At 51.6% G+C, this 140756-nt stretch overlaps 1 protein-coding gene and 1 long non-coding RNA gene across 2 annotated transcripts; both read left to right on the top strand.

Annotated features, from left to right (window-relative positions):
* Nucleotides 1–1546: 1546 nt before the first annotated feature.
* On the top strand, nucleotides 1547–15774 carry LOC139358954 (uncharacterized). The gene is made up of 3 exons (XR_011614450.1): nucleotides 1547–1614; nucleotides 8207–8286; nucleotides 15392–15774. It is a non-coding gene; the product is annotated as an uncharacterized lncRNA (long non-coding RNA).
* A 9507-nt stretch (nucleotides 15775–25281) lies between these two features.
* On the top strand, nucleotides 25282–132249 carry LOC105464519 (myosin heavy chain 9). Its single transcript, XM_011712493.2, has 41 exons — nucleotides 25282–25447; nucleotides 65248–65599; nucleotides 73386–73542; nucleotides 87870–87897; nucleotides 88689–88782; nucleotides 93135–93227; nucleotides 93832–93895; nucleotides 94792–94890; nucleotides 95325–95468; nucleotides 96058–96153; nucleotides 97357–97475; nucleotides 98882–99034; nucleotides 101219–101392; nucleotides 102999–103172; nucleotides 105746–105860; nucleotides 108562–108755; nucleotides 109116–109237; nucleotides 110078–110147; nucleotides 111010–111170; nucleotides 112498–112606; nucleotides 113515–113646; nucleotides 114126–114332; nucleotides 114921–115058; nucleotides 116123–116246; nucleotides 118139–118310; nucleotides 119740–119952; nucleotides 120410–120554; nucleotides 121186–121392; nucleotides 121621–121725; nucleotides 122001–122153; nucleotides 123265–123513; nucleotides 124639–124851; nucleotides 124997–125209; nucleotides 125523–125684; nucleotides 126775–126903; nucleotides 127653–127741; nucleotides 127825–127948; nucleotides 128273–128481; nucleotides 129092–129200; nucleotides 129338–129510; nucleotides 130742–132249. Exons 2-41 carry the CDS (start codon nucleotides 65267–65269, stop codon nucleotides 130857–130859), a joined length of 5883 nt encoding a protein of 1960 aa, XP_011710795.1. The 5' UTR covers nucleotides 25282–25447; nucleotides 65248–65266; the 3' UTR covers nucleotides 130860–132249.
* The last annotated feature ends 8507 nt before the right edge of the window (nucleotides 132250–140756 follow it).

The following is a 140756-nucleotide window of genomic DNA, read 5'->3' as shown; positions in this document are numbered from 1 at the left end:
TTCCGTGAAGCTTGAGCTTGTGTGATTACAGGGCCGCAGGCCTCGCTTCAGCAGTCTTGATAGCTGCTTGTTTCTCGGGCTCTTGCAATTTCGGTTCTTCCTGCCGCATTAGAAACGTGGCAGACCTCCCCGAGCATCTTGAGAACTGGAACCTGGGCGACCTGCGGCGCCTCCGCAACCATTGGTTGTCGTGAGGCGCGGGGACGTGTGTCAATTTGCATAACATATTCGATAGGCTAATGAGACGGAAGTGGGCGTGCCCTGGCGAACCCACCTGTCCTTGGGTGGAGCGAGCAGGACTTCCGGGCAGGAAGGGTGGAGGGGCTACCTGGCTGCGGCGAGTGGGGCTGGGCGGGGGCCTGAAACTTCTTCGCCGCTGCGCCTGTGTAACCTGAAACGGCGGATGTGAGGGACTCGCTGTAAACATGAATCGGCTGGAGCAGGACACAAAACATAACGACGTTGGTTACTTGTCTGGGTGGGCAAATTTCCCTGGCGGGGGCCGTGGGAATACAAGTGAAAAGGAGATTTTCATTGTAAAACTTTTTATGCCCAAACTGAGTCTTGGGAGCCTATTAAAAGGGTATTATCCATTAAAAGGCCGGGCGCAGGCCGGGCGCGGTGGCTCAAGCCTGTAATCCCAGCACTTTGGGAGGCCGAGACGGGCGGATCACGAGGTCAGAAGATCGAGACCATCCTGGCTAACACGGTGAAACCCCGTCTCTACTAAAAAATAAAAAAAAAATTAAAAAAAAAAATAAAAAAAAACCTAGCCGGGCGAGGTAGCAGGGAGTAGCCTCCCAGCTACTGGGGAGGCTGAGGCAGGAGAATGGCGTAAACCCGGGAGGCAGAGCTTGCAGTGAGCCGAAATCCGGCCACTGCACTCCAGCCTGGGCGACAGCATGAGACTCCGTCTCAAAAAAAAAAAAAAAAGTAAATAAATAAAATAAATAAATAAAAAAGGCCGGGCGCGGTGGCTCACGCCTGTAATCCCAGCACTCTGGGAGGCCGAGGCTGGCGGATCACTTGAGACCAGGAGTTCGAGACCAGCCTGGCCAACATAGCGAACCCCCGTCTCTACTAAAAAAAATTAGCCGAGTGTGGTGGCGCGCGCCTCTAATCCCAGCTGCTTGGGCGGCTGAGGCTAGAATCGCTTGAACTTGGGAGGCGGAGGTTGCAGTGAGCTGAGATTGCACCACTGCACTCCAGCCTGGGCAACAGAGTGAGACCCTATCTCAAATAAATAAATAAATAAATAAATAAACACACGTGTGCATATATTCATATGTGTATATGGATAGATAGATATATTGATGCTATAGATACAGATTGCTCTTCTTAGGACACCATCAGAGACCTGTAAACTCCCAACAGCCTGGCATTCGAAGCCCTCTGCAACCTGCCCTAGCCTCCTTCTCACCTGCTCATCAACCCTAAACCCAAAGCCACATGGATTTGTCTCCCTAACCGTTTCCTGCCCCTGGAAACAGCTTTGCCCTTGACTGCCCTTGCCATTCCTTCCACATGAGATTCTCTCTCTCATTACAGTGCCACCTTTGAAGTTTCACCCAGCCTAAAGGGATCACTCAGAGGCCTCCTCTTCCCTGCCTGCAGGTCAGAACTGATCTCTGCCTTCCCTGTACTTCCAGGACAATTAATTTGTACTTGTGTAAGAGTACTTCTTAGAATGTCACCAACATAGTCCCCTATGGTCCCAGATGGTTCATCAGCACAACTTCATAGCCTTGGCTCAGTATCATTTATTGATTCAACAAACATTTTTAAAGTTTTTTTAATTTTTTTTTTTTTTTAATTTTTAGTAGAGATGGGGTTTCACTATGTTAGCCAGGATGGTCTCGATCTCCTGACTTCGTGATCCACCGGCCTCGGCCTCCCAAAGTGCTGGGATTACAGGCATGAACCGCCGCGCCCAGCCCATCAACAAGCATTTATTAAATGCAGGGCTGTTCCAGGCACTGGAGATAGGGCAGGGGACTAACCCTAAAAGTTCCTGCCCTCCTGGAGTTTATGTTTTAGTGAAGACAAAGAGTAAATGGATAAAACAACACAGTGTGCAATTTGTCAGGCCGTGGCAAGGACATGAAGAAAACTAAAGCAGGGGAAGGGGCCGGGTGCATTGGCTCACACATGTAATCCCAGCACTTTGGGACACTGAGGAGGCAGATCACCTGACGTCCGGAATTTGAGACCAGCCTGGCCAACATGGTGAAACTTTGTCTTTACTAAAAATACAAAAATTAGCCAGGCCTGGTGGCAGGCGCCTGTAATCCCAGCTACTTAGGGGGCTGAGGCAGGAGAATTGCCTGGACCAGGGAGGCAGAGGTTGCAGTGAGCCAAGATCTCGCCACTACACTCTAGCCTGGGCAACAAGAGTGAGACTCCAACTGAAAAAAACAAAACAAAACAAACAACAACAAAGAAGAAGAAGAAGAAGAAGAAAACAGGGGAAGGGGGCAGCTCTAGAGAGTGAAATTGGTTTTCTTTTGGAATAGAGCTTTAGCGATGGCGTCTTTGTGGAGGTGACATTTTAAGAGTGTCCTCAGTGAAATAAGGGAGGGTGCCATGTAGTATCTGGAACAACTGTGCTCCCGCTTGAGGGAGAGCAGGAAGAATAGCCATGTGCCTACTCAGTGTCCAGAAAATGGACATGAAATTAAATTGGACGGTGGAGGAGGGGAGAGGAGATGGTCACTGGTCCAGACGTCTTAGATTCTCTAGGAGTGGCCAGCCTGGCCTCTACCCAGGTGACTGCGCTGTAACCAGTTAGCAAAAGGTTTACAAGCCACATCCAATGAGCTAGAGTTCTCTAGGGAGGCAGTGGGGGATTGCAGGGAAGAGAACCTGGCTGTGGGTTCTGGTCCCAGTTTTGGTCCCTGTCATTGTGACTTTAGGAACCACTTCATTTCTGTGAATCTCAGTTTCTACCCTTTTAGTAGGGTTATAAAGCCCAGCTTGCTGGTGTGTTGTAGGGACAATGATATTAAGAGCCACCCTTTCGGCCGGGCGCGGTGGCTCAAGCCTGTAATCCTAGCACTTTGGGAGGCCGAGACGGGTGGATCACGAGGTCAGGAGATCGAGACCATCCTGGCTAAAACGGTGAAACCCCGTCTCTACTAAAAAATACAAAAAACTAGCCGGGTGAGGCGGCGGGCGCCTGTAGTCCCAGCTACTCGGGAGGCTGAGGCAGGAGAATGGCCTGAACCCGGGAGGCGGAGCTTGCAGTGAGCTGAGATCGGGCCACTGCACTCCAGCCTGGGCAACAGAGCAAGACTCCGTCTCAAAAAAAAAAAAAAAAAAAAAAAAAGAGCCACCCTTTCTTTCTCTCTCTTTCTTTGAGATGGGGATGACTGGCCTGACAGCCAAGTAGCAAAGGAATTAGGGCTCGGTGTGGTTTTTAGGACCTTAATAATAATAATAATAGTCATAGACATAAGAACTATTAATCCAGCTGTCCTTGTTGATAGCATCAGTCCAGCATGGGCACTGGAGGTCTGAGGGCTCAGGGCCACCCAGCGATTCCCTGCGTGCAGCCTAATTAGTTACATTCCAATAGCAACCCTCAGGGCAAACCACTCGTGCCAGACTCTGTAGTGGGTGCTTTACCCATAGCAGTGTCAAAAACAGCATTTTGGCCGGGCATGGTGGCTCATGCCTGTGATCCCAGCACTTTAGGAGGCTGAGGCTGGCAGATCACTTGAGGTCAGGAGTTCAAGACCAGCCTGGCAAATGTAGTAAAACCCATCTCTACTAAAAGTACAAAAATTAGCCGGGCATGGTGGTACACACCTGTAATCCCAACACTTTGCTACTTGGCTGTCAGGCCAGTCATCCCCATCTCAAGGCTAAAAAGCAGAGGAGTTGCTAAGAAAGTGGGTCCTGGGAACTGGGTGCGGTGGCTCAGGCCTGTAATCCCAGCACTTTGGGAGGCCGAGGTGGGTGGATTACCAGAGGTCAGGAGTTCGGGACCAGCCTGGCCAACGTAGTGAAACCTCGTCTCTACTAAAAAAAACAAAAATTAGCCAGGTGTGGCAGTGGGCGCTTGTAATCTCAGCTACTTGGGAGGCTGAGGTGGGAGAATCGCTGGAGCCCAGGAGGTGGAGTTGCAGTGAGCTGAGATCATGCACTGCAGCCTTGGCAACAGAATGAGATTTCATCTCAAAAAATGAAAAAGTGGGTCCTGGAGCCAGATGGCCTTGGCTTGAAGCCTGGCTCTACCACTTACAAGCTCTGTGATCTTGTGCAAGTCACTCAGCCTCTCTGTGTGTCAGTGACCTCATTTGTAACATGGAGAATCTAAGTCCTACCTCATCGGGTTGTTGCAAGGATTACAGGAGTGAATAGATGGAAGTGTTTTCAGAAAGTGCCTGGGACATCTTAGGTGCTATATAAATGTTAGCTGCTATTGTCCTTCTTGAAGACCATGGGAAGCCACTGAAGGAGGAAGGTAAGCACAGTAGGAATCCCTAGCCCCCTGGGAGCCACCTTAAACCTGGGCATCAGCAGTGACAGTAGGGCTACCTCTATCCCCTGCATCTTACCTCCAGCAGCATGACCCCTTTGCAGCCTGTTTACCAGGAGGCACTCAGCTGTGAGCCTCTTGCCCCACTTGCTGGCACCTCCCTGTCTTGCCCAACGGTGCTTTGCGGTTTTGTCTCCATTTCCTTTGGTTGAATGACTTTGAGGTGGAGGGGTTTCTCTTGGGCAACAGCAGTGCTTCCTCAATTCTCTGCCCCTGGGGTCTTTGCCCCTCTGTCGGGCACCTCAGCATTGCTCAGAGCCTTCTCTCATCTCCAGAATCTTGCAAGTCACTCTCTTTCCACGTTGCCCAACATAACCGTGTAGGCCTCTCGGGTTTCTCTAGTGTTTTCCCCACACATTTTGCCAGATAAGCCTCATCAAACCAACCTTGTTAGTTAGACGGGGCCTATCACATTATTGTCTTTTGACTGATAAGGAAACAGGCCCGGAGATGAGAAATGACTAGTTTAAGATCACACAGCAAGGAAACAGCAAAGCTGGGACCCCAGTCCAGCCCTCTTTTCTACCCAACAATAAAACACCATCCCAGCCTGAGCGACACAGGGAGACCCTGTCACTATAACAATAAAATAAAGTAAGCTGGGCGTGGTGACATGCACCTATAGTCTCAGCTACTCAGGAAGCTGAGGTGGGAAGATTGGTTGAGCCCAGGAGGTTGAGGCTGCAGGGAGCTGTGACCACACCACCGCACTCCAGCCTGGGCGACAGAGTGAGACGCCATTGCAAAACCAAAATAACCAACCAAACAACGCCCCCCCACCCTGCCCCAATAATATCTGTATGTATAGCCCTGATTTTGTGCTAGGGGTTTTGTTTTGTTTTGTTTTTTTGAGATGGAGTTTTGCCTTTGTAGCCCAGGCTAGAGTGCAGTGGCGCAATCTTGGCTCACTGCAACCTCCGCCTCCCAGGTTCACGCCATTCTCCTGCCTCAACCTCCCGAGTAGCTGGGACTACAGGTGCATGCCACCACACCCGGCTAATTTTTGTATTTTTAGTACAGATGAGGTTTCATCATGTTGGCCAAGATGTTCTCGATCTCCTGACCTTATGATCCGCCCACCTCAGCCTCCCAAAGTGCTGGGATTACAGGTGTGAGCCACCGTGCCCGGCCACTGTGCTAGGTTTTAAAAGATGTAATCTTTCGTTTTCACTCAGCTAGTAGGTAGTGGAACTAAGATTCAAACCCAGGTGTTTGGGTACCAGACCCAGGATGCATACCCTTCTATCCCAACTGCTTTGTACTGGGGAGTCAAATTGCATTTGCTCTAAATTGCTGAAATCCTGTGATGTCACCCTGATTCCATTAGTACCCAGCTGGGCTGGGCTGCTGAAACAGCTTTGGATATTGGCTTCCCTATCTCAGAATGAATTTAACACCACATGGCCTGACCTCCCAGCAAGGGCTATATTATGATCATAAAATCCTTTGCCACACAGAAGTAATATGAGGCCAAATGTTAAAAACACCACCTTGAAGAAAAGAGTCTGAGAGACACTCCCACACCAAGTCAAACATGCCAAGCTTGGCTGTGGGTGCCGTGCTGGGCCACACTGAGATGAGGCTGTGTTCAGGCCGGGCACAGTGGCTCACGCCTGTAATCCCAGCGCTTTGGGAGGCTGAGGCAGATGGATCACCTGAAGTCAGGAGTTTGAGACTAGCCTGGCCAACATGGTGAAACCCTGTCTCTACTAAAATTACAAAAATTAGCTGGACATGGTGATGAGTGCCTGTAATCCCAGCTACTCATGAGGCTGAAGCAGGAGAATGGCTTGGACCCGGGAGGTGGAGGTTGCAGTGAGCTGAGATTGCACCATTGCACTCCAGCCTGGGCAACAGAGGGAGACTTCTCCATCTCATAAATAAATAAATAAATAAATAAATAAATAGAATTATACAATACGTGGCGTTTTGCGGCTGACTTCTTCCACTTTTTTTTTTTTTTTTTTTGAGACAGTGTCTCACTGTGTTGCCCAGGCTGGAGTGCAGTGGTACAATCTCAGCTCACTGCAATCTCTACCTCCCCAGTTCAAGCACTGCTCATACCTCAGCCTCCCGAGTAGTTGGAACTACAGGCACGCACCACCATGCCTGGCTAATTTTTGTATTTATAGTAGAGATGGGATTTCACCGTGTTGGCCAGGGTGGTCTTGAACTCCTGACCTCAGGTGATCTGCCCACCTCAGCCTCCCAAAGTGCTAGAATTACAGGCCTGAGCCACCACACCCAGCCTGACTTCTTCCACTTAGTATGATGTTTTCAAGGTTCATGTATGTATTACCATGTATAATCACTTCATTCTTTTCTTTTTTTTTTTTTTTTTTTTTTTTTGAGACGGAGTCTCGCTCTGTCGCCCAGACTGGAGTGCAGTGGTGCGATCTCGGCTCACTGCAAGCTCCGCCTCCCGGGTTCCCGCCATTCTCCTGCCTCAGCCTCCTGAGTAGCTGGGACTACAGGCGCCCGCCACCACGCCCGGCTAATTTTTTTTCGTGTTTTTAGTAGAGACGGGGTTTCACCGTGTTAGCCAGGATGGTCTTGATCTCCTGACCTCGTGATCCACCCGCCTCGGCCTCCCAAAGTGCTGGGATTACAGGCATGAGCCACTGCGCCCGGCCCACTTCATTCTTTTTTATTGTCAAATAATACTCCATTGTATGGATATGACACATTTTGTTTATCCATTCTTCACTTCATGGACATTGTTTTCCTTGTTTTCACTATTACGAAGAACACTGCTGTGAACATTCATTCATATACATTTATATATAAGTTTTTTGTGGGCATATGGTTCCATCTCTCTTTGGCAGATTCTTCTACCTAGGAGTAGGAATTTCTAGGTGATAAGGCCAAGTGCGATGGTTCACACCTGTAATCCCAGCACTTTGGGAGGGCAAAGAGTTTGAGACCAGCCTGGCTAACATGGAGAAACCTCGTCTCTATGAAAAACTCAGAAAAAGTTAGCTAGGCACTGCCGGGTGTGGTGGCTCACGCCTGTAATCCCACCACTTTGGGAGGCCAAGGCGGGAGGATCACAAGGTCAGGAGTTTGAGACCAGCCTGGCCCATATGGGGAAACCCCATCTCTATCAAAAATACAAAACTTAGCCAGGCAAGAACAGGCGTGGTAGCAGGCACCTGTAGTCTCAGCTACTCCGGAGGCTGAGGCAGGAGAATGGCGTGAACCTTGGAGGCGGAGGTTGCAGTGAACCAAGATTGCACCACTGCACTCTAGCCTGAGCGACAGAGCCCACTCTGTCTCAAAAAAAGAAGTCAGCGGGGCATGGTGGCTCACGCCTGTGATCCCAGCCTTTTGAGGCCAAGGTGGGTGGATCACCTGAGATTAGTAGTTCGAGACCAGTCTGGACAACATAGTGAAACCTTATCTCCACTAAAAATACAAAAAATTAGCTGGGCATGATGGCGGGCACCTGTAATCCCAGCTACTCGGGAGGCTGAGGCAAGAGAATCGCTTGAACTCAGGAGGCAGCGGTTGCAGTGAGCTGAGATCAGGCCATTGCACTGCAGCCTGGGTAACAAGAGCGAGACTCCGTCTCGAAAAAATAAAAAAAGAAAAGAATTTCTAGGTGATAAGGTAACTCTATGTTTAAATTTTTGTTGTTGTTGTTGTTTTTGTTTTTGTTTTTTCTAGAGAGAGTCTCGCTTTGTCGCCCAGGCTGGAGTGAAGCAGCAGGATCACAGCTCACTGCAACCTCCACATCTGGTGTTCAGGTAATCCTCCCACCTCAGCCTCTCGAGTAACTGAGGTTGCACCACCAAGCCTGGCTAATTTTTCTATTTTTAGTAGAGACAGCGTTTCACAATGTTGACCAGGCTAGTCTTGAACTCCTGACCTCAAGTGATCCACCCACCTCGGCCTCCCAAAGTGCTGGGATTACAGGCATGAGCCACCACGCCCAACTGGCCTCTATGTTTAATATTTTCAGGAACTGCCACAGTGTTTTCCAAAGTGGCTGCACTTTTTTACAATCCCACCAGCAATATATGAGTGTTCCAATATCTCCACCGTTTTGATTTACCCATTTCCTGTTAAAGCTTCCCAGTGGAAACTGAAACTCCCACTTGAGCAATGCAAGGTGAACAAAATATCCAATGATTGGCCAGGCGTGGTGGCTTACGCCTGTAATCCCAGCACTTTGGGAGGCCAAGGCGGGAGGATCATGAGGTCAGGAGTTCGAGACCAGCCTGACCAACATGGTGAAACCCCGTCTCTACTAAAAATATAAAAATTGGCTGGGCGCGGTGGCTCACGCCTATAATCCCAGCACTTTGGGAGGCTGAGGTGGACCAATCACGAGGTTGGGAGATTGAGACCATCCTGGTTAACACGGTGAAACCCCATCTCTACTAAAAATACAAAAAATTAGCCAGGCGTGGTGGCGGGCACCTGTAGTCCCAGCTACTCAGGAGGCTGAGGCAGAAGAATGGCGTGAACCCAGGAGGTGGAGCTTGCAGTGAGCCGAGATGGTGCCACTGCACTCCAACCTGGGCTACAGAGCCAGACTCCAACCCCCCCAAAAAAAAAAAAAAATTAGCCGGGTGTGGTGGCATGAGTCTGTAATCGCAGCTACTCAGGAGGCTAAGGCAGGAGAATCACTTGAACCCAGCAGGCAGAGGTTGCAGTGAGCCAAGAATATGCCATTGCACTCCAGCCTGGGCAACAGAGCAAGACTCCATCTCAAAAAAAAAAAAAATGCAGTGATGGTGATGTGTTCAAGCAAGTCTCTCCTTGGACCCTTGGAAACAGAGGCTGGCCCATCCCAAGGGTCCTTGGGAATCACTTAACCTCTCTGAGCCAGTTTTCTCTCGAGACCTAAAGTGAGATCTAATAATAGAGATCACAGGACAGTAAAGTTTGAAAAGTTTTGGGCTCTTGGCCTCCTTTTCCGTTTTCTTCTTTTTTTCACTTCTAATGATACTTTGGGCGTTTCCTTTTTTTTTTTTTTTTTTGAGACGGAGTCTCACTCTGTTGCCCAGGCTGGAGTGCAGTGGCGTGATCTTGGTTCACTGCAACCTCCGCCTCCCGGGTTCAAGTGATTCTCCTGCCTCAGCCTCCTCAGTAGCTGGGATTACAGGTGTGCATCACCACGCCCAGCTAATTTTTGTATTTTTTGTAGAGATGAGGTTTCACCATGTTGGCCAGGCTGGTCTCAAACTCCTGACTTCAGGTGATCCACCCGCCTCAGCCTCCCAACTTTCTGGGATCACAGGTGTGAGCCACAGCACCCGGCTTTATTTATTTATTTTTTTAAGTCATCTACTCCATCTCTTATTGTCTGAGATGGCTTAGGCTTGTAAACTTTGCCTTTCTGTGTCTTTGATTCTTCTTCTATATGAAGGAGATTAGACATCACATCACGGAGTTATTGTCGCCATGAGATGGCGAACATGCAATAAATGGTAGATGTTATTATTATTTATTTGTTTATTTATTTTTGAGGCAGAGTCTCGCTCTGTCGCCCAGGCTGGAATGCAGTGGTGCGATCTCAGCTCACTGCAAGCTCTGCCTCCCGAGTTCACGCCATTCTCCTGCCTCAGCCTCCCATGTAGCTGGGACTACAGGTGCCCGCCACCATGCCCAGCTAATTTTTTGTATTTTTTTTTAGTAGAGACGGGGTTTCACGGTGTTAGCCAGGATGGTCTCAATCTCCTGACCTCGTGATCTGCCCGCTTCGGCCTCTCAAAGTGCTGGGATTACAGGCGTGAGCCACTGCGCCGGGCCTATTTTTTTTTTTTTTTTTTTTTGAGACGGAGTCTCGCTCTGTTGCCCAGGCTGGAGTTCAGTGACATGATTCAGCTCACTGCAACCTCCACCTCCCAGGCTCAAGCAATTCTCTTCATCAGCCTCCCGAGTAGCTGGGATTACAGGCACCTGCCAGCACGCCTGGCTAATTTTTGTATTTTTAGTAGAGACGGGGTTCCACCATCTTGGCCAGGCTGCTCCTGAACTCCTGACCTTGTAATCTACCTGCCTTGGCCTACCAAAGTGCTAGTATTACAGGCGTGAGTCACCGCGCCTGGCCGTTATTATTATTATTATTTTATTTATTTATTTATTTTGAGATGGAGTCTCACTCTGTCACCCAGACTGGAGTGCAATGGCGTGATCTGGGCTCACTGCAACCTCCTTCTGGGTTCAAGTGATTCTCTTGCCTCAGCCTCCCGAGTAGCTGGGATTACAGGCACCTGCCACTACCCCCAGCTAATTTTTGTATTTTTGATAGAGATGGGCTTTCACCAGGTTGACCGGGCTGGTCTCGAACTCCTGACCTCAGGTGATCCACCAGCCTCAGCCTCCCGAAGTGCTGGGATTACAGGTGTGAGCCACTGTGCCTGGCCAGTAGATGTTATTATTAAAATACAGGAAGATCTATTCATTCCACCACTACTGACCAAGTTCCTATTAAGTGCCAGTTCCTGTGATACAAAGATGGTTGGGACTCCTGAGGTTTGCAGCTCACAGGTTGGGGGATCAGATATATAAAAACATAACTGTGCCCCAGTATGGCAAGTGCCATAAAAGAAGTGTGTTTAAAGTTCTCTGTGGTTGGAGAGGAAAGGGCGTGGCAAGAAGGGTTAAGCAGAAGGAAGTGGCGATGGGAAGAGGCGGGTGGCGCTCGGGCAGGTGGGAGAGGTCCCTTTTCTGCAGAGTGGATGGTGAGGTCTGATGGATTCATGAGCTGTGGGGTTCCTCTTGGCTATACCCCACCTACCCACATCTGGGACCCAGAAGTGGCCTGCATGCACTCAGGCTGGAAGGAAGGCTGACCTTTGGCCTAGAAATCCAGATCCGATAAGGGATTGGCACCCTCCCAGAGCACACACCCAAACCTCTGTGTGTCCAAGTCTAGGTGGCCAGAGGGCACTGTGGACACCGTGAAGAGTGGGTGTATGAGGGGGATAGGGACATGTGGCATGAGTTGGATTGGGGAGGGAAGCAGAATGGCACAGAGAAAAGGGCTCTGAGTTATGACTCTGCCATTTAATAGCCTGTGATCTCTGTGGCAAGTCACAACGGCTCACTCTGGCCTCGGTTCACTCATCTGCAAAATGGGGCTAAACACAAGCCTCCTCAAACAGTGAACATCAAGATGAAGCAAGGTGGCGTGAAAATGCTATTGCAAAAGCCAAATGCTGTCCACCTGTGGGAAGGTTCGTTATTATCTGATGAATGAATCAATGAAATGTGGCGCATTCATACAATGAAGTAGCATTCGGCAATAGAAAGGAATGAAATACTGATAGATGCCACGACACGATGAACCCTGAAATCATCATGCTAGGTCAAAGAAGCCAGACACAAAAGACAACATATTGTATGATTCCATTTATATGGAATGTCCACAATAGGCAAATCTATAGAGTCAGAAGGTAGATTAGTGGTTGCCTAGGGCTGGGGGAGGAGGTTGGGGGAAAACAGGAAGTGACTGTTCATGGATATGGAGTTTCTTTAGGGTGATGAAAATGTTCAGGAATTACTGGTCATGGTTGCACAGCTCTGTGAATATACTAAAAACAACTGAGTTGCAAGGTATGTGAATTTTATCCTGACAACGCTGTTTAAAAAACAGAAGCATGGGCCGGGCGTGGTGGCTCCCGCCTGTAATCCTGGCACTTTGGGAGGCCAAGGCGAGCGGATCATGAGGTCAGGAGATCGAGACCATCCTGGCTAACACGGTGAAAGCCCGTCTCTACTAAAAAATACAAAAAACTAGCCGGGCGTGGTGGCGGACGCCTGTAGTCCCAGCTACTCGGGAGCAAATGATCCGCCTGCCTTGGCCTCCCAAAGTGCTGGGATTACAGGCATGAGCCACTGCTCCTGGGCCACATATATTCTTATTTCAATTTGTTAGCTTATTTGTTTATTCACGCCATGGACATTTATTGAGGGTCTTGCAGAGTGCTAGGTTCCGTGCCATGTACTTGGGATATAAGCATAAAGCACTCGTCTGTCTTTAGGAAGGTCATGACCTCCTTGTCCAGAGGTAGGCAAGCTGACAGCACGAGAATGCTATAACAGAAGCAACCTAAGGCCAGGTGGGGTGGTTCTTGACTCTAATCCAGGCACTTTTGGAGGCTGAGGTGGGAAGATTGTTTGAGGCTAAGAGTTTGAGATCAGCCTGGGCAATATAGAAAGACCCCATCTCTATGAAAAATAAATTAGCTGGGTCATAAGACCCCATCTGAGGCAAGAGGATCACTTGAACCTGGGAGGTTAAGGCTGCAGTGAGCCAAGATCACGTGACTACACTCCAGCCTGGGCAAGAGAGTGAGACCCTGTCTCAAAAAAAAAACCATAAAACAGAAGCAACCCCAAGTACAACGGGAGCACAGAGGAGAACATCCATGCCAGGCAGGAGGATCCAGAGAGGCCTCTGGAAGGAGTTACCACACTCAGAGACTCGAGGGGCAGTGGGGAAGTGTTAATGGTATGCAGACCAGGGTGAGCCCTAGATGGACAGTGTTGGGAATCAGTCACAGGAACCATTGCATCAGATTCCCGGAATGTTTGTTGAGTGCACACTAGAGAGGGGCCCTGAGCACGGATCCAGGGAAGGAGGAGGTGTGGTCCTTCAGATGGAGGTCCCAGAGCTGGTGCTCAGTGATCATTTGCTGAATGAATGGTATAAAATGTGGGTGTTCAGGACTCACCACCTGAGATACTGGTTTAATTAAAATCTCTCTAGGTGGTTGGGCACGGTGGCTCGTGTGTAATCCCAGCAATTTAGGAGGCTGAGGGAGAGGGATTGCTTGAGCCCAGGAGTTTGAGACCAGACCAGGCCACAAAGCAAGACTCATTCTCTACAAAAAAAATAAAACAATGAGCTGGGTATGATGGCATGTGCCTGTAGTCCTAGCTTCCTAGGAGGCTGAGGTGGGAGGACTCCTTGAGCTCAGGAATTTAAACTTGCAGTGCACTATGATTGCGTCACTGCACTCCAACCTGGGCGACGGAGTGGGACCCTGTCTCTTAAAATAAAACCAAAACCAAAAAAACAAAAAACAAAAAACTCCCTAGAGATTCTGATGTCTGACGGATTAAAAACTCCCCAGCACAACCACAAGACACTTCCTGATTAAGCCAGTGCTTTGCGCACTTTAATACGATGCCAGCCCCTTGGGGGCTTGTTAACATGCAGATTCAGATTCAGTGGGTCTGGGCTGGATCCTCAGACTCTGCATTTGCCTTCTGTTCTTTTACTCTCTCTCTCTCTCTCTCTTCTTCTTCTTTTTTTCTTTTTTTGACAGTGCAATGGCCTGATCTGGCTTACTGCAGCCTCAATCTCTCAGGCTCAGGTGGTCCTTCCACCTTAGCTTTCTGAGTAGCTGGGACTATAGGCATGTGCCACCACCATGCCTGGATAATTTTTTTTTTTTTTGAGACAGAGTCTCACTCTGTCGCCCAGGCTGGAGTGCAGTGGTCTGATCTCGGCTCACTGCAAGCTCCGCCTCCCAGGTTCACGCCATTCTCCTGCCTCAGCCTCCCGAGTAGCTGGGACTACAGGCGCCCACCACCACACCCTTCTTTTTTTTTTTTTTTTGTATTTTTAGTAGAGACGGGGTTTCACCATGTTAGCCAGGATGGTCTTGATTTCCTGACATGGTGATCCGCCCGCCTCGGCCTCCCAAAGAGCTGGGATTACAGTCGTGAGCCACTGCGCCCGGCCTTTTTTTTTTTCTTTTTTTTTTGAGACAGAGTTTTGCTCTTGTTGCCCAGGCTGGAGTGCAATGGCGCAATCTCGGCTCACCGCAACCTCCACCTCCCGGGTTCAAGCGATTCTCCTGCCTCAGCCTCCCGAGTAGCTGGGATTACAGGCATGCACCACCACGCTTGGCTAATTTTGTATTTTTAGTAGAGACAGGTTTTCTCCAAGTTGGTCAGGCTGGTCTCAAACTCCTGACCTCAGGTGATCTGCCCACCTCAGCCTCCCAAAGTGCTGGGATTACAGGTGTCAGCCACTGTGCCCGGCAGATAATTTTTGCAGTTTTCATAGAGATAGGGTTTTGCCATGTTGCCCAGGCTAGTCTTGAATTCCTGGGCTCAAACGATCCTCCCTCCTGAGCCTCCCAAAGTGCTGTGACTACAGGTGTGAACCATTGTTCCTGGCCTAAAACTCTGCATTTCTTTTTTTTCTTTTTTTTCTCCTTTCCTTTCCTTCCCTCCTTCCCTCCTTCCTTCCTTCCTTCCTTCCTTCCTTCCTTCCTTCCTTCCTTCCTTCCTTCCTTCCTTCCTTCCTTCCTTCCTTCTTTTGAGATGGAGTCTCCCTCTAACACCTAGGCTGGGGTGCAGTGGCACAATCTCGGCTCACTGCAACCTCTGCCTCCTGGGTTCAAGCAATTTGCCTGCCTCAGCCTCCCGAGTAGCTGGGACTACAAGTGCACGCCACCACACCCAGCTAATTCTTTTGTATTTTTAGTAGAGACAGGGTTTCACCATATTGGCCAGGCTGGTCTCGAACTCCTGACCTCGTGATCCGCCCGCCTTGGCCTCCCAAAGTGCTGGAATTACAGGCATGAGCCACCACACCCAGTTGAGACTGCATTTCTAAAGGCTCCAGGTGAGGTTGATGCTGTTATGCTGAGGTTCCCAGGACCCCATATCTGCTGCAGGGCCTTGCCCCTTCCAAACCCTGCTGCCTTCTTGACATTCCCTCCCTTTACACTGAGCTTGTGCACAGACTGTCTTCTCCCCTCTGGGCTACACTAGAATGAGCTGCTATTTCCCTTTACCCTACACACCCCACCTCCTCTTTCCCCAACAGCACCCTGTGCTGAAGCCTTTGCAGGACTTACCAGGCTGACCTGTTACTAATAGGTACCCGCATGGATGTCTTGAGAGCAGAGACTGTGGATTGTCTAATACCGAGTTCCAGCACCTGGTACAGGATCTGGCAAATCACAAGCCCTCAGGAAATATTTGGAGAATGAAAAATGAACCTCTGAGAGGAGATAAGATATGAAGATGCATAATCATCATGACATCATCATCATAGCAAATACCACTTGGCACTTACTCTGTGCTGGCCCTGTTGTTGGTGCTTGACATTAGTTAAGTCATTTAATTTTCACAACAACCCAGTTTTGTGGGGATTATCATCAACCTTATTTTATTGTAATTAATTAATTAATTGTTTGAGATGGAGTCTCACTCTGTTGCCCAGGCTGGATCTTGGCTCATTGCAACCCCCGACTCCTGAGGTCAGGAGTTCAAGACCAGCCTGGCTAACATGGCAAAACTCTGTCTGTACTAAAAATACAAAAATTAGCCAGGTGTGGTGGCACGGGCTTGTAATCCCAGCTGCTAGGTAGGAGAATCCCAGCTGAGGTAGAAGAATCGCTTGAACCCGGGAGGCAGAGGTTGCAGTGAGTTGAGATTGTGTCACTGCACTCCAGCCTGGGCCACAGATCAAGACTCCCTCTCAAATAATAATAATAATAATACAAATGAAAAAACCTCTGATTGTGGTTTAAAAAATGTCAAAACATTTTAATAACTACCTAGCATTTACATTCTACAGTGTATTAGGGATTATAAGTAATCTAGACATGATTTAAAGTATATGGAAGGATGGTTACATAGGTTATTTAGCAAATACTGTCATTTTATACAAGGTACTTGATTGAGCATCTGTGAATTTTGGTATCCTCGGTAGGGGGCAGGGGCATCATGAAACCAACACCCTGTGGATACTGAGGAAGGGCTTTAATAAACTAATATATATGCCAAACGCTTAGCACCATGCCTGGGATATAAGAACTCCGTGGCAGGGTGCGGTGGCTCACGCCTGTAATCCCAGCACTTTGGGAGGCCGAGGTGGGTGGATCACCTGAGGGCGGGAGTTGGAGACCAGCGTCACCAACATGGAGAAACCCCATCTCTACTAAATATACAAAAATTAGCCGGGCGTGGTGGCTCATGCCCGTAATCCCAGCTACTTGGGAGGCTGAGACAGGAGAATTGCTTGAATCCAGGAAGCAGACGTTGCAGTGAGCCGAGATCACACCACTGGACTCCAGCCTGGGAGACAAAAGCGAAACTCTGTCTCAAAAAATAAAAATAGGCCGGGCGCGGTGGCTCATGCCTGTAATCCCAGCACTTTGGGAGGCCGAGGCGGGTGGATCACAAGGTCAGGAGATCGAGACCATCCTGGCTAACACAGTGAAACCCCGTCTCTATTAAAAATACAAAAAATTAGCCGGGCGTGGTGGTGGGCCCCTGTAGTCCCAGCTACTCAGGAGACTGAGGCAGGAGAATGGTGTGAAGCCAGGAGGCGGAGGTTGCAGTGAGCCGAGATCGTGCCACTGCACTCCAGCCTGGGCGACAGAGCCAGACTTTGTCTCAAAATAAATAAATAAATAAATAAATAAATAATAAATAAATAAAAATAAAAAAAGAAAAGAAAAGAACTCCATAAGTCTGTGCCGAGCTGATGCTTATAGCTGGGCTTCAGGACCATTAACTGAGGATGCAGAAGATACAGATGGCAGTTGGAAGAGACAATGGGGGAGGGCCATGTTGGGAAGCTAAGGTCATGGTGTGGAGGGGAGGAAAGGAGGGCCATTATCAGAGTGGGACAAGAGTGCTGGGGAGGAGAGGACGGCTGGGTAAGATGGTCAGGAGGAGTGATGGGTCTTGGGAGTCAGGGAAGAGGAAGGAGAAGGACTGCGCATGAGTGTGGTTGACAGACAGAGGCTGGAAACCTGAGCAGAGCAGGAAGTCAGGCATGCGGACAGGTTTGGCAAGAACCAGGATGGTGGGAGCCGGGTTAGACACTGTGTGCTGGATTTAAGGAGAAAGCAGTTAAACAATAGGGAAACACGCCAAGAATCTTGGACTTGAAAGTAGAACTACAGTTAACGAAGGTGTTTTCTTATTCTTTTTTATGTTTTCTAACTTTTAAAATGAGCCTGTATTCTTTTGTACCTATATTTGAATTTATAGCATAGTTTATCACATTAAAAATGGATTTACTTTAATAGGCAATCCAGCCGGGTGTAGTGGCTTATGCCTGTAATCCCCAGCACTTTGGAGGGCCGAGGTGGATGGATGACTTAAGCCCAGGAGTTCAAGACCAGCCTGGGCAAAAAAGTGAGACCTCCCATCTCTACAATAAAATACAAAAATTGGCCAGGTGCTACTCTGGGCACACTGCCTATAGAGTAGCCCTGCTCTGCAAGGCCAGTAGTGGGGGGGGGGGGGGGGGGGCGGGGAAAGAAAAAGAAAACAAAAGAACAAACAAAATAAGAAAAAAAAATTAGTGGGGCATGGTGGTGAGTGCCTGTAGTCCCAGCTACTTGAGATGCTGAGGTGGGAGATTGCTTGAGTCCAGGAGGTCGAGGCTGTAGTAAGAGTGAGCCGTGATCAGGCCACTGCAACTCCAGCCTGGACAACACAGAGCTCACTGCAGCCTTGACCTCCTGGGTTCAAGCGATCCTTCCACCTCAGCCTCCGGAGTAGCTGGAACTACCGTTGTGCACCACTCTGCCTGGATAATTTTTGTATTTTTTTGTAGAGACAGGATTTTGCCATGTTGCCTGGGCTGGTCTCCTGGACTCAAGTGATACCCCCACCCCTGGCCTCCCAAAATGCTGGGATTACAGGCATGAGCCACTGCACCCTGCCCTTTCTTTTCTTTTTTTTTTTTTTTTTGAGATGGAGTCTCACTGTGTGGCCCCGGCTGGAGTGCAGTGGTGAGATCGTGGCTCACAGCAGCCTCTGTCTCCTGGGTTTAAGCGATTTTCCTGCCTCAGCCTCCTGAGTAGCTGGGATTACAGGTGCCTGCCGCCACCCCGGCTAATTTTTTGTATTGTAGTAGAGACGGGGTTTCACCATGTTGCTCAGACTGGTCTCGAACTCCTGAGCTCAGGCAATCTGCCCACCTCGGCCTCCCAAAGTGCTGGGATTACAGGCGTGAGCCACCGAGCCCAGCCCCTTTTTTCTTAACGTAGATGTTCTTCGTAACTTCTGGGTACATATTCTTTGTTAGATATACGTATTATAAATATTTTCTACCAGTCTATGATTTGATATTTCACTCTTTTAAATGTGTCTTTTGATGAACAGAAGATATTAATAATAATGAGGTTCAATTTAATAATCATCCATTTCTTATGGCTTATACTTTTTTGTGTGTCTTAAGAAAGTTTGGTCTACTTGAAGGTCATGAAGATATTCTCCTATGCTTTTTTTTTTGAGATGGAATTTTGCTCTTGTTGCCAGGCTGGAGTGCAATGGCGTGATCTTGGCTCACTGCAAGCTCTGCCTCCCGGGTTGAAGCAATTCTCCTGCCTCAGCCTCCAGAGTAGCTGGGATTACAGGTGCCTGCCACCATACCCGGCTAATTTTTGTGTTTTGGTAGAGACGGGGTTTCATCATATTGGTCAGGCTGGTTTCGAACTCCTGACCTCAGGTGATCTGCCCGCCTCTGCCTCTCAAAGTGCTGGGATTACAGGCGTGAGCCACTGCGTCTGGCCTAGGAAACTTGTTAATAGTAGTTGTGTTGAGGTTTTAAGGTTATGGGTGATTTTTCTTTTCTTTTTTTTTTTTTGTATTTTCCACACCAAAGGTAATATTAATACTCAGACAAAATGAAGAAATATTTTTCAAAATCTACAGGAGTAGAAACTATTAAGGGTGCAGGTCTTTACAGGATGGAAAAGAGGTTAGGCTTTATGCAAGTGAGAGAGCTACTTTAGCTATAAGGACCCATGTAGCCTAGCGGATGGGGAGGAAAGAATTCAGGGCCTGCCTGATGGAGGCCTTTTGTCTTCTTAGTGACCTTAAGTTTTCCCTGGAGAGGGTGATGCTAGGAGGCCGGGGCATGAGGAAAGTGGAAATAATCATTACCAATAATGCTCTTTTGTAAGTGCGCATTGCTTAGTGGTTTATAAAACACTTTCAGGTCCATAGTCTCCTGTGTTCCTCCCAACAGTCCTGTGGGCTGGGCCAGGCACAGTGATCACACTCATTTTGCAGATAAGGAAACAGGCTGAGTCCTGCTTAAGCATTCACTAAAGGTCATTTTATGTCAGGCCTTGTGCTAGTTCTGGGCCCAGAGAGACAAATAGGGCTCAGTCCCTGACTGTCCACAGGCAGCTTCCAGCCTGGGCAGGAAAAGCAGAAAGTAAATGAACAATTAAAACTCAGTGTGTAAGTACAACGAGAGAATGGATACAAGAGAATGGAGCACAGAGGAGGAGCTCCTAACAGGTCTTGACATTTAGGAAAGATGTTTTAGAAGTGGTGACATTGAAATGAGTCTTTTTATTTTTATTTTTATTTTTTTTTTTGAGACGGAGTCTCGCTCTGTCACCCAGGCTGGAGTGTGGTGGCCGGATCTCAGCTCACTGCAAGCTCCGCCTCCCGGGTTTACGCCATTCTCCTGCCTCAGCCTCCCGAGTAGCTGGGACTACAGGCGCCCGCCACCTCGCCCGGCTAGTTTTTGTATTTTTTAGTAGAGATGGGGTTTCACCGTGTTAGCCAGGATGGTCTCGATCTCCTGACCTCGTGATCCACCCGTCTCGGCCTCCCAAAGTGCTGGGATTACAGGCTTGAGCCACCGCGCCCGGCCTACGGCTAGTTTTTTGTATTTTTTAGTAGAGATGGGGTTTCACCGTGTTAGCCAGGATGGTCTCGATCTCCTGACCTCGTGATCCGCCCGTCTCGGCCTCCCAAAGTGCTGGGATTACAGGCTTGAGCCACCGCGCCCGGCCTGAGTCTTTTTATTTTTTAATTTTTTTTTTTTTTTTTTTTTTTTTTGAGACGGAGTCTCACGCTGTTGCCCAGGCTGGAGTGCAGTGGTGCGATCTCGGCTCACTGCAAGCTCCGCCTCCTGGGTTCACGCCATTCTCCTGCCTCAGCCTCCTGAGTAGCTGGGACTACAGGTGCCCACCACCGCGCCCGGCTAATTTTTTGTATTTTTAGTAGAGACGGGGTTTCACTGTGGTCTCGATCTCCTGACCTTGTGATCCGCCCACCTCGGCCTCCCAAAGTGCTGGGATTACAGGCTTGAGCCACCGCGCCCGGCCTATTTTTTAATTTTTTTAGAAGAAGTCTCGCTCTGTTGCCTAGGCTGGAATACAGAGGCGCAATCTCAGCTCACGGCAACCTCCGCTTCCTGGGTTCAAGCGATTCTCCTGCCTCAGCCTCCTGAGTAACTGGGATAACTGCTGCACATCACCACATCCAGCTAACTTTTGTATTTTTAGTAAAGATGGGGTTTCACCATGTTGGCCAACTCCTGACGTCAGGTGATTCGCCCGCCTCAGCCTCCCAAAGTGCTGGGATAATAGGCGTGAGCTACCGTGCCCGGCATGAAATGAATCTTTTAATTTTTGTATTTTTTCTTTCTTCTTCTTTTTTATTTTTATTTTTTCCAGAAACAGGGTCTTGCTCTGTTGCCCAGGCTGGAGTGCAGTGGCATGCTCACAGCTCATTGCAGCCTCAAACTCCTGGGCTCAAGCAATCCTCCCACCTCAGCCTCCTGAGTAGCTAGGACTGCGGGCAAGTACTACCATGCCCAACTAAGTTTTCTTTTTTTTGTTTGTTTGTTTTTAGTAGAGATGAGGTCTTGCTATGTTGCCTAGGCTGGTCTCCGACTCCTGAGTTCAAGCAATCCAGCTGCCTGGCATCCCAAAGTGCTGGGATTACAGGTGTGAACGACCGCACTAGGACAAAATCATGTTGTAACAGTATTCTATAAATTTGCTCTTCCTCACTTAGTAGGTTTTCTTTTTCTTTCTTTCTTTTTTTTTTTTTTTTTTTTGACAGAGTCCCTGTCTTGTCACCCAGGCTGGAGTATGGTGGCACGATCTCGGCTCATTGCAACCCCCACCTCCCAGGTTCACACCATTCTCCTGCCTCAGCCTCCCGAGTAGCTGGGACTACAGGCACCCGCCACCACACCTGGCTAATTTTTTTGTATTTTTAGTAGAAGCAGGGTTTCACTGTTTAGCCAGGATGGACTCGATCTCCTGACCTCGTGATCCGCCTGTCTCGGCCTCCCAAAGTGCTAGGATTATAGGCGTGAGCCACCGCACCCGGCCAGATTTTCTTTTTCTTTTCTGTTTTGAGACAGGGTCTTACTCTGTTGCCCAGGCTGGAGTGCAGTGGACGATCAAGGCTCACTGCAGTCTTAACCTCCCAGGCTCAAGCAATCCTCCCACCTAAGCCTCCTGGGTAGCTGGGAATGCAGATGTGCGCCACCATGCCCGTCTAGTTTTTTTTTTTTTTTTTTTTTTTTTTTTTTTTTTTTGAGACGGAGTCTCACGCTGTTGCCCAGGCTGGAGTGCAGTGGCGCGATCTCGGCTCACTGCAAGCTCCGCCTCCTGGGTTCACGCCATTCTCCTGCCTCAGCCTCCTGAGTAGCTGGGACTACAGGCGCCTGCCACCGCGCCCGGCTAATTTTTTGTATTTTTAGTAGAGACGGGGTTTCACTGTGGTCTCGATCTCCTGACCTTGTGATCCGCCCGCCTCGGCCTCCCAAAGTGCTGGGATTACAGGCTTGAGCCACCGCGCCCGGCCAACCCGTCTAGTTTTTGTATTTTTTTGTAGAGATGGGATTTTGCCATGTTACCCAGGCTGGTCTTGAACTCCTGGGCTCAAGCAATCCTTCCACCTTGACCTCCCAAAGTGCTGGGACTACAGGCATAAGACACTGCATCTGGCCACTTAGTATATTTTCAGTCGGCAAATACAAATCTACATAAAAATTTTAATGACTTTTTTGTACTTTTTGACATATGAATATATCACAATGTATTCAATCTTGTAATATATTGTACATTTATTTCTAACATTGTGTGACTATAAACAATGTTGCAAAGAACTTTAAAGTTCATAGGCCGGGCGCAGTGGCTCAAGCCTGTAGTCCCAGCACTTTGGGAGGCTGAGACGGGCGGATCACGAGGTCAGGAGACCAAGACCATCCTGGCTAACACGGTGAAACCCTGTCTCTACTAAAATACAAAAAAAATTAGCCGGGCGAGGTGGCGGGCGCCTGTAGTCCCAGCTACTCGGGAGGCTGAGGCAGGAGAATGGCGTGAACCCGGGATGCCGTGAACCCGGGATGCGGGGCTTGCAGTGAGCTGAGATCCGGCCACTGCACTCCAGCCTGGGCGACAGAGCGAGACTCCGTCTCAAAAAAAAAAAAAAAAAAAAAAAAAAAGTTCATATCTGTGTACTTTTCTTTCTTTCTTTTTTTTTTTTTGAGACGGAGTTTTGCTCTTGTTGCCCAGGCTGGAGTGCAATGGCACGATCTCGGCTCACCGCAACCTCTGCCTCCTGGGTTCAAGCGATTCTCCTGCCTCAGCCTCCTGAGAAGCCGGATTACAGGCATGCGCCACCATCCACGCTAATTTTGTATTTTCAGTAGAGATGGGGTTTCTCCATGTTGGTCAGGCTGGTTTTGAACTCCCGACTTCAGGTGATCTGCACACCTCGGCCTCCTAAAGTGCTGGGATTACAGGACTGAGCCACCACACCCGGCCTCTGTGTACTTTTCTAATGCCTTTAAGGATGAATTCTCAGATATAATTGATCAATTTACTTTCTCATCTGTATCTATAAACCTGACCAATATTGAGCATTTTTATTTTTATTTTTTTGAATTAGGTGAAAATGGCATGCTATGTTGTTTTGTTTGCATTTCTGATGACTTTTTTTTTTTTTTTTTTGAGATGGAGTCTCACTCTGTCGCCCAGGCTCTGTATGTCTGGAGACAGTCTCACTCTGTCTTGGCTCACTGCAAGCTCCGCCTCCCGGGTTCACACCATTCTCCTGCCTCAGCCTCCTGAATAGCTGGGACTACAGGCGTGTGCCACCATGCCCAGCTAATTTTTTGTATTTTTAGTAGAGACGGGGTTTCACCATGTTAGCCAGGATGGTCTTGATCTGCTGACCTCGTGATCCGCCCACCTCAGCCTCCCAAAGTGCTGGGATTACAGGTGTGAGCCACTGTGCCCGGCCTCTGATGACTTTTAAAAAATTATTATTGGCCATTTATAATTCTTCTTTAAAATCACCTGTTCCTGTTTTTGGCCATTTTTATTTTGGAGTCTTTGAGGTTTTTCTTTTTCTTACTTTCTTTTTTCGTGTTTTTTGAGACGCAGTTTCGCTCTTGTTGTCCAGGCTGGAGTGCAATGGCATGATCTCTTTTCACTGCAACCTCCGCCTCCTGGGTTCAAGCGATTCTCCTGCCTCAGCTTCCTGAGTAGCTGGGATTACAAGCATGGGCCACCATGCCTGGCTAATTTTTTTGCATTTTTAGTAGAGACGGGGTTTCTCCATGTTGGTCAGGCTGGTCTTGAACTCCCAACCTCAGGTGATCCGCCTGCCTCGGCCTCCCAAAGTGTTGTGATTACAGGCGTGAGCCACCGTGCCCCGCTGAGGTTTTTCTTATCAACTGGGAAGAGATCTTTATATACTGCTGATAGTAATTCTTTGTCACAGAGTTGCAAAATCTTTTTTTTCCCAGCTTTTTTTTGCCTTTAGAACATAGTTTTTTTTCTGAAGTTAATTTGGAAGAACAGTTTAGTCATGATAGGAAGAACATTCCAGTAAGAAAGAGTAAGGATGAGAAACTTACCCTCATAGATATAGAATGTATTATAAAGGTATCATCATTAAAGCATTGAAGGATTGGCACAGGTGCACACAGAAAGATCAATGTATACAAGTCAGAAACAGCTTAAAGTATAAAATAGTTGAATAGGCGATGAAGGTGCCAACTAAAATCAGTGGAGAAAATAGTGTCTGGACAAGTGGCTTTTACAAAAATTATGTCAGGTTTCTTCCTCACCCCAAAAATAAATTCCAGATGGATCAAAAGATTTTTCATTTAAAAATGAAAACATTTTTTATCCTCTTGTAGTGGACAGTAACAACAAAAAAAAGTGCAATTTGTAACAAGCATCTGAAAGGATGTATGCGAGTTAATGACATGGAGGTGAAGAGAGGCTCCGAAGGGTATTCCAGGCTGAAAGAACGGCCAGAGCAAAGGTTTGGAGGCTGAAAGGCAGCAACGTGCGGTCTCTAAAGAGGCAGGGTCAGGAATCGAACTCAAGACGCCCACAATGGAATCCAGGGTTGAGTCCATGCCCGCCCCCACAGGGATCATAATTATGTAAAATAGCATTTTTCCCATATATGGTACTTAATATCTGTCCTTCTGGTGGGATGACAGGAGACTGAGAGCACAGCTCGCGGGGCGGGGTATCCAGACCTTCCCAGTCGGCTTGCGGGGCGGGGAGTTCCAGACCTTCCCTGTCGGCTCCCGGCGGGCCTCGCCCCGGCCCAGGCAAGGCACCAAAATCCCGGCCCGGAGCCCTCCGCGCCCCGAGTTGCCGCCTCCTGATTGGATTCCCTCTGTGTCAATCCTATCCTAGAACCTGGCTGTCCGTTGGACCCGCCCTAGAGGGCGGGGCTCCCGCCTAGGAAGCGGAGGAAGGTGGAGCGGGTGGTGAGGTGGGGGCGAAAGAGGAGGATGAATCCCCACCCATCTGGCCGCAGAGGCTCCGCCCACTCCCCTTTCCAGAGGCCAACACGTCTGCCCATCAAAGCCAGGCGCGGCCTGCAGTGGGTGAAGCAGGAAGGGGGGCGGGATTGTGCCTCCAGGCTCCGCCCAGGAGCCGGCTCCGGGCTGGGAATGGGCCCGCGACTCCGAGGGCGGGGCGGGAAGGCGGCGAGGAGCCGAGCTGGGTGCGGTGAGGCGCGCAGATCACCGCGGTTCCTGGGCAGGGCACTGAAGGCTGAGCAAGGCTGACCTGCTGCAGCTCCCGCCTCGTGCGCTCGCCCCACCCGGCCGCCGCCCGAGCGCTCGAGAAAGTCCTCTCGGGAGACCAGCTCCTGTTCCCGGGGCAGATCCAGGTTCAGGTGAGCGAGCCCCACCGCGGTCCCGCCCCGGGCAGGCGGCGGCGGGCGGGCGGGGGCGAGACGCGCGGCCGCCGGGCCGACTTGTGGTTCTTGGGCTCGGTGCGGCCCGCCACCCGCGCGGGCAGGCGCGGACGCCGGCGGCCCGGTGCCCGGCACCGCATCCTTCCCAGGGGGACCGGGACCCCCGCGCGGGAACTCGGGGAGGGGGCCGGCGGCAGCGAGGCCTCGGGGTGCAGGGGCGGCCTCGGGACCCGCGCTCCCCTGCGCCCCTCGTGTTCCCCGGTGCGGTCGCAGGACTGGGCACCGGAGCCGACCTCCCCCTGCCGCTGGGGCACGCGCCCCGCCCTCGCCTCGCCTCGCCCAGGCCCGACTCTGGCAAACTTTTTAACCCCTTCCGGGAGCCGCGGCCCCTGGGACCCAGCCTCACGGGTTGGGAGCCCGGGGCAGCCGCTCCGGTGGAAGTTCCTGGCGTCTGAGGCACGGAGGTAACGGGCAGCGGGCACCGTTTGGCAGCTGTCAGGGCGTCCTCCTGAGTCAGAGTCGGACCGTCCCGCTGCAGACCTTGCACCCGGCCCGGTTTCCGCCTCCGCGGCCGACTTCCTCATTCGCCCGCTGCCGTCAGGCTGGCCGAGGAGGGCCCGGGGGAGGTGCGGCGGCTGCCCGGACAAGGAGGACCCGGCGGGGACCTGGGCGCGAGGCAGGAAGGGCCACCCCCAGCCCCTGCTTCAGCCCTCGACCTCCGACTTCTGTTCCCCGGGGGAGGGAGGCCCGGAATGCAGCAGCCGTCGGGGCCGCCCAGGCGTGCACCTGATTCCACCGCACCCAGGGGCCATCCTGCCCGGGCGGGGCGCGGCGGCAGCTGGCTCTGCCGTTACGATCAGGCCTGGGCGATTGCATCTTTCCTGTTTGAGCCAGATCGGAGTTTTCTATTCTCCACTCCCCGCACCCGCTTCCCTGTGCTGGAGTCCCCACCCCATCCTGTTCTGGGGCCACGCGCAGGAGATAGGACGGCGGCATCCTCATTCCTCCAGGAAAGCCCCGCTGTTTCAAACAGAGGCAGCACCCCCAGCACTAGCTTGCCGGCTGTCCTGAGGTGGGGGGCAGGGTGAACGTTCGGCCCCACCCAGCCGGTGTGGAGAGCAGACTCCTTGGGAAGTCCCAGGTCGTGGAGGCAGGCGCTCTCTCCACCGGGCAGTTGAGAGGCCCAGCCACTTTTCGGTTCACTGCGCCCTTTTCTGGGTTTAACAGGATTTCAAAGTAACTGTTGAGTAACTGTGGAAAGGGAAGAGAACCTTGGCTCCTTCTCCATGCGGCGCAACACTGTGGCCATTCTAACTCCACTGTCTGGGCCAGTGTTTGGCTCACCTGATGGCTTAGGAGTTCCTTTTTGGTAAGGAGGGAGGCCTTTTGAGACAATCACTCAATTAATAATAGTCAGTTTGTATACAAGGCTGCTATGTGGGGGGAAGGGGACACAGATGTGTAATTGAGCAAATATTTAACTGCCCTCTCTGTGCCAGGGACTCTGGCAGGTGGTGGGGGATGGGAGTTGAGTAAGACCTGGCCCGTGCCCATGGGCACTTAGGGGAGAACTGAGACAAATCCGTAGATGAGTCTAACGTGAGGTGGAGATGACAGGGACCCCGGAAAGGTACTGTGAGTCATGGAGATTGGGAGAAGGGAGCCAGACTGCCCTGTGAAATCCCGGGCCCTGCCTCTGCCCTTGGGGAGTTTACAGTCCTCAAGGGGAAAGTGGCAGAACGAGTGAAATACAAAGGCAGCCTGTGATGTGTGTCCCAAGTATGCCATAGACAAAGGACTCGAGGAATTTCAAGGCTGAGAGGGGCCACTTCTCTGGGACAAGGAGGGAGCTGCTACGAGGGAGAAGCACATTGCAGGTTTGGCAAACTGAGGCAAGCACGCGGTGCTGGAAAGTGAGGAGCCTCTTTGTGGGTAATTGGAGGGTAATTAAAAACATGGAGAGATTGCTTAGTGTAATTTGAGAGCCACTGCGCCCTAGATGACTGTGGGGTGACACCAAAGAACTTCAGTCTTCATACTCAGCAAGCCCTGGCAGCGCAGGTGGGCAGATCCAGGTGTCTGGAGAGCCGGCATTGGCAGGCTCCGTTTGGGGAGCTCTCCGGTCCGGGAGAAAAGAGCAGCATTCTGTGAGGCTGCTCATCTGAAAGGTTCAGCAGGGTAGAGGAAAGAGAAGATCAGGGCCCTGGCTTTCTTGCTTTTATTTTTAAACTTTTTAACCGAAGGGGTTGGAGATGGGACAACTTCTCTCTTGTAGGATGAAGGACGCATGTTAATCACAGCCTGCCTTTTGCCCGCTCTTGCTCCAGAAAAAACAAAACAAGGATCTGTTAGCGCTTTAAAAGAAGAAAAACACACTCAAAAAATGCAGCATTGTTATGTAGCCTGGTAGGGTATTGCTAGAAATCAGCTTGGCTGTTCTTCCTTTACTTCCTCTTCTAGCTAATTCTTCAATAAAGTACTTAAGACAGCCCTTACCAGCTTGACATCTTTATTTCAAAAGGAGAGGAGGGGTTGGCTGTCGTTTTCCTCCGAGCCGTACCCTTCTTCTCTTGGAGGGGGAGAAAGAGAAACCCAAAGCAAAGGAAGAAGAGAGAAAAAAAAAAAAAAAAAAAACAAACCGAAAAAACCCGTGCCTTGACAGCTTCCTCCCAAGCATTATGTTCCAAAAATATTTAGAATAACAAAATCTGTGTGTCGTCTTAATTAAACAAACGTCCTAATTTACTGAGCATAAAACAGCATCTCTGCCTGCTGGGGCAGGAAGTGCATTTCCCTTTGTGCAGCCCCAGAGAGTCACTGCCTCTCAGCCTTAACCCTTGGTGTGCTGAGACCCTGGGCTGGAGTCCTCTGCTGACAAAAGAATGGAGCCCTGGCAGTGCTGCTCCTGTGGCTTACTGAATCCCACTTTTAGAGCTGAGAAGAGTGCGATAGTGGAAAGCACGTGAGCTTTGGAAACAGGCCGAGTTCAAATCCTGACCCTGCCGCCTACTAGCTTTGTGACCTTAGGCAAGTCACTTAGCCTCACAGCCTGGATGTGCTCATATGTAATACGGGAATCAAGATCCTACCCTGTGGGGTAAGATGCGTGAACTGAAAGAAATAAAGTATGTACGTGGCCTATTATGTAGTGGCTGTGTGTGTGTGTGTATTTTTTTTTTTTGAGACGGAGTCTTGCTCTGTCGCCCAGGCTGGGGTGCAGTGGCCGGATCTCAGCTCACTGCAAGCTCCACCTCCCGGGTTCCCGCCATTCTCCTGCCTCAGCCTCCTGAGTAGCTGGGACTACAGGCGCCCGCCACCTCGCCCGGCTAGTTTTTTGTATTTTTTAGTAGAGATGGGGTTTCACCGTGTTAGCCAGGATGGTCTCGATCTCCTGACCTCGTGATCCACCCGTCTCGGCCTCCCAAAGTGCTGGGATTACAGGCTTGAGCCACCGCGCCCGGCCAATATTTTTTTTTTTTTTTTGAGACAGAGTCTTGCTCTGTCGCCCAGGCTAGAGTGCAATGGCGCGACCTTGGCTCACTGCAACCTCCTTCTCCTGGGTTCAAGCAATTATCCTGCCTCAGCCTCCTGAGTAGCTGGGATTACAGGTGCCTACCACCACACCCCGCTAGTTTTTGTATTTGTAGTTGAGACGAGGTTTCACCATGTTGGCCAGGCTGGTCTCGAACTCCTGACTTCAGGTGATCTGCCCATCTTGGCCTCTGCCACAGTGCTGGGATTACAGGTGTGAGCCACCGTGCTCGGCTTGTATGTGATTTTTAATTTATTTTTTTGAGATGAGTCTCACTCTCGCCCAGGCTAGAGCGCAGTGGCATAATCTCCGCTCACTGCAACCTCTGCCCACAGGTTTAAGCGATTCTTCTGCCTCAGCCTCCCAAGTAGCTGGGATTACAGGTGCCTGCCACCACACCTGGCTAATTTTTGTATTTTTAGTAGAGATGGGATTTTGCCATTTTGACTAGGCTGGTCTGGAACTTCTGACCTCAAGTGATCCACCTGCCTCAGCCTCCCAGAGTGCTAGGATTATAGGCGTGAGCCACTATGCCCAGCACCCCCTCCCCCACTTTTTTTTTTTTTTTTTTTTGAGACAAGGTCTCTGTCACCCAGGCTGGAGTGCAGTGGCACGATCTTGGCTCACTGCAACCTCCACCTCCTGGGTTCAAGCAATTCTCATGCCTCAACCTCCCGAATAGCTGGGATTACAGGTGCCCGCCACCACACCTGGCTAATTTTTTTGTATTTTTAGTAGAGACAGGGTTTCACCATGTTGGCCAGGCTGGTCTTGAGCTTTTGACCTCAGGTGATCTACCCGCCTCGGCCTCCCGAAGTGTTAGGATTACAGACGTGAGCTACTGCACCCGGCCCCCCGCCCACATTTTTTTTTTTTTAGTATAAATGATCAGTCTTAACTCCCTGGGTTATCAGGTTGAGGGGGCGGGGATGAGGGTGGAGGATAGATTGTTTTCCTGGCTTCTAGCTCCATGTTCTTTCTGCCTCTATGCACAATAAGGTATGCGTGTATTGTGGCTGTGGACTGTGATGCCCGAATGGTGAATAGGCAAGTGGCTATGAGGCCCATCTGCTGATGCTTTTGAATGCACTTGGTGATGAGTTTGTGCTGAGTAATCTCTTCACAGGGTCCTGGCTGGGACAGAAGGTGTGCAGACTGTGGTTTTAATTCAAACACGTGGTTTCCCGTGGTCTGGGAGACAGCCAAAGGGTGATATAGGAAGAGCACTGGACTTGGGTGACTGGAGACCTTGCTTCCAACCCTGGCTCTGGGCAAGGGGAGGTTTGATTTCCTTTGTGTTTTTTTGATTTTGTTTTGAAGCAGGGTCTTGCTCTGCTGCCCAGGCTGTAGTGCAGTAGCATGATCATAGCTCATTGCAGCCTCAAATTCCTGGGCTCAAGCAATTCTTTGCCTCGGCCTCCTGACTAGCCAGGATTACAAGTGCATACCGCTACACCCGGCTAATTTTTGTGTTTTTTGTAGGGATGGGATCTTGCTGTGTTGCCCAGGCTAGTCTCAAACTCCTGGGCTCAAGCAACCCTCCTGCCTCAGCCTCCCAGAGTGCTGGGGTTACAGGTGTGAAATATTGTGCCTGGCCAGGTTTGATTTCCTAGGAGGTGCCATATCTCCCTACAAAGACATCATACCAGTTTATGTGCCCACAAATTATGCATGGGAGTGCCTGAGAAACTGAAAAATTAAGTAATTTTATTTATTTATTTATTTATTTATTTGAGATGGGTTCTTACTCTGTTGCCCAGGCTGGAGTGCAATGGCGCGATCTCGGCTCACTGCAGTCTCCACCTCCTGGGTTCAAGCAATTTTCTCACCTCAGCCTCCCGAGTAGCTGGGATTACAGGGGTGCACCACCACACCCAGCTAGTTTTTGCATTTTTAGTAGAGATGGGGTTTTACCATGTTGGCCAGGCTGGTCTCGAACTCCTGACCTCAGGTGATCCACCCGCCTTGGCCTCCCAAAGTGCTAGGATTATAGGTATGAGCCACCACGCCCAGCAAAATCAAGTAATTTTAATTTCCTAGGCACTCTTTTATTTTTTGTTTTTTGAGATGGAGTCTTCCTCTGTTGCCCAGGCTGGAGTGCAGTGGCATGATCTCAGCTCACTGCAACTTCCGCCTCCCGGGTTCACGCCATTCTCCTGCCTCAGCTTCCCGAGTAGCTGGGATTATAGGCGCCTGCCACCGCGCCCAGCTAATTTTTGGATTTTTAATAGAGACAGGGTTTCACCAAGTTGGCCAGGCTGGTCTCGAACTCCTGACCTCAGGTGATCCATCCGCCTTGGCCTCACAGAGTGCTGGGATTACAGACGTGAGCCACTGCACCTGGCCAGCACTCTGGTACCTTATTGATGAGAGTGTATATTGTACAATCCTCTTTTTAGAAGGTCGTTTGGGGCTGGGCATGTTGGCTCACATCTGTAATCCCAGCACTTTGGGAGGCCAAGAGGGGAGGATTCCTTGAGCCCAGGAGTTCTAGACCAGCCTGGGCAACATAGGGAGACTCTGTCTCTATTACATTAAAGAACAACAATAAAAAAAGAAAGTTGTTCGGCAGTATCTGTCAAAGCATACTCCTTCTGAGTGCATTCTAGGAATTTATCTCACAGATAAACTCAGATGTGCTAAAGGGAGTATCTGAGAATCTTCATCTCCACATTGACATAGAAAATAACAGGAAACAAGCTGTCTATTAAAAAGGTCAACTAAATCATGGTACAGCTGTACAGTGGAAATCCTTGCAGCCCTTTGAAAAATGAGGTCAATCCATATATACTGATAGGGCGTGCTCTGCAAGCTATGTTGCAAGTGAAAAACACCAGACGCAACGTAGTGTAAATGGTGCTTCGTTTTGTGTAAAACATGGTATGTAAACTCCGCTCTGTGCATGCAGTATTTCTGGAAAGATATTGAGACCCTGGTAATGGTGGTTGCATAGGCAACAGGGAGTGAGCAGTACATTTCACTGAATACTTTTTTTTTTGAGATGGAGTCTCGCTCTATTGCCCAGGCTGGAGTGGCATGATCGATCTCTGCTCACTGCAACCTCCACCTCCCGGGTTCATGCGATTCTCCTGCCTCAGCCTTCTGAGTAGCTGGGATTAGAGGCGTGCGCCACTACGCCCAGCTAATTTTTTGGTATTTTTATTAGAGATGGGGTTTCACCATGTTGCCCAGGTTAGTCCCAAACTCCTGACTTCAGGTGATCCATCCGCTTCTTCTCCCCAAAGTGCTGGGATTACAGGCATGAGCCACTGCGCCCGGCCATATTGTCCTTAAAGAATCCAAAATTCAGCTATTTCTCATTTTTCTTAACTATAAAAATAAGAGGTCCAGCTGGCCAAGCTGTAGGTCTCAACTTTAAAGTGCATTGCTTTAGGTTCCATGGTGCAAACGGAATGCCTACCTTGTACAAGGAAGGAGGGAAGGGTCTTTGTGCTTGAAACCTTAGGGTCCTGTTTTCTTCCCATGATGTCACATCACTAGAGTAACCCCTTAAACAGAAGTCCCTTCTGATCCACTTCTTCATATTCTGGGAAATGGTAGATGATTGATTTTTCTTTGCTGTATGAGAAGAGAAAGCCTGCATGTGTGTGGAGAGCGTTTTGGGATCCCTCTTGCAAGGTTTCCATAATTCGCTTGGCTCCAAATCATAAGCTGTCCTGCCCTAGGGAACCCACCCCAACCTGAAGCCCAACCCAGGCCCTCACATACCTGGCTTGCTTTTTTTTTTTTTTTTTTTTTTGAGACGGAGTGTCACTCTGTTGCCCAGGCTGGAGTGCAATGGTGTGATCTCTGCTCACTGCAACCTCCGCCTCCCAGGTTGAAGCGATTCTACTGCCTCAGCCTCCCAAGTAGCTGGGATTACAGTCACCTGTCACCACGCCCGGCTAATTTTTGTATTTTTAGTAGAGACAGGGTTTCACTATGTTGGCCAGGCTGGTCTCGAACTCCTGACCTCAGGTGATCCACCCCGCTGGGCCTCCCAAAGTGCTGGGATTACAGGTGTGAGCCACTGCAGCCGGCCACCCGGCCTTCTTTTTTAACTTGGGGTCGTTGCATCCACTATTATGTCCCTTCCCACTCTGTCCCCAGTTTCCCCTGAGACATCTGGCCTGTGGTTTTTATGTATAACAACACTGGAAAAGCCCAAATTCTTGAGAAGATGTGATCAGAGGGGTGTTTTGAATCGGAGGGCACTGCCCCTCTTCTCAAGGACGGCTGTCTTTCACCTTGGATGGTGTGGGCCCTGGGAGGAGCTGCCGGTGCTGCTGTTGTGCCTGGTTGACTCCTTTCCTGATCAAGGTCTGGAAGACCCCGTCAGGGTCCTGAGGTCCTGCAAGGCAGCCTCCGGGCCTCCTGGGAGAATGGTGTGAGTCACACGTGAGTACACACTATGAGCCTGGCTCTAAAATGGGACTGCCACTGCACGGGCAGGTGGCCTGTATCTGTACCCAGCCCCCGTCCCTTGTGCTTAGATGGCACCAAATATTTGGGAGGCAGGAGGGGAGCTGCCTACTCGGTCTGATGCATGTCTCTTTAAAAAGTAACCTAGGCAGGCTTCTGTTGGAATTACTCAGGTTCCCATTCCCACGATTAGCTTCTTGAGCCTGAGATGATTCAGCAACCGGGCAGGTGTCCCCAGAGAAAGCCCTTGGCTGGACTTCTGCCGAGCACCGGAGCAGCTGGGAGTCCCTCAGTGGCTGTCTGCATCTCTAGCCCGGGACCCTCCTGCTGTGGCTGGAGGGAGCCTTGCATGGCCTTCCCGAAAGGTGTGGCTTCCTGCCACGCAGGTTGGGCTGAGGCCTGTAGTGGGGTTACAGGTAGCTGATCTCCCCCACCCTCGAGTCACTTCCTTGGTACCACTCAGAGGCCCTTATCATCCTTATGGCATGTCCCAGAGGAGAAAGGGGGCTTCTCAGGGAGGTCCCTCTCTCCCCTTCTTGGACCAAGCATGATGTCTGTCTGTACAATTTTTTTTTTTTTTTCTAAGACAGAGTCTTGCTCTGTTGCCCAGTCTGGAGTGCAGTGGTGCTATCTTGGCTTACTGTAAGCTCCGTCTCCCGGGTTCACGCCATTCTCCTGCCTCAGCCTCCTGAGTAGCTGGGACTACAGGCACCTGCCACCACACCCAGCTAATTTTTTTTGTATTTTTAGTAGAGACAGGGTTTCACCACGTTAGCCAGGATGGTCTCCATCTCCTGACCTTGTGATCCGCCCCCCTCGGCCTCCCAAAGTGCTGGGATTACAGGCGTGAGCCACCGCGCCTGGCCTCTCTGTACAATTTTTAATGTGTTGGGGAGCTCGAAGCTAATCTCCTTGAGTAGGTTGCCACTCATCAGAAGGACGTTTACATCATTTTGGGAACGTGGGCCTTAGAAAGAAGAGCCTTTCTTCTTTCATTTTATCTCTAATTTGAAATGATCCCCTGCTTAAAAGAAAAATCAGCAACAACAAAGAAAGCCCTCCCTACTGAGTTTAGAATTATAGAATGCCTGGCTGGAAGAGATGTTGGGAATAATTAAAATAACATTTCTTTTTTTTTCCTAATTAGAGAAAAAGTGATTTGCCCAAGCTCATTCTGTGAGTCAGTAGAAAACCTCGGCCCCTGGTTTCACTCATCCCAGTGCCTTTCCAAATCAGGAGGCTTCATTTAAACGTGTTTTCTAAATGGTGACTCTCCCTTTTTTTTTTTTTTTTTTAATGTTTATTCCCTGTTTAGCCAAGCAATACATACTTAGCTCCTTTAATCTTTCCTTAAGAGTCTATTCTTCTACTCCCTTCGTCTTTTTTGTTGTTTTTTGGCGGGGGGCACTAGGGTTAAGGAATGGGGTGGGAAGTGTTTTGGGTTTCTCTGAACTTCTTCCAGCTGGACGTGGCCACTTGAACTGAAAGTTCCCACAGCTCGAAAAATCAATATTTCACATGGGGTGGTGCCAGGCAGCAGGGTGGGCCATTCAGAAAGCCACACCGCTGCCCACTGTCCTCAGCCAGCCCTGATTTCTAGTAACTTTAGGTCACTTAATGTCTTGGGTGATAATTTGTTGTGTTTTCAACACAAAATGCATGGGAGAAGGAACAAAACAAAGTTGTGGGATCAGGCAGAGCTAGGACCAGACCCCCCGCCTTTTCTCCTGCTGCTTGCCTTAGTTTTCCCATCTGCACCATGGAGAAGCCTCTTTCTTAGCATTATAAATGGATGTGAAGTGGTCTGGTCCTCCTCTTCCTCCTCTTCATCTCTTTCCTTTTTTTTTTTGAGACAGCATGTTTCTCTGTTGCCCACACTGGAATGTGGTGGTGCAATAAAAACTCACTACAGCCTCAGCCTCCGTCTCAAGCATTCCTCCCACCTCAGCCTCCTAAGTAGCTGAGACCACAGGCGTACACCACCACGCCTGGTTAATTTTTTTTTTTGTAGAGATGAGGTTTTGCCATGTTGCCCAAATTCATCTCAAACTCCTGAGCTCAAGCAATCTACCTGCCTTGGCCTCCCAAAGTGCTGGAATTACAGGCGTGAGCCACCGTGCCCGGCCAGGTTCAAGTTTTAAAGATTTCATATTTATCCAACAAGCCTGTCCCTTGATAACAAGGTGTGATGATTAAGATGACTAAGGAAACTGCTGGAACCCACCCCCGGCATTGATGCTGGGGTTTCTGATGCCTGCAACTTTTGCATCCTTTTCGCATACAGTACAGTTCATCTCGTTACACTGATCTGAGCTGGGTTAAGTATTTTTTTTTTTTTTTTTTTAGAAAGCCTGTTACAAAGCAATAGAGGCACCTTTATTTAGAGTTGTCTATGTTCAAAAGCCACTGCGTTTCCTGTGTTTCACATTAAGTCACTGAGCTAGAGGAGGCAGCTTCCTGTCTGATAAACATAAAGAACGAGACATTTGGGACAGTTTGGGTGACTTAATCTAACTGGGCCAGAATGGGGGAGAAGATTTGAGAACTCACTGTCCTATGCGGACGAGGAGGTCAAAGGCGGGGTCTTCTTTCATTTCTGTCCCCAGGCTGTAACTCCATGTTTGGGACAGTTAGAATCAGCTCCTAGTCCTTGTTGCACAAATGGGGTTCAGGTCTCATTGGTATCTTCACTTTTTTTTTTTTTTTTTGAGGTAGAGTCTCGCTCTTTCGCCTAGACTGGAGCGTGGTGGCACAATCTTGGCTCACTGCAACCTCCACTTCCCGGGTTCAGGCGATTCTCCTGCCTCAGCCTCCCGAGTAGCTGGGATTACAGGAGTGCACCACCATGCCCAGCTAATTTTTATATTTTTAGTAGAGACGGGTTTCACCATGCTGCCTAGGCTGGTCTCAAACTCTAGACCTCAGGTGATCCACCTGCCTCGGCCTCCCAAAATGCCAGGATTACAGGCGTGAGCCACTGTGCCTGGCTGGTGTCTTCACTTCTAAGCCTGTGACAGGGAGGCCTAGACAGCCAAAAGCTTTTGAATGCCATTTAGTGACCTCTTCATTTTACAGAACGCTGATGGGGGAATCCCTAGGAGGAGAAAGGTGGTAGAGAGGCATTTTCGAGTTTTTATTTTTTATATTTAAGAACCAAGTATTGGGTATAAGGGAGTTGCCCTTTGCCAAATCAGTCCGCAGAGACTCCCTAAGCTCCAGTTATGTGGTCTGCACTGTGCTGTCTTGGTGGGGCTCAGCAGGGATGGAGGACTGACAGACTGTCCCTGTCACCAAGCAGCCTTATCCTCCAACAGGGAGTTGGGATACTGAGGGAAGCCCATGCTACCCTGAGTCACTAGAGACATCTGACCATCTTGAGCCAAGTTTCTGGAGGCTAGGATTGCCTGAGAGGAGGAGGGAGAATGGGAAGGTGGGCATGGAAGGGAGGAAGAGCTGCTGTCGGGGTCACATCACAGCCTTGCTATTAATTATAATTATTAAACTTTATTGGCCGGGTGTGGTGGCTCATGCCTGTAATCCCAGCACTTTGGGAGGCCGAGGTGGGTGGATTACCTGAGGTCAGGAGTTCGAGACCAGCCTGGCCAACATGGTGAATCCCCATCTCTACTAAAATTACAACATTAGCCAGGTGTGGTGGTGCATGCCTGTAATCCCTGCTACTGGAGTGGCTGAGGCAGGAGAATTGCTTGAACTTGGGAGGCAGAGGTTGCAGTGAGCTGAGATTTCATCATTGCACTGTAGCCTGGGCAACAAGAACAAAACTCTGTCTCAAAAAAAAGAAATTATTGAGCACTTGTATGTACTAGGTACCATGCTGATGCTTTAAAAAATTTATTATCTTTTATTTAAAAAATTTTAACTTATATTTTAAAAAATGGAAATGGGGTCTCACCGTGTCGTCCAGGTTGGTCTCAAGTTTCTGGCCTCAAGTGATCCTCCTGCCTTGGCCTCTCAATGTGCTGGGATTATAGGCATGAGCCTCCACCGCACCTACACCTGGCCATTGCTAGGGCTTTTACATGGATTATCTCATTTAATTCTTCCCTTGTTTCCATAAGGTAGGGACTTATCCTCATTTTGCAGATGGGGATACTGTGCAGGGATTCAAACTTGGGTGCTCCAGCTCCTGACTCTCTGTGGCCTTGGAGACGCCCTGCACTCCTGGACTTGTGTTTCCTCATTTGGCGGTGAGCGGCTGGGCTGGTCCTTGAGGCCTCCACCCTCGCCAGTGGCTGAGCATTCATTCAATGTGCAGAGAGAATGTTGGGCTGCGGCAGAATGGGATCTCTCATACAGCAGATGGCAACCCACAGCGGGGTTGCCAGGTCAGCAGTGATGCCTTGGCTACTGACTTCACCTTTAACCCCACTGGCCATTTTTCAAATGAATGTGGTTGGACCTAAGGGAGAGCAGGTGGGAAGACCCTGGTCCTAGCGTGAATCCAGGCACTGCTGTGCCTGTCTGAGTAGTGCCCTCTGGGGAACCAGCTAGCCAGACGACCTGCCATCATATTGCGTCGTGGGCTCTTGACATCAGCCCACTTGAAACCATTGGGTTCTTTTCGTCCCTCATCTATCCACCCGTCAGATCCATAGTCATTCAGTAGTAACTCCTTGGAACTGATTCTGGGTACAAGGCACTGGTTGGGTGCTGGGAATACTGAGGGAAAGGAAACATGGGCCCTTCTTTCTGGTTGCTGATGGCCTCCCACCAGATACAGATGCTGGGAACCCAGGGAGAAGGCATGGGGGAGTCTGAGAAGGCTTCCTGAAGGAGGCAGGCTTTGAGATTGTAAAGTAGAGACATGGTGTGGCAAGTCCAGGGAGCAGGGGTGGGACCTCGTTCAGTTGCCCAGACTCAGGCAGATCTTTGTTCAGAGGTGATTCAGGTTGGCGAAGGCCCTGTGAGTCACCTGGAGCTGGTGAAACGCTTCCTCTCCTCCTTCGGCCAAGACCCAGCCTCTTCATAAGCCAAGGCGGCCCGTGAAGGCTTGCTTCCTTGCCCCATTTCCCAGGAAATGTGGGAGGGCAGGATTCCACCCCCAGGTCACTCACCTCGGGGTGGATGCTGGGAACGCCGCCTGCGTCCTCTGGTTGTGTGGCCAGCATGTTTTTCCAGCCAAAAAGGTCTTGGCATGAGATTTTTCATGGAATATTGAGGGAGACTTAATTGTTATTAGAATCAGTTCTTCTGTTTTTATTTAGTATTATTTTTTGAAACAGAGTCTCAGTCTGTCGCCCAGGTTGGAGTGTACTGGCGCAATCTTGGCTCACTGCAACCTCCGCCTCCCGGGTTCAAGCAATCCTCCTGCTTCAGCCTCCCGAGTAGCTGGGATTACAAGCACGTGCCACCATACCTGGCTAATTTTTGTATTTTTAGTAGAGATGGGGTTTTGTCATGTTGGCTGGGCTGGTCTCAAAAACTCCTGACCTCAGGTGGTCCGCCTATCTTGGCCTCCCAAAGTGCTGGGGTTACAGGTATGAACTACCCACACCTGGCTACTTTTTGTATTTTTAGTAGAGATAGGGTTTTGCCATGTTGACCGGGCTGGTCTTGAACTCCTGACTTCAGGTGATCCACTTGCCTCGGCCTCCCAAAGCGCTAGGATTACAGGTGTGAGCCACCACACCCAGCCAGTTCTTCTCTTGTTAAAGTAAAAAAGAAATAAGGGGGTGTGTGTGTGGTGTTTATTTCACAAGCATTATTGCAACAAAGCTGGCAACGAGCAGATTTGCCCCGCACCTCATCCACTGTTTTGCATTTTTCTGGGTTTCCTGTCCATAGACACATGTATTTTACAAAATTGTAAGCAGAACAGAGACTGTGTGTGTTCTGAGTTACTTAGTACTATAATGTGAAGTTCCTATGTTGCATTGGTCTCCACAATTCATAATTTAATGACCCACTTATGTCCACTGAGGGGAGAGGCCGTGTTTCATGTTGCCAGAAAGTTCCATGGGTTTTATTGACTCTTGGAAATTCATTCAGCAAACGTATCCAGTACATCTGTTCTAGATCTAGGCCAGAAACGGCCCGCTGGTCAGGATGCAGATGAATGTGAGGTTCCAGGCCCTGTCCTGGAGGGGCTCGCAGTGTAGACCTAGGAAGCATGCCACTTCACTCTGGTGTGGCTGTGATTGAGGGGACTGAGGAGGTGGCGGCTGCTTGGATGCCCAATTCCGGTCGATTCCAGCCGATGGAAAACAGGTAAAACCACTTTGTCATTAGTGGTGAGAAAGCTTAGGAACAAGGGAGCTGGGAGATCTTTCTGGGCTTTTGGAGGAAGCTCTTCAACCTCTTCACCCCGCCTCCACTGTGCCTGTCACTTCCAAGGCCCCTGGCCAGAAAACCCACTGGGAGGAAGTGAGGGAGAGAAAAAGTCTCCAAGAGACCTTGACAACAGGGAGGCTTGGGAAATAGCCCCTGGCCCTACTGAGAGAGACCCTACCGAGGGTGGCAGTGGAGCAGGGGCAGCTGAGGGCAGGGGCAGGGGCAGGGGAGGATAGTGGGGTGGAGTGGTCTTCCAAAGTCGGAAGGCCATTGGCAGGCGTCTTGGGCCCTGCTGAGGCCCCGCGTTTTCCAGGATGGTGTGAGAATGGTGGCAACAAGTTGCAACAGTTTAGTTTTGTTGTAAAGAGGAAGTTTCAGAATCCTAGTGGCTACTTTTGAGCAGACAGATGCTTATAGAAAGAGAGTATTTGGAGGTGGGCCTAAGGGGAGAAGATGGGTGGTCAAGGGGCTAGAAATTGGAATGCAAGAGTTGCCTTTGCTCTGGTATTTCCTTTCATTCCAGAGAAAGGCTTCCTCTGCCAGGTGTTGTGGCTGCCTCTTTCGGTGTCCAAGACCCACGTTTCCTAACCCCGGTTCCCCCACTCAAATCCAGCTGACCTGAATTCTGCTGTCTTCCTAGACAGCGGGAGAGAAGTCGTTTGCTCATGGGAAAGGTTCCAAAGTCTTGTTGCTCCCCACCCCACTAAGGGCACAAACAGGGCTGGGGGCCCAGGTGGTCACGGTGGTCATGGTGGCCACCGCTGCCCTTGTGTGTTTGCAGATTTTCTGAGCTCCTTTCATCCCCTCTCCAGCCTGCTCTTGGGACCTGGATCAGCACTAGGCCTGAGGTTTCACTGGGACAGCTCTGTCAGTCCTTAATACCCTCCCATGGTTAAATACGAACTCAAAAACACAACCTAAATCTTAACCTAACTTTTTTTTTTTATTACCTGTCAATTTTTTTTTTTTTTTTTAAGAGACAGGGTCTCACTCTTTTGCCCAGGCTGGAGTGCAGTGGCACAGTCATAGCTTATTGCAGCCTCAACCTCCTGGGCTCAAGTGATCCTCCCACCTCAGCCTCCCAAGTAACTGGGACTATAGGTGCACGCCACCACACCTGGCTGATTTTAAAACTTTTTGGTAGAGATGGGGTCTTGCTATGTTACCCAGGCTGGTCTCGAACACCTGGGTTCAAGTGATCTTCCTACCCCGACCTCCCAAAGTGCTAGGATTACAGACACGAGCCACTGCGCGCAGTCTGAATTTATACTATTTAAAATTATTTAGTAGCTGTTATATTGGAGGAAGTAGAGGTGGATGCAAGGAATAGAGAAAGCAGCAGGAAGTGGGGTGTGGGACAGGGAGTGGGTGACTTCAGAAGCAGCAGGTGGGTTTACATCCCATTTTCATTCAATTTATTTATTCATTAAATACGTGTCAATTGCTAGAGACTGTTCTAGGTTCCGGGGACATGTCATTGAATAAGGCAACTGAAGTCCCTGCAGTTTCCTCTCTAGTGGCGGAAACAGACAATAATCAAACACGCAGGCCGGGCGCGGTGGCTCAAGCCTGTAATCCCAGCACTTTGGGAGGCCGAGACGGGCGGATCATGAGGTCAGGAGATCGAGACCATCCTGGCTAACATGGTGAAACCCCGTCTCTACTAAAAAATACAAAAAATTAGCCGGGCGAGGCAGCGGGCGCCTGTAGTCCCAGCTACTCGGGAGGCTGAGGCAGGAGAATGGCATGAACCCGGGAGGCGGAGCTTGCAGTGAGCTGAGATCCGGCCACTGCACTCCAGCCTGGGCGACAGAGTGAGACTCCGTCTCAAAAAAAAAAAAAAAAAAAAAAAAAAAAAAAAAAAAAAAATCAAACACGCTTACTAGGTAGGTCAAGACAGTAAGAGCTGTAGAGAGCCCAAGTCAGGTGAGGGGTATGGTGAGAGGTAATAAATTGCCCAGGCAGCCGGGCATGGTGGCTCACGCCTGTAATCCCAGCACTTTGGGAGGCCAAGGCGGGCGGATCACCTGAGGTCAGGAGTTCGAGACCAGCCTGGCCAACATGGTGAAACCCTGTCTCTACTAAAAATACAAAAATTAGCCAGGCGTGGTGGCGGGCACCCGTAATCCCAGCTACTCAGGAGGCTGAGGCCGCAAGAATTGCGCAAACCTGGGAGGCGGAGGCTGTGGTGAGCCGAGATGGCACCATTGCACTCCAGCCTGGGCAACAAGAGTGAAACCCTGTCTCAAAATAAAAATATAAATAAAAAAAAATAAATTGCTCAGGCTGCTCTGATGAAGTGCCAGACTGTGTGGTTAAGCAGCAGACATTTATTCTCTCAGTTCTGGAGACTGGAAGTCCACGATGGTGTGGACAGGCTTGGTTTCCTTTGAGCCCTCTCTCCTTGGCTTGTAGGTGGCCGTCCTCTCATTGTGTCCTCACATGGTCTTCCCTCTGTGCACGCACACGCCTGTCTCTTCCTTGTATTATAAGGACACCAGCCATGGGATTAGGGCCTACCCGAAGGACCTCATTTTAATTTAATTACCTCTTCCAAGGCCCTGTCCTCAAATACCACAGTCACATTCTGCGGTACTGGGAGTTAGGGCTCCAACATGATGGATATTTTTGGTAGGGACACAATTCAATCCATCACAGGGAAGAAGAGAGTAGAGGAGTGGGTTTGTGTCAGCAGAGGGTTCTCTGATCCAGGGACATTCTGTTGATGCCTTCAGGTCCAGGGGACGAGCCCTCCAGGACGGTACTTTACCAGTTGTTTAAGTGCTTTGAGCTCCAGTTTCTGCATCTGTAAACTCTGGTTCATAGAACTGTCTGTCCGTGTTCTCTGGGTAGCTGAAGTATGAAATGCTCTCAGCAGTGTCTAGTTCATGATGGACTCCCAATAAGTATTAATGCCCCTCCCGCCCTGCTTCCCGCCCCCTCACTCCCCACCCCTCGTTCACCAGCGCTTTTTCCTTTTGTCCCACTTTACTCTCTGCTCCGGGGTTCTACTTCTGATCAAAACGCTTGAGTACCAGGGGCTGCCCCCTGCCTCCTGCCCGGTGCCTGTGGGCCAATTGTTCTTGGAGGTGGCTCCTCCCCTCTGTTACGTCATAAGCCCTTTTGACAGCGGTAAAGAGGAACAGTTGTAGAAAGCTGGTGCAGGACTCTAACCTAAACTCCTAGTTGCTGGCCCGAGTGTTGGATGGCTATGGTTCGAGTGTGCATTGCTGAATACTTCGCTTATGCCACTGTTCCCAGCGGACTGCTTCATGTCTTAGCAATTCTCTGTGCTGGCTTATGTGCTGGTCTCGCTTCCCCTTTTAGAGTCCTTGCCGCCAGGACCCTAGCATGGTGCCTTCCCCATGGTGAGTACTTGATACCTGCTTGAGAGACAGGTGAGGATATTCATAAACGGTGAGGATATTCATACCAGAATGCGGGGGGCACAGACCCTGATGTGCCCTGGGTAGGTGGCTTTATTTCTTTGGCTTCTGAGCCTCGCCAGCATGATGGGCGTGGGTCTGGTGCTTAGGTAAATAGGCAGGCGCTTTGGACTCAGACCGTCTGCCCTAATCCTGGTTCTCGCACTTGCAGGCCCTTGGACCTTGAGTGAGTCATGCCGTCTTTCTGTACCTCAGTTTTCCTTATCTGTGGAATGAGGAAAATAAGAAATGCCACAGAGGGCTGGGCGCGGTGGCTCAAGCCTGTAATCCCAGCACTTTGGGAGGCCGAGACGGGCGGATCACGAGGTCGGGAGATCGAGACCATCCTGGCGAACATGGTGAAACCCCGTCTCTACTAAAAAAATACAAAAAACTAGCCGGGCGAGGTGGCGGGCGCCTGTAGTCCCAGCTACTCGGGAGGCTGAGGCAGGAGAATGGCGGGAACCCGGGAGGCGGAGCTTGCAGTGAGCTGAGATCCGGCCACTGCACTCCAGCCTGGGAGACAGAGCGAGACTCCGTCTCAAAAAAAAAAAAAAAAAAATGCCACAGAGGATTTTGACGCTCAATAAAGTTTAACTTTATTGTTTATATGTTTTATCTGTCCACAGTTTATCCGGCACCGTGCCAGGTTATATATTTTTATCCGTTTACAATTTTCAGTCTAATGTTTCTATCACGTTGTAAAGGTTAAAGTCACTTTCGGGTTACCGCAACAAGAGTCTCTCAATCCCATGAGGGTGGCAGTATTAGTGTTCCTATTTTGTAGCTGGGAATGTTGAGACTCCAAGAAAACCTACGTGACTGGCCCCAGGTAGCAAAGTGAGTGATCTAAGATCCTCTCCCAGCGCCTCATTTTCAGGCCAGTTATTTTCCATATCTACTTCCATCGCCTCTCCTGCCTTCTTATCCCACTTCAACCCCTTTATGGACAATAGTTGTGAAACTGGGTTTTTGTAGACTTCCATGCATAGCCACACAGCAGTGGTTGCATTACCTAGTTGGCTTTATGGCACCAGGTGTAAATTACAGCCTTCCCTGTGCCATCCTAAGAGACCTGTTGGGTAGACAGCAGGTGAGGGCTGACAGGCTGGTGTGAGGTCTGGTCAGCCTGGTCCTTGTGGGGAACCTGGATTTTTGCTGTTCTCCCTCTGAAGAATGGATACCACCCCCTCGTACCTTCCTGGCCCACCAGCATGCCGTTCTCAGCCCGCCTTCTGCCCAGAGCCGGCCTGCCACCCACTGTTTCCTGCCTTTGCCAGGGCGAGGGGGAGGTGGGTATATAATGCCAAGTGCTCATGAAAAACGCCTCGTCATGAGATTAATTACTTGCTGCTGAGCACTGTGGAATTCACAAGTCTCCATCAGCACCTCGACGTCTCCCCTGAACTCTACCTGGGGTTAGTTCTGCGGACTCTCTGGCTAGAACTTTAAACCTATGTTAGACGGAAAGACATAGTGGCCACCAGTACGATGCTGGAGATCAGTCTGGCAGAATCCCTCCTGCCATTGACCAGCTGTGTGTCCTGGAGCCTTGATGTCCTCAAAGGGGGGACGCTAGGCTGAGGGCGCTTCTGGGTTGTGAGGTCCGGGTGTGCAGACCTGTGCAGTATCATACACCTTGGAGGACCAGCATAGTACAGAGGGATAGGTCTCTTCCCTTTTAATACAAGTCACAGGCTTTAATGACCCTCAGGTTGAAATTAGAGCCCCCCCCACCCCCACCCCCTTGCCTTACTTCTGGCTTTTACACAAGAATCTGAAGAATGTGATGCTCTATTGCGGACCGGGCAGGCTTCGCAGGCCCTTCCGGGGCTTTGCAGGGCAGCCTTTGTTGTGCTGCAGGACCTGGGGCGTTCCGAATTGGTTGTGGTTGGGAGTCAGAGACAACTCCAGGCTCATTAAATTCCTGGCTGTTTAGGGCGATCTAGACAGCTGGGAGGGGTAAGGGTGGGGAGATAACACTCTTCCACCTCCCGGCACTGTTATCTTAGAGAAAATGGGTTAAAAGTGAGTCTGCTGGAGAGGGTTGGTAGCAGCCAGGAGGGCAGATACTGCTGCTTTGGCCCTGGGCGACTGGAAAGCTTGCGGGTCCGCCTCTGCGCTTTCCCTTTCTGATCCTGGAGCAACTGCTGTTGACAAGGTCCTACGTGGAGCCTTGCCGGATGCTCTGGGTGCATTCGCTGCCTTATTGCACCCCTAGAGGCAGTGGAGCAGAGTGGTTAGGCATGGAAGACCCAGAGCCCCAAGTGAGACCTGCAGGGTACAGACACCAGCAGCTCCTACCTGTGTGCCCTTCAGCAAGTAAGCCTTCTGGCCTTCACTTTCCCCATCTGCAAAACAGGATACCAGTAGAACCTACCTCACAAGGATGCTGTGCGGTACAGTGAGATTCCTGGTGAAAAGCACTCAGAATAAAGTGCAAGTGACCATTATTTAATTGCCAGCAGGGTCCTGGGAGGTGGGCTTTTTCATTCCCATTGTACAGATGAAGAAAGGGAGGTTCAGGACATTTAAGTAATTTGCCAGATTTCCTGAACCAGTGAGGAGAATCCAGTGCTTACCTCCAGGTTGGCCTGACTCTGGAGTATCACATTCGGCCATATCCCAGCATCCTCTGGGGTGCCTGTGTGCAGGCATTTGTGGGTGTGTGTTTGTATATGTGCCTGTCTGTGTGCACAGGTCTCTGTGCATGTCTCTGCACCTCTGTGTGCACAGATCTTTGCACGTGTCTGTGTGCACGTGTATCTGTGTGTGTGCAAGTCTCTATGCACACATCTTGGAGTGGGAAGGGGAGGAGGGGGCCTGGGGCTGTGTCCAGGGCAGGATGGCATGGCCCAAATCTGGCAGCTCTCTAGGGCAGGGGCTACTGCTGCTTCCTTCTCTCATATGCAGCTAACAGCTTTGGCCACTTTCAAACCAGACTGTGGCCTGGGCAAAGGAGCGCTGCTTGGTGGGTGGTAAGGTAAGCGGTAGTCACGTTTCTGGGGAAGGACGTGGTAAGGTCGTCCTGCAGGCCAGGCTCTCTGCTCAAGGACACTGGGGTTGGCCAGCCTTTCAGACAAGGGTGCTGCTGTAACCCAGTCTAGGAGTGATAAGTTAATTTTTCTGTAAAGTATGAAATAAGTGGATTTCATCCTCACTTGTATTTGATCATTTCCCCCGGGGAATGCAAGAGGCTCTGGGATGCTTCTCTGGAAAGCTTGGCACTGCCTGCCATGCCTTCTATGTGCCCAGGGCTGGCTGTGTGCTGGCTCAGCTGAGAACCGGACTAAGGGATGGAAATGTAGGGAGGAGAGACCGTTTACCCTTCAGTTTTGGGCTTCTTGTTCCTGGAGTCCAGGGCACCCTAGAGCAGCACAGAAGAGTCAGCCTCCCTCCCGTGCCACGTGGACTCTCACTATTGGGCTATTCTGCCCACAGCTTTGCTTCCTCAGTGAGATCCTCCTTAACCCTCCGGAGGGTGACGAAGGAAGAGATCTCGCCTCAAGTCTTTGTTCATGTTGCCTTGGTAGAAAAGGAGGCCACTCTAGTGCCCCATTACCTTTGAGCTTGTCACCAGGGGACTCCTAGAAGTCCGTGCACCGCACTGCAGAGTCTCTGCGAGCCCCCTACCGTGGTATGCAAGGCATTCACCACCTCTCACAAGTTCTCAAAGGGGTCCTTGACCACTGACCTAGACAAATAGAAGCTTTGGGTTTTCCATCTGTAGAGTGTGCACACGTGTGAGTGTCGCGTAACAGATGCAGCCCGGGGGCCGTTAGGATCAGGACGAGAGTTTGTTCTAGTCTAGGCTGTGCCACCCCAGGGGTAGGAGTATGTGGGGATCACCTTCCTGGGGCTCATCACTGTAGCTCCAGCACAGTGGCCTTCCCCTCCCTGATGATCCTTCTTGCATGTAAGCCTTTAGAACACCGTCACTTCTGGGTATTTCTTCTGTGTGGGGCTGGGCCTGGAGATGGGAGGGGCGATGTTTCTGATGCCATACTTGATCTCTTGTTACTTTGGATGCTGAGGAAGGTGGGCTCTTCTTTCGTTCTTGTGCTCTTGCACCTGCACGTCGGCAAGGATGTTCCTGGGAAGCCCTGTACCTAGGCAAGTCACTTAGCCTCCCTGAGCCTCTGAGGCGCTCTCCTTTTTTAGGGGGAGGGGCAGCATGACCCTTCACTTTGCTGAGGATGGCGGGATCAAATGATGTCAGTGTCACGAGATGAATGTGTCAGGTGATCGGGTAGCTACAGCTGCCTCTCACCTGCCTGGAGTAGGATGCTCCCCCCGACCCCCCACCCCTCACTGAGTTTCCCTTTGGCTTTGGACTTGAGTTTCTGCTTGGCCTGACTGTGTGATCTTGGGCAGATTGTTTGAGCCTCCGCTTCCTAGCGTAGATAAGTCAGGGTGGTGCTTTTCAAAAACTTTCAGGTGAGATTCATTGGTGAAGTGAGTGACAACCAGTTTGTTTGTTTGTTTATTTATTTTTGAGATGGAGTCTCGCTCTGTCACCCAGGCTGGAGTGCAGTGGAGGATCTTGGCTCATTGCAAATTCCGCCTCCTGGGTTCAAGTGATTCTTTTGCCTCAGCCTCCCAAATAGCTGGGATTACAGGTGCCCACCACCACGCCTGGCTAATTTTTGTATTTTTAGTAGAAACGGGGTTTTGCCATGTTGGCCAGGCTGTCTTGAACTCCTGACCTCAGGTGATCCACCCGCCTTGGCCTCCCAAAGTGCTGGAATTACAGGCGTGAGCCACCATTCCCGGCCGGCAACCAGTGTGTTTAGACTTGAATGGAAAAGAGTCAGAGTGAATAGCATGTGTATGTCACATTGTGACAGTTTTGTTGGACATGTTTGTATTTGTGACAAAAAGTTTTTAAATTAAAGTTAAAAAAAAAGGCCGGGTGCAGTGGCTTATTTTGGAAGGCCGAGGTGGGCAAATCACTTGAGGTCAGGGGTTCGAGACTAGCCTGGCCAGCGTGATGAAACTCCGTCTCTACTAAAAATACAAAAATTAGCTGGGTGCGGTGGCACATGCCTGTAATCCCAGCTACTTGGGAGGCTGAGGCAGGAGAAATGCTTGAACCCAGGAGGTGGAGGTTGCAGTGAGCCAAGGTCGTGCCACCACACTCCAGCCTGGGCGACAGTGAGACTCTGTCTCAAAAAAAATAAAATAAAATAAAAATAAAAATTATAGCTTGAGATGAATGTTGGGGCCCCAAGCATGAGATGCCCTGGCGCCTCTGGCAGCCCTGACTTAGGGTGGTTCCTGCCTCCAGGCCTGAGCTGAGCTGTGTGTTCAGCCAGGGCTGTAAAGGGAGCCCCTTGCCAGATCAGACTCTTTAACTAAAGGGCTTAACAAAATTCTGGGAAATGAGCTACATTCCTGGGGTGGAATAAATCATGTCGAGTTGGGTTAGGCAGGATGTGACTTCAAACCCTCGAAGTGGGCTGTGTGAGGGCAGCTGTGTGAGGGCAGCGTCTGTAACTGACTCATTGTGAGCTCAGTGGCGACACAGGCTGTCTTGAGAGGACGCAAAGATCACGGGGGAGGGGCTGGTGTGCGGGGCTGCCCCGAGCCCAGCTCTGGGAGCTTATTTTGTCCTCACAGTGGCTCTGTGAGTTAGACGGTACTCTGATCCAATGCAGAAGGGGCTGATGGGGTGGGGGTGGGCGTGGGGGTGGGGGCTGTCAGCTAGACCCGCTGGGGCTCCCTGTAGCTGTCCGTGGGGGTAGCTGGGATCAGCTCCATTTTACAGGTGGAGAAACTGAGGCTTGGGGCCCAAGTCAAGCTGGCAAAGTTTGTTAGTTAAGTGGTGGCTCTTGCCTTGCACATGCAGCCCGTCTACCTCCTGGCTGCGGCTCGTCCTCAGATGTCTTCTGTGAAGGTTGTAAGTGAATAATCACCATTAGCAGGTCCCTCTCCTTTCGAAGTCCATGATCAGAGTCCACTGCAATGACCGCTTGATCAATTCAGGAAGATTGTTGCTGACCCCTGGCCAATGATGTGTCTCTCGGAAACAAAATCAAGATTAGTGTACGGCAGATATAGTTATCAGTGAGGCAGAGGATGGGACGGAGGGTGAGGGCCCTGGATGGCTACAGAGAAGCTATGGCCTGTTGTGGGTGGCCCTTGTTGTCTGTCCTCAGGGGAGACCTGAGCCACACGATAGTCATGCCTCTATTTGGACAATAAGATGGAAGACGATATTGGACTTAACATCAGGCACTTAAGAATGAGTGACACAGATTTGACTGGACTTGGTCCCTGGAGACTGGACCTTTGGGAAGATGGGAACCTCTCCCATGACTTTAGTTCAGCACCTCCCATATGTGGGGCACTGGGGATGCAGTGGTGACCCGATCTCTGTCTTGGAGCCCTCAGCCCCGCAGGACTAGAGGTGAAATGGCTACTGGAGGGAAGTGGCTTCTCATTCACTTTTTTTGTGTTATTTAAATATCACTCAGAGGATAACAAGCTGCTGAAGATCTGACGGGTTCTAGGCTGGGCGACCTTCAAAAGGGGTCTTCTGTTTCTGGTCTCCGGTTGCACTTCTCAGCAGTCGTGATGTGGACTCAGAAAGCCCTCATGCTGCACTTTCCCACCGAGACGGGGGCCATATAATTACATCTTCTGAGTATGGTTATTTTTCTGCATTGGGTTTCGGCAAACTGTGCTCACATGCTTGAGGGAAGAAAAACCATTCTATCAGCAGAAGCTAAGGGAAGGAATAACTTTGCTGCAGGAATCTGAAGGGTTCAAGTTGCCCCTCCTGGGGGTGTGGGAAGCCTCCAGCCAGCTGGGGAGATACCATCTGGAGGGGGACACGCTTGGTGTGCTCGGTGAACTCAACCAAACCCTTCCCCTGTCAGCCATTTCCAACCTGGGGGCGACTCAGAGGGGATCATCTGCCCCTCATGGTTTAGGAGGGGACGCCCCCACCGTACCTGAAACAATTTGCTTTTCTTTGCAGTTTCTCCTGGGTGGCTGAGAGAAAGCTCGTTATTGAGTAGGTAAGGCACAGGCGTGATGTCACTATGCAAATATTGAACCAATTAAAAGCAAAGCCAAGGGCCCAGTGTAGATGATTTATCTGTAGATCCAGCCCCAGGTCTGTCTGCCTGACCTCTTAACGTGGGGCAAAAGCTGCTTAACCTGTTTCCTCCTCTCTTTCCTTCCTTCCCTCCTTTCCTCCTTCTTCCCTCCCTCCCTCCGTCTCTCCCTCCAGCTACCCTTGGAGTGGTCATTCTCTTGGACTGCCAGGTTCCCAGAAAATACTTGTAAGCATTTTGAGCAATTCAGTTATTTTCAACAAGCATTGCTGCTCCTCTGCAGCACCCTGGGCAAGAGCAAGAGGGGTGGGGAGACAGTCCCTGCCTCTAGAGAGTTCTTTTTTTTTTTTTTTTTTTGAGATGGAGTCTCGCTCTGTCGCCCAGGTTGGAGTGCAGTGGTGCAATCTTGGCTCACTGCAACCTCCGCCTCCTGGGTTTAAGCAATTCTGCTGCCTCAGTCTCCTGAGTAGCTGGGATTACAGGCGCCTGCCACCACGCCAACTAATTTTTGTATTTTTAGTAGAGATGGGTTTCACCACGTTGGTCAGGCTGGTCTCGAACCCCTGACCTTGTGATCCACCTGCCTCGGTCTCCCAAAGTGCTGGGATTACAGGCCTGAGCCACCGCACCCGGCCACCTCTAGAGAGTTCTAAGAGACATTGGAGGACACGGACAGTGAAGCCATGATTCTGGTGTAAGGCAGATAGTGCTGGGCCTGTCGGGGAGGAGGGAGAAGGATGAGTAATTCATACTAGGGTAATTCATACTGTGAGAAATTCATACTAGGAGAGGCTGCCCGGGGGAGATGGCATGTCCACTTGATTTTGGGGACTCTCAGTCTGTGCAGAATTAGGGAGATGGGCCCTCCAGCTTGTCTCTGGGTGACAGCTGAAGCAAAGGCTGCTCTGGGGAGTGTGCTCTGGTGACTGGAACGGAGGGTTCTAGCAGGGGACAAGAGAGGTGTGGCTGGAAAGATGGTTGAGAGGCATTGGTGGAAGGAGTTGGGGTGGGGTTATAAAGGCTGTGGGAGGCACGCTTCTATCCATGCTGGGTGGGCTGTCATTCTGGGGTGATGGCAGGACTGGCCTCAAGCTTTTGCTGCTTTCTGCCCTGGCTCACTGGTTGATTGACTTATTCATTAAGAAATGGTTTCAGGCCGGGCGTGGTGGCCCACGCCTGTAATCCCAGCACTTTGGGAGGCTGAGGCAGCTGGATCACTTGAGGTCAGGAGTTCAAGACCATCCTGGCCAACATGGTGAAACCCCGTCTCTACTAAAAATACAAAAATGAGCCGAGCGTGCTGGCACACGCCTGTAGTCCCAGCTGAGGCAGGAAAATCACTTGAATCCAGGAGGCAGAGGTTGCAGTGAGCCAAGATCGTGCCACTGCACTGAAATGGTTTCTGTGCTGAGGACCCAAAGCTATGTCTCTGTGGTCCTGAGGTTGGTATCTTACTGGAGGACACCCAGTTGGACACTTTATTGTGTAGTCCATGTGACACATCCTGCATGAGATCTGTGCCCAAGATGCTTTGGAAACACTGGCCCTGGAGCTCCTGGGATTCCTGGGCTACTTCTCACTGTTGTAGGACGGTGATTTCAGGACTCTCCTCGAGCCAGGCTCTTTGGAGTAGGAGATGAGAGGGTGAAATCTGTGTCTGCACTTGTCCCTCTCGTGTCATTTAATCACTCTCCATCTAGCCTGGTCAGGGAACTGTCTTTTCTTCTCTTGGATTGGAAGCTCCCTCATTGCAAGTCCCCAGTACTTTCTAACCACTGACTTCTCACTGCCCCCTCCGTGCAGGTAAGGGAGGATGATTTCTTTTTTTTTTATTTTTGAGGTGGAGTCTTGCTCTGTCCCCCAGGCTGGAGTGCAGTGGCACGATCTTGGCTCACTGCAACCTCCGCCTCCTGGGTTCAAGCAATTCTCAGCCTCAGCCTCCCGAGTAGCTGAGATTATAGGCGCCCACCACCATGCCCGGCTAATTTTTGTATTTTTAGTAGAGATAGGGTTTCACCATCTTGGCCAGGCTGGTCTTAAACTCCTGCCCTCGTGATCTACCTGCCTTGCCCTCCCAAAGTGCCGGGATTACAGGTGTGAGCCACTGTGCACCCCCAGCCAATTACTTTATTTATTTATTTATTTTGAGACGGAGTCTCGCGCTGTCACCCAGGCTGGAGTGCAGTGGTGTGATCTCGGCTAACTGCAAGCTCCACCTGAGTTCTCGCCATTCTCCTGCCTCAGCCTCCTGAGTAGCTAGGACTACAGGCGCCCGCCACCATGCCTGGCTAATTTTTTGTATTTTGTTTAGTAGAGATGGGGTTTCACCGTGTTAGCCAGGATGGTCTCTATCTCCTGACCTCGTGATCCACCCGCCTCGGCCTCCCAAAGTTCTGGGATTATAGGCATGAGCCACCGCGCCCAACCAATTACTTGAAAATACAAATCTGATGATGTCACCTCTGCTCCTCCCCCACTATCCCTAGAATAAAGTCCACATTCCTAAATGGCCGATAAGATCCTGGGTTAGCTGCCCCAGTTTATCCCCTCCAGCCTGTCCCAGGCTACTGCCCCCACCCTTTCCCATGCAGGAAGAGGGAATCTATGTACCACCTTCTGGTGTCTGGTGTCATTTTTTAAAAAATAAATTGTTCATTTAATTTTTAAGGTGACAAAAATTGTTTATATCCATCGTGTACAACATGATTTGAAATACATACTGGTGGTATTTTTGGTAGTCTGTGTTTCCTTGGGTACCAGGCAAAGTGAAAGTGACCACAGGCCCTCCCTTGGACAGGCAAATGCTGTCATCTTTCAGTGTTCCCTGGACTTTCAGCAATCACCTGAGCCCCCCTCCGTGCCCACTTCGAGGAGGCAAAGGCAGAGCCGGCAGACAGGGCAGGCTCTGAGGCCCGGGCACTAAGTCCCTCTCTGGTTTTCTTATCTGCTAAGCATCAGCACAGGCTTGGGTTGGAATACTGCTAATGGAAACAAGTTCCAGCTTCTTCTGTAAGCAAACAGCATTCCTGAGGTGGGAAGGGAAGGGGGGCCCACCCGCAGTCCTCAGCTCCTACCTCCTGGGCCCTGGGCAGCTGGGAGGAGCCCCTCACCCCTTGTTAGCCTAGGGAGAGTGAGGGCCTAGGTCGAGGCTGCTGTAGGTTAGCCCTGAGTGACAGAGGAGCCACTTTGCTGACCTAGCCTGTAGATAACTGCTCTGACAGCCCTGGTGTGTATTGCAGAGAGTGGGCTTGTGCATACCTGTGAGCAGACAGGACATGTTGCAGGTGGGAAAGTGAGGCCTGGGTGGTGCCTGCAGGATTGCACAGCTGGTCAGGGCCTCGCCAGACTCAAATCCAGCTCTTCTGCCACAGGCTTTGTACCCATCTCACCAGACCAGCATTTCCCAGACCAGCATGGAGAGAGATTTTTCCTGCAGGATATTCCTGGGATGGAGTTAAGCAGATTTCTTTTTTTTCTTTTTTTTTTTTTTGGAGACAGAGTCTCATACTGCTGCCCCGGCTGGAGTGCACCACTGCAAGCTTTGCCTCCCGGGTTTACGCCATTCTCCTGCCTCAGCCTCCTGAGTAGCTGGGACTACAGGCGCTCGCCACCACGTCTGGCTAATTTTTTTGTATTTTTTAGTAGAGACGGGGTTTCACCTCATTAGCCAGGACGGTCTCTGTCTCCTGACCTCGTGATCCGCCTACCTCAGCCTCCCAAAGTGCTGGGATTACAGGTGTGAGCCACCGCGCCCGGCCGAAGTTAAGCAGATTTCTTTTTGCAGGCTGCTTCCTACAACCTTTTGTGCATATCGTGATTGCAAGAGGGCCATAGGGAGGCAGCATTCCATCCTTACTCGGCCATGAAACTGTCTTCCCTCTGCAGATTGCTGTCTTTATAGTCACTGTCCCTGAGAGCTGTCCTCTATGGATGGACATAACCTGCAGAAAGAGTCACTAGACTCCTGGAAACTGATTTGCAGAGGGCCCAGGTGTCATTCCTAGGAAGAGTGGGGATTAAATAGCTCAGGATCACAAGATAGAGGAATTGGGAGGGGAATTCCTATCATGCCATTCTCCGCTGGGAACTCGAGCTACAACTCTTTTTTTTTTTCCCCCTTCATTCTAAAGCTAGGAAATTGAGGTGCTGACAGCTTCAAGGTCACAGGAATTGTGAGTAGGGGACCTGGGACTCCAACTCAGGTCTGTCTGGCCCCAAAGCCATAAACCCCATCATGGTGCATTACAAGCATTTATCTTGGGATTTGCAGAACCAGGACCTCACATGGCTGTGGTTTTTCCACCCTTCCGCCTCTCAGTTCTGAGTTGATACCAAAGGTCGATGTTGCCAGCACCTACTTGATAGATGGAGGCGTAGCCTTCCAGGAGGGCACACGACCTTCTCATGGCATCCTATCAAGAGCAGGGGCCATGCCAGCCAAGATTCTTTCTGGTTTGTTGGACTGGTAGTAGGCGGTAGGTGCCTCTACATTTAATCAGGGGGTGCTAGAAGGTTCTAGAAAACAGAGATGGTTGAACTATATGCAAAACCAATAAATTATCTTCAGTCCTCTTTGTAGATTGAAAGCTCCAATATGCATTCTTTCCCTTTTTGTTTTGAGGATTTAAAAATTAGTTCGTAAATGGTTTGGTGTTTGTAACAAATTAGGTGGCCGTAACCCTCATGCGTGTGTGGTTTCAACTTGGCTCTCCTGTTACCTTCAGCTCTCCAGCCCTGGCCCTCTTTGCACAGCCACAGCCCAAGGGGATTTTCCAGCCTCTTGGGACCTTCCCCGTTAAGTCTTTCTTGCTCATTTTGGCCTTGTTCCTCATCCATTCATTCAGGACACTTTAACTGAGCACCTGCTCTGGGCCCCGCATTGTGCTAGACATTTGGAATTGATGAATGAGACCAATTTCCTGTCCTCAAATAAAACTACAAATAGTGAGTATTTAGCTGTTTGGTTACGGTGGAACAAGTACAGAGCACAGATGAGAGGGACATATAAATGACACGTCTTTCTGCTGCAAAAAGTCTTTAGAGAAGGGAGTGTTTGAGCTGAGATCTCCGAGAGGGTTCCTAGTACAAAGGACACTTCTCTGGCTTCTTTGAAGGCCTGGAGGCCTGAGCGGAGTGTAATGTGAATGGAATTGATTATATGCCACTGGGGACAACTGTGGCAGAAAGGAAGGGCAGGGGTAAGATGAACAGGTGGGGTCCTAGAGGGCTTGCTTACCATGCAGAGAAGATTAGACTTTATTCTGGAGAAGGTGTGGAGCTGTTGAACCATTCTGAACTGACCAAGTAATATCGATGAAATAGGAAGTCACATAAATAGGAATTTGAATTTGTGAGTCATCAGAAAGGAGTTCTGTAGAAGTGGCAGGGGAGGCTAGGAGGGAGGCACTGGGAGCAGCCCAGAAGGGAGGGCTTGTGGGCCTGGACTGGAACAGGGCACGGGCAGTAGTGTTGGCAGCGGGCTAGGGAGGAGTTTACGATGACTGTCTTGGGTGGCCAGATGGACAGTGTCTCCCAGAGATGGACACCCAGAAGAGGGTATGGGTCTGGGGAGAGAAGGTGGGGGAGTTCAGGTGTGACGGTGTGTCCTCCAGGTGGAGATGGCTCGTTGGTAGGTGTTTAAATATATTTATTAATATATGAAGGGGAGTGGGGGAGAGCTCTGGGCGGGAAATAATCCGGGTATCCCAGTAGTGGAAGCCATGGATTTCCTGGGTCTAATCCAGATTGATTTGCCAAAAGTATTCAACAAATAGCATTTGGGCTTGGTGCGGTGGCTCACACCTATAATCCTACCACTTTGGGAGGTCGAGGTGGGTGGATTGCCTGAGCTCAGGAGTTCAAGGCCAGCCTGGCCAATATGGCGAAACCCCATCTCTACTAAAATACAAAAAATTAGCCAGGCGCGGTGGTGTGCACCTGTCATCCCAGCTACTCGGGAGGCTGAGGCAGGAGAATTGCTTGAACCCGGGAGGTGGAGGTTGCAGTGAACCGAGATCATGCCACTGCACTCCAGCCTGGGCAACAGAGAGAGACTCTGTCTCAAAAAAAAAAAAGCATTTGGTGGGATTCCCAGGGTGGGGTGAGCTGGCACAGCCATGTCAACAACTCCCACCCCCGACCTCCAAAATGTAGCTCCTGCTTGTCTTGCGTTAATCATCTGGATCCTTTGATGCTGGTGACTTTGCTTATGAGTCGCAGGCTGAGCTGCCGTGTTGGAGGTTCTGAAGGTGCTTCTTGCCTGCCTGGGGAGGCACATCAGTCTCTTCTGCCTGGTTGATGGGTTTACTTTTAAATTGGCTATTCAGGATCTTTAAAGCACAGTCCAGCAGGTGAATCTAGGTCAGATCTCTTAGAATACAGCATGTTACAAGGGCTGTCATTCCTTGGTGACAATGCCATCCGGAATGGCCATTTTTATGGGGTCCTGGGAATCATTTTGCCCTGAGGACTTCTGTTTTGTTAAGGAGATTTGGCCCGTGCACTTAAGAGATGGGGGAGGATGACGACTGAGAGGTCTGGCTTCATAGTGCAGCGTTTGCTTATACGAACCCCTTCAATCAGTGGGCTCAACTGGGGGCAATTTGTCTTCCCCCGCAACCCTCAACTTCCACCTTTGGTGATGTCTGGAGACATATTTGGTTGTCACAACTGGGGACAGGGTGCGACTGGCATCTAGTGGGTAGAGGCCGGGGTGCTGCTCTGCTGCTGAATACCGCACAAGGCACAGGACAGCCCCACCACAAAGGATTCTCTGGCCCTAGATAGCCGTAGTGCTGTGGCATTGTTTTGTATGTGGTTAGTGAGCGACCGTGCCTTCTTTCTGTACGTTGGCCCCCTTTTTTTTTTTGAGACAGAGTCTTGCTCTGTCGCCCAGGCTGGAGTGCAGTGGCTGGATCTCCGCTCACTGCAAGCTCTGCCTCCTGGGTTTACGCCATTCTCCTGCCTCAGCCTCCCAAGGAGCTCGGACTACAGGCGCCCGCCGCCTCGCCTGGCTCGTTTTTTGTATTTTTTTTAGTAGAGACGGGGTTTCACCGTGTTAGCCAGGATGGTCTCCATCTCCTGACCTTGTGATCCGCCCATCTCGGCCTCCCAAAGTGCTGGGATTACAGGCATGAGCCACCGCGCCCGGCCCGTTGGCTCTTGCTTTTCTCCCTCAGCCCGAAATACTTTTCCACCATCTCTTCCTTTCCCCGTCAATATCTTACCCATCCTCCAGGACACAGTTTAAATGTCACATCCTCCACGACACTCTCGCTTGAGCGTCCAAGGAATTGTCCTTTTCGCTTTGTTCCCACGGCAAATTGCGTGTTCCTCTCCTCTTCTTCACTGAGTCTGTGGTGGAGCTGGTTGTTGGCGTGGGTCTTCCTCTCTGCATGAATGTTCCACAGTGGTAGGCGTCCTGTCGTGTCGTTAATGTGCGTTTAAGGAATACATGCTGCATTAAGCAGCCCTGTGAGGCAGGGAAGGCAGCAGAAAATATTATCTGCATTTACAGTTGAGGCCAGAGAGGTGGCACCGGCCCGAGGCCACAGAGCAAGGAGTTTCGGCTTTCATCCACACGGCAGATCTGTCTAGCGGGTGCTTACTGCCTTTGGGTGTTGGATTCAGCGGTGAACAGGACAGAAGGAAGCCAAGGAACTTGCTTTCTGTCTCCTCTACCACATTGCCCAGGTGGACACTGCATCTAGTTACCTAGACGTGTGCATGCCCGTCCTGCTGTGTGACCTCATTAGAAACCCCTTGGGATCTTTATGCCTTTGTCATGATCTTTTTGCATGTGGATTCTCTATGTATTAGTTGATTGAATAAGTGAATCAAATGAGCTTGAAAAATTCTACATTATTATAGCAGCTGCTTTCAAAGAATCTCTCTTTTTTTTTTTTTTTGAGATGGAGTCTCACTCTGTTGCCCAGGCTGGAGTGCAGTGGCATGATCTCGGCTCACCGCAACCTCTGCCTCCTGGGTTCAAGCGATTCTCGTGCCTCAGCCTCCCTGGTAGCTGAGATTACAGGCACGTGCCACCACGCCTGGCTAAGTTTTGTATCTTTAGTAGAGACAGGGTTTCACTATTTTGACGAGGCTGGTCTCAAACTCCTGACCTCAGGTGATCCACTTGCCTCAGCCTCCCAAAGTGCAGGGATTACAGGCATGAGCCACCACGCCTGGCCCAAAGAATCTTTCTTAACAATGGAAGCCAGCTATTTTGACAGTTTTATTTAACTGAAAACCAGCAGCTGCAAGGAGAAAGAGAAAGGACATATTCACCTGTGTTCTCCAGGATGGGAGTGGGGAGGGAAACAAACAAACAGAGGGGCTGCTTGCGTACATCAGTGGTGAGGCTGGAATAGGGCTTTCAGTGTCTGGGCTGAGGCCGCTGGGGTGTCTGAACTGAAACCTTGGCATGCCCAGGGCCATTGGAGATTGGTTAGGTTAACTCCCGGCAGACTGGGCACAGAGAACTCAAATGGCTCACCCAAGGTCACACCCCCACCTTCTTAGCCCCCAGCAATTTAGGTTGGAAGGATGGAGTCCCTTGTGCAAGCCAGCATGGGAAGATGGGGTTTACAGCTTTGAGGTGGCATTATTAAAGTCTGCTTAATTAATAAGGGGGGTTCTCTGTTTGCTTCTTGTAGCCCCCTTGACCTCACCAGGAAGGCAGCTAAAGGGGAAATGGAGCAGGGAATTGAAGCCACACGGGGCTGAGTCTGACCCTAGGTTTTGTGCCTTGTCTGAGCCCCATTTCCCCCACCTGTAAAATGAGTATATATGTGCCTCATGAAATTATTGCAAGGATTGAGTGAGAACACACAGTGCTTACTAGCAGGCCCTCGGTCTATGCAGCTTTGTGATGAAGGTGATGACTTGGACGCTCCCAGCCTAGAACTTGGCCCATGGAAAGGTTTACATCAGCCCTCATTGTCTGGGAGTGGAAATGCTCTCAACGTTTCAACCAAAGATCCGAGAGTAGAATAAATTCTGTCTTTAAGGTGCTAGCTGTTCATTTTCCAGACAAACCCACAAATGAGTAAAAAGAGAAACGGAGGGAGAGAGGGAGGGAGAGGATTCTCTGGGAAAACAGGGAGAAATAAAAGATCCATATGGATGTTTGCGGGGAAGGGGAGAAGGCAAATAATTGAGGCATTACATTTTGGGTTGAAAGAAGATGTTTTTGGTCAACCTATTTACTTTCAGTTTCATCATTTCCTGAGAGTCCTAATTTAGCCTCTGGTTGTGTCCTGCTCGATTATGGCCTAAAAAGGCAACTGCTTGGGTTTCTTGGAGTTGGACTGGCACCCGCAGGAAGCCGGCGGGAAGGAAAGCGCTGGGGGATGGCCTCAGCCAGATCCAGTCTCATCTCCAGGGGCGAGAGCTGCTTGCTTCCTTCTGAACCTCTTGCTGGCCTGCCCATTCCCACAGGAGCTTGGGACTTTCTGAGCCCTGGAGATCTTTCCTCTGTGTGTGTGTGTGTGTGTGTGTGTGTGTGTGTGTGTGTGTGTGTGTGTGTTTTAGTGGTTGAGGATGCTGGTTGGTTGCTTTCACATGTACATCCTGCTCAAATGGCAGTGCACATCGATTCAACCCTTTTGGAAAACAACTGGATGGGACATCCCAGGACTGTAGAAATGTTTGTATGTTCTTTGCTCCTGTAACTCCACTTCTGGGAATGTGTCTGAAGGTGATGGTACACTAAGGCTGGCCGTGGTGGCTCACGCCTATAAGCCCAGCACTTTGGGAGGCCAAGGCAGGCAGATCACCTGAGGTCAGGAGTTCAAGACCAGCCTGGCCAACATGGTGAAACCCCATTTCTACTAAAACTACAGAAATTAGCTGGGCGTGGTGGTGAAAAAACCTTGTAAGTGGTCCTTAAAAAAAAACACACTTGAGAATATGATGCAGCTATTAAATGATGGACATTGAGGCCTTGGAGTCAGGAGTTCTGTGTTCAGGTCCTCATTCCCCCAGCTTGTGTGACTGAGTAGAGTTGCTTTCTCTCAGGGCCACTGCTGCATCATCACCTGTAAAATGGGTTGCATAAAATTGATTAACAAGCAAATCTGAGGCTGGGTGTGGTGGCTCACACCTGTAATCCTAGCACTTTGGGAGGCCAAGGCGGGCGGATCACCTGAAGTCAGGGGTTCGAGACCAGCCTGGCCAATATGGTGAAATCCTGTCTCTACTAAAAATACAAAAAAATTAGCCTGGCGTGGTGGCACACGCCTGTAGTCCCAGCTACTTGGGAGGCTGAGGTGGGAGAATCGCTTGAACCCAGGAGGCGGAGGTTGCAGTGAGCCGAGATCGTACCATTGCACTCCAGCCTGGGTGACAGAGCAAGACTTCATCTCAAAAAAACAAAAACCAAGCAAATCCTCGCCCTACAGGAAAACAGTCATAATAAGTAAGGAAAATACAAAATCTGAAACTCTGTCCTCTGCCTGATAGTTAAAAATCAAGTGTTTCCACGAACCAGGTCCAGAAAGGACCATGCAGAGAAAGAGAAAACTGATTTTGCAAGGAGGGGAAGGGTGGTAGGGGGAGTTTAGGAATTTAGGGGAATATTTTTCTTTTGTTTTCAAAAACCTTTATATTATGGGCAGTTTTAAAAAGTTTTGGCCGGGCTAGTGGCTCATGAGTGTAATCCCAGCACTTTGGGAGTCCAAGGTGGGCGGATCACCTGAGATCAAGAGTTAAAGACCAGCCTGACCTAAAACCCCGCATCTACGAAAAATACAAAAATTAGCCGGCTATGGTGGTGGGCGCCTGTAGTCCCAGCTACTTGGGAGGCTGGGGTTGCAGTGAGCTGAGATCTCGCCACTGCACTACAGCCTGGGCGACAGAGCGAGACTCTGTCTCAAAAAAAGTTTCAAAGAGGCCATTTAGCACAGCCATTTAGCACAGGACAGAGTAGGGAGGAGTGGCTGCACGCTGGCTGCTGTGTTTGATAGACTGCCTCCTGGATATCCTGCTGTCGTGACCCTTACTGAATTTTTAGCAGCTCTTTACTATCCTCCATTCATAAATGAGGCATATGGATTATAGATAAGGTGGTTTAACTCACATGCCTCCTAGAGAGGTCTGAGTATTAACCTGACCGAACACACTTAATACACACACACACCCCCCACGTCCCCAGGGGCACAGGAACCTCCTCATCGGATACGGATGGAAACAGCAGCTCTGCTGCAGCCCTGTGGCTCCCCATCATTGAATGCGGCTAATCCTGCCCAGGTGGGCGAGGGGACTTTCATAGAAACTCCACTATTTATCCTGACCTTTGCGGCTCTTCCTGCTGGTCTAACCCGTGTATTGATCTTGGCGCTGCTGCTAACCCACGTCATTCTAGCAGAATCGCTGAAACCAAATAGCCCTGTCCTTGGCCAGGCTGAGCAGAGCCCAGCCTTGCTTAATGAAAAGTTCTGGGAGGGAGGTGCCCAGGCAAGCAGGGGCTGTGACCTTCAGCTGGAGCCTTGGTCTTTGGAGGCGGGGGGTATCCCTGGCAGGATGCATTCTCTCTTGCAAGAACTATGGCTTGGTGGCCAGGCCTCTGCTAGCCTTCGCGTGGACACCACTGACCTGTGACTGTCCCCTGCCCTCCCACCAAGGCCCGAAAGTTGGGCAGGGTGAGGCTCTGAGGGCGGTTGGTTGGGTGGAATTCCTCCCCGCCAGCTGGTGTGATGTGTGTGACCCTCCAGTGCAGATTTCCAGGGCAGTCTGAGTGCCTGGGCCCTGCAGCCCGAGGGAGGCCATGGGCTGCCGAGAAGCCAGACTACCAGATGGGTTCTTTGCTGTTAGGGTTGGCATTGCTGGGGTGAAGCAGAGTTTGAGGAGGGTCAGAGCTCATTCTGCCATTGCTGATGGGCTGCAAGCTTGCTGCCAACAGTAGCGGGCTGAAGGAGTGAATCTTGAGTTGTAACGTGCCTGCTTTTTGATGGACCACGTGGTCCACACTGGGAAGGCTCACTCAGCCTTCCTGCCTGCCCGATAACATCCGGTAAATATTTGTTGAACACTCTGGAATGCATTCCTCTCCACCCCCCACATCACACTCAGCTCATAGGGACAGTTAGGGCCCAGCTCCAGTGCCGGCCTGGCTTCCAAGGGACCCCAGGCACAAGTGTTCTGGGAGGAGGCCAGGCACAGGGGCCAGGTGTCCCTGGGTTAGCATCCCACTCCATGCCTGGGCTGGGCAACTCTGGACAAGTGACTTGCCCTTTCTGAGTCTTTTTCCTAGTTTATGAATTGGGGAATCTGTTTCCTAGTTTATGAATTATGAATCTTGAGACAGCTCTTTCCCAGGATGGTTACCAGTTAGGTGAGGTGGTGAATAAACGGAGCTTGGTGCTGGGAGGTACTTAGTAACTGTCCCCTGCCCCTTCTGCTCTTGGTAGGAGTCTCATGAGGGGCACTGACGTCCTCAGATGCCTTCATTGGTGGGGTCAGCAGCATACTTAGGATTTTGGGGCATGGGGTTCAAGTGAGTCTCTCTCTGCTATTCATGGAGTTATCCTTCGTGGGTTTGGGGTCTATGAAAAGGCTGAGAACCAGCAGCCCCTGAGACCTGTGTTCTGTGATTGCTGCAAGGTCTTGAGCAGGCAGGGACGCGATGGGGAGACTTTGGGGAGCCTGGGTGCTGGGACGCTAGGGGTGCCTATTGACTAGTTAGTGGTCAGACACATGGTAGGGAGGCAAAGAACAACTAGGATTTACCTGGTGGGGAGAAACCTTGGATTTGCTTGAATGGACTGGCCAGGGTGGAAGTGCAGACAGCTGAAAAAAAGCTGGTGGTGCCCTGGGGGCTGCTCCTGGCGTAGACCCTAGACCTCAGACCCGCAGCAAAGACGGGGCGGCCAGGCAGTTCACAGCCACTGTTCCTGTCTTGTTTGCTCTGACTTTCTCTGAGCCTGGCCTGGTCTCAGGGTGGTCCTTGCAGAGTGGATGTAACCCCCTGGTCCCCACAAGGGTCTGTGGGGTTTGCCTGTGTTGGGAATGTCAACAGAGCCACCGGCCGGGGTAGCTGGTGTCGCCGCCAAGCTCTGTTCCTGGGACTTGCATCCCTTCTGGCAAAAGGGAGCCAGCAAACAGGGTTTTTTCCTGGAAAACAGCCCCTCCTGGAGTGAGTCCAGGGGAGCCCCTCGGCCTTGACTGAAAACCGCTAATGAGCCCAGATGAAAAGTTCTGGGCAGCCTAGACTTTTCCTTTTGTTCTTTCTCTCCCATGCCCCTAGCCTCCTTGGGATCCAAGACCCTCTTGGAATCTGGAAGCACGAAAGCCCATGGTATTCCGTATTTGGATCTGGGGACTTTCTGAATTGCAAGGGCCTGAGGGGAGGGGGCTTGATCTCAGAGGGAAAAAAAGCACCTTCCTGATCTTTCTTGATTTCCCGGCGGGAGCTGGGCAGTGAGCTTCTGGGCTGCCTCCTCTGGTGGCCACGAGCTGAGTCTGTTTTACACCATGGTAGCCACCTCAGGTGATCCCCGCCTGCGCCTCTGAGCAGGAAAAACGACTGTGTTAGCCGTGGAAAGGCCACAGGACTGAATGACTATGGAAAAGCCCGTTACATCCAGGGAACTTGTTTCCTCATCTGTAAATTGGTGATAATAATATATACCTTACCTGGTTTACAGAGTTGTTATGACAAAGACCTTTCGAGATAGCGAAATATGTGTGAAAGCATTTCATAAAGTATAAAACCACACAGATCTATACGGCATTATTATTTTATGTCTTTTTTTTGAGACGGAGTTTTGCTCTTGTTGCCCAGGCTGGAGTGCCATGGCACAATCTCGGCTCACCACAACCCTCGCCTCCCGGGTTCAAGTGATTCTCCTGCCTCAGCCTCCCGAGCAGCTAGGATTACAGGCGTGCGCCACCATGCCTGGCTAATTTTGTATTTTTAGTAGAGATGGGGTTCCTCCATGTTGATCAGGCTGGTCTTGAACTCCCGACCTCAGGTGATCCGCCCGCCTTGGCCTCCCAAAGTGCTGGGATTACAGGCCTGAGCCAGCGTCCCCAGCCTATTTTATATCTTCATTTTGCTGATGAGTTTTGAAAAAAGCAAACACACATGAACTTAAGTTCTCTTGGCCCATGAATTGTGAGGGTCACTTTTGACCTTAGTGTCCCCAGAGGGAAGCACTCTTAGCATTCTACATGTTTCTTGGAACCTGGCATCTTTTCTCTTTGCTTTTTTTTGGGCTGTCTTATCAAGATGGAATTCAAATCTGGTGGTAACATATATTGGTGTTTTATTTTCTTCTCTTGTCTTAGTTGACTTCATGAAATAAGAACAAGTTTTTTAAACTGGAAACTTCTGCCATATGGGGTTGTAGTCAGTTGCGTTTTTTTGGCTGATTAGAAACCTGTTTTTGTTGGAAATTCTCCTAAACTGTGTGGCTACTTTGGTACCTTTGTATGTGTAGCATAGCGACTTGAATTGCATCTGTCCTGGAGACTCTTGTTACGTTCATTTGGCACGATAGTTTTCTTGATGGATTTGTTTGATTGTGTATTGACCCTAGGGTGATACACCTTACCTTTAATTGCTAACAAAATCCCTGCTATCAGCCTGTTTCTCTGTTGCCCAGGCTGGAGTGCAGTGATGTGAGCCAGCTTACTGCAACCTCTGCCTCCTGGGTTCAAGCGATTCTCCTGCCTCAACCTCCCGAGTAGCTAGGATGACAGGTGTGCACCACCACACCTGGTTAATTTTTGTATTTTTAGTAGAGATGGGGTTTCGCCATGTTGGCCAGGCTTGTCTTGAACTCCTGACCTCAGGTGATCCGCCTGCCTTGGCCTCCCAAAGTGCTGGGATTAAAGGCATGAGCCACTGTCCTGGACCCAACTTATTTTTTCAGTGATGCACATCTTTATCCCAAAAGTGTGGAGCAAGAAAATTGTACAGCCTGGTTATACAGAGTTTTACTGCGTCTTAATCCTATACAGTTTGCAAAGAGAAGAGGTGTGCGTATGAGTGATCTCGTGTGGCTGATGTAGTTGTATGTAATGTGTTGTCTTTTTCCTCCCCCTTAGGTCCTGGCTGTAAGTCACCATGGCACAGCAAGCTGCCGATAAGTATCTCTATGTGGATAAAAACTTCATCAATAACCCGCTGGCCCAGGCCGACTGGGCTGCCAAGAAGCTGGTATGGGTGCCTTCCGACAAGAGTGGCTTCGAGCCAGCCAGCCTCAAGGAGGAGGTGGGCGAAGAGGCCATCGTGGAGCTGGTGGAGAACGGGAAGAAGGTGAAGGTGAACAAGGATGACATCCAGAAGATGAACCCGCCCAAGTTCTCCAAGGTGGAGGATATGGCGGAGCTCACGTGCCTCAACGAAGCCTCAGTGCTGCACAACCTCAAGGAGCGTTACTACTCAGGGCTTATCTACGTAAGTGGCTGCCCTGGCACCCTGCAGGATGGGTCTGAGGACTCCAAGTGGGGGCGGGCCAGGTCTTCCCATCACCCTCACATGCCTGGGCCCTGGCTCTCTGGTGGAGAAGGGGTCTGGAAGGAGTGCTGGGGTGACATCCTTGGACTTTGACATCTGAACATCCTAGTGGGATGTTCCCATAACATTATTCTTTTCCCTTTGCAGCCAAAAACAAAACAGGAAGCGTGTTTTAGAACATATGTAGGGAGAAGAATATGGCCCTGTCTGAGGGATGCCCACCCACTGGCCTTTGTCCTCAAGTTTTGGTGGAGATATGAAGGTTCAGGTCAATGTTGTAGATTCCTTCTCTTTTTTAATTTTTTAATTTTTTAATTTTTTTTTTTTTTTTGAGACAGAGTCTTGCTCTGTTGCCCATGCTGGAGTGCAATGGCGTGATCTTGGCTCACTGTAACCTCCATCTCCCGGGTTCAAGTGATTTTCCTGCCTCAGCCTCCCAAGTAGCTGGAATTACAGGCACCTGCCATAATGCCTGGCTAATTTTTGTATTTTTAATAGAGATGGGGTTTCACCAGGCTGGTCTTGAATGCCTGACCTCAGGTGATCCACCCACCTTGGCCTCCCAAAGTGCTGGGATTACAGGCCTGAGCCACCGCTCCCAGCCTCTTTTTAAAAATTTTAATTATTTTTAATAATATCTTAAAAAATATCTTTTAAAATTTTAATTATTTTTAAAAATATCTTTAAAAATATTTTTTATGGCCGGGCGCGGTGGCTCACGCCTGTAATCTCAGCACTTTGGGAGGCCGAGCTGGGCAGATCTCAAGGTCAGGAGATTGAGACTATCCTGGCTAACATGGTGAAACCCCGTCTCTACTAAAAATACAAAAAGAAATTAGCCGGGCATGGTGGCGGGCGCCTGTAGTCCCAGCTACTCAGGAGGCTGAGGCAGGAGAATGGCGTGAACCTGGGAGGCGGAGCTTGCAATGAGCCGAAATCAGGCCACTGCACTCCAGCCTGGGCAACAGAGCAAGACCCTATCTAAAAAAAAAAAAGATATATATATATATTTTATTTTATTTTATTATTTTTATTTTTTTTATTTTTTATTTTTTTTTTTGAGATGGAGTCTTGCTCTGTCACCCAGGCTGGAGTGCAGTGGCCGGATCTCAGCTCACTGCAAGCTCTGCCTCCCGGGTTTACGCCGTTCTCCTGCCTCAGCCTCCCGAGTAGCTGGGACTACAGGCGCCCGCCACCTCGCCCGGCTAGTTTTTTTGTATTTTTTTTAGTAGAGACGGGGTTTCACCGTGTTAGCCGGGATTGTCTCTCGATCTCCTGGCCTCGTGATCCGCCCGTCTCGGCCTCCCAAAGTGCTGGGATTACAGGCTTGAGCCACCGCGCCCGGCCTATATATATATTTTAAAATAAAATATCTCATTTAAAATATTTTTTAAGATAAAATATGTTATTTTTAAAAATATTTTTAAAAATAGCTTTATCTCTTTGATTTCTTTCCAATAAGCCTTTTGCACTCTAAAAATGTAGTAGATTCCTTCTAAAGTAGGGAGTGCCATCTCCTGGTTTCCTGCTTTGTTCCTCTTGCGCCACCAGATCCCCTCTCCCTTCACCGTTTGCCCCAAGCCCGTTTTTGGTATCTCTGCCATCTTTTTTTTTTTTTTGAGACAGGGTCTTGCTCTGTTGCCCAGACTGGAGTGCAGTGGCATGATCACAGCTCACTGCAGCCTCAAACTCTTAGGCTCAAGTGATCCTGCCACCTCAGCCTCTCTGGTAGCTGGGACTACAGGCCTGTGCCACCACGCCTGGCTAATTTTTTATATTTTTATTAGAGACAGGGTCTCATTATGTTGCCTAGGGCTGGTCTTGAACTCCTGTGCACAAGTGATTCTTCTGCTTGGGCCTCCCAAAGTGCTCGGATTACAGGCGTGAGCCACTGTGCCTGGCCCATCTTGTTCTTTATGGATGCATGTTGGTGTGACTTACTTCACTAGGGAGTATACTTTGAGCGGAGGTGAGCCACCAAGAGTAAGACTTGGCTCCGGGACTCTGTCCAGCACTTGAGTGCTGGTCCCTTGCCAGGCTTGACCAAGGGGGAGTGTATTGAGAGTCCAGCGTGTGCAAAGGGCCAGCACATGCAGCAGATCAGGGGTGTCATTTTCTTTCTTCTGGCAAGAAAGAAATGCAGAAAGACAGCCCATCACCAAGTTAGGAGACAGGGAGATGAGCATTTATGTATCCTGGAGGCAACAGGCTCTGGGATCACAAAGTCCTGTCCAATATCAACCTCAAATTCCTCTGTTCAACTCAAAGATATTTCCTTCTGGTTTTGTCCCCAGTGGGAAAGAAATATCTGCTTGTTATTATTCCTAAAATAGCTCTTTATTTCTTTATGCTGCTCTAGCCACCTTGAACTTTGGGCTGAATAAAACAGTCCTCAAAATGTTTTTGACCTAGAGGAAAAAAGCCATGAAGAGGTTATTATAGGTTGGGCATGGTGGTGCATGCCTGCAATCCCAGGACCTTGGGAGGCCAAGACGAGAGGATTGCTTGAGCTCAGGAGTTTGAGACCAGCCTGAGCAACATGGCGAAACCCCATCTCTACAAAAAATAGAAAAATTAGCTGGGCATAGTGTGGCGTGCCTATAGTCCCAGCTACTTGCTAGAGGCTGAGGTGGGAGGATCACTTGAGCCTGGGAGGTCAAGGGTGCAGTCAGCTGAGATTGCACCACTGCACACCAGCCTGGGTAACAGAGTCTCAAATAAAAAAAAGAGAAAAGACTATTATGGCCTTCCCACTTTATAGATGGGAAGACCAACTTTCAGACTGAGGGATTTTGCTCACGATCACATGTGTAATAAAAGGAGGTGGTGGCAGGCTCATTCCATTACAGAGATAGCAGCTCTCAAAGGGTCAGCTGTTTAATTTTCTGTATGATTTCAGAAAGACTTAAGCACATTTCTACGAGGTAGACTCATGCTTCTGAGTGCGCTGCAATGTGCTAAAGCCTTCAGTGGAGCCATGGGGTATTTTATTTGCCCGGAATTCCTGACAAGGACTGCATTTCCTTGTTGATTGCTAAATCAGTCTGTGTCAGTCTGTGACAACGAGGTCCTTGTTTTCTGCCATTGATGCCCACCCTTTGGGGATGAGCCTGGCTCATCAAGGACCTATCAACAAGTAGATATGTGGAACAGTCTCCTTTAAAGCCCAGCCTTCTTTTTTTTTTTTTTTTTTTGAGACGGAGTCTCTCTCTGTCGCCCAGGCTGGCTCACTGCAAGCTCCGCCTCCCAGGTTTACGCCATTCTCCTGCCTCAGCCTCCCAAGTAGCTGGGACTACAGACGCCCGCCACCTCGCCCGGCTAGCTTTTTTTTTTTTTTGTATTTTTTAGTAGAGACGGGGTTTCACCATGTTAGCCAGGATGGTCTCGATCTCCTGACCTCGTGATCCGCCCGTCTCGGCCTCCCAAAGTGCTGGGATTACCGGCGTGAGCCACTGTACCCGGCCGATAGCAAGGAACTTAAGCAGGGTCACACAGCCAGGTGTTGGCCAGGCTGAGACTGGAACTTGGGTTCCTGATTTTCAGCCCAATTATGTCTCATCTGTTTCTTGATGAGATTATCATGTGGACCAAATTAAAAGCCCCTGTCCCTAAGGAGTATTAACCACTGAAATTCAGACTTAGTGACTTGCAAATAAATGAATGACAGACTGTGCTTTAAGGAAGCACAGTGTCTATGGCGGTGACATGGGAGCTGCAGCCTCATTGTCTGGGATTGAGAGGTGCTCCTCTTGGCAGGCTTTATAGCTTATGTCACCCCCACTCTGCTGTGCCACTAAGCTGAGACGGCCTCTGCTCGGTAAAGCAGAGCCCTTAAGTGCTACAGTTGGAGCCTCCAGGACCTGGTTCAAATCCCAGTTCTACCCCGTACTGACCATGAGACATAGCTACATGGAGTCTCACTTTCTCATCTGCAAGGATTCCACGGGAACTTTCTAAAGCGCCCAGCCAGCACCTGGCTCGGGGCAGGGCCTGGGGGCCTGGACTCAGGCTGCTGATGTGTGTTATAAGTGAAAGTAACTCCTGTTCCTCTGCTTAGCTCTTTATTGGTGCCTTTTTAACTTGAGTCTCTTTTGGGATCCACTGGATATGAATTAAAACAAGCGGAGCACCTGAGCCTGCCTGAGCCTGCACAGAGCCTTTCCCTCCCACAAAAGGGAACAGTCATTATTCAGATATATTCAGTGTTAGTGGCTGCGTCTTTCCTCTGCAAGTCACACGCGGAGATTTTACTGTGGGTGGGCGTGGTGGGTAGTGCCTACGCCTTTTCTCCAGGACTCTTTGGCTGGAGGCATTAACTCTCATTTTCGCTTCCTTGCTGTCACCTCTGGTGTGCAGTTGTTCCTGCCTCTTACCAGCCTTCTTCTAAGCATCATCACTAAGAGGCCCATTGATGGCCTCTGCAGTCACTGTAGTGGAGACCCCAGCAGGTGCAGAGCTATTAAGATGTCAGCGCCCCTGGGCGGGGCCGCCTGGGCAGGAGGTGCTGCCTCATTCACGGTCTATCTCTCCATCAAGCTTCCAAATCATGACCTCAGGAGCCTTCGTGCAGCCTGTTTGCCCAGCATTGTGGGCGGCGTGGCTAATTCTGAGCCACAGCTGCTCTGTCTTTTTCTTCAGGGGGTGAGGCCCTGGGATGGGGGCGGATGGGCACAAAGAGCCTCTGTGGCCTGTGAATGGAGCAGCACCATGGCGTGGCCGCGCCGCGTGGGAGCAAAGCCGCTTTGCTCGATGTCTTGCCTCCACGAGCATCCAGTGAATCTCCTTCCTCCCACCTGAGCCTCAGTGCTCATTCCACAGGGCTTAGCTCCATCATCACTGATTTGATGGGATTAGCCCAGAGAACTTGGAGCTCCCGTAGACCACTCCACAGGACCATCTGCCCACCCAGCTGTCAGAAAGACTTGTCCTAATGACCCGCAGTCCCCTTCTGCTGTCAGCACCAGCTGTTTCCAAACATCTGGCTCCATGGCACTCCCTTAGTGTGCGACCACGTGTCCTTGATTTTCCTGGGCTGGATTTCCTAGAGTGTGGGTTTTCTCAAAGTCCAGGAACAAAGCTTGATTGTTTCTGAGCTCCTGGGGTGACCTTGCTGTTCCCTGGCCTTCTGTCTTGTCCCCATTCAACATTCACGCAGAGGGAAAACCAGAATAGGCTCCCGCTTCTCTTCCTCCTGAAATGCCCGGGCCCGTAGGTTGCCAATACTGTGTTTGCATTTCTTTGCCTCAGAGCTTTCCTGGTCTCTTGTGAAAAGAATAGTTGGAGGGAAAACAAGTGACTAATTATCCCAGGAAGAAAGGAAATCAAGGGCCCTGCATCCCTTTTTCCAAGCAGCCAAACATGTTTGTCCATTTTTAAGCTCAGCTGCTCTTTTCTTTTTAAGAGACAGGGTCTCCCTCTGTCACCCAGGCTGGAGCACAGCATTGCCATCATGGCTTATTGCAACCTCGAACTCCTGGCCTCAAGTGATCCTCTCATCTCAGCCTCTTGAGTAGCTGGGACTACAGGTGCATGCCACTACACCCACCTAATTATTTTTTAATTTTTTGTAGCGATGGAGACTTGCTTTGTTGCCCAGGCTGGTCTTGAACTCCTGGCCTCAAACGATCCTCTCACCCTGGCCTCCCCAAGTGCCGGGATTCCAGGTGTGAGCCCCTGTATCTGGCCTCTGCTGTTTTGAATACATACCATTGTGTGGTTGGTGGGGCCCTCTGCATTCTGCCTTTAGTCTAATTGCTGCCTGGAAGTTCCCTGTGCCAATAGCCTTTGGCCAGTGCCTGAGAAGAGCCTTCTCTTCATGACTGGTTCCTGTGTGGACCCTGTCTTTGGGTTCAGCCACAAGATCCATCCCCAGTTTTGGAGTGACTGGACAGGGCACAGGTCAAGGGGGCTGGGTTGACCCCATAGTGCATAGACTGGTGGCTGCTTCATGAACAATCAAGGTGCAGGCCACTTGTGATGGAGAAAACAGAGGATTGGAAGGAGCTTGGAGAACCGGCCTCCATGACCAAGGAGGTTGGCATTGGAGACCCGAGTCTGCTCCCAGCTCTGCCCAATGCCTTGTGACCTTCCATCGTCACTTCACAGAGGCAGGGCCGCAGTTGATGTGGTGCGTGGAGCCCTGGCCTCACTTCGCTGGGTCCCTCAGGCCCATTTTCTTAGGAAGAGGGTACTTGGGTTGCTCCAGCTTCTTAAAGAGAGTTGCGTCCCCCAACTGAGCACCTACCACCTGGGTGGTCTTGGGAGTCTTGCGCAGCTATTAGGAGTCTCTGTCTTTTTTTTTTTTTTTTTTTTTTGATGGGGGAGAGGGATCTTGGGAGAAAAAAATAACAGGAAGTTTATTAGAAAAAGAATTAGTAGTCACAAGGTAAAGTATATTTACCTGAAGACACGGAGGCAGTCACAAGGTAAGGTGTATTTACCTGAAGATGAGGAAGGACAGATGTGTGTAAACTGTTGCTGTTGGAAATGATTCTCCTGACCTGCCCAGAGCTACTCTCCAAGGCTGTGCTGCCTGCTGTGTAAGCGCTTCATTTAATCCTCTTAACCACCCAATGAGGTCTAGAGCTCTGCCTGTCCCCGTTTTTCACATCAAGAAATGGAGGGAGAGAGAGGTTAAGAACCTTACCCTTACTGAGATTTGAACTCAGGATATCTGACTCTGGGGGGTCTTATTTGAAATTGATTAAGTCACACTTGGAGTATTGGGTGTATTTTAGGTACCTCACATTAAGGATGTTGATTATTTTTTTTTTTTTTTGAGACGGAGTCTCGCTCTGTCACCCAGGCTGGAGTGCAGTGGCCGGATCTTGGCTCACTGCAAGCTCCGCCTCCTGAGTTCACGCCATTCTCCTGCCTCAGCCTCCCGAGTAGCTGGGACTACAGGGGCCCGCCACCTCGCCCGGCTAGTTTTTTTGTATTTTTTAGTAGAGACAGGGTTTGACCGTGTTAGCCAGGATATTCTCGATCTCCTGACCTTGTGATCCGCCCGTCTCAGCCTCCCAAAGTGCTGGGATTACAGGCTTGAGCCACCGCGCCCGGCCTGGATGTTGATTAATTGTGTTCCCCTCCAGAGAAGAAGTCTTGGAGAAAGCTCACAGGGAACGTGAAATAGTCTTAAAGTTTTTGAGGGATTTGCTTGTGAATGTCTCTAGAAGATTCCAGAGAAAGAGGTGTCTGTCTGGTTCCCAGTATCCCACAAAAGATCTAATTGGTTTAGGACACAGTGCGTTTTTCCAGTGCTAGAAAGGTGTAAGCTTCACTATCTCTCAGCGTCCTTCAGTGTGGAATGATTTGGGTTTCTGCAGTTTGCTGCACTGCAGCTGAGCCCTCTTCTGTTTATGCCTCTCTCACGATGACAAACACATCTCTCATTGTCCTCGGATCTGAGTTTTGTAACTGGACTTCTGCTGTCCGTTGGGCACAGACCTTGCCTGGTGGATACACACACTCAATGACCTATGAGGCTGGAGCACTCCTGCAGTGGAGAGGAAGGATCTTCACTTACAGGGCAGAAGGAGGATGCCGGTGCTCCACACCTGCAACAGGGCTGTGGGAGCTGGGCCACTGGGAGCAAGGGCCATCAGGGACTGCCTTCACGTCAGGCTGACTCAGGTCCTTTGAAGCCGCAGATATTTTGCTGCGAAGTTTGTACACTAGTGAGAATCAGACTTCCTAACCCGTTCCTATCTGCCGCTCTTTTCTTTAGACCTATTCAGGCCTGTTCTGTGTGGTCATCAATCCTTACAAGAACCTGCCCATCTACTCTGAAGAGATTGTGGAAATGTACAAGGGCAAGAAGAGGCACGAGATGCCCCCTCACATCTATGCCATCACAGACACCGCCTACAGGAGTATGATGCAAGGTGGGTGACGCAGTGTGAGCCCACCTGGGGCTGAGTCTTCTTCACCTGGGGCCTCATCGACACCTCCACAGGTGCTAAGTCACATTTGGTGCCACATCGATCTAGTGGCTGGTGATGGGCAGTGCATCATGGAGGTCTGTAGACCTCTGTATGAGAGCCAGGGCCAATGGCTATCCAGAGGACATGTTTACATGTTGATAGAATGTTCTAGAAGCTTTAAAATATACACATCCTAATTTTTCTCCCAATTTCTCATACTTTTCAAGAGCTCTTGTGCCTGTCCCCTCTGCTTTCTTTTAGGCCCCTTCTTCTTCCTGTTCTTCCCTTCCCTTTGTGTTTTTCCCTCTTCCTCTCTTGCTCCTTCCCCACAGTCTAGAAACACATTTGAGTTATTCCCATCTCTACACAAACAGATGCAGAGCCTCGGGTGGCTTCTGCCCCGCTGTCACTCTGGCTTCTGTGCCCCTTCTGTTCCATTGCAGTGAAGCTTTGTGGAGGAAATGTCTGTGCTCACTGCCTCCATCCCCACCTCATGGTCATTCCCCTCACCTTGGCTGTCTCTCTCCACCCCTTCTCCAGACTGGCCGACAGAGGTCACCTATGACCTGTATGTTGCTAAGTCCATGGCTCTCGGGAGTTCCTACCTCACCTCTCCCCAGCATCGGACAGTCTCTACCACTCCCTTTATTTCTTTTTTTTTTTTTTTTATTTGAGACAGAATCTCGCTCTGTCACCTAGGCTGGAGTATGCAGTGGCATGATCTCAGCTCACTGCAACCTCCGCCTCCCAGGTTCAAGTGATTCTCCTGCCTCAGTCCCCCTAGTAGCTGGGATTATAGGCACGTGCCACCATGCCCGGCTAATTTTTGTATTTTCAGTAGAGACAGTGTTTTGCCATGTTGGCCAGACTGGTCTCGAACTCCTGACCTCAGGTGATCCACCCGCTTCGGCCTCTGAAAGTGCTGGGATTACAGGCGTGAGCCACTGTACCCGGCCAACTTCACTCTTAATAGAGTCCCTCACCCTGTGCTTCCACCAGCTGGTCATCTTTCTGGGATGTAAATGTGATCAAATCACTTGATTTGAAATCTTGACAAATCATAGAAAGGCTCCTCATTCCCCCAGGGCTATTAAGTTGCTGCAAAAGTAATTGCGGTTTTTGCCATTAAAAGTAATGGCAAAGACTGTGATTACTTTTGCACTAGCCTAATAACACTGAGACTCTGTGGTAGTGTACAATGCCCTTCAAAATTGGCCCCTTGCCTGCCTCTCCACCTTCCCAGCTATGTGGAACTCCTTGCATTTCCCTAAAAGCTCTTTCTGCTTCAAAACACCCTACCTGCTCCATCTGCCTGCAATGCCTGGCAAATCCCTACTCTTTTTTTAAAAACATGACTGAAGCATTAGGGCCTCCAAAGAGAATATCTGGGCTAGATTTGCATCAGAGCCCTGGTGATGCTTTATTTGACTGCAGTGTTTAGACATTTCTTTTTCTCCTCTAGATATACACAGGGCCCATGTTGCCTTTATATTCTCAGAGCTTAGCCAAGTACCTGGCATATGTAATCCTGACTGAAACCCAATTTCAGGCAGGGCTGTGTTCTCCTATCTTGTATGGATAGTGGTTTGTTATGTCCCATTATATAAGGATCCTTTTTTCTTTAAACTTTGCAGTCTATCTAGACAGTGGTGGTAATGCATCTTGTTGGGTTAACCACTTTGTCCCTGGTGTAGTGGTTTAGAGTGGCAGCCCGCGGCCTGTCTCCCACCACCCGCGCTGTGCTGTGAAGGAGGCATTTCACTGTTGAGCTTGATGCATTATGTAGGATGCTCAAGTTTGGCTGAGTCTTTGGCTTATGTTCACGTCTATCAAAATTCCTTGAAGAAGTCAGCCCTTCAGTTCTGAAGTAGAATGTCTGTTTCAAAATGTTAACTAGAACAGCCTGGTGGAAAAACATTCTGTGGGATTCCAGAAAAGTCTGAGTCTTTGTCTCTAGAGGTTATGAGTCAGTTTGCTCCCAGCTCTCTTAACTGGCCTAGTGCAAGAAGTGTATTCCGGAGTCATCTTGAGATCTGAGCTACTGAGTAAGGGCCTGTTCTCACACTTGGATCCTGGATTGGGATGGTTATCTAGCAACTGGGCAATTTTGCTTTTAGGCAAGACATGAAGACTGAGTAATATGTACTGAGGAGGCAGGAGAGAGAGTCTTTAGGTCTGGACTTCAGACTGTCTTCAGTTAACCTGTGGGACTCCTTCTCCAAGAGATTCATTCAATGTTTATTTGTTCAACAACAACAAAAATTTGGTGGGAATGGCCTGAAAGCTCCATATATTGAAAGTAATTGGGAAACAGAATAAAGGATGCAGAGAACCAGAGCTTTCCTTTGTCTTGGCCATAACCAAATGGCCTTAATAGGAACTTAGGGGCTGCCCTCATGCATCTGTGCAATGAAGAGTCTCTTCATGATTTGTCAAGATTCTGAATCAATTGGTTTGATCAGATTTGCAAATTATGAGGGCAGGTAGGTGGGCGATTTCTTTTATTTTTTTTTTTGAGATGGAGTCTCGCTCTGTCGCGCAGGCTGGAATGCAGTGGCGTGATCTCGGCTTACTGTATGTAGCCTCTGCCTCCTGGGTTCAAGCGATTTTCCTGCCTCAGCCTCCCAAGTAGCTGGGATTACAGGCGCATGCCACCATGCCCGACTAATTTTTTTTTGTATTTTTAGTAGAGGTGGGGTTTCACCATGTTGATCAGACTGGTCTTGAACTCCTCACCTCACGATCCACCCACCTCGGCCTCCCTAAGTGCTGAGGTTACAGGCGTGAGCCACTGCACCCAGCCAGGTGGGCGATTTCATCTTTTGGAGACCAGGGATAGGAAATACATTTGTGAGCATGGGAAACCTGCATTGTTGGTGCCTCCTTTAAAGCAGTCTGTGCAGGAATCGGGTCCATGTGTTTTCTAACCCTCAGTCTGAGAGGTTTTCACTTTGCCTTCTGCCTAGCGTTGGACTTGCTGCAGCTCTTGAGCTCCCACGTTGACTGATGGAGGACATTTCTAGGCTATTTTCCTTCTTCTTCGGCTGGGCGTGGTGGCTCACGCCTGTAATCCCAGCACTTTGGGAGGCCAAGGCAGGTGGATCACCTGAGGTCAGGAGTTCGAGACCAGCCTGGCCAACATGGCGAAACCCTGTCTTTACTAAAAATACAAAACAATTAGCCAGGCATTGTGGCACACGCCTGTAGTCCCAACTACTCAGGAGGCTGAGGCACGAGAATTGCTTCAACCCGGTGGCAGAGGTTGCAGTGAGCCGAGATTGCGTCATTGGACTCCAGCCTGGGCAACAGAGCGAGACTCTGTCTCAATTTAAAAAAAAAAAGGCCGGGCGCGGTGGCTCAAGCCTGTAATCCCAGCACTTTGGGAGGCCGAGGTGGGCAGATCACGAGGTCAGGAGATCGAGACCATCCTGGCTAACACAGTGAAACCCCATCTCTACTAAAAAATACAAAAAAACTAGCCAGGCAAGGTGGCGGGCGCCTGTAGTCCCAGCTACTCGGGAGGCTGAGGCAGGAGAATGGCGTAAACCCGGGAGGCAGAGCTTGCAGTGAGCCGAGATAAAAAAAAAAAAGAAAGAAAAGGAAGTTCCTTCTTTTTGTGTATAGCTGACCTGCAGAGCAATTAGTAATAGGTTTCTTGTTCTTGCAGCAGGGAGGAAGTTAGTAACAAGTTGTCCATGTTATGACAGGCTGGTTCACTAGTAAAAGAAAAATGTCCAGAGGAACCTTTGGTTCTTGCCCTGGGTCAGGTGTCACCCGTGGAGCCTCAGGGTCTGCAGGCTGTTAAAATCTGCCCCTGTCTTTTGGAGTGAAGTCTTAGTGCATGCCGCCTACCTGGCTTTGGGGGAAACAGGTTTGTTCTCTGCCACTTACATCTTAAAAGGCACAGTCGGAAAGTTCCTTTTCTGCTTTTCCTTTAAACAAGAACTAGACAAAGATTTCCTTCCTGAGCCGACTGTGGCTTGTGACATACTAGCATTTATTCTGCCAAATAGGGCAGTTGGTGGCTCTGTCTGGGGACTTGTGGGAGAGGAGCTCTTTGACCCTTCCTGGGGACCTGCCTCTGCCTTTATCTGTTCAGTGTGCTGGTTTGCCTGTACAGTCCTGATTTATGCCTGTTGTTCCACAGTTATTATTAATAGCACTCTCTTTCACTTTCAGAAGCACCCCAGTTTGGAGGATAAATTATATGTCACTCACTTATTGTCAGACTAAGCCAGGGTTTCTCACACTTGGCACTAGTGATATTTGAGGTTGGATGATTCTCTGTTGGGGGTGGGGGATTTTCCTGATCACTGCAGGATTTTTAGCAGCATCCTGGCCTCTGTTCACTTGATGCCAGCCACACCTTCCCTCTCCAGTTGTGACAACCAAAAATATTCTCAGACATTGCCATCAGATGTTCCGTGGGGGTCAAGATTATTCCCAGTTAAGAACTACTGGACTAAGCATTGCAGATTAGTTTTACTTTGAGTGTCATCTCTGATCGATCAGTAGTGGCTGCCTGGAGCCCTGTGCTGGCAAGGATTTGAGACTCGATGTGGGAATTCTGAGATGGATTAGTACTGTCTGCCGTGGGCACGGGTGGGGCATGACAGCATGTAGTGCCTTGGATTAGGCCGTGGAGGTAGGTGACAGAAGGTGCCAGAATGCCAGGAGGTTTTGACATTATCCTGTTACTGGATGCCCTGGCGGTCCAGGTGGAGAGACAAGGCATGTTTATAGACAGAGATTTGTGGCCCTAGCTACAAAACAAGACATTTGCTGCCTACACCTGCGCCAGCACGACCAAGCCAGTGTCAGGTGTCCTGGGAGTTTTGTCAGGTGTGGCGGTGAGGCCTGGGGTGGTCGGATCTTACAGAAAGGCAGTGGTGTGTGTCAGTCAATAAGTAGTTACAGGGCATCCCAGACGTGCCCAGCATGGCCTCACCCTCCTGCCCCTGGCTTTCCCATGTTGTTAATTCATTGTCATGGCCGTTCCTGGGTCTTCCTGCCTTGGGGATTGGACTGTTCCTCGGAACTCTGTGATGGCACTGAAGCCTTTGAACTGGCCAAGGCCAGGAGAGTGAGAGAGCATAAATGTTGTGTTGCTGGCCCTTGCCAGGCAGGGGTGGGTGGGGCTGTGTCCCAGGGCAGGCACAATGTCTGCTGCAGAGTTCAGGCGGAAGCAGCTGTGGTCTGCAAAAGGTCTGCCTCACCTAGGAAATGGCGCTTCTGGATCCCGGGCCAGACCCTCTGGGGTCTCCCCTGTGGGGAAAGATATGTATATCTCTACAGGAGAACTCTCCAGTTGAGGAATTTGACATGAGCCCAGTTATCTCCCCAGTGGGTAGAAAAAGCCCCTTCTGTGTGAATTAGGTAGAATGCCAGGTTTGGTTCACTTTCGGTGACTTTATGGTATTAATATTTTAATGAGTTCCCAGCATTTTGGGGGAAGCAGATCTGCTTTCATTCTAGGCCTAAACTTGTCTGAGAGCATTTAACCCTTTGCTCTGTGCCAGTCTCCCTCCCACCCAATCTCTGGTTCTTAGTGGAAGCTGCACCAGAAGTGGTTGGTCCCCCAGCAGCCGCTCAGTGCCAGTGAGTGTGCACATGCCCCTCGGTGTCTGACCTTTTTCTGTAAACTATGAGGGGTAGAAATTTTGTGTATCTTCACGTCTGAGCATGGCTCTTCGAATTCATACGTAAAGAGGCAGGCACAGATGTGTTAACTGACTTGTCGAAAGCCCACAGAGAGGCAACGCCAGAAAGCAGTCTCCTGATTTCCTGTCCTGGTCCCCGTTACCCTGGGACAGGCCCGCGGGGCATTGGTGCCCCTCATTTTCTCTGGTGGGTCTTGAAGGAATTCTTATCTCCGGCTCAGTGGTTGGGGGGCACTTGGGGAGGAGGGGCCCTCTCTTTCCTTCTCTCCACATTCTCCCTGCCCCGCTAGTTGTGTCTCCTGTGGAACCGTCTGCTTTCCAAGGTCTTTCTGAGGAAAAGTGCCATGTTTGGCAGAGGCTCAGGAAAATGCTTCAAGGGGGCAGAAAAGCTCCGTTTGAATCGACTCACCGGGACAGGCAGCTGAGGAAGGAGCGTCGTGGAAGCCACAGATGGGATGACTCTGCTGAAGCAGGAATGCACCCAGCCGGGAGGCCGCCAGCCCTGCCAGCCGTCAGCACACAAAGGCCTCGCTGTCTGCTGGGGAGGTCGTGAGCAGGCCTTGTGCACCCAAATGTGCCCGTGGAGGCAGCGCGGGCTCTCCAAGATGGGGCGTTCTGTGTCTGCACCCGCTGGTCTTCCTGTGCTGGCTGAACACCTACTGTGTGTGTGCTGGGCACTCTGCAGAGAGTGTACACACAGCAGACTGGGGCCTGCCTGGAGGAGGTGACTGACTTGTGCCCAGAGACAGGCAAATCAGCTTCAAGATGACAGCGAGAGACCAGCACAGAGGAGGGGCGCCCCACTGAGCCTCGAGAGCTGCTGGGGTGGGTACGGGCCTTTGATAGATGACACAGCACTTCTATAGGGCACCAGAACGGGGCTGCTGGGCCTGTCTCAGCCTTAGATTTGGGAAAAGTGCCATGTATTGCCTTTGAGCAAGAGGAAGTGTGTTGTGGAGGAGAGACTGTGGGCTTTGGACTAGACAGAGCAGGAATCTGCCTCTTTCACTTCCTAACTGCAACCTGGCTGGAACAAATCAACTCACTCTGATTGAGCCTTCGTTCTCTTGTCCTCCTCTTGGGCTTCATACCACTCCCTGGCAGGGCCATGGTAAGAAGTAAGACGCCGTGTGTGTGATGCCTGCGATAAGTACCTTTTAGAGCTGGCAGTAGGAGTCTAAACACTTCTCAACTGAACTGCCCCGCCTTCCACGGAGCCTTCAAATCGCTCATTCCTTCCATCCACACTCCTGCTCGCTTAATGAAGGTGATGGCCAAATGCGTCTTGCAGGCAGCCATTTGAATCTCCCCTAAAAGACTCCCCCGAGAGTCCAGGCACAGGAAGTGAGTTGTCACAGCCGCTTCCCCTGCAGCGACCGTGCCACACACTGGAACGCGATAGACAGACGCGGTCTCTGGCTTGTCTGGTCTGGTCCACGCAGAGCTGAGCTGGGGCCTGGGGCTGATGTAGCCTCAGCGGAGCTTTAGGAGATGTGCTTGATCCAGAGTTGGTTCTTCTGCAGCCCTGAAATGCTTTTCTGTTCCCTGGGCTGCTGGTGGACCAGAGAGGTGCTGTGGGAGGCAGGCCCTGGGCCGCCACCCAACACCATGGCTGCAGCCGGGAGGCGCTGTCCTCGAGCTGATGTGAGCTGGCTGCTTCGTGCTCCTCCCCCAGGAAGGAAAGCCGGGCCCCAGCATGAGGCTGCTGAACTACCCATGGTCCTGCCTGTCAGTCTCATTTCTAGAACGTCTTCTCTCTAGAAGAGGAATCTGTGGTTAACGGGCCCTTTTCAAGGATTCAGCGTTAGGCTTACTTTTTTTTTTTTTTTTTGTAAATCCAACCAAACAGGCCCACCATGCTTTGCTCTGGGCCCACTGAGCGGGAGATAAGAAGCAAGTGCCCTCTTAGAACCTGAAACTTTGGGTGGCGGTGTTTGGAAGCTTTGCCCAGTGTTTTTGTTTCTGTTCCCCATCCCCTGAAACAAACCAACAACAAAAACTCACATCAAATCCCTCATCACTAAGCCACTTTGTGCTTTTGGCCTCCTGTGATGAGTTCTCTTGCTGCCTGGTGAGTGTCACCTACTAGCCCGTTTTTCCTGTTCTCTCCAGCTCCGGCTCTGAGACTTCAGTTGAACTGTGTCCCAATTTGTCAGGGCTGAACAACAGTGTGTTCAGAGAAAGGCATTGCTTTCCTTTACCTACCTGATTTCTGGAATGACGGTATCAGTTGAGAACCAAAGTAATTCCCTACGTACTAAAGAAAGATAAGTGAGCTGAAAGTCTGCAGGTATAAAAGTTGAGATTCTGCAAATGGCTTCTGTCAAATTTGTTTCGTCTTGACCAAGGCTGTCAGCCCCGTGTGGACCTTGACGATAAATTCTCGAGGACCCAAGCTGTTCTTTTGGCAAACAGACAGAGCTGATGGGGGCTCAGGATGTCATTCCCACCTGGTATCAGGATTCTTCCTGAAGATCTTGTTTCTTCCACATGAGCTGGTCCACAGATACAACAGGGCACAGGTCTAAGCTGAAAGGAGAGGAAGTGTGAGCCTTGCTCCAGGAGCAAATCCTGGCCTAACAGTCACCGACACGCCTTTCCTTCCACTGACCGCTCATCCACGGCATGTTCACGCGCTGTTACTGTTCACCTCCTACCATTGATGTCCCTGGTGCTCTCAGGCACGTTTGACTCATCCAAGGGAGTTTCACAAAGCCGGTTGCTGTCTTTGCAGGCCTGTTTGTGCCCCAACAGGGAGCCGAGTTGGTCATGAGCAGTGCCTGGCTGTGTCTGCCATGCTCCCTGTGTGTGTCCTGGCTCCTTCCCTCTTATTCCCTGTTGCTCCAGCCCGCTGCAGAGCTCAACAGGGGCCCCTCCTGCCTTGTCTTTCCTTTTCCCAAGGGGAATGTTAGGTAGGAGCAAGGCAGAACTGGACTGGGAGTGTCCTGGTGGCGTGTGCTGTGGGTGGTCAGCACTCATGTGTGGCTTTTGAATTTCCCTCCAGTCTGACAAACCTGTTGGAGCTGCCGTGGCAACAACCCCAGAAGGAGAAGGTTTCCCCTCCTGGCCCCGCCCATGGGAAGGGCAGAGAAATGCCCAGCAGTGCTGTTTCTGGCAGATTTGCCTGTGTGCTGGGAACTTACCTGTGTTTTCCTAATGCATTTTGGCCAAGAGAAGGCTTGTTTGGGGCCTCGCCTGGTCTCTGACATTAATGAAAGTTAAGAGCAATCCCTCAAGGTTTTTTTTTTTTTAAATTATCCAGGGTGCCTGGAACGGGAGGGCTACCCATTCCCTGCCTCCTGTGACTGGGGACTTGGGTCTCAGCAGGTTCAAACCAAGGTTCCACCTGGGGGAACACAGGGGCTGTGGGCAGAGGCACTGGGCCAGGTCGAACTGGCTTCTGGCGTGGATGCTGCTGAGCAGGCATGTCCCTTGGTCTGGGCCTACCGTGGGGGCCTGGAGGGCACACTTGCCCATGACCGCACTGTGTGCCTGGGAGCCACGGCAGGGGCTCCCTCCTTTGCTGGCGGATTGCTAGGCAGGCAGGCTGCCAGGAAGCTCCACCCCACTCGGCACAGATCTGCAGCCTCTGCTAATATGAAGCATCATTTTGCACTTGCTTTTCTTCACCTCTCTGTTTGCCTCCCAAAGACTTGTAACCCAAGCTTGTGAATTGAGCTGGCTGTGGAGAAGCAGAGCTTCCCGTCATGAGAGTGTCGTGGCCCTTTCTTTGCAGCACTGAGGCAGGCCTGCGGGAGGTGCTGAGTGCTGGGCCCATAGGGTCATTCGATGGAGGGGAGTCCGGGGGTGGGTGAGGCCTCCAGAGGCCTGAGTTCTCAGCCCCATTCGTGCAACTCTGATCAAGTCATTGGGTTTCTGAGGAAAGAAGAATGATGCCCTGATCTTGGGGTCAAGTTGAATTAGGTCCTCTACAAGGCCTTCCCAAGCCCCTAAGTTCCAAGCTTCAGCCCTACAGGTGCTTTGTGCTTTGACCAACTGAGACCCAGATGCTGTCCACATGAGGGTCTTGGGGAGAAGTGACTCTGGGTCTAGGACTCTGCCCAGGACAGCCTGAGACGCCCATCCTGGCCCCACAGGGCAGGGCTCACAGTGCCAACACATATAGCGAGCCACCCCCAGGGGCCACTCTGGAGTTTCCCTGAAAGCAGAAGGTTCCCTGGTGGTGGAAAGTTTTGGTCCCATTTGTCTCAGATTATCCCATCAGTCTCACCCAACGTGGGCATATTGTCCAACCTAAAACTGCCCTTTTTCCTGTCTTTCTTTCTTGGCCCATACCCATTTCTCAAGAAGCCCAGCGGAGCCGAAGATGGTGTCTCCCAGGTGGAACCCAAAAGAGCTGCTCCATGCTGGAACCTTGGGAGGTGTGATCTTGGGAGCGGGGTGATGAGTCAGTCCCAGCAGTGGCTGCTGGTGAAGCAGGCCCCTTCCTCTGTACTTCCTGTCAGGCTGATGTCACCGCTCTGCGAGCCTCGTGGCCTTTTATGGACAAGAGTGAGCTGCAGCTCCTCTCACAGAGGAAGTGAGCCTTAAGCCCCCCGCAGAAGTCTGCACCTGGGATGAAATACCTGAGGTCAGGTTCCCGCTTCCTCCCTCCTGGGCCCAGCGTGCTAAGCTGGCTGGAAACACTTGTCCACAGGTAGATGGCCACATCAGCTCAGGTGCCCTCACTGCATGGGCCTGGACTCAGGACATTTCAGGTTTAAAGTGAAATCCAGGGAGAAAATGACCTGGTTCCTGAATTTGTAACTTTTATAAAAGACTTACTTGTGGCGGTGCCAAGGAATTGCTCAGTTGGGAGCTCCGAGACAGCAGGCAGGTGAGCACAGCATGTCTGGGCGCCTGCCTCACACCATGTATGACAGGAACACCATTTCCTTCCATCGTCAGAGCAGTCCCTTCATTCCCAGAGAGGTCAAGGGGCCAGGCACTGCGTGGGGAAGAGCAGAACCCAGGGCCGTAGCACTCTCGGCTGTGGCTTCCTCCTTTGCAGAGCTGCTCCAGACACATGGACCAGTGGTTGTCAAACTGTGCTCTGAGGAACACAGTCTCCACCACCCACTGTCCTTTGCTCAGGGATTTGGGAAGATTTTGTCTGAGGAAGGACTGCCACTGCTTTTTGAAAAGTCTGAAAACTACTGCAGAGTGACTCATGACCCAGTCTGTACCCCATCCTAACCAAGAGAGGGGCTGGGGCAGGGGGTTCAGGCGCCTACCACGGCTAGACTTTCATCTGGCAGGGGCCTCGTGTCCCAGAAGAGGCTTGTCCCTGGCGGCCTCCTCCCGTGTAGAGGAAGGAAGGGCGTTTTCAAATAAGCCTTCAGTCCTTACAGGCCAAATAAGGACTTGAGCCAAAACAAGCGGGTTGGGCCGGACTCTGAATGTGCTCATCCTGTGAGATGACAGTGCGGGGAAGGGTTGATGGGGTGGGCGCCACTGGCGGTCTCCACCAGAATGCACAGGGTGGGGAGGTGGGCTGCAGAGTAAACTGAGTCAGGCCAAGAGCCCACTGGTTACTAAGAATTCTAACCACCCCACTGCCCAGAGGAGATGCCTCTGAGATCAGGAACAAATCCAGAAGAACCGCTGTGTGGAAAGATTGCAAAACAATGACGATAATACCTGCTTTGTACATTATAATACAATACCTTGTAAGGTTATTGGAGGCCACACAAGATAACAGACCAATACCCTTCCTGAGCATTGGAAAGACCTTTCCGGTTGCATGGGCACATGGTACGATTCGTGGTGCATAGGGCAGGTGGATTTGGGATACTAAGCAGTGCGGCAAGAGGTGAAGCAAGGGGGAGGCCTCCCAGTCGTTTGCCTTTCAGAAAGCATTTGTCCAAATGAATGTTCCTGGCAGAACAAATCCAGATTTCTTTAAGGGATGGTTAGGCTGTGTTGACAGTGGTAAACTGGCTTCAGGAATTGGAGGGGGAAGGCTGGAGAAGTGGGAGAGCTGGGGATGCTGGGGTGGATGGAGAGGAGACACTGAGTTTGGCACTAGGGTTTCGGGATTTGAAGTGCGTGTGCCTGTGCATACGTCCGTGTGTGTGCATGGCTATGTACATACATGTATGTTCACATTCACCTGTGAATACATGTGCCTTGGGTGCCTGTGTTTGCATTTGTGCTTGTGGATATGCGTCTGTGAATGCGTGTGCAGCTGTGTGCCTTGTGTGCGCCCATGTGTGGATCTATGTATATGGCTTTGCACACGTGTGCACGCATGTATTTCTGTGCACACGTACCTCTGTACACCTGCCTCCATATGTGACTGTGTAGGCACAGATGGTTGTGTGTCTGTGTGTGCGTCCGTGTCCTTGTGCGTGCATGTGCCTGTGTGTGCATGCCCTCGAGTGTGCTTGGGGGCTCTGCTTCCTGTTGTTCAGCAGCGGAGCCTCTGACTCCTCCTCACACAATTAGAGGAATTCCAGCCATCCTAGGGACAGCCCTGGGAAAACGGTTCCTCTGGAAGGGTTGGGGAATGTTTCCTTTTATGGTAGCATTGGGCCGTTGCTGCTCACGACTTGCCAGCACTCGCAGGTACATTCTTGCCTGCTAGCAGAGACGGTGACTAAACATGCCCACAGCTGGGGCAGACCACAGGGAGATGCAGTGGGGGAGGGCAAGGGGCTGGGACGACAAAAATGTTTGTTCCAAACCCTTATCGGTTGCCACACTGTTGTTCGGGGCCAGCAATGAAATTGCTCTGTCTTCCCCCGGCTGTCGTTCCTGCCGCCTCCCTCCCTTCTGTCTTCCCGTCTGTCTTGTCAAGGATGCAGGTCTCTAATCTCTGTCCTTGCTGTGCAGGCTTGAAGGACTCTGTGTTTTTTGAGACAGGCGAGGGGGAGTAAGGCCCCCCTCGAGCTTGCCTCCTGAGCAGTTTCCACATCAGAGAGCAGAGTGTGGGGTGTGTTTGTGAATGGGAGTGACCCAGCCCCTCTGCGCCCCGACCCTGTTGATGCCTAGGGGGCTGGGAGGAAGCTGCCGCCCAGGGGTAGCTGCCTTTGGTGTTGGGTGTGAGGTTTGTTTTTTCTTCTTTCTGTCTGGGCTTCCTTTGCCCTCCTGAATGACCAGTGGGCAGAAGAAGAGATTGGAGGCAGTGCCCAGCCCCACCAGCTGCTGAGGTCAGACACGCTAGAAAGCTCACCTCGGAAGAGGCAGGCAGCCTAGCAGGCGGTGTCGGCTGGTGTTGAACGGTTAAATGTGTCTCCTGAGGCCATGCGTGTGGAAAGCCATGAGTCATTCTCCCAGTGCCTGGTCATGCAGGGCCCTGACCAGGCGGTGCGAGCCACTCAGTGTGTCCTTCACACGTCACTGAATCCGTGTTTCCACTCAGTGCCGACACTGTACCAACAGCCACGGATGCTCCCGCTGCCCTGACAACACCACTGCCACCCATCGTGGCGACGTCGCCGTGGGGAAGTCAGTATAGACAGCAACCATTTGTGGAGCTTACTCTCTTTACAGGGACTGCGGCAGGTCCTTTTTATGTGTTATTTCTATTTTTCCAACTAATCCTGCAAGGGAGTTAGTAGCAGATCTACTTTGTGGATGTAGAAACTGAGACTCAGAATTAAATACCTTACTGCAGCTCAAATATTTGTAAGTAGCCTGATGCTGGATTCAGGCCAATTTGACTTCAAGGACGGTGAGGCCATTAGATGGGGTGGGATAAAACGGAAAGAAATGAGTTTGTATCTTCAGCTGTTGCTTAAGATTGAATACGCAGTACTGAACAGCCAGGATGCCTTAGTGCTTCTGGCAAACTTAGCTTTCAGAGTGTGGGCATTACTGCCCCTCCTGTGCCGGGGGAGGGTGGGTATTTATAACCTTCCTGCTGAGCAGTTCATAGAGCTGTTGATAGTTGCTGAAAGTTCCTGACACCCGGCTAGAGAACAGGTTGTCACAGAAACCCATCAGAAGCTGTCATTCTTTACAAGCTACCTCTAAAGTGACATCATTGCACGCCTTCCACTTGCCAGACGCCATGCTGGTACGTTCACATGTCTTGTGGACACAAGTACTGTTATCCCACGCTGCGGAGGAGGGAGCTGGGGCTCCGAGAAGCCTGCGCACCTGTCCCGGGTCTCAGGCTGTGAGGCGGCATCTTATCCCAGGGCTGTCCCGTTGCAAAGCCAGGCCTCATCACCCCTCCTCCTCCAGCCTCTTCAACGGTGCTCCTTCCTTCCATGGGGGTGGTATTTAGAGCACCTGCCGTGGGCTTATTTCTAACAATCTCAGCCCCCAATTATAAACACACAGGGCAGGTCCCACTCAGCTCCCAGGAAAGTGGACTCCTGGAGAGCTTTCCACACACTCGTTCCTCTAAGGTGGGAGACGCAGAACTATTTCTGGTTTTCTGGTGGGGGCTGGACAGTGTGGGTGGGCAGTCTGAGCTCCTGGGTGGCAGGAGCAGCTGCCCAATGGCACTCTCCCCCGCAAATGCTCCTCCCAGCCAGGTGTGAGGGCGGGCTGCGAGATCCCCGCAAAGACAGCATCTGTGGCACTGTACTCCGTCTGGGAAACGGGCAGCTCTTCGGGAGCAAGCGGGGGAGGCTTTTGTATCTGGTGGGAGTTAATCTGATGTCTCCTTTGTTTCAGACCGAGAAGATCAATCCATCCTGTGCACGTAAGTATTTCTCCGTCTGGGTAGTGGTTCGTTTCACCCCAATCTGTTCTCATTCTTGAGGACTCCTACCGAAACCACAGCTGGGGGTGGTGGAGTCCCCGATTCCCAAGTCAAGGCCCCCTCCTCCGCTTCTCCATGGGACAGGACTTCAGTTTGTATGTTTGCTACTCAGCGATCCCACCGCATGGATGAGTTCAGTCTGAATCATCCTTCCTCCAGGAGCCAGTGGGAAGGAAGGTGGCGCTTATGGCAGAAAGGAAAAGCAAGATTTCCCCCCAATCCGGCTGGGAACCAGCTCCTCCGTAACTTCTGGGCGGAAGGCATTCCTTCTTGCTCTGGGTGGTGGCTTTTCTTTACCTGGATTGAAGTAGACACTGGGGCCTCTCACCTTTTAACTTAACAAGGAGATCCATAAACCCCATTGCCGAGAGAGTTAATGGCACAGAACGTTCCTTCAAGTGACGTTTCAAAGGAACATGTACAAGTGCCTTTGACCCCTAAGTCCACAGCTGCCTAAAACTGATTTTTAAAACACTTGGATGTGAAGGCTGCCAAGTGACCAGGGCAGGCAGTGGATTTCAGTTTACTTCTATCCAGCCCCTGGAGAGCCATGGGAAGTGGACTGCATGAGGATTCCAGAGCGTTTATGTGGCAATTCCTTTTTCTGCCACACTTTGGGTCCTTCACGGGCACCTGACAGAATGTGAGGCAGTGGAGTGTGCAGTGGGAAGGGACAGAGGTCAAGGACTTGGCCATGCCTAAGCCTGAGACTTCCTTGCCTCTCTTGGTAGGGGTGAATCTGGAGCTGGCAAGACAGAGAACACCAAGAAGGTCATCCAGTATCTGGCGTACGTGGCGTCCTCGCACAAGAGCAAGAAGGACCAGGTGAGTGCTGTGGTCCTCGTCCCCGCGGCCACTTGCTGGGCCTTGGTGGGATGATGGAGGAAGAGCACTTAGTGGTCGTGGCTTCAGCTTTACATGAGGATGCTTTGGGGAATGAAGCAGAGGCTGGGCCCATTTCCATTGAGGCGATGGCGTGGCCTGTCCTGGGAGTGGTCCGGCGATAGCAAGCCCATTCTGTCCTTGGCCTCCTAGCCTTCTGAGTTGCTGTGGAAACTGGTGAGGTCCTGGAGTTTGCGTAGCAGCCCTCTTGGCGTTTGCAGCTCATTGCTGTGTGTCCCCCCGCTTCTGAGGCTGGAAGGCAGATTCCAAGACTTGGTCCTCAAGTTGATGGAGGCTGTGTTTGAATCCATTTCTTTCCCCTGATGTTGAAATGCCTCTGGGTGGGCCGGGCGCGGTGGCTCACACCTGTAATCCCAGCACTGGGAGGCCGAGGTGGGTGGATCACAAGGTCAGGAGATCGAGACCATCCTGGCCAACATGTTGAAACCCCGTCTCTACTAAAAATACAAAAAATTAGCCGGGCGTGGTGGCGGGCGCCTGTAGTCCCAGCTACTCGGGAGGCTGAGCCAGGAGAATGGCGTGAACCCGGGAGGCAGAGCTTGCAGCGAGCCCAGATCACGCCATTGCACTCCAGCCTGGGTGACAGAGTGAGACCCCGTCTCAAAAAAAAAAAAAAGAAATGCCTTTGGGCAGACAGCCACCCAACCCCACCACCCCAGCGAAGAGAGAAAGGGCAATTGGAAAGTCATCTCACCTCCATTTTTTTCCTCTCCCTTTTGATGGATTATGGTTGAACCAGCAGCGTCCTCGCTAGGTGAGCTGCACGTTTTACTGCACGTTCTGCACTGGGAATGCGTGTTCTGCCCATCGTGTGCCCTTGAATTCTGTATTTTGTTCTAAGCAGCTTTTCACCCCACACTTGTCACTTTCTGCAGCTAGAGTTCTTCTTTTAGGCTCAGCTCACTGACTGTCTTGGGAGGAGGGGCTGGGTGTGGCACACAGTGACCTCCTGTGCACTCTGAAGTGACAGTCCCTGCAGAATGGAGATGGGCCTCACACCTAGTTGTTCTCAGAAACTCCAGTCACGCCCAGATTTCCCCACAGCGCACTATAGCTGTCATGTCCCATGCAGAACTTGACCCCGGCACGGTGGGCGGGGACTCCGCTCTCACGGAGCCCTCCATGCTCTGTGGTCCAGACCAGATGCAGATGGCCGGCGGCCCTCGCCTGCCACCGCCGTGCCAGTCAGAAGCAGTGCTGGGGAGTTCTCATGTTGGAGTTTTTCAGAGGTTGGGGTGATCAGACAAGCATGGCTGTGGGATGCTGTCTCTCAAGCACACTCTTAAACTCCCCTGTGAAACCTAAGTGCCAGTGGTGTTCCTTGAAGCCGTCAGGGGGAGCTTGGTCGCGCCCAGCGGCGGCTCCACCTTACTGGCGTGCCGTGTGCGGCGTTCGTAAGTAAGGAGGGGTGTGAGTCTGCGTGCAGGTCTGGGGTGTGGCCTGCAGAATGGCCTAATGAGTACAGTCTTCTGGAACCCAACCAAAAGTAACTTTTCATGTGCCAAGCTTCTCAAGACATTTGGAATCTTTTTCCATGGGGTGTCAGGAGTTATATTTAGAAACTAATAAAGTTTCTTTTCTTCTCTCTCCCTCTCCCCCTGTCTCCGTATCTCCCTCTCTCCCTGTCTCCCTCCCCTACCCCCCATTTTGCATTCTTTTTAGGAGGCCTATTTTAAAAACAAAGCTCTGAGGTTAGGAGTTCTCTAGCCGTGGTTTTCTATCTCCGAATTTGCAGTAAAATCCTTTTCCCAAGTATTTATTGACTGCCTAGTACATGACTGGTTCTTGGGAGGGTGACACTGGAGTCCCTGTCCTGGAAGACAGGAGACAGGACACAGAGAGCAGTGAAGTAGCTCATATGCCTTACATCGGGGGTTCCTGTTGTAGAGGGGAAGGCAGCACTCAGCAAAGACAGCAGGCTGGGGTTGGGGGTGACAGTGGGAGCCATGCTGTCAAAATGCAGACTTTGCTAGGCACCCTGTCCCTGCCCTGAGCCCACTAGAGTGAGGGAATAGGTTGCCCCAGGGTTCCAGTCACAGCTCAGGCTGTTAGTGTGAAAGGCCATTGGCCGGTTTGGTTGATTTCCTTGCCTGAAGCTGTGCTGTGATTTTCCACAGGCAGCCGGAGCATGGAACACCCTTGAACTTGGTTTGGGAGCCAGCAGTCTCTCGCTTGCAGTGGCCAAGTTGACCCTCCCAATACCAGCAGAGGGGTTGTTCCAGACCTCACCTTGCTGTGGGGAGGCCAGGTTTGGCCTGGGCTGCGGGTTGGCAAAGCAGAGCTTGGTCCAAGGAGCTTTCCGGGCAGATGCCCGGAGCCTAAATGGTGACCTTTGCCTCTCCCTGGTCTGTTATTTGTGTTCTTGTTGGGGCTCACTGGCAGAAACACCACCCAGTGAAGCCCTTCAGAAACCAATGGGTAACCCCTAACCTTAGACAGTACCACGTCACTTCATGTTATGCAGATTTCATTGAAAAATTAAAATCTCTTCTGTGCCCAATTAGATGTCAGTAGAGGAAAAGCCATAGGTTAGTCATCACTGTTGTCAGCAGGGAACACGGCTCTGGAATCTGAAGTGGCTGCTCCCGACTTGGCCCCGCGGCCCCACTTTCCACGGCAACAGCGTGTGGTCCCAAACAGAGGCCTCAGTTTGCCTCCAAGCCAGGGCAAGCACAGGCCCTGGAGGGGGCCGCGCTCCCTTCTGTCTGCGGGAACGGGAGCGGTTCAGCCAGCCTGGCAGCCTGGCCTGTGCTGTGAGAGGAACAGCGTAGTGGGTGTGGGAGCCATTCTCATCCAAATCTGGCTCCGTGGGCTGCCTCAGCCGACTTCCTAGGCCCGCCCGAGGCCTGTGGGTGGAAACCAGTGTCCAGTTACCACTAGTGCCCAGTGCACATGTAGAGCCTGCTCTGTGGGCTTGACCCCTGCCCTCTGACCTGGCCCCGCTGACCCTCCTTCAGGGGCGGGCACTAGGGCAATGCCCTCACTTGTCTGGATGGTTCACAAGCAGAAGGCTTCCTAGCCCTGGGTTGGGGGGTCCTGGCCTAGGAGGACTGCCAGAGGAGGAGGCTCTGCTCTGTCCCTTGTGGTCTCAGGTGGGCTTCCAGTCTGGCTTGGCTAGACTCCAGAGTGTCCCCGGTGCTCTGCAGATGAGTCTCGTCTATGGCAGGTGTGCTTGTAAGGCCAGGGTCCGTGGCTGTCCTGGGAGCTCCTATTCCTCCCAGTTTTCCTTGTCATCACTCACAGGCGGCTGCTGTTCCCGGAAAACCCTGGCTTGACTCCAGTCTTTAATAAATACAAAGCCTGGCCTGGCCCTTGTGTGATGTTCTTTCCCCCAGAGGGCACTCAGGCATTAAGGGGAACCAGCTCCCTAGTTTCCTCAGTCAGCATTAGTTATTCCCTGGTTGCATGGGCCTGCTGCACAGGTGCGAAGACAGGGCAGTGGCCGACGGGTTAGGTAGGGGACTGGAGTTCTGCCAGCCCGCTCTGCTGATTGACAGCTGGATGACCTTGAGCACGTCATTCCTCTCCCTTGGCCTCAGCTTCCTCTTCTGTGAAATGGGGCCACTCTGTCCTGCCCCCTGAGTATGGTGAGGGTGTAGGGATAAGAAGGCACAAGGGTGCATTTTGTCTGCCACAAAGCACCCCTGGAGTGCACAGCAGGATTTAGTGACATTCTCAGTAAACAGCTTGCAGCCCAAAGAGGGCCTCATGGATCCCGTGCTCATTGCCTGCCGTGGTGGGTTTTGGGTGCAGCAGTGGAGGGGCTGATACAGAAAGTGAAGCATTTATCAGGACACAGATTAGATGAGCGTGTATATTTTCCAGATCCAATCCCCTCATTTGCTTTTCCTATGAAAAGGAATAAAAATGTGAAGATTAGAGGCAAGGAGGTAGAGGGAAGCTGGTGTATACAGGGTGGAGACACTGTCCCAGGCTGTCTGTGCCGCCAGCTCGCTAGTTTGGGTGCTGCTTTCACATAGGTCCTCCAGGGCCAGATTCCTAGAGCTGAGGGAGCTTCCTGCCTGCCGTTTCCAGGGCCACGGAAGTAAGTTCAAACTGACCAAGGTTTCCAAAGCCTGGCGGGAAGGCCACACTTGGGTGATACCGGGACCTGGCTTTGGCTGGAGTGGCACACTGGCGCCCACCCGGAAACCTCTGTTTCTGGCACGTTGGACATGCTGACACGGCTCTGCCATCGTCCCCCTTCCAGGCAGGGCAGGCTCGGTAGCCCAGGTCGCTGCCCGGCCTTCACTGTGCCCCTGGGTTCCTTGCAGGGTGAGCTGGAGCGGCAGCTGCTGCAGGCCAACCCCATTCTGGAGGCCTTCGGGAACGCCAAGACCGTGAAGAATGACAACTCTTCCCGCTTCGTGAGTAGTGCGGTGGCGACCGGCTCTGGGGACAGAGGGCCCTGCCCGGAGCTTTGGCTCATGCTGCCTTCTCCTGGGTGCGCTCCCCTCAAAACCGAGGACGGTTCAGACTCAGTGCTATCTGGCCTGTTGTGTGGACTAGGACAGACCGAATGCCAGCTGGTGTGGACCTGCCCTGCCCCTCTTAAGGAAGAAGGCCACGAGTAGCTTCTTCAGCCTCCCCCATGAGAGGTGGAAAGGCCAGTGAGGGCACTGCCTACTCTGCCCCAGAGTGCTCTTCTGTCACCAGTAGCCAGTTAGTTCCCGGGTCAGGCAGAGAGGAACACTTCCAGATAACTGGTCTCTTTCCCCCTCTGCGAGGAACCTGGGTGTGGGATCGGCTTGTCTTAGGCTCGTGGCCTCAGGCAGTGTGGCACCTGAGTCCTGAGGGCCCGTGCGGTGCGGACATAGGGAGCCCCTGGCCTGGCACATGGGTCCTGTCTCTGGATTTTCTCCCTCCAAGCTGTGCCCACCGAGGGGGCGTGGGGGCCTCTGGTCTCCCCCTTGCTCTCTAGCTCCCCATGTCAGGGGCACCCCTGATCTCTTGCTATCTTTTTTTACTTAGGGTAAATTCATTCGCATCAACTTTGATGTCAACGGCTACATTGTTGGAGCCAACATTGAGACTTGTATCCTTGTGGTTCATGGGGATAAGAGTTCTGGATCCGGAGGGGAGGCATGACCTCTATAGAGAAGAAGCTGCCTCCTGATTCCAGCACTTTCCCCCTGTGGGCCTGTTACGACACCTTGTCTGTGGAGCTGGGGGGACATTCAGGATTGGCTCAGTGCAAACTCAACACAGAGCTTAGGGCTTGCTTTCTTTACGGGCAGGATAACCACCTGCTTGAATGGGATGGAGCTGTCGAAAGCCGTCTAGTGTGGCTCCCAGAGGTGGGCGTTTGGGGGATGCTACCTTATCTCTCCCGCGTGCCAGCGTTTAGCCTTTGCATGTGGGAATGTTCTCGTTCCCATTACTTGTAAGAATGAGACAAGGCTCCCGAGGGTGTGAGCTCGTCTTGGACACAGCATGACCCTTGAAGGTGAGAACCCAGGTAGTTTGCTTTTGCTGTGTTTTGCCGTTTTGTGCCATTCTTCCTTCCTTGTGAAGTTCAGTTCCTTTGGACGAGAATAAGAGGACAATGGAAGGCTGGCCAGGCACAGTGGCTCACGCCTGTAATCCCAACACTTTGGGAGGCTAAGGCAGGTGGATCACCTGAGGGTCGGGAGTTCAAAACCAGCCTGGCCAACATGGCAAAACCCTGTCTCTACTAAAAATACCAAAATTAGCCAGGTGTGGTGGCACGCGCCTGTAATCCCAGCAACTTGGGAGGCTGAGGCAGGAGGATCAACTCCTCCTGAATCCAGGAGGCGGAGTGATTGTGCTACTCTGCCGAGATTTTGCTACTGCACTCCAGCCTGGGCAGCAGAGTGAGACTCTGTCTCAAAAAAAAAAAAAAAAAAAAAAGAGGACAGTGGAGGACTTGCCTTCCCCCCAGCTTGTGTTGCTTCCTTAATGTTTGCAAAGATCTTTTGGAGAAATCTCGTGCTATCCGCCAAGCCAAGGAAGAACGGACCTTCCACATCTTCTATTATCTCCTGTCTGGGGCTGGAGAGCACCTGAAGAGTGAGTAGTCGGCCTGCAGCCTGACACCGGGGCTGCCAGGCTCTGGGCCTCTTGCCAGAATTGGGTCATAGACATCATTTGGGAAATGAAAACTTTTGGCTTTGGGTTTAGCAGGGAGAAGTGAGAGCGACTTCTTTCTCTGCGCCATCCTAAGGACTTGGTCTTCTGTTTCTGACCATGCCAGAGAAAAGCTAGGGTGGGTTGCACATGTAGCTGCAAATCACAGGGCCCTGGCGCTCTTCTGGGCCGGGAGATGTGAGTGTCAGAGTCTCAGACACTGAGGAAAGCTGAACGTCGCTGGCTACTCTGCGGTTTTCAGGGCGCGTCAGGGCTCAGGGTCTGTCCCAGTCCCTCCAACCTTCGAGGTCACAGCGCTGATGGAGCCTCCGCTTTCAGCACCTCGCTGAGGTGCCCTTGCCCTCCACCCCTTACAGCCGATCTCCTGTTGGAACCGTACAACAAATACCGCTTCCTGTCCAATGGGCACGTCACCATCCCCGGGCAGCAGGACAAGGACATGTTCCAGGAGACCATGGAGGCCATGAGGATTATGGGCATCCCAGAAGAGGAGCAAATGGGTACAGGGCTGGCCTTCCTGTGGGGGAGGGTGGAGTGGGGGAAGGCTGGTACCCATGCTCTCAGGGGCATCAGGGCAGCCGATGGGCCTGGGGAGCCTGCTAGAGGCCAGGGGGAGGGGAAGGCCTGCAGTGTGTGGGAAAATGGTTTCTCAGATTTGAGGTTCAGGGTTATTTGTTCCTGGTGGTACCCCAGGCATTTACACAGAAAGGGTGCAAAGGACATGTCCTTAACTGCCCAGGGCCCGGGTCCACTGCACAGCCCTTGCCATTTGCTGAAAGTAGAATATTCATGTCCTGTCTCGGGGAGTGTGGGAGAAGCTGGGGATGGGTGGGTGCTGTGTGCCGGGGAAGCCCGGCATGAATGGCAGTGTGGACAGGCCATGCTGGCCGGGAGCGGGTGAGCCCTCTAGGGTGGCTGGGCCCACTACACACTGTTAGACCCAGACCTGGCGCCCCTGTGGCCCCAGGGAGTTGGGAGGTGTCCCTGCTTGGCTTGTCTCGCTTGAGGATCCCTGGGCGAGTGACCCCCACCCCCGGGAATCACCATGACCCATGTGTGCTTCTGAGCCGCCTCTGATTGCACCCAAAGGCCTGCTGCGGGTCATCTCAGGGGTTCTTCAGCTCGGCAACATCGTCTTCAAGAAGGAGCGGAACACTGACCAGGCGTCCATGCCCGACAACACAGGTAACACCCGGGGCCTCTCGCCGGAAATAACGGGGCAGGTGCTTGGCCGTGGATTTGCCCAGGAGGGAAGGTCTTACGGAAATTCCAGACACCGTTCTTTCTAATGTTAGGTGTGTTTATGGCCGTATATCTGTCGGTATTTTCTATACAGATGTAAAACACACGTCAACACGACCCTGCTTTTTTTCTCACCAAGTAAGCGTTTCAGAATAACTTCAACTTGTGATCACGTGGACCAGGGCTTCCCTCATTCATTCCTGAGACCACACCGTTTGTCAGGACACTAATGATTTCTGCTGTAGCTCCACCTTAATGGGAGCCTTGCCTGTGACTATGTCGGGATCTTGAAATTATGTGCTTGCCGCACCCGACTCATCCCCTTTGTTAGGGTTGCAGCAAATGACCCCATACAAGTTATTCAGTCTTAACATGCCTTCCTTAGGGTCTCTCTAAAGATGTAACGCATGGGTGTGTGGATTAGAAAAGACACTCCTGGCCCGGCGCGGTGGCTCACGCCGGTAATTCCAGCACTTTGGGGAGGCTAAGGCAGGCAGATCACAAGGTCGGGAGTTAGAGACCAGCCTGGCCAACATGGTGAAACCCCATCTCTATTAAAAATACAAAAATTAGCCGGGCATGGTGGCGTGCGCCTGTAATCCCAGCTACTCGGGAGGCGGAGGCAGGAGAATTGCTTGAAGCCGGGAGGTGGGGGTTGCAGTGAGCCGACATCGAGTCCCTGCACTCCAGCCTGAGCAATAAGAGCAAGACTCCGTCTCAAAAAACAAACAAAAAAAGACACTCCTGTGGGATCCTGTGCTGTTCCGTGCCCCAACACCAGGCCGGCCTGCTCCTCTCAGTCGCGTTGTGGGTAGGGACCTGCTTTTACACTCCAAGGTGTGCGGCTGAGAGTGGACAGAGGAACCACTGTCGCCACTGGGGCCTCCAGTCAGGATGCCTTCCTCCCCGCCCCGTGGGGGAAGTACAGCTGCCCTGCCCACTGACCTGCATGCGGCTGCTGAGTCGGGGGGGTGTTGGGTGTCGGTGGCCCTGCTAAAGAAGGGCCCAGATGCGGTTGTCCTGGTAACAATTGCTCATTCACCCTGTGGCTTTCTTCCTCTCTGCTCCCAGGTCAAGCAGAGGGACTTGTTCTCTTGGGTCTAATTAGGACTTTTTGTCCCTCCCTTATTCTCTGAAAAATTATAGCTGCCCAAAAGGTGTCCCATCTCTTGGGTATCAATGTGACCGATTTCACCAGAGGAATCCTCACCCCGCGCATCAAGGTGGGACGGGATTACGTCCAGAAGGCGCAGACTAAAGAGCAGGTATGTCCTCTGGGGCCAGGGCAGCCGCTGCCTCCTGGGTGAATGTCCCTGCAGCAGCACAGTTGAGGCTGTTCCGGGCCGTCCTGGCACTTTCTCATGACTCCCTGATGCAGTCGTCACAGCAACCCTGAGAGAGGTGGCATCACTCCATCTAGAGCACTGGAGAAGCTTCATGGCGCGCCCAGGCTTCACGCCTAGGAAGTGCCATCCTGAGGCTGCACTGTGCCTCTTTACATTAAGACGGTATTTTGACTGATTGGTCATCAAGGATATAGGCATGTCCTCTCTGGTGTAAAGCAGGAACTTGATGCCACTGTAGCTCAACTCCTTCTGGTGCCAGGGTGGCGGCTCCCGCCGTCCTCAAGCCTGTGCCAAGCGGCTGTTTCTCTACCACCTGCTGCCTTGGGCTTGCCACATGTGCTGAGAGATGAGCAGCAGTGCTTGCTCCTTCCTGCCAGACTGATGTGCCTGCCTGCCCCCAGAGTGGACGTCCCTCCCCGTGCGGACCGTTTTCTGCCTCTCTCAGGGGTTTCTAGTTTATTTTATGGTGCTGGCCAGGGTTGTTTTTAGGGTGCCAAACCCATCTCTCAAAGATACTTGGAAGCTCATTTTGTTAGTCCTTCTCCCATTCGCCGTACACTGACAGCTCACGGCTGTTTCTGTGCAGAAGCATTGCATGAAAGACAAGACCGTTTTCAAAAGACATTGCGTATTACTATTGCCACCTGTTCGTTTCCCTGACAATTAAGGAGAAACCTCCATTTTCTATTACAAAAATACTACATGACTCTTAATACAGAAAAATCGAGAGAAGGAAAACAATTCCCCATGATGAATATCGTTGGGCAGCTATTTCCTACAAGACTTAAAAAAAAAGAGTTAAACTTAGTTCTTGTTCTGGCTTTTAATTACAGAGCTTTTCAAACATGTGCAAAACAGAGAAGGGGGAGAGTGTAAAGAGCCTCACGTGCCCATCACGTAGGTGGCTTCAGCAGTTACTAACTCACGGCGAGTCTCGGCTCATCGTTTGTCTTATCTCCCTCTGCCCCCTCTGCCCACTGCTTTATGTTGATGAGATCAGGCGCATTTAGGGTGGTATGACTGTAGACCGCTGCCTTATTTTGAAGCATCACTTCTTCTATAAATCCTTTAGTGTGTCCCCATTTTATTTGGAAAGATCTAAGTTTATTGTCCCCATATGGTTAGATATTAGGTTGTTTCTACTTTTCAACATTTTAAATAACACCACAGTGAACGTATTTGTACATGAAAGACTCCCCCCCCCCCCCCCCACATACTTAGAGCTGTTCCTCTAGGGGGAGGACTCTAAAATTACTGGGGCAAAGGGTATGAGGGTTTTCAGATTCTTTGTATCTGACGCCACGCTCCCCCGGTGTGCCCCGCAGGCTGACTTTGCCATCGAAGCCTTGGCCAAGGCGACCTACGAGCGGATGTTCCGCTGGCTGGTGCTGCGCATCAACAAGGCTTTGGACAAGACCAAGAGGCAGGGCGCCTCCTTCATCGGGATCCTGGACATCGCCGGCTTCGAGATCTTTGATGTGAGCCTCGCCCTTCATTACCCACCCCGCTACCTTCTTGGCCTCTTGGTTGCCTTCTCCTTGGCTAAGAACTCTGCTTCTCATGGGCCCGCACCCATCGGAGTTGGCCATCTCATTTGCATGGAGACTTTGGTTGGGTGTGGTTTTTTTTTTTTTCTTTTTTAAAAGACAGGTCTTGGCTGGGCATGGTTGCTCATAATCCCAACACTTAGGGAGACTGAGGCCGGCAGATCACCTGAGGTCGGGAGTTTGAGACCAGCCTGACCAACATGGAGAAACCTTGTGTCTACTAAAAATACGTTAGCCGGGCATAGTGGTGCATGCTTGTAATGCCAGCTACTCAGGAGGCTGAGGCAGGAGAATTGCTTGAACCCGGGAGGCGGAGGTTGCAGTGAGCTGAGATCGCACCGTTGCACTGCAGCCTGGGCAATAAGAGTAAAACTCTCTATCTCAAAAAAAAAAAAAAAGACAGGGTCTCGTTTTGTCACTCAGGCTGGAGTACAGAGGTACAGTCATAGCTCACTGCAGCCTTTATCTCCTGGGCTTAACCGATCCTCCCACCTCAGCCCCCTAGTAGCTGGAACTATAGGTACACACCACCACTCCCAGCTAATTTTAAAATTTTTTGTAGAGAGAGGGCCTCACGGTGTGGCCCAGGCTCAGTTAGATGTGTTTTAAGCTAAACAGAAGTGCTCATTTTCAATCGGAAATACTGGAGAAATGAGACTTTTGGTTTCTTTATTTTTTTTGAGGCAGGGTCTTGCTCTGTCACCCAGGCTGGAGTGCAGTGGTGTGAACATGGCTCACTGCAGCTTCGCTCTCCCGGGCATAAGCCATCCTCCCACCTCAGCTTCCCGAGTAGCTGGTACTGCAGGCATGTGCCATGACACCTGGCTAATTTTTGTATTTTTTGTAGGGATGGGGTTTCGCCATGTTGCCCAGGCTGGGAGGATGGGACCTTTTAGGTCACATTCTTGGAGGCTTCCTGGGCAGGTGCTTCCTGTTTATTCTTCCAGCAAATATTCCCTGAGCATTGGGATTAGGCATTTTCCTGGCCTGTGACGACTTTGAGGTCTAGTAGGGAAACCGATACTTATAGTAGATTAGAGGTTCTTAACCTGGAGTCCATGGGAGGTTTGAGAGGAGCCATGGAGCTGGGATGAGAAAATTACATCTTTATTTTTTACTAACGTCTCATTGAAATCATGTATTTTTTTCCAGTTGTGAATTGAACAAACTATACAAACCACAGTTGTATTAGCAGTGCTTGTGATCTGTCACCAATAGAAATCAGATGTTTTCATGTCACATTCCGGTTGTTGCGGAGATCTGGTAGTGTCATTTATGCATCACTACCTCACAGTTTTGGAAGTTATTAAGCCCATGGCTAGTTCTTGTTAATAAGGAAGCACAGAGGCTGGGTGCACTGGCTCACGCCTGTAATGCCAGCACTTTGGAAGGCTGAGGCAAGAGAATTGAAGTCAGGAGTTCGAGACCAGCCTGGGCAACAAAGCAAGGCCCCATCTCTTCAATGAAAACATAGAAAGGCCTGGTGCAGTGGCTCACGCCTGTAATCCCAGCACTTTGAGAGGCTGAGGCAGAAGAATTGCTTGAGCTCAGGGGTTCAAGACCACCCCGAGCAACACGTTGAAACCCCATTTCTACAAAAAATACGAATATTAGCCATGTACGGTAGTGTGTGCCTGGACCCCAGCTACTAGGGAGACTAAGCTGGGAGGATCACTTGAGTCCAGGAAGCAGAGGCTGCAGTGAGCTGAGTTTGCACCATTGTATTCCAGCCTGGGTGACAGAATGAGACTCTGTCTCAAAAAATAAAAAATAAAAATAAAAAACAAGGAAGCACAATGTATTACGCGATCACAATATTTTGATGTTTATAGTTCAGCCTAACTACTTTATTTGTAATCTATGGGATGCAATTTAAAGCACTATTCTGAAAAGGCTTTACCAGACTGCCCGCGGTTCCCGGCTCCAAAGAGTAAATGTCGCCCACTGCTGGGTGGATAAAGGGAAGGCCAGGAGCATCCTGGTTCTAAAGGCAGCAGCATGGAGGTGCCCAAGGAGGCCCTTCCTATATACCTACCCTGCCCTCCTTCTCAAGGGGTGTCTGGGCCTCTTAGTGCAGGATTGGCTTCTCTCTGACATTGTTTTCTCTCCTTGCAGCTGAACTCCTTTGAGCAGCTGTGCATCAATTACACCAATGAGAAGCTGCAGCAGCTCTTCAACCACACCATGTTCATCCTGGAGCAAGAGGAGTACCAGCGCGAGGGCATCGAGTGGAACTTCATCGACTTCGGCCTCGACCTGCAGCCCTGCATCGACCTCATTGAGAAGCCAGTGAGTGCCAGGCGTGCTTTGACCTCACACCTGCCTCTGGCTTTTCCCTTCCGGGGCACCCGCTCCTCCCCTCAGCTCTGTGTTGGTTGTGGAGGTGTCTTAACGCCCCTTCCTTTTGGTGCCACCTGGAGGACGAAGCCCCGAGGCTGAGATCCGGTGCCTTGGAGGCCTGGGTGGGTGCCTCCATTAGAGGAGATGCTCTGTGCTGCAGCTGTGGGCTGGGCTTCTCCCAGCTGCCGGACCAGGTGCGGATGTGGCTGGGGCCCTAGCATCCTGTTTTCAGTCCCAGAAGACCGCCCAGTATCCTCCTGAAGGCTAGGCTCGATAAGCATTTCTTTGTCTTAAAGAAACAGCCATGCATGGATGTAGTAAGGCCCTGTCGCGGGCTGCCTTCACTGTAGCATGGAACTGTGCAGACGCTGGGCATTGAGTGCTCTGCCCAGGTTTACATGTACCAAAGCTCAGCTCATCCCTCCATAAAACCAGCACAGCAGCAGTGCTTTTATCACCAGCATTAGCTGTGTGAAGATGGAAAAGAGGAACCTTTTCCAGCGAGTTCATACTTAAACCCTCTTGCCAGGTGGAGGTTGGGTCGCCTGTTTGTGTTTCAGGCTTGTTGGGGGTGTGATCTGTAATGAAGCCTGAGCTGTTTCTGTCTCTGGATTTTCTTTTGATTATAGTTAATTAATCAGAAGGCCTAGGACAAAATTTTTTCAGTTTGAAAAAATTTCCTTTTGTTTTTGAGATGGAGTTTTGCTCTTGTCGCCCAGGCTGGAGTGCAATGGCGTGATCTCGGCTCGCTGCAACCTCTGCCTCACTGATTCAAGCGATTCTCCTGCCTCAGCCTCCTGAGTGGCTGGGATTACAGGCTTATTTTTGTATTATTAGTAGACTTGGGGTTTCACCATGTTGGCCAGGCTGGTCTTGAGCTCCTGACCTTAGGTGATCCGCCCGCCTCGACCTCCCAAAGTGCTGGGCTTACAGGCGTGAGCCACTGCGCCTGGCGAACAATTTACTTTTGTAATGAGCTTTTTTCTTTAATCAATTGAATTTTCCAACTAATAAGAACCCACCAGGCTTCAAGTTTTGTCAGACAGCCTCTCTGCAGTGTCCAAGTCTGCTTTCTTGTCTTGTAAACTCAGTGTGCAGAAGGCTGTTGGGTCCTTGGGACTCTCTTCCTCAAGGGGCTCCTCTTGCGTATCCCATCTCATCATAGACGTGCAGACGCAAAGCGTGTGCGGTGGTATCTCCTGTGGCAGGATCACAGGGTACTTGTTGAGGGCAGCCTCCTGGGCAGACCCCAGTACACGGTGAAGTCAGACTCTGGCCCCGCGGGTCAGTGGATCTGCACTTTTCCTCACACCCACTGGGGGTTTCACTAACGCTGGAGGACCACCGTGATGGATCCTTGGGAAAAGGTCTCAGCTGCAGCCTGGGCCTCAGAGGTTTCTTTATAAACGAGAAATATTCAGTGGTCCTTTTGGGGAGCGCATTGCCCACCCTCTGTGGGATTCAGCGGATTCTGATGTCCGGGCTTTGGCTTCTTGAAGGAAGGGGTGCCCCTCCCAGGGTGTGCTCACCTGTGCTGATGCTGTGCTTCCTCCAGGCAGGCCCCCCGGGCATCCTGGCCCTGCTGGACGAGGAGTGCTGGTTCCCCAAAGCCACCGACAAGAGCTTCGTGGAGAAGGTGATGCAGGAGCAGGGTACCCACCCCAAGTTCCAGAAGCCCAAGCAGCTGAAGGACAAAGCTGATTTCTGCATTATCCACTACGCCGGCAAGGTGAGGAGCACTCATGGGGAGGTGCCAGCCAGACCTTCACAGGAGAGGTGGAGTCAAGGCTCTTTAGGACCAGGAGCCGGGCACCTCCTGAGGATGCAGGGGTGTGGCCTGAGTACAGTTCTTGCCCAGTGACTCACCCAGTAATGTGGCCGGTGACAGCATCAGCATTGCATTTACACAGCCTGCAGAGCCCCCTCACCTGGTCCGTGCTGTTAGAAGCCTGCAACACTGCACTGCGGGGCCCAGGCTGGTTGTCGTCACGCTGTCATGCATTACTGTTGGGCCTGTCTGCCAGGTGCAGAGATTTGGCTAAAGGCATGGGCTCAGAGTTTGAATAGAGCTCTGCCACTCAAGCTGTTTGACTTCAGGTCAGTTACTTAACCTCTCTGATCCTTGGTTTCCTCATCTGGAAAATGAGAATGACCACCCACCATACAGGATCATGAGGATTAAACGAGCTCTTGAGGCCCAACACGTGGCACGGATCGGTGCTACGGGGCAGAGCTCCTCAACCTTGGCATTCCTGGTATTGTGGGCTGGGTCATTCTTTACTGTGGGGCCCTCCTGTGTATGCTAGGATGTTTAGCAGCTACCCATTAGTGTTAGGAGCACCGTCCTTAGTTGTGACAACCCAAAATGTCTCCGGACATCGCCAAACATGTCCTAGTTTGGGGGGGGCGGGGCGGGGAATTGCCACTGCTGTGGGTGACAGCTGCTGTTGCCAAGTCTGCCACAGTCAGTCAGTGGTGGACCTGCCCTCAACACTTACCTGGCAGACATCTTCCCAGTCTGCATGTGACTGGGGCTTAGACCCAGCTTAGTCCATACAGGTGCATGCTTAGACAAAAGCTGGTTTTACTCAGCACAAAGACCCTATCAGTTAATTGCTATGATTAGGCAGGAGCTTCGCCATCTCCTAGTTGGTGGTGACTAGTTGGTGGTGACTGGTGAGATCTGGGAGCTTTCACAGGTCTGCTCCCAAGCCACAAGGAGCCCAGGCCTGGTTCTAGGCCATGGCTCCCCACTGCCCGCCTCTTCTACTTAGCTTGGCTGGTTCCTGGGGCTGCAGAAGCAACTGTCTTAAACTACCCATGAAAAAAATAATAAAGCCAAAAAAGCGATTTACACCATTAACCAAGGAATGTTTCCCGAGCCTCCTTTCCATGCTCACCTTTGGGAAACGCACACGCTCATCAGTGCAGAAGCTTCCAGGAGTGCTTTTGCTGTGGGATTGTTTGTAATGCTGAACAATTAGGAACACCCTAGAGCCCACCAAGGGGCCTGTGCGATGGCATCAGCTGTGATACGTCTTTCTGTGGGCTGTGCCGTGGCAGCTAAAAGGACAAGGATGTTGGCCTGGGTGGGAGGGTCTGAGCCTGGGGAAAGGAAACTGGCATCACCTACCTCATGATAAACAGCAGCACGCATTCGCCTGCATACTGAGGGCAGCACCTCTGGGTTGCAGTTTGTGTGGCAAAGAGGGAGGCGCAGGTCCCTGCTGCTCTCTGGGTATTGTTCTGGGCCCTTTTGCAATGAAAATGTCATGGTGTATTACTTGTTTTGTTAAGTATATATTTTAGCGGAGCACAGGGGCTCATGCCTGTAATCCCAACACTTTGGGAGGCCAAGGCAAGAAGACAGTTTGAGCCCAGAAGTTTGAGACCAGCCTGGGCAACATAGACCCTATCTCTGTTTTGTTTTGTTTGTTTGTTTTTGAGATGGAGTCTCGTTCTGTTCCCCAGGCTGGAGTGCAGTGGCACGCTCTTGGCTCACTGCAACCTCCGTCTCCCAGGTTCAAGCGATCCTCCTGCCTCAGCCCCCCAGTAGCTGGGATTACAGGCACGTGCCACGTGCCACGCCTGGCTAATTTTTGTATTTTTAGTAGAGATGGGGTTTCGCCATGTTGGTCAGGCTGGTCTCGAACTCCTGACCTCAGGTGATCCACCTGCCTCGGCCTCCCAAAGTGCTGGGATTACAGGCGTGAGCCACCACGCCCAGCCCCTAACTCTATTTAAAAATGAGAAAAAATGAATCTCTTTCTGGGAGTCTCTCTGAACCCTCTGGTTTAGGAGGCTGCCCGATTAAAAAAATATATTTGAAAACAGAATATATTTCCAAAAAGATAAAACTGACACATACTCAGAGAAAATGTGAACATTCTAAAAAGACAAAGAAAAAACAAAAATGACTTGTCTTATGACTAAAAAGAAATAGTAACATTTTGTCGTCCTTCCAGGATTGTTTTTCTTTGTTCATATTACCTAAAAATTTTTTTAAAAACTGAAACCCGGCACGGTACTGTGTGACCACCATGCCATGTCTAGAGCCAGGCTCCCGTTGTTGGCCATGCCTTGCTTTGAGGCTTTGGCTCTGCACGAGATGCTGCAGGGAATGTCTTGAGGCCCTGTGCCGCTTATCCTCATCACTTCCTTCTTAGGGGTGGAGATGCTGGGTCAAAGGGTTTCCACGTTTTCTGACTTTGCCACGCTTGAGGTCAGCCTGTGCTCTGGAGAGCCTGTGAGCACGCGTGTCCCCAGCGCAGCTTGTGACTCCTGCATCTCTGACCCTGCCAGGTGGATTACAAAGCTGACGAGTGGCTGATGAAGAACATGGACCCCCTGAATGACAACATCGCCACGCTGCTCCACCAGTCCTCTGACAAGTTTGTCTCGGAGCTGTGGAAGGATGGTACGCCCTTTGCCCTTCGCCCCCTGCCTCCTCTTGGCTGCAGCTGGTCATCTTCCCACCTCCACAGTGGACCGAGCCGCCAAACAAGGGGTGCACACGTCCCCCTGACATAGGCCAGGTGGTCTCCGCCCTCTGTGGCTCCCATGAGAGAGGGCTCCTTGGACTGAAACAGGAGGCCGCCGCCCTCGAGCCCACACCGTGGCCGGGTCCTCTTGGGCAGAACGCTTTCTGCGTGTGGGAAAGTCCAAGGCGGCCCCAAGCCTTGCAGCCTAGGCTCCCAGCCCCGTGCCATGTCACATTCCCGCCTCTACTCCTTGGTAGGCTGGTTGCTTTGAGTGGTTCTTTTTAATTCTTTCTGTTGGTTTCTCCTTTTCCTTTGCCTGGGTTTTGCTTTAACCTCTCTGTTGCAGAGATGCAGAGCACTCAGAGAGCCTATTTCTATCATCGCTTTCCTATTCTCCACCTAGAACCAGGTGACTGGCCGCCCGAGTGGTGTCTCTTGTGTGTGTGGTGCGTCCAGAGCTGTGCAAGAAATGCTTCTGCCTAGGTTTTCTCGCCCCCGCTGCCCCTTGGCTTCTCCTGCCTGCTTACACCCCAGTTCCCTGATCTGGCCCTGGGCTCCTGGGCAGGCTCCCCGCACTGTGCCTATTGCTGGCCTATAGTAGCAAACTGGGCAAATGAGGGGCTATGTCTGGAATTTGGAGATGTCACATTCAAATCTTAAAACACTGTAATCCCAGCACTTTGGGAGGCTGAGGCAGGAGGATCGCTTGAGTCCAGGAGTTTGAGACCATTCTGGGCAACATAGGGATACCCCCATCTCTACAAAAAAATTAAAAGAAAAAATCAGCCAGGTTTGATGGTGCATGCCTGTAGTCCCAGTTCCTCAGGTGGCTGAGGCGGGAGGATCACTTGAGCACAGGAGGTCAAGGCTGCAGTGAGCTGTGATCACACCACTGTACTCCAGCCTGGGTGACAGAGTGAGACCCTGCCTCAAAAAAAGAAAAAAAAAAAATCCTAAAACAGCAAAAACTGTTTAAAAATTTGTATCCTCCTTAGAGCTTCATCCCTAAAGACAGTGCCTTAAACTGCTTGAATGGCTGCGAGTGTCTCAGCATGAGCAGCATGAGGCTCAGGTATGCACACTGTGTGTGTCTGTGCACCTGAAAGCTGAAGTGGCAGCTGTGTGTTCATTCAACAGTTGCTCAGCAAGGTCTGCTCCATGTGGGTGGGGCCTGCGTGGGGCAGGACACACTCAGCTAAAAGGGCCAGTTATGGTGAGGCTGTATTAACCTTTCTCTGGACAACTTGAGTGGCTTTTGCAAGTTGCCACGCTCAGGAAACCTGTGGTAGCCAGGAATATTGGCCCTGTGGTGGGTACGTAAGATCAAAGATGACTCCTGTTTTTTTGTTTTTTTTTTTTTTTTTTTTTTGAGACAGAGTTTTGTTCTTGTCACCCAGGCTGGAGTAGAGAGGTGCAATCTTGGCTCACTGCAACCTCCACCTCCTGGGTTCAAGCAGTTCTCCTGCCTCAGCCTCCCAAGTAGCTAGGATTACAGGCGCCTGCCACCACGCCCAGCTAATTTTTGTATTTTTAGTAGAAATGGGGTTTCACCTTGTTGGCCTGGCTGGTCTCGAACTCCTTACTTCAGGTGATCCACCTGCCTCAGCCTCCCAAAGTGCTGGGATTACAGGCACGAGCCACCACTCCCAGCCACCTCCCATTTTAATTGACTGGTCTGTAGGCTCCATCCACACTTCTGGCTTCTGTCTTAAGCAAGCATCCTTTTTGCTGTCTTCAAGTAAATAATAGTAATCTGGCCGTGAAGGAATACGAAACGGGCTTCGTCAGTATTCTTCACTTTTACATCCAGTAATGGAAGACTTCACATTTAACATTAGCTCTTGCTTAAACTGATCTCAAATCACTGGCCACTTTGGTTTGGCTTGTTTGTTTTTTACCTTGAGGGATGCAGTTGGTTTAATTGCTGCTGGGCATGAGTTCCAGTGCTAGGGGCTGCTTCCCTTGAGGGTCGGTTTACATGAGAAAGACTCGTGCACCAGGAGACAAAATGAAATACAAGGACGTGAAGAGATCCCTAAACTTTGGAGTATTTATGATCAAGAGCGGTTCTTTGGAGCTCTCTCTTCCTGAGATGTCTGCGTAGACATAGAGGGGACCCTGCTGAGTTCTGCAGACTGACAGGGTGGCTCCAATCTCCGCCTCCTGACTCCTAGCCTGGTGCTTTTACGACAGGGTCAGTGAGAATTCAAGATACTGATTTTTTTTTTCTAACTGTGACCGTAGGACAGCAGGATTCCGTAAGCCAGGTTTTCACACCCCTCCTTAGAGACAGGCTAGTAGAATTCTCACTCTTCCAAAATACTTGACTAGCTTCATTGAGTCTTTTTGGAAATAAGAGCTTCGAGAGTGGCGGAAGGTAGGTGATGGGAAGGTGAGGTGGCCGTGGCAGACGCATGGCTCCCTGAGAGACAAGCCCAGTGCCTTTGTAACCCTCTCGGCTTTCTGCTGTGTTTGGGGATGACCTTAGCACCCTGTGTAGGCTCCAAGTGGAAAGGGTCCTGTTGTTTCATTCTGTCTCCTCTTTTCCTGTCCCATGTGTGCCTGTTTCTCCTGCGTGCTCCCCCTCCTCTGGGTGCAGCTGCGGGGGCACTTATTTGGTCTCTGTGGTCTCCACAGTGGACCGCATCATTGGCCTGGACCAGGTGGCCGGCATGTCGGAGACGGCGCTGCCCGGGGCCTTCAAGACACGGAAGGGCATGTTCCGTACCGTGGGGCAGCTTTACAAGGAGCAGCTGGCCAAGCTGATGGCCACGCTCAGGAACACCAACCCCAACTTCGTCCGCTGCATCATCCCCAACCACGAGAAGAAGGTGCGGCCGCCTGGTGGGGTGGCCCGGGCGGGGCACCATGCTGTGGGGCGCTCAGCCCGTCTGTCTCCCCAACAAAAGCACCCCTCCAGCCCCCAAGCATGCACAAAGCCCTCCGTCGTTTCTCTGCAGGGAGGGCCTTGGCTCGATTAGGAGATACTCTCCATTCACAGCCCACACTTCCTCTTGGTGACACCGGCCCCTCCCAGACCTGGATCCTTTGACTTCACTGTCAAAACCTGTGGGCTGCAGCGACCCCCTCCCTTAGGCTCTTGCCCTGTCAGGTTCCTAGGGGTTCCCCGACCTTTCTCTGACTGTTTTAGGCACAGAAGTGAGACCGCATGCATGTGTTTTCTTCCCCAGGCCGGCAAGCTGGACCCGCATCTTGTGCTGGACCAGCTGCGCTGCAACGGCGTCCTCGAGGGCATCCGCATCTGCCGCCAGGGCTTCCCCAACAGGGTGGTCTTCCAGGAGTTTCGGCAGAGGTGAGCCAGGGCCCGGAGCCCGCTTCTCCTGGACCCGGCTGTGCGCGCAGTGAGTCCCAGAGGTGGGCTGCTGATCCCTGGCCGGGTCCTGTCGTGAAGGAACGACATCCTCCATCCACGTAGAACTGAGTCTGGCCAGCTCTTCCCCACCGCCTTCTCTTTTCCACCATTTGCAGGAAAGGAGACTTCCCCATTTTAATACCGAAATGCAGGTCATCATCATCCTGTTGACTTTTGCTCCTAGTCACTGCCGGCCCTGGTGCTATTCGCTACAGTTAGAGGAGCTATGAAAAGAAATGTGAAAGAATCAGCCAGAGACCTGGGATATTGCAGGAACTTTGTAGAAATGAAAGTCATAAAACACGGCCGTGCGTTGCTATGTGCAAAGATGGCGACATCTTCCTATTTCTCTAATGACTGTGCTGAGTGTCAGTTGCTGTCGGCATGCAGCCCTTTATTTCTTGGGGCATCTCTGTTTATTATCAGCTCCCTGCAGCATCCCAGGGAAGCTATGTGAACATGGCTGTCCGTGGGTGACAGATGAGGATCCCAGGCAATTAGCAGTTAGTGAGCCCAACCTGAAGCACACCCTCGAGTGATTGAAACAGTCCTACAGGAGTTTCTATTCACTTTCCGGAAAACATTAAGCCTTCCTTGTGTCATTCAGCCGAAGAAAAGAGTGGGGTGGGATGTGCCTGTGTCTTCTTTCCTTAGGAGAGTTTGTATAAAGAATTCTGTGTCTGTTGCACTGTAAAAATGATCTTAATCTCTTGCCTATATTCCAGGCACGTGGAATCAAGGCAATGGGTAAAATGACCAGGCTTCTCTTTCCTTCCTTAGATATGAGATCCTGACTCCAAACTCCATTCCCAAGGGCTTCATGGATGGGAAGCAGGCGTGCGTGCTCATGGTGAGTTGAGCTGCTGTCCCTGCCTCTCTGGATGGGCAGCCCCTTGTTTGGGGAGTGCCCGCATGGCCAGGGCCCGCCTTGCTGTGTCAGTGGTCGTGGGTGCCCAGGCTGTGTCCCTTCTGATGCTCTGCGTCTGACTCTGCTGGGCGCCCTTTGCAGCAGCCCCTTGACCTCAGATAGCCAGGGATGGTGTTTGGCACCAGGGTGGTGTGGAGGAGACAAGAACTGTAGCCATGGCCAGGCTCTGATGTAAGATGATGGCCTCTTTCATTTGGGGGACATTCTCCTGCTTTCTTGCTCACGGGTCTGACTCCACGCCCATTGTGGTGAGCAGGGCAGCTCACAGCCAGGGCAGCTGGCCTGGTGCGCCATGATCTGGGCTTCTCCTGCCTCCCTCCCCACTCCCAGTCCTAGCACAGTGCTGGATGTGCTGTGCGCATGCTTTGAATTCCGGTTGAATGAAGGCCCTGCAGTGACTCAGGGCTAAATCCCACCCTGCTCCTGTTTTCCCTTTCCCAGCATCCTGTTTCTGGCGTGTCCAGGTTAACAGCCGCTACCTTTGGCCTCGTTTTACTTCACGTTCTTTCTAAAGAATCAGAAAGCGTTGGCTGCAGAGTGGGGAGTTGGTGGGGGGAAAAGAGAAGGAAAAATTCAACACCTACTGTGTGCAAAACCTGCATTTGGTGACGGGGAGATGGGGAACAGGAAGAAGGAGGGAGAGGAGATGGCTTTCTGCTCTCCAGATGCTCGTCAGCCAGTAGCAAGAAGGGTGAAGGACACGCCTCCAGCTGTGCCTGGGCCACCCTTTCACGGAGCCGTGGCCAGTTGCTGGCCAGGTAAACAGCCTACTCCTCCCACCTAGATAAAAGCCTTGGAGCTCGACAGCAACCTGTACCGCATTGGCCAGAGCAAAGTCTTCTTCCGTGCCGGCGTGCTGGCCCACCTGGAAGAGGAGCGGGACCTGAAGATCACTGACGTCATCATAGGGTTCCAGGCCTGCTGCAGGGGCTACCTGGCCAGGAAGTGAGTCCCGGGAGATACTCCTGCCCCACACGCCAGGCCTTGCCACGCCCTTTGTTGCCAAAGAGCACTTAGCAGGCTGTGGTCTAGGACACCCCACTGCAGCTGGTCACATGCCTGTCAGGGAGGCCCACGTGGCTCTTCCTGACCCCATTCCTGGATTTCTACCTTTGAAGAGTAGAATCGGGCAGTTCTTTTTTCTTTTCTTTTTTTTTTTTTTTGAGATGGAGTCTCACCCTGCCGCCCAGGCTGGAGTGCTGTGGCATATTCTCAGCTCACTGCAACCTCCACCTCCCAGGTTCAAGTGATTCTCCTGCCTCAGCCTCACTAGTAGCTGAGGTTACAGGTGCACACCACCACGCCCGGCCTATTTTTGTGTTTTTAGTAGAGACAGGGTTTCGCCATGTTGGCCAGGCTGGTCTCAAATTCCTGACCTCAAGTGATCCACCCACCTCAGCCTCCCAAAGTGCTGGGATTACAGGCGCGAGCCACTGTGCCTGGCTGAATCGGGCATTTCCAATTGAGGTTTAGAGTGATGGTTGGGAAGAGGCTGACTCTGCTTGGATTTGCCTGCCTGAAAGATCCTGCTTACCAGGACTCCTCACCGTGTGACCCTTGTGGGGACAGCACCCAGAGCCTGCCCTAAAGAACCCTGTGATTCCAGGGGAGCAGACCATCCTTGAGTCCAGACTCATCCTTGACTCCCTGGGAAGTGAGGGCTCCCCTGCTGCAGGACAGCGGGTGTGGGCACTGCACACTCGTCCCCTGGTGCTCGGGGCTGAGGGTCCTAGCAGGAGCGCCGAGCTCTGGGAGATGAAGCCTGAGCGTGTGGCATTTGCACAGATGGAGGCATGTTTATCCAAAAGCCCTCCCGCTGACACCCGCAGCCCACCTTCACAGAACATCAGCTCCTGACGTTCTTCCACCAAACAAAAGCTCAGATAAGGAACAGCACGAAGGGTGGGAAGCTGAAGTCCAGAGTCACCCAGGGCCAGTCGGCTTAATGACCAAGGGTCATGCTCAGTCCCCACGCTGAGTGAGATCTGTGGTTACTTCACAGGAGCCTTCACCCCGTGGGCTCCTCAGTGGAGGGGTAGTCTGGTGACTTAGGTCCTTCACCCACTGTAAGATTAGAGCCTCATGGGGTCACACAGCCTGTAAGTGGGAGAAATATATCTCAACCCCAGGGCCAGGCCACTTCCCTGAATTTCTGTCTTGAGGTACCCCAGGCAAGGGTAGACCCCCAGAAAAGCCTTGAGGACAAGGCCAGGACTGTTAGGTCGGGTCTGCTGTCCACTGCCCCGCACTGACCATGTTCCTCACCCCACAGAGCGTTTGCCAAGCGGCAGCAGCAGCTGACCGCCATGAAGGTCCTCCAGCGGAACTGCGCTGCCTACCTCAAGCTGCGGAACTGGCAGTGGTGGCGGCTCTTCACCAAGGTGCGTGCTAGAAAGGCCTCCTGAGTAGCTGGGACTACAGGTGCACAGCACCATACATACCTGGCTAATGTTTTGTAATTTTTGTAGAGGTGTGGTCTCACTATGTTGCCCTGGTTGGTCACAAACTCTTGGGCTCCAGCAGTCCTCCTACCTCAGCCACCCAAAGTGCTGGAATTACAGGCATGAGCCACTGTGCCCGGCCCTTTTTGATTTTTGGTAGAGACAAGGTCTCACTATCTTGCCCAGGCTGGCCTTCCTGGCCTTTAAAAAAAAAACAACTCGTTATTTTTAAACTTGTCCGGGCTGCTTTTGTGTATAATCCATAATTTATGGTAATGGCAAAAAGCCAACTAACAAAAAGTCTAAAGAATTAAATAAAAATTCACACATAAACCCTTACCCTAAACCAGCAGCAGCAGCTATTTTAGTGTTTATTCTCTCGCTCTTTTTCTCACTGCCTATAAAACCTCAGCTATGTAAACAGTATGCATTCTTCCATAGCTGAGTTTGACTCGTATAAACAGTATTGTAGTGTGTACGTTCCATTTACGATTCCTTCATAAGCATCGTTTTTTTAGAGGTAGCGTACTGTTCCCTAGGGGCCACATCATTATCTGGGTACTTTTTCAGAGATGGGTCCTTCCTCATTTTCTTGCTGTTATAAACAATGCCGAGGTGAACATCTTCACACGCACGCAGGGATAGTTTCCCTGGAATGTAGTTAGCAGGTCAGAGGCCCGTGGTACAGAGCACCAGATGGATTTCCAGGAAGGCTGTAGCCCCCTCCACAGCATGTCTTCTTGCCCCTCACTTTCATGTTTCCAGAGGTAAGGGAGAGGCCTCAAACTTGTTGGCAGAGGCGGGCATCTTCCAGCCAAGCATGTCTCTACCTCCATCTCCTCTCCCAGGTCAAGCCGCTGCTGCAGGTGAGCCGGCAGGAGGAGGAGATGATGGCCAAGGAGGAGGAGCTGGTGAAGGTCCGAGAGAAGCAGCTGGCTGCGGAGAACAGGCTCACGGAGATGGAGACACTGCAGTCGCAGGTGGGTGTCAGCGAAGGCTCCGTCCAGGTTGCGTGACCTGCCCGGTGCTGCCACCTGCTGGCCATCGGTAGGCACGGCATGCTGGCCTCTTCTGTAACTATAGGGGTTTCCTACGACTGAGTTTCCTATTACTGTGGGAACAGTGACCAGTCTCTCTGCAGACTGGATTTGGGGTTATGTGATGTAGGGAGGCCACCTAATAGAATGGAACGTTCACCAGTGTTGGGTTCAAACCTCAGCTCTACCACATGACCTGAGCCCGTTTCCCGGGACCTTGCTTTGGAGCTCATGGGGTAGTGAAAAATCAAGGACACGATGTCTGGAAGGTGCCTGGAAGCTTCAGAGCTCTCCAGATGAAAGCTACTCTTGTCCACATGTTCCTTTCCTGCTGGGATCCTGAGCCACGGCGTCCATCTTTTGAGGATGGAGTGACTTGCGGGTGTTGCGAGGAGCTTGTGTTTTCCACTTGCTGTTTGCAGCTCATGGCAGAGAAATTACAGCTGCAGGAGCAGCTCCAGGCAGAAACCGAGCTGTGTGCCGAGGCTGAGGAGCTCCGGGCCCGCCTGACCGCCAAGAAGCAGGAACTAGAAGAGATCTGCCATGACCTGGAGGCCAGGGTGGAGGAGGAGGAGGAGCGCTGCCAGCACCTGCAGACAGAGAAGAAGAAGATGCAGCAGAACATCCAGGTTCCTGCCTGCTCTACCCGGGGAGGAGCGGGACTGGAGGGGCAGGGCGGGGCAGAGAAGCAGGGACCAGGAGCTGGGAGAACATGGAATTAGGGTCCGAGGAGGCCGCTCCTCACGCTGTCTGCTTGGGGCACTCAGTGAGAGGTGTTCCCTTTGGGCTGGTAGTTTGTGACATGTGCATCTGAGATCTCTCCATGAGTACTGCCTGGGCCAGCATCAAGGCCAGTTTGATTTCCCTGCCATTAGCCCTGGCCCTGGCTAGCCAGAGAGGCACAGGGCCAGCAGCTCTGCATCCTGCCTGTTTCATGGGTGGGAGCTTGCTGCAGGAAACCCTTCAGAACATTGCACCGGTGTTCTGGCCCTGTGTCCCAGTTTGAAATCTGGAATCCTACAAATAGGGCTTGGGCCCTGCCTCGGGTGTGGCCCTGGGCTTGCAGACCTTGCTGTCCCCACCTCAGCCATGACCCTGGGCTCACAGACCTTCGTATCCTCTCCTTGGTGTTCGGACCTGGCCTTCGGACCTTGCTGTCTTCACCTTGGCCATGACCCTGGGCCTGCTGTCCTCACCGTGTCTCTGGCCCCCGGCAGGAGCTTGAGGAGCAGCTGGAGGAGGAGGAGAGCGCCCGGCAGAAGCTGCAGCTGGAGAAGGTGACCACTGAGGCGAAGCTGAAGAAGCTGGAGGAGGAGCAGATCATCCTGGAGGACCAGAACTGCAAGCTGGCCAAGGTGAGGCCCGCGGCTGCCGCCTGCAGCTGCTCCAGGGGGGCCGTGGATGGGAGAGTGTGGTCACCCTTGCCGGGCCGGACCCCAGCCCTGCCGCTGCTGCTTCCTGGCTCTTCCGCCTGCAGCACGAGGGTTTCTGCCTCGCTGCAGGTGCTCCCTGGAGGTCCCATGGGCCTTCGTTGAGGGATTTCCTCATAAACGAAGGGGCCCTGGGGAAGGGTTTGTCCTTTCCCCTCTGGAAAGCTCTTCTTTGCCACCCGTGAGACCCAAGCCTTTGTAAAGGTGGCCATCTGTGCAGCATTGCAGGCGTTGGTCACTGTGGGGTTGGGGACACTTTGGTGGCTCTATATTGAGATGTGGGGTACTCCTCCACTGTCCCTGGGCGGCAGCCGTTCCTCCTGAGAATGAGCTGGTCCCTGTCAGTGTCTGCCCAGGGAGCAGATAGCAGCCGGGGAACCAGATAGAGGAGAAGGCAGCCTCCCCACCTTTTGGGGCTCCTCAGACCACGGGAGCTCCAAAGGCTGAGGTGGCAGGACGTCCGCCCGGGACTGGGATGAGAGGACTGAGGCGCTTGTGCCAAGCTCTGGCCCCTGGGCAGGGGTGTTGCGGGGGCCACACAGAACAGAAAGCAAGGAGAGCAGCCCGGGGTACCGCGGGGCTAAAGAGGGGGAGGGGCTCTGGCCCCCCCTGGCAGGTGAGAGAGGGGCACGGAGAAGGTGGCCTGGTGGCGCAGGTGAGCGCCGTATGGCAGCCTCCTGAAGGAGTGGAGCCATCTGTCCCTGCTGACACTAGCTGTCACCTGGAAGCCTTTCTCACCCAAGCCCACAGGGGAAGGGGAAGGGCTTGGGCACCCACATTTTTCGATCCTGAGGAAGCATATACCTCACTGTTTCAGGGAAGCTGGTGACCTTTCAAAATTATCCTTTGATCCAGGAAAATCCTCATGAACTTGATCAAGTGTCTAAAGCCCTCTCCATTCAGCCCCAAATTTCCGGGCGAGTCATGCTTTGAGGCTAGTGTTCTCTGCTCAACCGACACTAAATGCCGGCCTACTCCCCTCTCCCCAGGAAAAGAAACTGCTGGAAGACAGGATAGCTGAGTTCACCACCAACCTCACGGAAGAGGAGGAGAAATCTAAGAGCCTCGCCAAGCTCAAGAACAAGCATGAGGCAATGATCACCGACTTGGAAGGTGAGAGGGTGACGGGCAGGAGGTGATGGGCAGGGGCTGGCGGGCAGGGGCTGGCCTGTCTGACCGGAACACGGAGGCCTCCTCAGCTCACGGGTGAGCCTGGGCCACACTACAGCACTGGCTGCTGCCCTTCAGACCTGAGGTCACAGGTCGAGGGGAGCCGTGTCTGGTGCCTGCGGGAGCCTGAGCCTCCAGGCCCCTGTTGTTCTGTGGCTAGTTGCCCCCCTGCATGAAGTGTGTTTAAAGGAGAGCTTTGGCGCTGCCCTGTTGTCGTGTGCCGTGGGTTTTGGAAGCTTCCGAGACTGCCTAGGAGGCTCTGGGTTTGGCCCACAGGACTCACTAGCTCTGTCACTGACTAGCTGGCTCATCTTACACCTGTGACTTAAGCTCCATGAGCTTTAGTTTTACCTAAAAAGGGGACACAGTGCTAGGGTACTGTGAAAATTTCATTAAATACACGTGAACACGTATGTACCGTGAAGTCCTTGACAGTTACTGCGGAAGCTCATTGCTTGACTTGGGGCAGGGTGACAAATCCTGCCTTGTCTCTGTGTGCCCCGGGGATCTGTGGCAGGGAGGGGGCGCTGGGGTAGAAGCACAGGTCCGTGGTTGTCTGAGGACCCCCGGCCCTGCCCCTTGAGAGGAGTGGACAACTGGGGGAACAGGAGAACCCTGACTATTGTGGGAACTCTGAGCTCATACCCAGGGGAGGGAGGCCACAGCCTGACTGCCGGGAGGATTTTCCCCGGCTTGGTGTCACAGCCTTGTCCAGCCCCCTCACATCTGCAGGGGATGAGGTGAGTCAGGTCCAGCGGAAGAGAGGTCTGGACACTAGAGAGATCTCTTAGCCCACAGATACCCTGCCTCACCTGGGAGGAGCGCGGAAGACTTGGTCATCCAGGAGGTCTAGGGGTGGCGCCCACCAGATGGACAGACATGAAAGGTTGACACTAATAAGCGCTAACACAGACACGGAGCCGTCAGAGCACACACATGCTGCTGCTGGGACTGCAGACTGGTAGACGGCGTTAGAGAACGATCCAGCAGTCCTAGTGAGGTTGAAGCTTGGCATGCTGGTGACCCGGCCGTTCCATCCATCACTCAGCCGTCTGCGCTGAGAGTGAGCAGGACGCTCGCAGCAGCGTTGTGTATCAGAGTGTGCGATGAACACAGCCCCATGCCTGCCAGCTGCAGGACGGGTACATAAATAAGTTGTGGTGTATTCACATCATGGAATGCTAGATAAATGTCCATACACATCTATTCCAGCAAAACTTCACGGGCTACATCTCAAGACCATGGGATGGGGCGGCAAAGGCATGGCAGGGAATAAACATCACCAGCCAGGCACTGTTCTAGGTGCTTTTTAAGATAGTAACTCATTGGCCCCTCACACCATCCTAATGAAGTAGGCCGTCTCCTTTTGTTTGTTATTCAGACGAGGTATAGAAAGTAGCTTTCCCTAGTGACATCACAGAGTTATAAAGCTAGACACCAAGCCCTGACTCTGTGATTCCAACTGTGGAATTCACACAAGGCAGTTCCATCTTAAAAGTTGAGATTCGCACAAAATTGAACATGTTTTTTAGAGATACAGACATGGTACAACCTTCAAGGGAACCAAGGGGGTTACGAACACCAGCTTTAGGAGAGTACTTAACTCCTGGCAGGGAAGGACGAGGGGTGAGTTGGAGAGAGACACGCCAGGGGCTGGCAGTTTGCGGTGATGTCCTCTTCCTGCGTGCAGGAGTTGGGTGCGAGTGTCTGTGTATTTGTGATGCTTTCAGCCTGACACACGTTTCATAACGAGTGCTCGGTATTTTGTATAAGTAATTGACACGGAGACAGAACCCACGGCACTGAGGGCTATGTGGGCTCCCCGCTCCTTGCAGAGCGCCTCCGCAGGGAGGAGAAGCAGCGACAGGAGCTGGAGAAGACCCGCCGGAAGCTGGAGGGAGACTCCACGGACCTCAGCGACCAGATCGCCGAGCTCCAGGCGCAGATCGCGGAGCTCAAGATGCAGCTGGCCAAGAAAGAGGAGGAGCTCCAGGCCGCCCTGGCCAGGTGAGGACCCCGCCTGAGGCCAGGTGGCCTGGGCCAGCCCTTCCTGCTTGCTGCTGGGCCTAGTTCTCTGCACCAGAGAGCTGTGAGCATTCTTTCCACTGTTGTCTTAGAAGAGCCGTTTATTTCATAGCAAAGCAGTTCTTGTGCACCCAGGGCACAGTGAGGGGCCTCATTTGTCTTTTGTTTATTTGTTTGTAATTTGAAAAACAGTCATCCACAACTTTATCACCCACCTACAATAGTCCTTTGCTAATTTCTTGCTATAGGTACACTTAAAAAAAAAAGACTTGGCCAGGCATGTTGGCTCATGTCTGTGATCCCAGCACTTGGGGAGGCCAAGCTGGATGGATCACTTGAGGTCAGGAGTTCGAGACCAGCCTGGCCAACATGGTGAAGCCCCCACCCCTACCAAAAATATAAAAAATTCGCCAGGGTGGTGGCACACGACTGTAATCTCAGCTACTCAGGAGCCTGAGGCAGGAGAATCCCTTGAACCCAGGAGGCAGAGGTTGCAGTCAGCCAAGATCGCGCCACTGCACCCCAGCCTAGGTGACAGAGCGAGAATCTGTTTTAAAAAAAAAAAAAGAAAGCGACTTTATTTTGTAGAGTAGTTTTAGATTCACAGCAGGAGTCAGCAGAAGTTTCTCCATCTTCCGCTGCCCCACTCACGCGCCGCTTCCCCAGCTGCCAACACCCCCCAGTGCAGTGGTGTGTTTGTTCTAATTGGTGAACCTACGTTGACTCCTCACAACCATCTAAAGTCCATAGCACTTTCATATTTTTACTGAGTTACAGTCATCCTGTGGTGTAATATTTTATTTCCTTTTCTTCCCATTTAACAAATCATTTGACTTTTTTTTTTTTTTTTTTTTTTGAGACAGAGTCTCGCTCTGTCGCCCAGGCTGGAGTGCAGTGGCGCAATCTCGGCTCACTGCAAACTCTGCCTCCCGGGTTCACGCCATTCTCCTGCCTCAGCCTCCAGAGTAGCTGGGACTACAGGCGCCCGCCACCGCTCCCGGCTAATTTTTTTGTGTTTTTAGTAGAGACGGGGTTTTGCAGTGTTAGCCAGGATGGTCTCGATCTCCTGACCTCGTGATCCGCCCGCCTCGGCCTCCCAAAGTGCTGGGATTACAGGTGTGAGCCACCGCGCCCGGCCACAAATCATTTGACTTTTAAAAATATTTGAAGCAGTGAATCTTACTTTGGAAATTGAAAGGATTCCTCTATGAGGTTTTCTAGTTCTCAGAGGGGTGTTGCCCTTCAGTCTGGTTGCCTCAGATGTTGTTTCTACTGAGAGCCACCCTAAGTGCCATGATTGTGACCACCAGAGGCAGCTTTGGCTGCCGCACCTCTCTCAGGCCTGTCCTGCAAACTCTGCTCCTTGGAGGTGAAACTGACCTTATACTGATGTTGCTGGTCGCTTTGGCAGAGTGGAAGAGGAAGCTGCCCAGAAGAACATGGCCCTTAAGAAGATCCGGGAGCTGGAATCTCAGATCTCGGAACTCCAGGAAGACCTGGAGTCTGAACGTGCTTCCAGAAATAAAGCTGAGAAGCAGAAACGGGACCTTGGGGAAGAGCTAGAGGCGCTGAAAACAGAGTTGGAGGACACGCTGGATACCACAGCTGCCCAGCAGGAGCTCAGGTGTGCCCTGGGACCAAGTCCCTGGGGATGGGGAGGGCAGCCACGGGGGCCTTGGCTTGGAGACATGGACCCTGGGCCTCTGTGCGCACGCGCATTCACACACACACACGCGCGCGCGCGCGCGCGCGCCCCGTGGCCCTGTTATGCGCCAGCAGGCATGGAAGCTGCTGGTTCCTCAGCGGTTTCTGTCTACAGAGTAGAAAGCCTGTTGAAGAACCTGACTCAAAGTTGGGGGTGAGGCAAGGGTGGGCTTTAAAGCTGAAAGGCTACAGAAGCCTTTCACAGTGCGTCTTTCAGGCTGGCCCATGGGATAGATGGTCAGGAGGGGCTGATGGGTAGAGAAGCTGCCTGGAGTGCCTGTGCCCTGGTCAGGCCTCTCTTCGGTCAGGGAAGAGCTCCAGGGACAGCCTCGCTCCAGTGCTCCCAGCCTCCACTCTGAGGGGATTTCTCTGTCCAGGTCGAAACGTGAGCAGGAGGTGAACATCCTGAAGAAGACCTTGGAGGAGGAGGCCAAGACCCACGAGGCCCAGATCCAGGAGATGAGACAGAAGCACTCGCAGGCCGTGGAGGAGCTGGCGGAGCAGCTGGAGCAGACGAAGCGGGTGCGGAGCCTCCCTGAGACCGCAGCAGGAAGGCAGGGTTCCCCGTGCTGGGCCCACAGAATCCGAATCAGTCCTGCAGAGCAGCTGCAGGATCCAACTCAACTGCCTGGTTCTGAGGCCAGGCTCCCCCTCTAAGGGGCTTTGAGACTTGGGCCTCAGTTTCCCTGTTCACAAGGGAAGATTATGATAGGTCTGTCTCATGTGGTTATGTGAGGGTGAAAACATTACTTCGTTACTTTGAACATCAGACTTCAGACAGGCTTTACTGGAAGTCTAACTACAAACAATTACAGTTCCCCTCATTGCATTATAAATATTGCTAACATCTGCAACACCAGTGCCGTGCCCTAGAACCTGGCCTCTACCCAGGGTAGAAGGCTGGGCAGGTATTATTTTAGAGATGGGGAAGCTGAGGTCCCAAGCAGTGAAGACAGGAGCCAAGTGTCACCCACCAGCCAAGAGAGAAGAGGACAGGACAGATGAGGCCTGAGCCTTCTGAGTCCAGGACTCAGGCGCACCGTCGTCAGGGCTGCAGCAGCAGCGATGTCTGGATCTCGAGTCCAGTGATGACAGACCAGCCAGCCTTGTGTCAGGAGGCCGCCACTCACGTCTTTGCTTTCTTCCCCGCCAGGTAAAAGCCAACCTCGAGAAGGCAAAGCAGACCCTGGAGAATGAGCGGGGGGAGCTGGCCAATGAGGTGAAGGTGCTGCTGCAGGGCAAAGGGGACTCGGAGCACAAGCGCAAGAAAGTGGAGGCGCAGCTGCAGGAGCTGCAGGTCAAGTTCAACGAGGGAGAGCGCGTGCGCACGGAGCTGGCCGACAAGGTCACCAAGCTGCAGGTGAGGCCTCCGCCGGGATCCTGGCGCAGGCAGTGGGTGCCAGCAGCAGTGGTGGCCCAGACCCCCGGGTGCATGTGTGCTCTGTGTCTCTCTCTCTTCTCAAACTGGCTCCTCAGACCCTCACGCTTCAGCTTGTGACTCAGGTCCAGCTTTACGTAAAGGAGCTGAGGTGGGGCAGGAGCGGTGGGGCTGGGTCCATGGTCCTTTGCGTCTCCCCGCCCGGTGCAGGTGGAGCTGGACAACGTGACCGGGCTTCTCAGCCAGTCCGACAGCAAGTCCAGCAAGCTCACCAAGGACTTCTCCGCGCTGGAGTCCCAGCTGCAGGACACTCAGGTAAGGGTGGTGCCAGGTTCCCAGAAGGTGAACTCCTCCAGGAAGGCCCCTGTGTCCACGACATTAGCTCCAGAACCCATCGGACTGCCCGTCCTCTCCTTCATCTCCTTCATCCCGTGGGTGGGTCTCTGCGTCCTCCTAGCTCCCATCAGGTCTTTACGTGGCCATCCCCTAAATCAGCAGGACCAGCTCCTCTCTCTCCTCAAGGGTGTGGAGTTCCTGGGTTTCAGACACCGCTCTCCTGAGCGCCCACACCCCTCTCAACCTGCGAGTAGGAGCTGCTGCAGGAGGAGAACCGGCAGAAGCTGAGCCTGAGCACCAAGCTCAAGCAGGTGGAGGACGAGAAGAATTCCTTCCGGGAGCAGCTGGAGGAGGAGGAGGAGGCCAAGCACAACCTGGAGAAGCAGATCGCCACCCTCCATGCCCAGGTTTGGAGGCCTGGGGAACCGGCCCGACTCTGCAGGCTGGGGAGCTGCTGGCCGGGCACTGGCCTGGGCACTGCAGGACAGCCCTGCCCACTGGGCCAGCCCATTGCTGCTCTCCCCCAGGGAAGCCCACCCTGCTCTCCCACATCAGGGCTCTCAGCCTGAGTCCCTAGGAGAGGAATCCAGGGGTCTGTGGACTTAGATGGGGGACACCACTATATTCACTATTTTACACCTTTATTTTCACCAGTCTTTAGCTGAAATTTAGCATTGCTTCCATGATGGATGTAGGCAGCAAGCCACAGTGGTGGCAGTCACTGCACCCTCGTCATCTGTAGAAATGGCCAGTTACCCTGTCAGGGTTGCGGCCGAGCTCCTTGGCCTCGTGGTTCCCGGGCCTGCGCCGAGTTTGCTGTCTGATGTGCTACCTAGCAGCACGTGGCTTCCTGAGCCACGGTGTTTTAGAATGTGTGAACACTGCATTTTTCTGTACTGGTTGCCTTGGTGATCCCATATGTTTATTTAATGCCTGTTAAAACATTGTCATGAGAAGGAGTCCCTAGGCCTCTCTAGACTGCCAAGGGGTCCGTAGCCTAATATATATTCAGAGCTCCTGCTCTAGATCCTATCTTGGGCCTCCATATGCCAGGCCAGAAGGCCTGAGCCACCTCGGGATGGGCTGGGAGTCCGTTCCGCAGTCAGGGTGGGAGCAGCCCGTGAGTGTGCGTGATTGCAGGTTTATCTCCAAGTGCAAGGATGGGGCTGGGTGATGGGGACCCCGCAGACATCCCTACAGGGCACTGGCCCTGCTCTCTGGGAGCGGTCTCCGTAGAGCAAGAGGCTTGGTGTGGATGAGGGCTGGGAGCCCCCACAGTGGGCCTGAGGGTCAACCTCCCCCGGGCTTCACATGGTAGACGGATGCCCCTTTGCAGAAGCTCCATTTGTCTCGCCCCCGTGGAGAGGGAAGTGACTGGGGGAGGTGGTTTCATAACTGGGCGGATCCCTGGTGCCCCTTCCACGGTGTGGCAGGCAGGCTCCCAGCTGCCCCAGGGACGGGTGTGCCACCTGAGCAGGTGCCATCTCGGGCGTCTGCTTACTCCTGGCTCCTGCCCAGGTGGCCGACATGAAGAAGAAGATGGAGGACAGTGTGGGGTGCCTGGAAACCGCTGAGGAAGTGAAGAGGAAGCTCCAGAAGGACCTGGAGGGCCTGAGCCAGCGGCACGAGGAGAAGGTGGCCGCCTACGACAAGCTGGAGAAGACCAAGACGCGACTGCAGCAGGAGCTGGATGACCTGCTGGTGGACCTGGACCATCAACGCCAGAGCGCGTGCAACCTGGAGAAGAAGCAGAAGAAGTTTGACCAGGTGTGTGGCCACTGGCTCCATCCTTTGTATTTCTTCTTCAAGCACTGAGTCCAAGGCGAAGGGCCCGTCAGAGAAAGCCTGGGCTCCCTCAAGGTCTTGCCCGGGAGGGCCGTGCGGGGCAGCGCTTGGAGGCCCCCCCGTCTCTGGCTTGTCGAGGGGCCCAGGGAGAAGGCCAGTGGAAGAGGGTGTCTTCCTGCAATGGGTTGAGGAGTGACTTTTCCTTTCTGGTTTTTTACATTTTTCAGATTTTCTGGAATTAAGTGGTTTGACTGTCTTTTAAACGATTTATTTATGCACTCATATCGCTTCCTTTTCCAAAATATCAGAGGGCAGCTGAGGGGGATGCGGACTCAGGGGCGGGACAGAACAGTAGAAGACACCGGGCAGCTGACTGCGGCAGTCGGGTCCAGCCCACTGCGTTTCGTGGGGAAAGATGGAGTGAACACAGCCACACTCCGTCGTTCTCGCATTGTCTTTGGTTGCTTTGAGCTGTGGTAGTGGGGTTGAGCCATTGCTGCAGAGACCGTAGGGCCTGCGTACTCTAAAGAATACACTATCTGGCCCTTTAGGAAGTGGTCAGCCACCCATGGAATAATTAAGGTTTGGGCCAAAAGGAAGGGAAGCTGGGGAAATAGGATAGAGCCAGGTGGGTGCACACAGAGAACAGATGCCAGGGGACAGAAGCTTTCGTTAGAGGAGACCACAAATGGGGTTCAGGCTTCCTGGTAGCCAGCTTGGCATTCACTCCGTGAAAAATGCCAACCAAATGCCAACTTTGGTTCAGGAGAACCAAAGCTCTTACAGGTTTGGAGGGCTCTCATGGAAGGGGCAGCATGCCATAAAGGGTTACGATTAGTAAGTGATGAAAATTAAACAGATGTTACGACATGGCGTTCGCAGCAGTGCCTGCCCCAGTCAGCAGTCATCCCGTCATGAGGATGCACAGGACTGTGTGTGTTGTCCCGGGCACAGCCCTGGGACTGTGCTTCCTAGATCTGCTCCTCTCCGCCGTGGCCTCTGGGCTCCGCGTTCCCCAGGGAGCTTAGGCCCAGCTGCTCTGCCCCACCGGGGGCCGTAGCTCTGAGCCTATGGTGCTGAGCCTCATGGTGCCCACCTCTCTCCCAGCTCCTGGCAGAGGAGAAGACCATCTCTGCCAAGTACGCAGAGGAGCGCGACCGGGCTGAGGCGGAGGCCCGAGAGAAGGAGACCAAGGCACTGTCGCTGGCCCGGGCCCTGGAGGAAGCCATGGAGCAGAAGGCGGAGCTGGAGCGGCTCAACAAGCAGTTCCGCACGGAGATGGAGGACCTCATGAGCTCCAAGGACGACGTGGGCAAGAGCGTGAGTGCTGGACCTGGCAGCAGGCTCTTGGGAGGGGCCCGAGGGGGGTCATCACAGAGGGTCGCTGTGTGCACAGACTCCGGGTCTCGCAGACCCCGGTACCTGCCAGTCCCTTTGCTCCTGACTTGGGCTCTCTGGGGCTCAGGTCCATGAGCTGGAGAAGTCCAAGCGGGCCCTGGAGCAGCAGGTGGAGGAGATGAAGACGCAGCTGGAAGAGCTGGAGGACGAGCTGCAGGCCACTGAAGACGCCAAACTGCGGCTGGAGGTCAACCTGCAGGCCATGAAGGCCCAGTTCGAGCGGGATCTGCAGGGCCGGGACGAGCAGAGCGAGGAGAAGAAGAAGCAGCTGGTCAGACAGGTGTGCATGGCCTCCTGCTACCCCACGAGTGCCCAAGGCTGCCCTGGCTTCACGCAGGCTTCTGTTCTCTCCTTCCACTTGGATTATGTTAGGGCCCCTTGACCACGCCTCCCCTCCCATATCCCTCCTTTCCAGCCCCCTGTCTCAGGGTTCAGTGACTCACCTTCTTAGAGTTCTTATGGTCAGTAATCCCCACTGGCCCCCCAAGGCCCCATGGATCCTGTAGAACTGGCCTGAGGCTCCTGAGTTCAGAGCTAGGGCAGGGTCTCTGAGTGGGTCCAGCTTCCCAAGCTGTTGATTTCCCTTCCCCCAGGTGCGGGAGATGGAGGCAGAGCTGGAGGATGAGAGGAAGCAGCGCTCGATGGCAGTGGCCGCCCGGAAGAAGCTGGAGATGGACCTGAAGGACCTGGAGGCGCACATCGACTCAGCCAACAAGAACCGGGAGGAAGCCATCAAACAGCTGCGGAAGCTGCAGGTGAGGGCGGGCGGGGCCCAGGTGAGGGTGGGCGGGGCCCAGGTGAGGGCGGGCGGGGCCCGACCCAGCCAACTACATGTGAAGGGGCCGGGCCCGGGGCAGGAACCTGGCAGGGTGGCACCTCCTGGGAAGGTCCTGGGTGCTTCCAGCCCCATCTCACTGACAGAGACTCAGAGGCTCGGAGGTGAGTGGAAACATGATAGTCCAACAGCAGACTTGCAAAACGGTGAATGACTGAGTACATAAAACACAGAAGCAAACAAGTACAAGCCTAGACATGGGTGGAGTTCGAGAAGGTCTCACTTAATGCAGATTTCCAGAATCAGCCGGGTGCTGACACCCTCCAGCCTTCTGGGCTCTGGGGTGATGGTTCTGAGCAGCAGCCCAGAGTGCGGGACACATACTTGGAAATCTTTACCTCACCAATAATTAAAGAATAATTAACACGTAAAAACAGCTCTGATACACCATATCATGTAACAAGAATAACCTTAGTTTAAAAAAAATTTTTTTAAGTGTAAAAAAAAAACCCACAAAAACTTTAAAACCTCTCTGTGGTCAAGGTTGTGGGCATAGCTACTGTGATTGCTGGTGGCATTTTTTTACTGGTGTGGTTGAGCTGTACACAGCCAGTCATGCTCTTTGGTTTGAGGAATCTCAATTTAGGATTTATCTGCAAAGATCTTTAGTGTTCAAACAAATAACAGGAGAATAACAAAAGGAAAGGTGTTTCCTGCCTGTGGTGGGGACGGCCCGGCAGGCTGGGCACTGGTTTTGAGGGGCAGGTGCACATTAGGGGTGGCACCGTGGGCACCGGCTTCCGGCCCACAGGAGGGGACAGAAAGTAGGAAATGAAGCTCAGCTTGGGCTCACGTCCACGGTGACCAGCACTGTCAAAGTGTGCATGATGGGGTGGGTCACAGAGGTGTTTGCCTTTAGTTGCCTTTTCGCCCTGTCACCACGGTTAGTTGGTTAAATAAAGCATCGAGCGGAGCACCAGCCATGAGTCCTGCTGGCGAGGTGACCCACGAGGGTAGGGGTGGAGGGCCAAGGAGCTGGGTGGGGTGCCAAGCCTCTGTCCCCACCCCAGGCCCAGATGAAGGATTGCATGCGCGAGCTGGATGACACCCGCGCCTCCCGTGAGGAGATCCTGGCCCAGGCCAAAGAGAACGAGAAGAAGCTGAAGAGCATGGAGGCCGAGATGATCCAGTTGCAGGAGGTGGGTGGGGCTGCAGTGGAGAGCGGCACCGCTGCCCTGCAGCCAGCAGGTGGCAGCGTAGGGCCTTCAGTTGAGGACAGGGCTAGGGTCCCGACTGGGCTCCAGGATTTGGCTGGGGATGGCTCTCATGTTACAAACGATTCCCTCCAGGGTTCCGTTACATGGCGGGGCTCCCTGGTATGATGAGAGTGTGTGTGTGTGAAACTGGCATGCCTCAGATGAGATGAGGCTTTGTGGCTGCCACCACCTCCTGCTATGAATGGTGCCTGGTGAGAAGGGGTCTGGGAGGCCACCCTACCCGTCTCACCTGAGCCTGTCCTGAAGTGTTTCCTGGCTCTGGAGGGTGCCCTGCAGTGTGATGTGCTGGCTGCAAGTGCGACCAGGGTGTAGCCATCTGCCTGTGGCCTCCGGAGCTGACTCCGGGCTCTGGCTCACCCAAATAGGGAGGGGCCGCACCGAGTAGCTCTGTCCACATGGTCTCCCTGGTTAGGCCAGGACACTTCTTATCGCCACACCCTGGCACCTGGCTTGATTCCTAGCACTTAAATGTAAGAGTTTTAGAAACATGTGGTGCTTAAGCTATGACTGCAGGGGGGCACCAGCCTGTGAGCTAGAGGGTTTCTGGAGGAAGGGCTTCCTGGGGGAGGTGGGCCTGGGGAAGGGCTTGAGAGGAGGGTGCCCGGGGCTGGGAAGGATGGTCTTGCAGGGCTGTGGCTGCCTTCAGGTCACACTCTGGGTCTTTGTGGCAGGAACTGGCAGCCGCGGAGCGTGCCAAGCGCCAGGCCCAGCAGGAGCGGGATGAGCTGGCTGATGAGATCGCCAACAGCAGTGGCAAAGGGTGAGCTGAGTGAGGGGACAGAGTTGAGGGGGACCAGCTGTGCCCCCGGGGTAGGCCCCTCACTTTTCCCACCCACCCCACAGAGCCCTGGCGTTGGAGGAGAAGCGGCGTCTGGAGGCCCGCATCGCCCAGCTGGAGGAGGAACTGGAGGAGGAGCAGGGCAACACAGAGCTGATCAACGACCGGCTGAAGAAGGCCAACCTGCAGGTGGGTGCCAGGCCTTCTCCCACCCTGGGCTCTGGAGCCACCACGGCAGAGCTGGCCTCAGACCCAGCCGGCAGAAGCACAGGCCAAGTGCCAGCTGCTCCCCAGGTGCTTACGGGAACATGTCCAGGCACCTGGACATGAAAGAGTCCCCTCTGGCTTCTGTGTTGGGTGTTCAGAAGTTTCTAATCCTCCCTTTTCTGGGAGACCCACGACTCTGGACCCCAAGGGTTTGGTGAGATCCTGCTGCCACCTTCCTCCGGCCCTGCTCGTGCCCTCCAGCCAGGGCCCCAGCCCTTCCCGAGGTCACTGGCCCTCCTTCTGTAGATCGACCAGATCAACACCGACCTGAACCTGGAGCGCAGCCACGCCCAGAAGAACGAGAATGCTCGGCAGCAGCTGGAGCGCCAGAACAAGGAGCTCAAGGTCAAGCTGCAGGAGATGGAGGGCACTGTCAAGTCCAAGTACAAGGCCTCCATCACTGCCCTCGAGGCCAAGATCGCACAACTGGAGGAGCAGCTGGACAACGAGACCAAGTACGTGCCCCTGACCCCGCCCAACTCCAGCCGTCCTGGCAAAAACTCCAGCCCCCTTGCAGTCCTGCCCAAATCTGGGCCACAACCAGCTCTCTGTCTCCTGAGTGCTGGGGGCTGTTTCCCTCCCTCCTGATGGGGCCCACATCCCTTCCACAGTTGGGTGGTTGGGGGAGTTTGTGGGGTTTGAACGGGATTCTCTGTTCCACCTCTAAAGCCAGGAGCTTTGGTGGCTGTCTCTGAGGGTGAATCAGAGCAGGAGGTAGAGGGGGGTCCTGCCCACCCGGGCAGTTGTTCTGTGGGCTCAGCAGGACTGAGACTTCCTTGGAGGGAATGGGGGTTACAGTAGGCCCCCAAACCTCCTTTCCAGTTACACAGATGCCCTTTGAGGTGTGTCACTTCCCTTACCTGCGCCCGTTTCCCCATCTGTAAATGGGGCTTTTTGCAGTGCCCATCATAAGAAGCCAGGCACACATAGGTGTCCAGCAAAGGCCTCCCTAGGTGATCCCTAGATGCCAGCGAGCCCCAGGGAACGGGTGGTCCATGTTAGGGTTTGTTGGCTGGACCCTCTGAAGGAGGGTGTTCCCTCTGAGCCACCTTGTCTGTCATGCAGGGAGCGCCAGGCAGCCTGCAAACAGGTGCGTCGGACGGAGAAGAAGCTGAAGGATGTGCTGCTGCAGGTGGATGATGAGCGGAGGAACGCCGAGCAGTACAAGGACCAGGTGCGGGCGCTGGTGGGGCAGTGAGAAGGGCAGCCGGGCTGGGCAGCAGATGGGGCAACAGGCAGGGCAGTGAGGCTGGCTGGCTGCACGCCCAGAGCTCCTAACCAGGGCCACGGGCCACACGTCCATCTCCACAGGCCGACAAGGCATCCACCCGCCTGAAGCAGCTCAAGCGGCAGCTGGAGGAGGCGGAAGAGGAGGCCCAGCGGGCCAACGCCTCCCGCCGGAAACTGCAGCGCGAGCTGGAGGACGCCACCGAGACGGCCGATGCCATGAACCGCGAGGTCAGCTCCCTCAAGAACAAGCTCAGGTGAGCCCCCACCGCCCAACCCACCCCTTTGCCTCGGCACTTCTCTCAAAAGGTAGCTTGTTCCTCAATCACAGCCCACAAGCAAACCACAAATGACACCAAGAAAGGACTGCACAAAGCAAACTCTGCCCCTTCTGACTTCTTGCCTTTGAGGCTTCAGCTTAGTGTTTTCAACACACAGTAAACTCTAGGTAGTTTATTCCTAGCCTGTCCTAAAAGTCTGTTGTCTTTTGAATTAGAAGTTGCTTGAGGCCACCTGGCCCAGTCCTGGCACATATTAGGTGCCTCATAAATATCTACAAAATGAATACGGGCCTCATAAACAATGTCTACAGAGGTTAAAAAGGCTCCTTTGCATTTCCCAGGGAGTGTTAACACTCAACAAGTAGTGAATGTTTGAAGCAGAGGATCTTATTCTCTGAGATTCTCATTTCTTACCTCTTTTTCATGGGGATCTTGTTTGTTTGTTTGTTTGTTTGTTTGAGATGGATTTTCACTCTTGTTGCCCAGACTGGAGTGCAATGGTGCAGTCTCAGCTCACTGCAACCTCCTCCCGGGTTCAAGTGATTGTCCTCCCTCAGCCTCTGGAGTAGCTGGGATTACAGGCATGCACCACTATGCCCAGCTGATTTTTGTATTTTTAGTAGAGATGGGGTTTCACCATGTTGGTCAGGCTGGTCTCAAACTCCTGACCTCAGGTGACCCACCCACTTCGGCCTCTCAAAGTGCTGAAATTACAAGCGTGAGCCACTGTGCCAGGCCTTCATGGCGCTCTTTTTTTAAGCATAAGGAGTCAGTATTGGATATGAATTTTCTGCCATGTGGTAGAAAGACGGTGCCCGGCTTTGTACTCTGTGTGAACAAGCACACCTGTTTACCTGTCTTGGTTTCACCGGTTTTATAGGAGTTGCAACAGAGGGTGGCATTTTACACTTACTTCTGTGCCTTTCCTGTTGTAATTGGTCCTGTTTGCCTGAACTGTTTTTGTGCTATGGTTGTGTGTGAAGATGTCTGACACCGAAACATTTTGCGGGAAGCTTTGCCTGCTGTCCTGAGAGCGGTCCTGTCCAGCTCACCTGTGGCTCCCAAGGCTCCGCCTTGCTTCTTCCTGGTGGGAGCAGCCAGGCGCCTGGTTTCCCTCTCGAATTCGCTTTGAGATGTGTGTGCTGTGCTGCGGCCACCCGTGGCCTGTCTGTGCCCACTGACCCTCTGCCTCTGCCTCTTCCCCCAGGCGCGGGGACCTGCCGTTTGTCATGCCCCGCCGAATGGCCCGGAAAGGCGCTGGCGATGGTTCCGACGAGGAGGTGGATGGCAAAGCGGATGGGGCTGAGGCCAAACCTGCCGAATAAGCCTCTTCTCCTGCAGCCTGAGATGGATGGACAGACGGACACCACAGCCTCCCCTTCCCAGACCCTGCAGCAGGCCTCTCCCCACCTTCTTGGGACTGCTGTGAACGCGCCTCCCCCTGCCCTCAGCCCCGTGCCCCCATCCTGTTTCCCTCCAGGCGTTGTTGAGGGCATTTGGCTTCCTCTGCTGCATCCCCTTCCAGCTCCCTCCCCCGCTCAGAATCTGATACCAAAGAGACAGGGCCCGGGCCCAGGCAGAGAGCGACCAGCAGGCTCCTCATCCCCCTCTTGCCAAAAAGCACAAGATGTTGAGGCGAGGAGGGCAGGCCCCCGGGGAGGGGCCAGAGTTTCTATGAATCTATTTTTCTTCAGACTGAAGGCGTTTTGGTAGTCGGAACCCCCGCAGTTGTCAGCCTCCCTGACCTCTGCCACCAGCGCCCCCACTCCTCCTTTCTTTGCTGTTGGCAATCACACGTGGTGACCTCACACACCTCTGCCCCTTGGGCCTCCCACTCCCGTGGCTCTGGGCGGTCCGGAAGGAGCAGGCTCTGGGGCTCCACCTCTGTGCAGGGCACAGAATGCTGGGGTGGGGGGAGGAGTGGATTCCTCCCCACCCTGTCCCAGGCAGCGCCCCTGTCCACTGTCTCCCTCCTGATTCTAAAATGTCTCAAGTGCAATGCCCCCTCCCCTCCTTTACCGAGGACAGCCTGCCTCTGCCACAGCAAGGCTGCCGGGGTCAAGCAGGGAAGGCCAGCAGCCTTCCAGTGGCTTCTCCCAACACTTTTGGGGACCAAATATATTTAATGGTTAAGGGACTTGTCCCAAGTATGACAGCCAGAGCGTTAGAGGGGCCAGCAGCCCTGCCAGGCGATCTCGTGTCTACTCTAGGACTGGGCCCGAGGGTCCTTTACCTGCACCGTTGACTCGTATAGTTTAAAAATCTGCCACCTGCACAGATATTTTTGAAAGCAAAACAAGGTTTTCTTTTTTTCCCCTTTCTCGTAATAAATGATAAAATTCCGAGTCTTTCTCACTGCCTTTGTTTATAAGAGAGTTAGCTCGTCCTCACTGGTCTACACTGGTTGCCGAATTTACTTGTATTTCTAACTTTTGTATATGCTGCATTGAGACTTATGGCAAGAAGGCATTTTTTTTTTTTTTTAAAGGAAACAAACTCTCAAATCACGAAGCGATATAAAAGCTGTGTAATGCCTACGAAGCTCTGAATTCAGGTCCCAGTGGCTGTCACAAAGGAGTGAGTGAAACTCTCACCCCACCCCTTTTTTATATAATAAAAGTGCCTTAGCATGTGTTGCGGCTGTCACCACTACAGTAAGCTGGTTTACGGATGTTTTCCATGGAGCATCACAATAAAGAGAACCATGTGCTACCAGCCGTGTCTGTAGCGTTTGTCTGCGGCCAGGGGGCCCTGGACAGGACTGGGCCTGGCTCCTGCAGCCGGTGCCGGCTCTGCATCGTCAGGGAGCCAGACTGGCTGAGGCGTAGGCTGGGCTAGCTGTGGGCGGTTGTGCAGAAAAGATAAGATGGAAAGGTGTGCTAGGCCAGATCCAAGGAGGCTGAGAGCATCTTAGAAACCTTGGTTCAAGGCTGGGTACGGTGGCTCACGCCTGTAATCCCAGCACTTGGGAGGCCGAGGCAGAGGGATCACTTGAGATCAGGAGTTCAAGACCATGGCGAAATCCCATCTCTACTAAAAATACAAAAAAAATTAGCCGGGCGGGGTGGTGCGTGCCTGTAATCCCAACTACTCTGGAGGCCGAGGCAGGAGAATCGCTTGAACCTGGGAGGCAGAGGTTGCAGTGAGCGGAGATCTGTGCCACTGCACTCCAGCCTGGGTGACAGAGTGAGACTCTGTCTCAAAAAAATAAATAATTTTAAAAAGGTGAACACTATCTGGGTCAGCTTAAGGAGGTGGCTAATTTTTGGCAAAACAGCTGCATGCACATTCCCTGGCCATTAGCTTCCTATGTGCCACCCTGGCCTGTCACCCTGGACAAGTCACTCCCTTCCCGGTTAGCTTCCTTGTCTATTAAGTAAAGTACACTGGATCTTTGCTGCTGGATGGCGGTCCTTGCACCGACAGCATTGGCTCCATGTGGAACCTGCTTAGAGACTATTTCAGACCCCGCCCCCAACCCTCTGAATGTGACTCCACTTTAACAAGATCTACAGATGATCTTCACGGCATTTTGTCAGAATCTTTTTTTTTTTCTCTCCCTCCCCCGAGATGGAATCTCACTCTGTCACCCAGGCTGGAATGCATGGCGCAATCTCAGTTCACTGCAACCTCCGCCTCCCAGGTTCAAGCGATTCTTCTGCTTCAGCCTCCTGAGTAGCTGGGACTACAGGTGCACACCACCATGCCCGACTAATATTTTTGTATTTTTAGTAGAGATGGGTTTCACCATGTTGGTCGGGCTGATCTCAAACTCCTGACCTCCAAAGTGTTGGGATTACAGGCGTGAGCCACTGCACCTGGCCTTTTTTTTTTTTTTTTTTTTTTGAGACAGAGTCCCTGTCACCCAGGCTGGAGAGCAGTGGTGCGATCTTGACTCACTGCGACCTGTGCCACCCAGGTTCAAGTGATTCTCGTGCCTCAGCCTCCTGAGTAGCTGCGGCTACAGGTGCACTCTACCACACCTGGCTAATTTTCGTATTTTTAGTTGAGACGGGGTTTTGCCATGTTGGCCAGGCTGGTCTTGAACTCCTGACCTCAGGAGATCCACCTGCCTGGGCTTCCCAAAATGCTGGGATTACAGGCATGAGCCACCGCACCTGGCCATTTCACCCCATTTGAACCTTAGTTTTCTCCTCTGGGAAGCCAAATTAATAAATGTTTTTATCACAGGGCCGTTGTTGAAGCATGTATGACTATGTGTGTGAAAATGTTTTGCAAACCAAAAAGGACTCAGGTGCTATTATTATTGTTATTATTATTATTATTCTGCAAAGGTTGGGCTTTGAAAGGATTTTAAAATATTTTAATTGTGGTAAAATATTTATAACCTAAAATTTGCCTTTTTAACCATTTTTAAGTATACAGTTTTAAGTATACAGTGGAATTACATTCACATTGTTGCGCGACTACCGTCACCGACAGAACTCTTCTCTTGCAAAACTGACACTTTGTACCCGGTAAACATTAACTCCTCATTCTCCCTCCCCCAGCCCCTGACAACCACCACTCTGTTCCCTATCTTTATACATTTGACCACCGTAAGAACCTCACATGAATGGAATCCTACAGCATGTGTCCTTTTGTGACGGGCTTATTTCACTTAGCAGAATGTCCTTAAGGTTCAGCCCTGTTGTAGCATGGGTCAGAGTTTCCTTCCTCTTTAAGGCTGAATAATATTCCCTGTGTGGACACGTCGCATTTTGCTTATCCATTCACCTGTCAATGGACACCCGGGTTGCCTCCCCCTTTTGGCTATGGTGAACGATGTTGCTATGAGCGTGGCTGTACAAACATCTGGTCAGGTCCCTGTTTTCATGCTGTCGGGTGTATCCCCAGAAGTGGAATTGAGGGATCCTACGGTAATTCCATGTTTCAGTTTTCAAAGAACTGCCGTATGGTTTTCCACAGCAGCTAAGTGCTATTAATTAATTAATTAATTAATTTGAGATGGAGTCTCGCTCTGTCGCCCAGGCTGGAGTGCAGTGGCGTGATTTCAGCTCACTGCAACCTCTGCCATCCAGGTTCAAATGATTCTCCTGCCTCAGACTCCCAAGTAGCTGGGACTACAGGTGCGCACCACCATGCCCGGCTAATTTTTGTGTTTTTAGTAGAGACAGGGTTTCACCATGTTGGCCAGGCTGGTCTCAAACTCCTGGCCTCAGGTGATCCTCCCGCCTCGGCCTCCCAAAGTGCTAGGATTACTGGTGTGAGCCACCGCACTCAGCCAAGATGCTATTATGTTTAAGGTCATGTTTTGGCACAGCAATGACTCCAGACAAGAGTCTTCTTTGTCTCCTGGCTGCTGGAGGGAAGGGGATAGAGGTTGGTGGTGCTCCTTGGTGCATGTTCCAGAGATCCTGGTGCTGTGGGTGCTCACAGCACCCTCCCCACCTTCCACTCCTCATTTCTCCTGTTTGACATCCACCGAGCTAGAGGCTTCTCCCTCTCCCTAGGCTAACGCTTATTTGCAGCACCCTCAGAGAGGAGTTCAACCTGAAATCCTGCATTTAAATCAACTACTCAGTGACCTATTTCAAATTTGAATCCAAAAACTCTGTTAACTCTGTGAATGAATCCAGTTCTCTTAAATGTTATATGTGCATCACAAGGAAACACACATTTGTCTTGACTTCAGCGGGAAAATATTATGAGCTTGACTGTGTCTGTCATTTTGATACCTACTTCTAAACCTCCCTGAAGCTGACACCTGTTACTCAGAGCCCAATTTTTCCATCTGAGGAAAGACAAAAAGGATTGTCCATGAGATGCTGCTAGTGGCCGGGCTGTGAGTGGCCGGGACCAGTGGCTGCTCCCTCAGCCTCCTATGGGGTCCCCAGGGGCTGTGGGCATGAAACACAATTCCCTTCCCCTGCACTTCGCAGTCCTAGGCTGTTTGTCTCTGCTAGCCACTGATGCCTTCAGAAGCCCCCATTGTCAAATGCCCAGCTTGAAGCTCGCCACCTGCTTCCAGGGTCCCTGGAAAAAGAGAGCAGAACAGGGCGCTGGGGTTCCTGTCATGGTGCACACAGACAATGACATCTGGCATGACCTGGCCAAGCACACCTCTCCATTGGCTGGGCAGGGCAGGGTGGGGGTGGTGGCTGGGAGCCTTTGGCTGTCGACACTTCCAGCTTCCACTAGATGGTGGTAGTGATATCACCATACCTCTTCCAAAGCAATTTCAGGGTTTGCCTTCTTCTCAGTGGCTGAAGTTGGGTTTGCCTTCTCAGTGGCTGAAATTTTGTCTGGACCCAAGATTTTGGCCCAAGCCCCCTCCTCTGGAGCTGCAGACATCCAGGGTGACTTTTCCTGTAGTGTCGATGGTGAAGCTGAGCCCTATTTGTAGTCACTAGATCCTTGGAATCTCCAGATGGATGGTCTCTGCTCACGTCCCACGTCCCTGGAGTTAAGAGACACCTGTTTCTCACCTGGATTTGAGTCTGCAGTCCCCATTCTGGTTGCTCCACTCTGAGATTACGTTCAGGGAGTCTATTGTCAACCTAAAATAACAGCAGAGAGGGAGTCTCCGAAGATAACGAGTTTATTCTAGAATGAGCAGAAGGATTTGTAAATCCAGGAATACATGATGTGTGAAGACACCCCATGGTGGGACCACAGGCAGACTCGGGGAGACAAAGGAAAACAGAGGGTTTTTATTTCCTCCTCCCCTGCCCCCCGAGTCTCACTCTGTCGCCAGGCTGGAGTGCAATGGCGCAATGTTGGCTCACTGCAACTTCTGCCTCCCAGGTTCCAGCAGTTCTCCTGCCTCAGCCTCCCAAGTAGCTGGAAATACAGGAATGTGCCACCACACCTGGCTAATTTTGTACTTTTAGTAGAGATGGGGTTTCTCCATGTTGGGCAGGTTGGTTTCGAACTCCTGACCTCAGGGGATCCACCCGCCTCAGCCTCCCAAAATGCTGGGATTACAGGTGTGAGCCACCGCGCCCTGCTGAAAGCAGAGGTTTTTAAAGGAAAAATGAGGAGACTTATGTAAGTTATTTTAAACAATGATCCCTAGGTACAATAATTAATAACAAGGGTCACCTTAGCTCAAGGTTGAACAGACACTTGTTGGGCAGATGTCCTCATAGAGGTGGCCTTTGTGCAGGGCTGTGATTCTTTGTGCATGGTCGTGGTTTGCTGAGATCTCTTACAATAGTTCCTGTTATCCAGGAAACTGTGTGTGAGGCCCCCACTTCTTTTTTTTTTCCTTTGAGACGAAGTCTGGCTCTGTCACCAGGCTGGAGTGCAGTGGTATAATCATGGCTTACTGCAACCTCTGCCTCCCAGGCTCAAGCGATTCTCCTGCCTCAGCCTCCCGAGTAGCTGAGACTACAGGCACCTGCCACCACACCCAGCTAATTTTTGTATTTTTAGTAGAGACGGGGTTTCACCATATTGGCCAGGCCGGTCTCAAACTCCTGACCTTGTGCTCTGCCTGCCTTGGCCTCCCAAAGTGCTGGGATTACAGGCGTGAGCCACTGCGCTCAGCTTCCCTCTTCCATATCATTTAAAGGGACTATACTCTTCCCTTCCCAGCACTTCTGTATCAGAGGCAGGCTTATTTCTCATTGGCACATGCTCTCACATTGCTCCATCACCTTTAAGGAAAGTGACACCAGAACCCAACTCGCTATTGAGGTTAGCAGTTACTAACTACTATAAAGTGACTTCTGTCCTCCTAAATTAAAAAAATAAAGTAATAAGTGAGTGCAGCAGATGGATAAGACCAAGCAATTAGTACAGAGGACTCTACCCACCCCTTCCCAATCGATCAATCAATTAGTACAGAGGGCTCTACCCACCCCTTCCCAATCGATCAATCAATTAGTACAGAGGGCTCTACCCACCCCTTCCCAATCAATCAATCAATTAGTACAGAGGGCTCTACCCACCCCTTCCCAATCGATCAATTAGTACAGAGGGCTCTACTCACCCCTTCCCAATCGATCAATTAGTACAAAGGGCTCTACTCACCCCTTCCCAATCAATCAATCAATTAGTACAGAGGGCTCTACTCACCCCTTCCCAATCGATCAATTAGTACAGAGGGCTCTACTCACCCCTTCCCAATCGATCAATTAGTACAGAGGGCTCTACTCACCCCTTCCCAATCGATCAATTAGTACAGAGGGCTCTACTCACCCCTTCCCAATCGATCAATTAGTACAGAGGGCTCTACTCACCCCTTCCCAATCGATCAATCAATTAGTACAGAGGACTCTACCCACCCCTTCCCAATCAATCAATTAGTACAGAGGGCTCTACCCACCCCTTCCCAATCGATCAATCAATTAGTACAGAGGGCTCTACTCACCCCTTCCCAATCGGTCAATTAGTACAGAGGGCTCTACCCACCCCTTCCCAATCAATCAATCAATTAGTACAGAGGGCTCTACTCACCCCTTCCCAATCAATCAATCAATTAGTACAGAGGGCTCTACTCACCCCTTCCCAATTGATCAATTAGTACAGAGGGCTCTACCCACCCCTTCCCAATCAATCAATCAATTAGTACAGAGGGCTCTACTCACCCCTTCCCAATCGATCAATTAGTACAGAGGGCTCTACCCACCCCTTCCCAATTGATCAATTAGTACAGAGGGCTCTACTCACCCCTTCCCAATCAATCAATCAATTAGTACAGAGGGCTCTACCCACCCCTTCCCAATCGATCAATCAATTAGCACAGAGGGCTCTACTCACCCCTTCCCAATCAATCATTAGTACAGAGGGCTCTACCCACCCCTTCCCAATCAATCAATCAATTAGTACAGAGGGCTCTACTCACCCCTTCCCAATCAATCATTAGTACAGAGGGCTCTACCCACCCCTTCCCAATCGATCAGTCAATTAGTACAGAGGGCTCTACTTACCCTAATTAAGAGCAATTAGTCCCAATTTTAGCTTTTTCTTTTTTTTCTTTTCTTTCTTTTCTTTTCTTTTTTTTTTTGAGATGGAGTCTTGCTCTGTCACCCAGGCTGCAGTGCAGTGGCACAATCCCAGCTCACTGCAACCTCCGCCTCCCAGGCTCAAATGATTCTCCTGCCTCAGCCTCCCGAGTAGCTGGGATTACGGGCACCCGCCACTGCGCCCAGCTAATTTTTGTATTTTTAGGAGAGACGGGTTTCACCATATTGCCCAGGCTGGTCTTGAACTCCTGACCTCAGGTGATCCACCCACCTCAGCCTCCCAAAGTGCTAGGATTATAGGCGTGAGCCACCATGTCCAACCCTAGCTTTTTCTTTAGGGAGTAAATAAATATATTTAAATAATGTCCTGATGCTGGGACATGAAATAGTGAGAGTGGGTGCCCTGGAGATAGGAAGCCTGAGTTTGCATTCTGGGTGTCACTAACCAGGTGCTGTCACTAGCTTAACTGCTCTGAGTTTCAATTTACTCATCTGAAATGTGCAGGTGATAATAGTATCTTTCTAACAAGGTTGTTGTGATAACCAAAAACAAGTTAATGCTTGCAAAGCACTTAGAAGGTTCCTGGTGCAAAGCAGATGGTCAATAAATATAAGCTACTGCATTTTTATTTTTCTCCATTTTGAAATTTAGACTTCACTATTTATTTGCTTCCTATTAGGATAGTTTATTAATATTTTTATTCATTACTTATTGTTATTTATTATTACTAAGTTATCTTTACACTTCTAACTCCCCTCCCCACCTTCTAATATTACATCCCTAATTTTATAATCTCCGTTAGAAACTTTGTCTCTGTAAACAGTTTACTTACAATGTTTTTCTTATGCCCTCACTATGGCCAGTGTTTTTTCACTCTCCATTTTATAAAATGAGGATATTAATCTTCCTTCTTTTTCAGTGCCTCACTTCCCAACCACTACCATTGTACTTTAATTTTGGTACTGATTGGCAACAAGTTTATTTGGTTCTCATGTTTAAATGTTGTTTTGTGCTCAAAGTTAAAAATCAAACAAGCGTGTTTGTTTACATTTTTGTGACGTTTTAAATACTGTTACTATAGAGCTGAGTTGTACAATATGGCTGCACATGCTTTGTGGCACAGCCTTAGTTTTTCCTGATGTTTCTAATTGCCTTTGTTTCCCCCCGCCCCTTGCACTGTTTGCCTTCATGATTTCCTCAGTTTCCCTCAAATTGTGAATCCTATGAGGTATTCTGTGAAGTCCCTACAGAACCCTTCCCTTCTTATTCCGTCCTGGACTGGTTGTTCTGTAGGCCTGCTGCACGCTCAGCCGCGATCCTTGGATTCCCTTCTCACTGGGCTGATTTTCCTGTTTCCTGGATCCCATGTCTTTTTCTCTCTTGGTTATCTCTACTGCCTCACCACGGGTGCACACACGTGCACACACACGCACGTCCTTCCCACTCCCCCTACAGCTCTTTTTCAAGTAGCTTTCCAGGAAATCATGATGTATGGTAACATTTCAGTTCCACTTTAACTTCATTTCTCCTGTCATCTTTCTGATTTATTTTCTGGAAGCTTTTCTAGACTTTTTCAACCCTCTCTTGAGTTGTTTATTTTGTCAATCATTTAATTCCCAAGAATTTTTTTTTGTTCTATTGTTTTCCCTGCCTTTTCAGTGCATCTAGTTCTCATGTTAGGCATAACATTTTACTTTATTTTATTTTGAAACAGAGTTTCACTCTTGTTGCCCAGGCTGGAGTGCAATGGCACGATCTCAGCTCACTGCAATCTCTGCCTCCCGGGTTCAAGCGATTCTTCTGCCTCAGCCTCCCCAGTTGCTAGGATTACAGGCACGTGCCGCCATGCCCGGCTAATTTTGTATTTTTAGTAGAGACAGGGGTTTCCCCATGTTGGTCAGGCTGGTCTCAAACTCCCGACCTCAGGTGATCTGCCTGCGTTGGCCTCCCAAAGTGCTGGGATTACAGGTGTGAGTCACTGCGCCCGGCCAGCATGAGTTTAAAACTCTGCAAGGACATGAGTTTGAGTTTTTCAAAATTATTGCCCGTTTTCAAAATTATTCGTTTCTTCTGGGCTCATTTCACATATGTTAGTCTTGGTCTCTTTTCCTCATTTTGTCTTTCTCATGTGTCTGATCCTAAGTCCATTCCTATGTAGGAGGAAGACAAGTCCACTGGTAGGCTTACCTGTCAGGTGATTGGAAGGGAACCTTCTAAAGTGTCAGAATACAAAGATATTATTTCTGGGGTTTTTTGATTGAGTCATGAACTCTCTGATTTTTTTCACC

The sequence above is a fragment of the Macaca nemestrina genome, chromosome 15 (genome assembly GCF_043159975.1).
Source record: "Macaca nemestrina isolate mMacNem1 chromosome 15, mMacNem.hap1, whole genome shotgun sequence".
In the NCBI taxonomy this organism is placed as follows: Eukaryota; Metazoa; Chordata; class Mammalia; order Primates; family Cercopithecidae; genus Macaca; species Macaca nemestrina.
Note: the sequence above shows the minus strand (reverse complement) of the source record. Positions and strands in the feature narration are given on the sequence as shown.

Excerpts from the sequence above, each read along its gene's own strand:
- LOC105464519 (XM_011712493.2), top strand. The coding sequence starts at position 65,267 with ATGGCACAGCAAGCTGCCGATAAGTATCTCTATGTGGATAAAAACTTC. Across the intron at positions 111,171-112,497 it reads AGGGGCTACCTGGCCAGGAA|AGCGTTTGCCAAGCGGCAGC; the intron begins GTGAGTCCCGGG and ends CTCACCCCACAG. Across the intron at positions 116,247-118,138 it reads AATGATCACCGACTTGGAAG|AGCGCCTCCGCAGGGAGGAG; the intron begins GTGAGAGGGTGA and ends CGCTCCTTGCAG.